This window comes from Panthera onca, chromosome A3 (assembly GCF_046562875.1).
Source record: "Panthera onca isolate mPanOnc1 chromosome A3, mPanOnc1 haplotype 2, whole genome shotgun sequence".
NCBI lineage: Eukaryota > Metazoa > Chordata > Mammalia > Carnivora > Felidae > Panthera > Panthera onca.
In genome coordinates this window covers 82501663-82639014 of record NC_138341.1, presented here as the reverse complement: position 1 = coordinate 82639014, position 137352 = coordinate 82501663, and the positions used below count along the sequence as shown (strand labels likewise).

Here is a 137352-nt window from a genome sequence, read left to right as displayed (position 1 = left end):
AAAAGAATAAAGGACAAAACTACATGACCTTTTCAGTAGACTAAGAAGAAACATTTAACACAATGTAATACCCCTTCATTTTAAGAACACGCAACAGAGTAGGAATGGACAGGAACTTCCGCAACATGCTGTAGCCCATCTATAAAAGACCTACCGCCACCATCATGCCCAATGGTGAAGGTTAAATGCATTCCCATAAGATCGGGAACAAGACGAGGATGTTCACTTTTGCCATTTTCATTCAACATTTTACTGGAGGTTCTAGTAAGGGCAATGGACAAGAAAAATAGAATAAAAGATACATAGATTGGAAGGGGAAAGTAGAACCGTCTGTATTTACGCATGACATGTTCTTTTATGCAGAAAATTCTAAATAATTGAATAAAATACTTTTAGATCTAATAATTTCAGCAAATTTGCAGGATATGACACCAACATATAATGACAAATTGTATTTTACTGTAACAACGAATCAACCAAAATGAAATTAATAGCATCAAAAGCTAAATTTCTCAGGAATAAATTGAACCAAGCGGTATAAAACTTGCATTCTGAAAAACGCAATGTTGAAAGTAGTTAAAGAAGACTTAAATAAATGGAAAGATATCTCTGTTCGTGGATCAAAAGACTTAATATTGTTAAGATGGAAATACTTCCCCAAAATTATCTACAGATTCAACACAATCTCTATCAAAATCCTGTGCCTTTTTTCTTTTCAGAAATTGACAAACTGGTCCTGAGATTTATATGGAATGTGCCCAGAAATGCCCCTGTCCAAAAATGAACAAACCAAACACATTAATTAATTAACTAATTAATTAATTAATTTGTTTTAGAGAGATACTGTGTGGGTGTGTGAGCAAGTTGGGGAGGGGCAAAGAGAGACAGAGAGAATCTTATGTGGCCTTGATTTCAAGCCTCTGAGATGATCTGAGCAGAAATCAAGAGTCAGACACTTAACTGATTGAGCCACCCAGGCACCCCACTCAAAAAAAAATCTTGAAACAAGAGAAACAAAGCTGGAAAACTTACACTTCCCAATTTCAAAACTTTCTAAAAAGCTATAGTAATCAAACTAATGTAATCCTGGCATCTGAATGGACATATAGATAAATAGAACAGAATTGAGAAATCAGAAATAAACCTTTTCATTTATCATCAATTGATTTCTGACAAGTATTCCAACTCAATTAATTCAATAGGTGAACAATAACCATTTCAACACATGGTGCTAGGAAATCTGAATATCCACATGCAGAAGAATGAAAATGTACTCCATCTTTATACCATACATAAAAGTTAATTCAAAATGGAGACACCTGGGTGGCTCAGTCGGTTGAGTGTCCAACATCAGCTCAGGTCATGATCTCACAGCTTATGAGTTCTAGCCCCGCGTTGGGCTTTATGCTGAAAGCTCAGAGCCTGGAGCCCACTTCAGATTCTATGTCTCTCTCTCTCTCTGCCCCTCCCCTGCTCACACTCTCTCTCTCCTTCAAAAATAAATAAGCATTTTAAAAAAAACTTAATTCAAAATAGAGTATGCATTAATGTAAGAGCTAAACACCAAAAGTTACCAAAAAAAACAGGAGTAAGTTTGGGTGACCTTGAGTTAGGCAAAAATGTTATTACATACACACCCCAAAACCACACCAACAAAAGAAAAAAAAACCCAACAGATTAAACTTCATCACAATAAAAACGTGGTGCTCCAAACTATTCTATCAAGGAAGTGTAAAAGACCATTCACAGAATGGAAAAAAATACTTGTAAATCACATATCTGATAAGGGACTTGTATCTTGAATATAAAAAGAGCTCTTACAACTCAATAATAAAAATATAAATAACCCAATTACAAAATGGGCAAAGGGATCTGAAAAGACATTTCTCCAAAAAAGATATGTAAATGGGCAATAAGCACATGAAAAGAGTCCCAATACCATTAGTCAAAAGGAAGATACAAATCAAAACCACAATGAGATATCATTTCATACTCATTAGAATGCTAGAATGTCTAAATAATAATAATAATAATAAATAATAATAATAATTTAACACATGATAACCAATGCTGCCAAAGCTAGCAAGGATGTGGTGGGAAGGTAAAATGCTAATGGAAATAAAAAATGGGGCTGTTTGGCTGTTTCTCAAAATGTTAAACACAGGGTTACCACACAACTCAGCAAATGAAAACATATATCCACTCAAAACCTTGTCCATGAATATTTTTAGCAGCATCACTCACAAAAGCCAATAAGTGGAAACACCCCAAATGTCTATCAATTGTTTGAATGGATAAATTAAATGTAGAATAGCTATACAAGGGCATGAAGTTCTGACATGTGCTACAAAATGAATGACATCAGAAAAACTATGCTAAGTGAGAGAAGCCAGTCACAAAAGACCACGTATCACAAGGCTCTGTTTATACGATGTGTCCAAGATAGACAAGTCTTTTGGATGCACAGCCAGCACTTAGCTGCATGTGGGGCTCAAGCCCACAAACTGTGGAATCATGACCTCAGTTAAAATCAAGAGTTGGACACTTAACTGACTGAGCCACCCAGGCACCTGAAATTGTACACCTTAAATGGGCGAATTGTACAAAATCTGAATTACATCTCAAAAAACCTGTTTAAAAATCTAGGAAGTGAGACAGGGAAGGGAGCTCATGTGTTATTATTCAGCAGCTATAGCATCATAAGAAAACATGATCGGTTGCTTAGTCACATGAGATATCTGCCAGGACGCTTGTGGAATCACCATGCTTTGGAAAAGTCTATGGGACTGGGGGAAATAAGAAAGGATTTATCTGGAGTGTTCTTTTTATCCCCTATCTCTTATCGGTCCACATTTGCCCCGTTGGGTATTAATTCCTTATACGTTAGGATGTATTTACAGAGCACCCGTGAGAAAGCCAGGCAATACACTGTGTACTGCAGGGCTTCATATTGGCTTGGGATAGGAAGGGGCAAGGTCTAGAGGGTGAGCTACAGGTCATCGTAGCTGCTCATCCCTGGTTGTGAAAGCTGACCTCAAAGTACATAGAAAAGTTCCGGGCATCCTAGCTTCCTGAGACTATGATCCATCTGCTGGGTGAGAAGCTACCGTTCCGACAACAACTGCTCATGCACGGGCTCAAGGGCATCCGCCCAACAAGACCAATCTGATGTGGGACCAGGGGAGCAAAGGAGGTTACTGCAGCCAGAGCAAGTGGTCGAGACTCATACAGATGGAGCCCAGGAAATCCTGGGGGGTGGGGGGGGGGGGTGGGGGAGGAAGGGGGTAGAGGTCGTGGGACATAAACTGGCTCTGGTAAAAAGAAACAAAAAAGGGGCGCCTGGGTGGCTCAGTGGGTTGAGCGGCCGACTTCGGCTCAGGTCATGATCTCACGGTCCGTGAGTTCGAGCCCCACGTCGGGCTCTGTGCTGACAGCTCGGAGCCTGAAGCCTGTTTCGGATTCTGTGTCTCCCTCTCTCTGACCCTCCCCCGTTCATGCTTTGTCTCTCTCTGTCTCAAAAATAAATAAACGTTAAAAGAAAAAAATTAAAAAAAAAAAAAAAAAAAAAAGCCTCTGCGGTCCATCTATTCCTTAGCATAATGTAAGTGGCTTGCAGGTTCTAACCCATGAGAACATCTCCAGCTCCACTTATCCGAATTTCTTGCAGTTCCTTGGAGACAAAGCCCTACACTTGCCCTTCACACCTGCATAATTGAAAATGCCCTTTGACTGGGATATCTCAGTTCTACATCCCATCACTGCCCTTAATCTGAATGATGCATTCTGGTCCTTCAGGATTCAAGCCAGGAGCATCTCACTTTCTTCTACTCTGGAAGAGGGTTTCTCTTGGGACTTCGTGAACCTGTCTCCTCCCACCAGATGATGAGCTCATCAGAGCAAGTACCTCCGTGTTTATCTTTGAGAGTTTGAGGTGCCCAGCGCCTTGTCTGGCACAAAGGGGCTGCGCTTGGTTGACAGACATTAAAAATCCATGTTGCAATGAAAAGTTTTCCCCACTAATCTCAGTTATTCCACACTCTGATTTTCTCGATAAGGAAAAACTAAACTCTTCCTTCAAAGTTTCAGAGCAAACTCATTTCCTTCTAAAAGTCACAACTAAGGAAGACAACACTAAGAGGCCTTGCTGGAAAAGCTGCACACTGAGAAAACTTCTTAGCGAAGCAGTACCGTGGGGTGGTTAAGAACACGGGTTCTAGAGTAGATGATTTGGTTTCAAATCCCAGCTCTCCTCTTTACTGGCTTGGAAAAGTGACCTGGGAAAGTTGCTTCACCATTTTTGTGCCTTGATTTCGTCATCTGTAATGTAAGGAGAATACTAAACATAACAGTGGTTTTTTTTTAAAGTTTATTTATTTATTTTGGGAGAGAGAGAGAGAACAGGGGAAGGGCAGAGAAAGGGAGAGAGAGAGAATCTGAAGCAGGCTCTGTACTGTCAGAACTCATGAACTGTGAGATCATGACCTGAGCCAAAACCAAGAATCTGATGCTTAACCAACTGGGTCACCCAGGTGCCCCTAAACATAAAAGTGTTTGAGTATTGGAGTGCCTGGGGGGCTCAGTCGGTTAAGCGTCAGACTCTTGGTTTTGGCTCAGGTCATGATCTCACAATTCATGCCGTGAGCACAAAGCCTGCTTGGAATTCTCTCTTTCTTTCTGCCCTTCAGCTGCTTGTGTGCTATCTCTCTCTCTCTCTCTCTCTCTCTCTCTCTCTCTCTATCTTTCTCTCTCAAAATAAATAAATAAACTTAAAAAAGCGTTTGAGTATTATGTGGGTTGATATTTATAAAGTGCTTAGCACAGTGCTTGGCACATAAGAAACAGTAAGTAAGCTTTGCTTAAGAAAAGGGGAAGAAGGGGAGAGGAGGAGGAGGGGGTTTCTTCATTCAACAAACATGATGAATTTGTTGTCATATGTCCTGAGGATAAGGGGAAGGAAAAGACGCTGTTTAGGGGAAAGAATATGTGATGTGTCAAGAAACACATTTTGCATCGTGCAGGTTTCTCCAACTAGAACCAAGAGGATGCGGTCATTTAGGAAGGGTCCAGGCAATTGATAAGAAGGAGACTTCAGTTAGATCTGCATTGTTTAGCTGAAACAAATTCTTCTTTAGGAGTCTACATTGTAATAAGATCTATGTGAAAATTACCAGTTAATTTAATTCCTTGAGAAAGATCAATTGAGAAGTCTCAGGGCACTGTAGGGTGCTGGGCACCTATCCATCCACAGTTGTATATGGAAAGAGAAATTTTAAAGGGAAAGAGAAAAGAACCAGCTTTAACCTGCCAGAGAATTGAAGGAATAATTCTGGAATTTTAGGTCAGCAGCAAGCTACTGAATTATCCGATGCCTTTGGTCTGATTATCCAGATAATTGGATTGGCGGTAGAAACCGGGCCTGCTCTGACCTTTGGTGCCAGGTCCCAAGAATCCCTGTGATCCTTGTCATCTGCTCTTGGAAACCCATCTACTCATATGGCCCAGTGGTAGGGAAGGAATGACCTGATGTCCTCTCCCCAGTGGATCCCTTATAATTTAAGTGACCATATCCGGTCCACCCTCATGGGACTAATTAAGGGTGGTGCACCCAGCAGAGGGATTGCCCTTCACCCAGGGCTCCAGCTGCACACAGCTGGAAGCAGAGTTTTGGGAGTTTGGTCTTCTTCCCTTTTCACCCTCACTTTCCCCAAGGCAACCTTTGTTTTAGGAGAAGATCCAAAAGAAACAAGGGTAAAACTGACACCATATTCTGTGCCTGCACACGATGAGTTAGAAAATCCCTTCTCTCCAACAGAAGTTTTAAACAAAATGATCAGCACATCTTTTCTTCCTTCCCAGTGTCTGGCAGTAATTGACTTTACCAGAAAGTATTTGTGCAGCACTTTTGGGACTGAAGGATATGTTGCTTGCCCCTGATCTCTTATTACCTTCTTATGGCTAAACTTTGTATTTTTTTTTTAAGAGAAGAAGAAGGAAGCAGTGATAGACAACTGGTCAGTGCTGTCCAGAAACATGATTTTCTTTCTAAGCCCCTAGCTAGCAATTAAGCTGGATGGCCTTGGCTGGAGTTCTGGTGTATCATACCCCTAAATTGAAAGCCTGCATCCCACACTGGAGTGAAGTCAAGAGCTTTGACCCTGCTTTCAGGACAAGAGAGCTGAGCTCTGTCCCTGCTCACTAAAGTCGACCTACTACTGCTCAGAGAAACAGAGGGGGCTGCTTAAAGGTTTAATCAACTCTGGGAGATTCCCAAACACAATTCCCTCTTGAAAGCTGTAAGACAGGACCGTGTTTCTGGGATAGTTATGAAACTCCTAGCTCAGATATAAGAGAAAGGCTCTTACAGCTTTTTGATAATTGAAGCAATTTGAATGGGGTTATGTCTTTTTTAAAAACTTATTTTGTTTTATTGAGATATAATGAATGTATAATTAATTAAACATTATATTATTTTAGGTATACAATGTAATGATCGAGATTTGTGTATATTGCAAATGATCACCACGATGTCTAGTTAGTATCCATCCATACATATAATTACAATTTTTTTCTTGCGATGATAATTTTTAAGATTTCCTTTTTTAGCAACTTTCACATATATAATACAGTATTATTAACTACAGTCACTGGGATGTACATCACATCCCTAGGACTTATTTTATAACTGGAAGTTTGTACCTTTTGACCATCTTCACTCATTTGTCCAGTCCCTGCCCTTTAACTCTGACAACCACAATCTATTCTCTGTATCTATGAGTTCATGGTTTTATTTTTGATTTTATATATAAGTGAGATTATATCGTATTTCTTTCTCTAAGTTATTTCACTTGGCACAATGTCCTCAACATGCATCTATATTGTTACAAATGGCAAGATTTACTTTTTTCTTATGACTGAATAATCATTACTGCATGTGTGTGTGTGTGTGTGCATGTATGTGTGTATGTGTGTGTGTGTGTGTGTGTGTGTGTGAACACACTACATCTATCCATCCATGTATTGATGGACACTTAGGTTGCTTCCTAAGCAACAGCTCAGAGCCTGGAGCCTGCTTCAGATTCTGTGTCTCCCTCTCTCTCTGTCCCTCCCACACACTCTGTCTCTCTCTCTCTGTCAAAAATAAATAAACATTAAAAAAATTTTAAACAATAATGTTGCAATAAATTAGGGGGCATATACCTTTTTGAGTTAGCATTTTCATTTCTTTCAGATAAATACCCAGAGTGGGATTGCTGGAGCATATGGTAGTTTTCTTTTTGAGTTTTTAAAGGAATCTCCATACTGTTTTCTGTAGTAGCTGTAACCAATTTATAGTCCCATCACCATTGTACAGAAGTTCCCTGTTCTCCACATTCTTGCCAACACTTGTTGGTTCTTGTCTTTCGGACAATACCCATTTTAATAGGTGTGAGGTAATATCTCACTGTAGTTTTGATTTGCATTTTCCTGGTGATTAGTGATATACAATGTATCTTCACGTTCCTGTTGGTCATATGTATGTCTTCTTTGGAAAAATGTCTGTTTGGATCTTCTGCCCATTTTTTCATTGAATTGCTTTTGGGGTTTTTTTTGTTTGTTTACTTTTTGTTTTTGTTTTTGTTTTTTTTTTTCTGTTTTTTGCTATTGAGTTGTATGAGTTCTCTCTCTATTTTGGATATTAACCCTTAGCAGATAGATGCCTTGAAAATATTTTCTCACATTCAGTGGGTTGTTTTTTTCATTTTGTTGATGGTTTCCTTTGCTGTACAGAAGATTTTTATTTTAGTATAGTCCCACCTATTTATTTTTGCTTCTGTTGCCTTTTCTTATGGTGTTAAATCCAAAATATCATCACCGAGACTGGTGTCAAGGAGCTTATCATCTATGTTTTCTTCTAGAAGTTTTATGGTGTCAATTTTTATGATCAAGTCTTTGGGATCATGTCTTATTGTGGGCAAATGAATTTGTACACAGGATTCTTAGTACAAAGTCATTACAGAACCACCCAGGTAGGAGAGATTTTCATCAGAGTCAGGATGTTCTCTGTGAGAGAAAAGGCATCTGGGACACAAAAAAACAGGGCAGTGGTAAATTCAAGGGCCCAGGCATTATCTCTACCTTCTCCCCACTCACGGATGTGGCCTAACCAATGTTGAATTTGGTGTGAGAGCTAAAGACGCATAAGGTTTCTAAATCCCTTAAACCGAAGTCACGGATCGTTAGGACAACTTCATGTAAGGTCTGAGGACCAAGACTAGCGGGGTCCCAAGAATGGTGCTATTTTGTCGAGTACTACTTTCTACTCTGCCAGGAATCTCATTGGATGGAGAAAGTGACTGGCTTCTCGTGATCACTAGAAAGCTAAAATTCTGGGGAAATCAGCCGCATTATAGGCCGCATCTGCTCCTTCTGGGGCAGCCAACTTCTTTCCACAGAGTTCAGTGTTCATGTGCAAGTATACACCGTGTGCGTGTGTGTGTGTGTGTGTGTGTGTGTGTGTGTGTGTGTGTGTGTTGCAAAAGAAAAAGCCTGGAGATGTGACCTTTTCCCACCAATTAAACCCACTTGCAATGGAGTACCCATATCCACACAATCATAGTGGATCCCATTTTACTGAGAAATATGCTAATTGATGTGATTCTGGTGTATTTGGATCCCTCTCAGGAATCTCTACGTTCTGCTTCCCCAACAAAAGAGAAGAGCCATTTAGTTAATTTTAAGAGGAGGAAAAAAGACAGGCATGGGAAAATTAAAAAGAGCTCCTGTCAGAATAAGTTGTAAATATCTCTGGGGCTAACAGCGATGGATTTCTTCATTAGCAGTGCATAAAGTAGAACCCCAGGACTCAGTTTGATTCAATAATTACTGACTGACCTACTCCATCACAAGCACATTGTCCAGAACAAGAAGGCAAAAGGAAGAGGTCATAGAGGAGAAATGAAGTGAAAGAACATGGAGGAACATGATGATCCTCCCCACCAAAATGGAACTGTTTCCATATTATTTTCTTTAACTCTGAAGATCACGACAGTTTCAAACGGCAAAGCCTAGGGTGAGTTCTCTGAGATATTAAGAAGGGAAACAGAAAAGTCTTTGCCTTATATTAGTCAGGGCAGTTTAGGCTTTGCTGTGGTAGTAAATAATCCTGGAATTTCAGGGGCTCAACATAGCAAGTCTATGTCCCACTTACACTGCAGTTCAAAGTGGGTTGGGAAGCCCTTCTTTTTTTTTAAGTTTATTTATTTATTTTGAGAGAGAGAGTGGGGGGAGAGGCAGAGAGAGAGAGAGAGAGAGAGAGAGAAAGAGAGAGAGAGAGAGAGAGAGAGAGAGAGAGAGAGAGAGAGAATCCCAAGCAGTCTCCACATTGACAATGCAGAATCTGATTCAGGGTTCAAACTCACAACCGTGAGATCATGGCCTGAGTCGAAATCAAGAGTCTGACGCTTAAGTGACTGAACCCCCCAGGCGCCCCAGGAAGCCCTTCTTTATCACAAGGAAATGCCATCTCAGGCTGTGGACTCCAAGGTCACAATGGCAGGGGGAGAGAGTATGGAAACATGATACCTGCACTTACCTGCCTCAGTCTAGAGACCGCATATCATATCCATTCACCTTCTAGAAAAAAATTGTCATGCGTCCTCATCCAACTGCAAAGGAGGCTGGACAAAGTGACCATCCCGTATGTTCAAAAAAACGAAATGATCTCGGTGAACACATAGCAACGTTCACTACACCCCTGCAGTAGCTCTAATTAGACTCAAGGTACAATTATGTAAGTGATCATCCACCCACAACCGAATGGTGGTTTGTAAATATTTTCCTTTGGAATCTGAGCAGGGGAAGTGAAAGGGACTCTAGGGAATACGATCAGGCACCGGTCAGAGAAGAATAAAGACATTTCCTGCAGATATCTTCGTAAATTCAACCTGTTCAACAATCCACTTATAGCCGGAGAGGTTGTGAAAAACTTCCAGACATGAAATGAGCCAGATTCGAAAGGTAAGAATAGCCAGTATGTGGTATTTAAATGTGCTGTGGTCAGAAACTTGCTTTTGTATAGTTTTATGTTTTTAAATAAATATATATATATATATATGTATATATATATATATATATATTTATTTATTTATTTATTTATTTATTTTGAGAGAGGGTCAGTGAGGGAGGGGCAGAGAGAGAGAATCCCAAGCAGGCTCCACTCTGTCAGCACAGAGCCCAACACAGAACTCATTTCCACGACCACAAGATCACGACCTCAGCCAGTATCAGGGGTTGGATGCTCAACCGACTGAGCCACCCAGGTGTCCCTGTAGTTGGTTTTAAAGAGGTCGCAGAAACTCGCCCAGGGGTGGGTACAAGGAAATGTTAGATGGGGCTTTTGCCCTGGACTTTGAATTTTGGCAGACATCACAAATTTAAGGACTGTGAGTGACAGGTGCCTTCCTGGTCCACACAGAGGTGTTAGACAAAGGTGTTAGCAAGTCCCCTGCAGGACTTTCTGAGGGCAGCTGAATTGCCAGATCATAACCCTCTGCCACCAACAGAAGGGAAGCCTCAGCCCTACTGATGGGGTTCTTGAGCAAGCAGCTAAGAAAAAAATCTTGAGAATTCTTTGGTGCAGAAGGTGATTTTATTAGAGGATGGGGACAGGACCCGTGGGCAGAAAGCTGCACTGGTTGTGAGGAGTGACTGATTATATACTTCTAAATTGGTGGGAGTTAGGGAGAGTGTAAGTCTCTAAGGAATTTGGAAGCAAGGCTTTCAGGACCTTGAGGGGCTAGCTACTGTTAAGATAAGGTTGCTTTTCATCTGTAATAAAACAAAAACGTTAAGGAAGTAAGGCGGCCATGAGTTCCTTGAGCAAGGTCACACTCTGCATGTTTCAGGTGTCTATCATCAGGTTGCAAACTGTAAGGAGATTTCATTTAAGCTACATTTCTCTTGCCTTTGTTTCCCTCATCACTATCACCAGGGAGAGAGCCTCTAAGAGAAAATCAGAGGTGGGGCTTATCCGCCAGCTGGAAGACTGACATCTGACAATTCACCCCTACCACTCCTAGCTGAAGGTATGCAGAGCTGAAGAATTATCATTCTCACAGCATCCTTGGGGTTTGGATGTAGAAGAGTTCAAAACAATTTTGGGAGAATGTGGCATTTTTCCTTTGGGATTCAAAGATCAGACGGGTGCCTGACCCCTCAGCAGAATATCACTGGCAGTAAGACATCAGCTGGAAGAACCACGGTGGTGGGGAAAGTGGGCATCTGATTCCTCCCAAGCCAGGTGAATCACACTGAAAGAATTGGCCATCAGGAGCCATCAGGGGCCATCAGGGGCCAGTGTATGGGGCAGGAGATGAAGGGGATCCCGAGAAGGCATCACCTGCTGCAGGTGCACCACAAGCAGTGGGGGTCCTGGTGGGGCTGCGGGGGAGGGGAGGTTGTCCAAACAATTCACCAGAATGCCTCACCCAGAAGGAGCCTGCAGTTTGGCATCGGGTAGAAGGAGCAGCATTCTACTGTTCAGAGAGCATTTCAAAGAACACCATCTGAGTTCAGATTTTTTCCTCCTCCTCTGCTTCCTCCCCCATCATAACCCAATGAGGAAAAAGACAGAAGAGGCAGGAGGACAGGGAAAAGTAGATTTCATTCCTCTGTCCCATTGCCGGTCTACAGACTCACAGGTTGGGTCTCAACCAGGGGAAAGGGAGAAGTTTGAGCTGGATTCAAAACTAAAGTTTTGATATTAGGTTGGACTAGACTTTTAAACTTTTTGTTTTAAAATGAAATAGAATACAATTAAAATAATAGAATACAATGGAAGAAAAATAAGCTATAATAAAGTACAGCCATCTGAGTGTTAACACACGTGTAGGTTGACATAATCCCCAAGACAAGCAGGTTCTCGCCTTTCGTGTGTCCCTTTGTCACACCCTTCTTCACCTCCAACCCCTGGAAACCACAGATCTCTCCTCTGCCACAGTCTTGCCTTTTTGAACATGTCAGATCAATGAAAAAAAAAAAATGTAATCATTTGGGATTAGCTTTTTTGCGACGCTTTAAGATTCATCCAAGTTATTGCATCTCGGTAGTGAACTCTTTTTTACTGCCGAGAAGTATTTAATCTTTCTCATGTACAGCTATTATTGACTTGGCCTGTGCCAGTTATCACTTTGTTAGCTGTCAGCCCCGGATTCACCATTCAGTATCTACTCTGCGTGATGGACTAGAGAGTTTTGGAGAATTTATCCTTTACAGTGAGTGCAATGTTGAGCTCCGTCAGTAGAGGGGGCTGGAGGGGCATTGCATGAGGGTCTTCCTGAGTCCAGGTGCTGAATGCCGCATTTTTCTTGCTTGAGCTGTATGGACCATCAGTCAGCAGCGTGGGCGTGTGAGACATCTGTGGGGCCCTACCCAAGCCGTGCATCCAGAGGAAGCAGTCTCTCTTGGCCTAAGTCAGGTGGCCACCTGCCCACGGCCTCCTGACGTGGACACCACCCTCCAATTCTTCATGCCCAAGGTGGCACTCCACATGCCCCTGTGCACCCCCACACCAGCTGCAGCTCTCCTTTGTTCCCTGAAGCTCCCGACACTGTGTGTTCCAGACCTCATTCCCCCAGCCATGTCCATGTCTCAGGTCTGTCCGCCAGCCACGGTTTGCCATGTCCCAGAGGTCTGCTTGCTGTCTTCCAGCAACCGTGGACCAGCTCTGACACAGGCAACCAAGAGAACTTTGCCATTCAGTGGGCAGTACCACACTTTCTCTAACAACATCTGAACGCCAGATGGGAGAAGGGCCCCCCCAAGTCTGTCTTCCTAGTCTCTTTTGGCCCTGATATAGTCTGGAGTTCTATTCACGTGTTTTACTCTCTTATAGCCAAATAATTCTTTATATTAAAACTTCCCTTTTAAGACTACTGTGTGGTTTCTGTCTTCTGATTGGACCCAAACGGATACACTAGTTGAAGGTCACTGAGTTTTTTCCAGATATTAATGATGATGAATAGAACTGCTATAAATATCCATGTACAGGTTTTGTGTGCGTATGAACATAAGTTTTTATTTCTCTGGGGTAGATTATCTAGGAATGGGATTTCTGGGATATATAATTAAGTGGATTTTCACTTTATAAGGAATTGTTAAGCTTTTCTCAGGGTGCCTTCACCATTTTTCGTTCTCACCAGGAGTGCATGAGAGTTCCAGTTGTTCCAAATCATCGCCTGAATTTGGGATTGTCAGATTTCTTTTCTTTTTCTTTTCTTTTCTTTTTTCTTTTCTTTTCTTTCTTTTCTCTTCTTTTCTTTTCCTTCCTTTCCTTTCCTCCTTTTTTTCCCCTTTTTTTTAATTTTTATTTTTTGGCCATTTTAGTTTGTCATTTTAATTTGTGTTTTTCTAATAGATGATGGGTTTTTTTCATGTGTTTTTTGCCATTTGTATATCAATGAATTGTCTAAGTTTTTTGCTTCTCTTTAATTAAGTGGTTTGCTTTTTATTATTGAATTTAGACAGATCTTTATATATTCTGGATCCAAGTCTTTTGTTGGATGTGTGATTTTTCAAATATTTTCTACCAGTTTAAAGCTTGTGCTCTCGTTTGTTTAACAGCATTTTTCTCAAAACAAAGGTTTTTAATTTTGTCAAAGTCCAATTTATCAGTCTTTTTCTTATAGTTCGTCTTTTGGTGACATATCTAAGAACTCTTTGCCTAATCTCAGGTCATGTTTTCTTCTAAATGTTTTATAGGTTTAGGTTTTACATTTGGATGCATGGTCTATTTTTGAGTTAATGTCTGCATAAGGTATGAAGTTCATCTTATCACATATCTATGCCCAATTATCCAACACCATTTGTTTAAAACTCTGTCTTTCATCACTGAATTACCTCAGAAACTTTATCAAAATTCAACAAGCCATATTTGTGTGGGCATATTTTTACAATTTTGACTCTGTTCCATTTTTTCACTTTGCCAGTATCACACTGTCTTAATTGCTGTAATTGTAAATTGATTTATAAAATTGAGTAATGTAACTCCTCCAACTTTCTTTTTCAAATTGGTTTGGTTATTCCAGATGATTTACCTTTTCATATAATTTTCAAATCAGTTTGCCTGTATCTATAAAAAAAATCTTGCTTGGATATTGATTGAAATTGTATTAAATTTCTAAATCAGTTTGGGGAGAATTGCTGATTTGAGAATATGTTGAGTTTTTATGTAAATGCACATGCTATGCCTCTCCATTTATTCAATTGTTCTTTGATTTCTTTCATAAGAATTTTGTATTTTTCAGTGTACAGAACATCCACACATTCTGTGGATTTATCTCTTAAGTAATTCTTTTTGGAGGTAACTGTAGTAAATGATAATGCTTTATAATTTTAGGTTTTGAATGGTTTATTTCTAAAGATAGAAATATATTTGATTTGGGGCACCTGAGTGACTCAGTTGGTTGAATGTACGACTCTGGCTTAGGTCATGATCTCACGGTTCATGGGTTCGAGCCCTGAGTCCAGCTTTGCGCTAACAGCTCAGAGCCTGGAGCCTGCTTCAGATTCTGTGTTTCTCTCTTCTCTCTGCCCCTCCCTCTCTCTCTCTCTCTCTCTCTCTCTTTCTCAAAAATAAACATTAAAAAATAAAAAAAAAATAATAATAAATAAATATATTTGGTTTCTTCATTTTCATCTTGTATCCTGAGATCTTGCTAAACTCACCCATTAGTCCTAGATTTTTTTTTTTTTTTGTAGCTTTCTTCCTACATAAAAATTCCTGAGGACAGTTTTATCTCTTCCTTTCCAAACTGCATGCATCTTATTTCTTTTTCTTGCATTATTGCACTGGTGAGGACTTTCAGTACAAGTTTGAATAGGTTGTGAGAGCAAACATCCTTGTTTTTTTCCCCAATGTTATGAAGAAAGCAAACAGTGTGTCACCATCAATAATGATCTTAGCTATAGATTTGTGTGTGTGTGTTTGTAGAGTCCTTTACCATAGTGAGAAAGTTTGTTGAGAGTTTTCATGATGAAAGGGTGGTAAATTTTGTCAGATGTTTTTTTTGGAATCGGTTGATATGATTATGTGAAGTTTCTTCTTCAGGCCGTTAATATGGAGGGTTATATTGACAGATTTTTCAATATTAGACCAGTTTTGTACACCTAGGATAAACTCTATTTGGCTATGGTATATTATTATAGCTATATATTGCTGGATTCACTTTGCTAATATTTTCTTGAATACTTTTGTGTCAGTGTTCATAAAGGACTTTGGTTGGTAGTTTTTTAATACTTTGTTTGATTTGGTATTAAGAAAATTCAGGCCACATAACATGATTTTGGAAGTGCTCCCACATTCTCTATTTTCTGGAAGAAAGTGTATAAAATTGGTGGGGTTTGTCCCCCTCCTTTTTAAGTGTTTGGCAGAATTAGGCAGTGAAAACACTTGGTTCTGGAGATTTTGCTTTTGGAAATTTTAAACTGAGAGTTTAATTTATTTAATAGTTATGTGAAATTCAGTTTATCTAGCTGTGTTTTGATAGCTTTTAGGGTTTTTTTTTGAGAATTTTTTCATTTCATTTAGGTTGCCAAACACATGTCCATTGCCAATATGGTTACCCATAGTGTTCCCTTCTTATCCCCTTAGGGTGTGCAGGGTCTGTCGTGTTACCATTCATTTCATTCCTGATATTGGTAATCTGTGTCTTCTCTCTTTTTTTCTTGATCAGTGTTGCTAGGGATTTATCAATTTTATTGATCTTTTCAAAGATCCAGCTTTTAGTGTTGTTAATTTTCTTATTGTTTTGTGGTATTCAATATAATGAATATAATCAATTTATATCCTTATCTTTATTATTTCCCTTCTCTCTTGCTAAAGTGGAAATTTAGCTTATTAATTTGACATACTTTCCTTTTCTAATGTAAGTACTTACCACTTTAAAATTTTTTTAAATGTTTATTTTTGAGAGAGAGAGAGAGAGAGAGAGCACGAGCAGGGGAGGAGCAAAGAGAGGGGGAGACTTAGAATCAGAAGCAGGCTCCAGGCTCTGAGCTGCCAGCACAGAGCCTGATGTGGGGTTCGAACTCGTGAACTGTGAGATCATGACCTGAGCCAAAGTCAGACACTTAACTGACCAAGCCACTCAGGTGCCCCCAAAATTTCATTATTCTAATTAAAATTTTTTTCTTTGTTTGCTTTAGTTTTTTCCCAAGGCATTAAAATATAACATACTTATGTTTTCATTTTCAATTTAGAGTCAATATTCTATCACTTCAAGAGATACGTAGATAACCTTACCACCATATAAGCTCCCCTACCCTCTCTCCTTTATGTTGTAGTTAACTTACATATTACCTTAACTTACATCGAAAACCCAATCAGAAGGTGTAATTTTTTGCTTTCAATGGATTATATCCTGAACATTTTAAATATTCTGTTATGCGACTTTGGATCTTGTTGAAATCCTATGTAGAATGCTATTTTTGTTTAGCAAGCAATTGACCCAGTTGGATTCAAGCCCTAAATTCTAACCAGCCTTGTGGTTTCAATGTCTGTTCTATTTCACTGTCTTTCAGTTCTATTTAGACTTATTCCATATATACACCTTTCAGTGGTCAGTCTGGAGCTCAGGAAGTAGTCTATCCTATAGTTTAATTTTCAGAGTTTATGGTATTCTATTTTTGGTCAGATTCTTGCATATGCAGCTTAGGGATGAGCCCGGGAATTTGCAAGGAACTTCATGGGTTTGCTTTCCTGACCACCTTTCTGTCTGCAATCTCTATGGCACTTTCTGGTTCTAGAGGCCTCTTAACCTTTTTATGCAGTTCTCTGGCCAGAGTGTTGGTGTGTGTATACCCTACTCTGCAGTGCACTTCCCTGACTGCTTCTGTCTCCACACCTAAATGGTAAGAGGACAGAGAGACCAAAAAATCAAAATCAAAAAAGATTTACCACACTCTCTTGGTATCAAAGTGGACAGTTCTCCTTCCACAGAGATGTAGGCTCTCAAGGGCCCCCTTTTTGTTGGTGCCACTAAGAATATAAAAAGGAAAAAGTACGAGAGTGTTAGGAAACTCCTTTCTCAGTCTTCAAGGTGGGACAAGAGGGCTCCTTCTGGAACCTTCTGTCATTACTAATGTCCATTTGTGGGATTCACAGTGCACTGAGTCCAAGCCAAGGGATATTGGAGGAAAATAAAGTCATGGAACTTTGAACTCTTGTCTTATCATTCTGCTTTGATTTAGCTTCGGAAATCCTCAAACTGATTTCGCAAGCATTTTATTCAGGTTTTATAGCTGCAATGAGTGGGAGAGAGGGGGTGGTGTCCTTCCTACTCCATCTTACCTGGAACTGTGATCTGGAAATAATATAAATAGAAAATGTAGATATTGAAACCCAGAAGAGACCAGGACAGCTGTGAGATCTGCCTGAGGAATCATCCAGGGTTACTAAGGAGTACTCTCCAGTGTGTGTTAGAGGTAGGGTGACCATCATTCAAACGAGGACACGTTTTCATTATAGTTAGGCACCAGGTGTAAACCGGAAACAAGTCACCTTATCTAGAAAATGTAGGGGCGCCTGGGTGGCTCAGTCGGTGAAGCGGCCGACTTCGGCTCAGGTCATGATCTCGCGGTCCGTGAGTTCGAGCCCCGCGTCGGGCTCTGTGCTGACAGCTCGGAGCCTGGAGCTTGTTTCAGATTCTGTGTCTCCCTCTCTCTGACCCTCCCCCTGTCTCTCTCTGTCTCAAAAATAAATAAACGTTAAAAAAAAAATTTAAAAAAAGAGAAAGAAAATGTAGAGAGAGAGTTATACTCTTTTCTCATTGTATTTCACTGAGTTCAGTTGTTTGATTACCATTAGTCTCCTATGTAGAGAAAATGTGCTTCTGTTGCCCACTTTGTTTTGATTGATTTGCATGTAAGAAATGTAAATAAACCTTTGTCCTAAATGCTAATTTGTCGTCTTCAGTGGATCTACTAACCTGGAAAGAGTGCGTTCTGTAAATGTTAGGCCTAGGGAAGTGCTTTTCTTTTTTTTTTTTCTTTTATTTTGAGTATATATACAAACCTGAGGCTCAGTTTGAGTTTCTGTTAAGCTTAGAACAAAAGTCTGGACTACTGGATAGATCGGTGATAGAAAAATTTATTTTAGAATAAAGTAAACCCGGGTAAACTGGCCCAAAGAGGTTTCTGAGTCTTAGATCTCAGAGAGCGGCTGGCAGGAAAACCAGGGATTCTGACCATCACCATAGCATGATGGCACAATGACAGTGTGGATTCTTCCCCAATAAGACCCTACAATGAGCCTTCCCACAAGAAACTTCCTCCAGGAATAATTTATACCTTTTAACTCATCTTTAACTTTATCACTGAAATTCCCAACAAGGATGTTTCTCGGTGCCAAGGCCGCAGTGGTTTTTATGATGTGGGAGCCTTTGCGGAAAAAGAGCTCAAGACCATTTCATACAGGCTCCAAGCGGTAGCCAGATGACAGTGACTTTTAGCCACTCTGAACTTGGATCGCGTCCGTAGCAGTGACTGTGACACATTACATCTGAATGAGTCCAGAAGTTGCTAGTCTTTAGGCTCAAATGAATCATTCCACTCAGGTGAGGAGGACAGAGCATGAAGCTTTTATATCCCTACGTGACTAGAACACTGTTTTAACTCTAGCTGGAACTGGAATCCCCGTAAGGAAAACAGACTATGAGAGTGAAATCCACCTTTTCTCTCCTGGTGCTCCAGCATCCTGCCTTGTTACTTAGGACTCCACTGAGATCATTCGGTCAGGAAGCACATACAACGAGTGCCAGCCTTGATGGGCAAAGAGCTCAGACTAAAGCTCTGTTCAAGCTCCATTCTTGCTTTTAACCAATTTCTACATTTACTTACCAAACTCTTACCTTGGCTGCTAGCTCTTGTCACTGTCTTTCTACTTTGTACGTATGTGCTGGCCCATTCCTTGCCTCCTCATTGGCCTGAGCATTTTGGCCTAGTTCGTTCCTACTTTCAGCGGCCCAGGGTAAGGTTGGGGACCTCCTGCCCTGCACCAAGGCCAAGGGGATGAGGAGATGCTGAGGTTAGCCCTACTCTGCTCTCCAAGCCTTGTGTCTAGCACAGGGCTGCACTGCCCACCAGAAGGGTCTCCTTCCTCTATTTCACCTGCTTACAGGGGGTGCTTCTGGCAGGGACAGAGTAGAGATTGACTGGGGCCCTGTCTGCCCCTTGCCCCCCCCCCCCCGCTCCCGCCCCGGTGTCTGCCTTTCCTACTTGCTTTCTGTGCTCCAGAGTTAATGGGTGGACATTGAATAAAAATTGTTTTGTGTTGCTTTGTTTTTACAGGGAAGCTTTAGGTAAAGTTCAAATCAATCGCTCCTAATAAAATAATATTTATTTGGTTGCAAATATATATAATTTATATGTACAATCCATAGTAGACGTGACATCCAATAGGTAGCCCAACGCAGAAGCGGCTGTATCTGCCACTTCTGCTCAGACCCCTTGGCAAATCTTAAGAGCGTTGTGTGCTGAACGTGTGCATGCGTCTGCAGAATTTACTCTTCCTCTGTCCAGAGGAAATCAGAAGCTCTAACCACAGTTTCGGGGTCATTGCTTTGCCTGTCAGGCTTGCTCGGGGTCGGCAAAACACTCTCCATCTTATGTCAGCCCGATTCATGCTCTGTGCTCTGTCCATCAACGTCTCTACTCGCCCAGGGACTGAGGGCAGGTGGTTCAGGGTCTGCTTTACCATTCTGTAGGCTGGGAGCTCCTCCCAGTGGCTTCTGTTTTACGGAGTCATTTCCAGTGGAAAAATATTCAGGCATAATTCTGAGATGGTTCCACCTGAATCCTTTGGAGTTTTTCACCGGCATGTGGTAGCGCATCTGAGTCCAGAACCTGGAATTGGGAGGGACCGATTTTAAGCCTCTCCAAGTGACGGTGGGCAAAACTCGGAGAGCTTTTTTCACCAGATGAGGTAGAGACTCTGGCTCTTGGAAGGAACAGAACTTAATTAAAATTAGTTTCAGTGTTTGGTCATCCAAGGCAAGATTCACTGCTGCTTGTAGTTCAAAGACACTGTGTCCGTTGACATAGTTGGGGCTCAAGATAAATATTCCTCTTCTACTTTTCTTAATAATGTTTACGATGTCTTCTGCATATGCTGGAAATAAGGAATTGAATCATTTGCTATTGTATTGCTGAACCCGGAGTCTCCATAACCCCAAATCTCCCAGACCTACCCAGAGGGTTCCCTGCAAAGGTTTTTAGGGAAGGAGGAAAGGAAGCTTGGTTTGCTATGTCGCTTTCCTGTATCAACCCTATGGACAGTTGAAGATACACTCAAGTATCTGGGGACTCTCTACTCTACATTCCTCTCTTTGTGTTCTGTCTCTTCAAACTGTCACTCCCTCTAGGAGAAGACCTTGTTGGCACCAGTCAGGCTGGGATAACAGAGGGGCATGGGATGTCCCAGGCTCCCTGGTGGGGTGTCCGAGGCAGAGGAAATGGGGGGAAGGAATGATGTCTGTACATCTGGTGAGTGGCAAGAACTGCGCCTCGCCTCACCCAATGCTGACATTTGTGGCCAGCAGCATCCTTTTTTTTTTTTTAATAGATTTATTTATTTATTTATTTATTTATTTTCAAATTATATATACTATTTTTTATTTTTTTAATTTTTTTTTATATATGAAGTTTATTGTCAAATTGGTTTCCATACAACACCCAGTGCTCATCCCAAAAGGTGCCCTCCTCGATACCCATCACCCACCCTCCCCTCCCTCCCACCCCCCATCAACCCTCAGTTTGTTCTCAGTTTTTAAGAGTCTCTTATGCTTTGGCTCTCTTCCACTCTAACCTCTTTTTTTTTTTTTCCTTCCCCTCCCCCATGGGTTTCTGTTAAGTTTCTCAGGATCCATATAAGAGTGAAACCATATGGTATCTGTCTTTCTCTGTATGGCTTATTTCACTTAGCATAACACTGTTCAGTTCCATCCACGTTGCTACAAAGGGCCATATTTCATTCTCTCTCATTGCCTCGTAGTACTCCATTGTGTATATAAACCACAATTTCTTTATCCATTCATCAGTCGATGGACATTTAAGCTCTTTCCATAATTTGGCTATTGTGGAGAGTGCTGCTATAAACATTGGGGTACAAGTGCCCCTATGCATCAGTACTCCTGTATCCCTTGGGTAAATTCCTAGCAGTGCTATTGCTGGGTCATAGGGTAGGTCTATTTTTAATTTTCTGAGGAACCTCCACACTGCTTTCCAGAGCGGCTGCACCAATTTGCATTCCCACCAACAGTGCAAGAGGGTTCCCGTTTCTCCACATCCTCTCCAGCATCTATAGTCTCCTGATTTGTTCATTTTTGTGGCCAGCAGAGTCCTACAAAGCAGGGAGACCACCTGTTCAGATTGACAGAGGTGACTTCCTACAGGGGACCCAGGAGCAATATCTTGTTCTGGAAGGCATCCCTAGGGCCCAATAATTTTTTTTTCTGAAGATGGCTTATTCTTGGATGATGCAGCACATGTCTGCAATGTATGTTTTTCTGTGTTGTTGCCCAACATGTTCTAAGCTCATGAAATATTCCAGAGGGTATATATCCCAACAGAAGGAATAGCAGGGAAGCCCATAGAGCACTTGCATTCAACTGTTCTTTTTGTTCTATATCTTCTCTTGGCTTATAGGACCTACCTCCTCCTGGGGCCACATCTCTTTCAAACAAACACAAGTTGTATCCATATTTGTTTTCCAAAACTTCAGGGAATAGATTCAGGGCCAAGTATTCCTCATGCAGAGATGAAGTGGCCTCACTCTCAAAAGAGCTCCATTTCGCATAGGATACGAAAGCATCAAATACCTTTTTATCTGAGGAAGAGAAATGTTAGGAAAAAAAAGTCAGCCATTTACGTTTTTCTCACTATCGTGGCATATCTACACGTGCTTGAGTCATATGGCAAATGGGCAAGAATTAAGTGCCGGGCTCCTTACTGAATTGATTTAACAATAAAAAGCAGCAGCTGCGTCCAATTCAGAATCACACTGCTGAGCCGTATCGATTGCCCAACCAAATTCGAATTCTGATTTATGACGCGGTCCTGCATTTTCACTGAGGTCAGATCAAACAGTTGCGGCTTCTGTGATTAAATCATATTAGTCAGGGGTTCCTCTGGGTTTTTTTTTTTTTTTTTTGCACTGCAGTGCTGCTGTCTCATGAGTTACACATCAAAGAAGAGTCTGTTCCATCAAAGCATGATAATATCCAGCAAGCAGAGCACAGCCAAGACCCAGCACCTTGCACGTGAACGAGAGAGCTGACGGCACATGTACCTCTATTAGAATCCCCGCCGTGTAAAATGAGATCATAGTAACTCCCTGGCAGACTGTCTTCAGGGTTGCATGATATAACGTATATAAAGCGCGTGGTGTCTGGCTCACAGCAGGGCACAAGATAAATATCCACTCCCCCCTGCCTTCCAGATGGGAAACTCTATTTATGAAACTTGTTTTAGGATATTTGTAAAGTCTCATGGGCCTCTGTTGAGTCGATTAGTACAAATGCACGTTGATTACTGGGATGTGCTACCGAACTAACCAAGAGAGGCAGAAAATCTCAAAAGTTCGCTCATGGGCTTCAGAGTCTGGACATACCCATTCGGTGTCATATTCCAGTGCTTTGCACAATGGCTGGCAAATAGCAGTGTTACAAAATAGCAAACAATAGCACCGGTGGCTGATGTGATGGGCAGAACGCTTGCTTAATGTGGACGGAAGAAGAGGCCTTCCTGGATGGAAATGCCAGCAAAAGAAGAAGAAGAGGGAGTGGAGGAGGTCCAGGAGACAAGAAAGAGACCCAGGAGGCTCATCTGGGAAGCGCCTCATTGCCCAGGTGGGAAGGAGGAGGCTCATGGGGCATGGCCGGCAGGAAGTGCTGTGCAGTTTAAATGTGTGAGACACCACAGTCACCTCGGATTCCTTCCACGTCCCTGTGAAACTCCAACAGGCTTGGATTTTTCTATCATCTGGAGACATTTACATTTCTTTAGTAAGAAAATTAACAAATGGGAGTATTAGAGCTCTCTTAGGTCCTCTGCAACTCTGACATTCTGCATCTCTCTAAAATTTTGGATATTCGGCATTAACTTCAAAGGACACAGCCGTTCTGCTGTAAAACATTAGATTAGCTACAGAGGGCACTGAATCACCGTGCTTGAAAACCGGCGTCTGCGTCCTCATCAGGGTAGTGTCTTGTGCAAAGTAAAAAGAGAAAGGGCAGATTTAAAAGTGTCACAGTTGATTGGCTCTTTTGTACAAGCTCTAGAATCTTAAGATAAATAACATTTTAGTAAAGGAAATATAAATCTTTTAGGGGGATGATTGAGGCATTGGCTAAATAATTTGTTCAATTCAAAAACGCTAAGAAGCTAATTAAAAAAATAAATCTCAAAAAACACTCTTGGCTGAAGGGTTTCTAGCGTGAATTTTCAATAATTAGTTGAAAGGAAGGTATGATTGATGCATCTCGACTTCTCCTTTTCCTGTAAATCTGACAGCTTTTCGCTGCATTCCCGGCGTGGGAGGAGCAGCGGTGTGGAAATTAATTATCCCAGGCAGGTAAGTAGTTATCCCCGGATTCCAGCAGAGTGGATGCTGTCCTTTGCAAGCAAGAGAACCATCCAGTAAAACAGTACACCTAATCTTAGAGACCTCCAGGGCTAGAAAAACACACCAGCAGCTCTTCTATTCTAAAGAAGCACTATCATCCTGTCTCCTGGGGAAATGGGCAGACAGCTCCATTAATTGTAATAGTGGTTGCCTTTTACAGAGTGTCACATGTTTGGGGACATTGCCACCATCTTCAAGCCCCTCATTTTACAGATGAGGCTGAGGTAATAGCTAATGGGGGCTCTGAGCCAAATCACCTGGGTCCAAATCCTGAGTTCTAACACCATCTTGCAGTTCGGTTTTGGGCACGCGATTTTACGTCTCTCTGTCTGATTGCAGGATTCAAGTGACAAAGTACCTAATACACCTGACTGGCATGGACTGTTTACCACCTGCTAGATGCTGTTCTAAATGATAAATATTTCTTAACCCAATGGGTCCTCATAGATTTCATCGTGATTGTGATCATAATCCCTTTTTCCAGAAGAGGAAACTAAGTCATGGAGATGTTAGCTCATCTGTCATATTGCGTCAGGTTGGTGAGCAGAGAGATTGTTTTCGAGCCCAACATGCTCTGCAATAGCATCGTTGATCAGCAAGATTCCTGGAAACTGGAATGAAAAGAAATTTTTTCTCCACCTGTTCCCAGTTCTCCCAGGTTGAGCCACCACACCTGGAAGGAGGTTTAAAAGGCTGAGGGGCATGACTTTATCCATCAGGGAACATCCATTTCTTGAGCTTCTCCCTCTAAGTCTGAGAAGAAATGTCAGAGGCAGGTCGGGGTCACCTTACCCCCAAGTGTCTCATCCTTGTTCTGGTAGGTTCGGTACAGCAGCACTATTTCAATCCAGTACATGTAGAGCAGAGCACCTGTGGTCAGCACGCCTGCCAGGCTCATGACGGTACCAAGTAGGATGTAGATGAACACCACTGGGGGAAACACGGTAGCCATGAACAAATGTCTCTGCGAGACCACATTTGGGTTGACGCTGTGGGCCCCCCAGCGCCTTCTCAGGCTCTATTATTTTCTCAAAATCACTGCTCTTGGGAGCATTCCTCTTGACTCTGGAAACACTTAAAATCGTATCTTGAGGGAACTGTCTTACAATGAACTGGAAAGAACCCACGGGAATGGCACGTTCCTGAACAGGAAACGGATGGGGAAACTAATCATGGTCACTTTTAGTTATTTTTCCCCCATAAACCTCCACAAAACCCATTCGCATCCTTCTCATTGCATATTATAAATTATCTTCATGCCCTATCTTCCCTACAAAAGTCTAAACTTCCTGAGGCCAGGAGGCACGCGTGGCTCGGTTTCACACTCTTCACAGTACCTAACGCGTGAGAACTTTCACATGCCTCTCCTGACGGGAGCCCCACTACAGAGCATCCACAACACCGAGCACAAGTTTTGTCTTATTTAAGCCTCACTAGCTGTCAAAACTTGCTTGTTCTGTAATCGGTTCTTAATTGAATGAATGAATGATATCAACTCCATCACGGAGTATCTTCTTAAGGAAATTTCAAAGCTATTTTTTATCAGGAATTTCCACTCCTCCTGTCAAAGACTGTGGTCTGTGATACACACATATCACTCTGAGCAGTGAGCAAGATGACTCTTCTCTCCTCCACTCTCCAGTACCCTACCATCATGGTCTCTGGATTCAGAAGCCAGGAAAAGAAAACCCTGAAAGGGAGCTAGGTCCTAGCACAATACCTGTTACACAAGACATGCCCTTTAGGTGTTTGTAGAATAACGGATGAGTGAATGAATGAATGAATGGATGGCAGGCTTTTCCAACACAGGCCCCGTACAAAGAGTATTAGTCAAGAGGACCAGTTCTGGATCACTGTGATGTGATTGTGATTTTGTGATTACTAGTGATGTGTCCTTGGTCAAAGTATTAAATGGTTTAATATGAGCAAAATGCATAATGTCTGGCTTCTCACAAATGTTAATTGCTATCATCATCAACATCATCAGCAGGATATTTCTTTAGGAAAATTCCTCTCCTTTCAGATAAAAGCAGTTGTGTGCCTTCTGCGGCCACCTTCCAGGCTTACCTCCTTTCTTTTCTCTCAGCTGGATGGACTGGGTCGTGTTCCCGATGGAGTTCTGGGCAAAGCAAACAAACTTCCGGTGAAGATCCCTCTGAGTGACTTCTTTCAAGTGGACAACACGCTCTATAACGTCATCCTTTTTGGTGTGTTTAACTCTAGGAAAGAAGGGGAAATACCCCATTCATTCAGCAGCATAAATTGACCACTTTTGCAGTATTTGGAATTCTTATTAGTGGCCAACAGTTTGGATTTCGGGAGAGCTATCGGATCAAAGCATAGAAGGAGATGCCAGAAGACCATAAGATGGTCAGAGGGGGTTCATTTTTGATTATTGAATCTTCTGGGCATCGTTTTATGCATCACCAGAATTTAATTTACTGTGGGCCTCATCTGACCTCCATTACGCGAAGCATTCTCCTTGAAAACAGACTATAATAATAATTTAAGAATAATGTTGAACATGATGCACTTCCACCAAGGGCTGACCATGTTTCTCTGCTCACTCATTTTTTTTTTAATATTTATTTATTTATTTGAGAGAGAGAGAGAGAGAACAAGTGGGGGACGGGTAGAAAGAGAGGGAAACACAGAATCTAAAGCAGGCTCCAGGCTCCAAGCTATCAGCACAGAGCCTGATGCAGGGCTTGAACCCATGAGCTGTGAGATCGTGACCTGAACTGAAGTGGGAAACTTAACCAACTGAGCCACCCAGGCTCCCCGTCTCACTCTTTTTTTAATGTTTATTTATTTTGAAAGAGAGGGAGAGAGTAGGGGAGGGGCAGAGAGAAAGGGAGAGAGAGAGAATCCCACTAGGCTCCACGCTCAGCATGGAGCCAGATGTGGGGCTTGATCCCACAAACTGTGAGATCATGACCTGAGCTGAAATCAAGAGTCAGACGCTTAACCAACTGAGCCACCCAGGTGCCCTTGTGCTCACCCTTTTTAACACTAAACGTAGACTATCAAGTCTCCTTCATTCCTCACAGGAACCCCCACAAGGTAAGAGTATGATCGTCCTAACTTGGCCAGCAACGCAGACCAGGCATAGAAGGTAGGTGACTGTGCATGGTCACTCTGCTTGGAAGTGGCAGCCCATGCCCTGGGTCTGGGCCATTCTGCCCCATCCAGCAAGTTATAAGTCTCAGTATTTATGCACAATTTGTGTTCTCTAAGGTTGCCAATCTACAGTCTCTCTTTACTAGCTAAGGCATCTTGCCTGGGTGGATGATATTTTAGGCTGTGTTGCTTGGAACCCTACAATACCAACACTTATTCACTGAATATTTCCTACCAATCAGGAACCGTGATGCCCTTCTCACCTCTACTGTATCTACTCCGTACAGGGACCTAGTAAAGTGGACGTAAGTGTCCACAGATTACAGATGGTACAGTGGAAGCTTACAGGGGTCAAGTCTCACATTGCCAGGGGGTGGAAAACAGAAATCCAAACCCAAATAAGTTGTGTGACTTCCCTTGTCTTAGAAGCTCCTGATAACTTTTATTGCTGTTCTCAAAATTCATCCTTTATTTTTTCGTAATGACATAAACTTTTCAAAATGATATTACATTTGTTCATTGAAATCTTTTTAAAATTCAGAAGGACGTGCTTAATACACAGTCTATTACTGTGGAACGGATCTTGGAAAGATGAGGGACTCTGTTTTTTAGTGACAGGCCTGACCAATCGGATTGAAACCCGTAATCCCGCCAGTGGCCGGAGTCCAGTTTTGTGAGGCACTGGATAGCTCTGAATAACAGAGTTTTCCTTTCTATTGAGCCCAACTGTCTTCCCCGTAAATTCTGTCCACTAATCTGGACAACAAACTAAGCCTCGTTTCCATAAAACACTGTGGTTTCCAAGTACTTCAAGATATCTCACCTCTGCATTTCCTTTTCCAGGTTGGATTTCTTCAACTATTCCTCGCTTCACATATTTTTGGTCAGAATCCTTATTATTGTGCATTTTCCTCTCCATACATTCCAGACTGTTAATGACTCTACATATTTGGATCCCTGAACTGACCACTACTCTAAATGAATGGCACTGGGAAAAATGGGGTGTGGGCAGAGGGCAGCATTCTTTCCCATTGGTTGGACGTGCTACTTCTCTTCTGCCATCCTGGCTCGGTATGTCTGTCTTCTTGTCAGCTTGATGTTTAAATGTCAAACTGTTGCTATAAACTCAGCTTTAGGGGCACCTTGGTGGCTCCGTTTGGTTGAGCGTCCAACTTTTGATTTCCACTCAGGTCATAACTCTCTGTTGGTGGGATGGTTCGTGGGATCCAACACGGCTTGGGTCCCGTGCTGACAGTGTGGAGCACACTTGGAATTCTCTCTCCCTCTCTCTCTGTCCCTACCTCCCTCCCCCCTCAAGATAAATAAACATTTTTTTAAAAAACCCTGAGCTTTCAAACAGCTTAAATATTTCATTTTATGGCCCTATTAAGAAACTGCTTCTGATCTCAGGGTTGAAGAGGATCCTGCACTTTGCATTTCTGTCCTTTTCTATTCACCACTAGTTGGCGCCAGTGGCCACACCATCAACTGCGCGCTTGTTCATCTTGGTGAGTCCATTTTAGAGGTTTCCAAAGGTGTTTTAAAAAGTGTTCAGTGTAGGTTGCAAAGAATATGATCTGCTAATTTCCTTCTTACCTTTTCTGCTCAGGTGTTGGAACTTCCCACTCCTGGTCGGAATCTTTAATGTACCATTTTATTACAGGTTTAAAATCTCGTTGGTAGCCAAATCGTGCCGTGCAGTTAAGAGTTAAAGGCTTTCCTGAAAATGAGAGAGACACACAAAATAGGAAGGAAGTCCGTGAGGACACTTTGTCCTGTGCAGGAGGAAGACGCCATCCGAACACTGTTCACTCACGTTTGCAGGATAAATAGGTGTGCCAGAAATAACCAAACATCTACCGGTCTTTCATTCACAAGCAAATAAGACCAGGTATGTTTCTCTCCATTGAGCAACACTTACATCTCAGACTTGTGACTCTTTGGTCACAGCGCTAAGAATTCTGATGTGGTTTGAGGGCAGACACCAGGAAAATGAGGAGTCCTCTCAGTGACCAGCCTGGTCTTCTAATGCTGCTATTGAGTACATAATGTGTCAACAAAGAACATTTTACTACTAACCAACATTTGCATATTAACTTAAAATCGTGAGGTTACTGTAATGTAGCTTAAAGAAGGAATTATTTAGATATTCAGCAGTTTCTTGAACAATGCACTATGGGTGGGCATGCATGTGATGACACTACCCTCTTCCTACCCTCTTTTTCTACAAGGGGTCTCCAGATACACTCTGCCTCAAATTCAATATTTTCACCATGAAATGGTTAAGGACTCCATTAAAAATCATCTTCGCACCTTAATAATGTCCCGCCCCCGCCCTTTAGGGTTTTCAAATTCATTGAAGCTGTAGGTAACTTGGCTATTTTTGAATTATTAATGTTTTTTCTTTCCTCCTTCCTTACATTCTTGTGATGCTGTGGGTATTGCTAATGCTATACCCTGATACCGCCACCTAGTGGTCTTTTACCATAGTATCTATTTTGACATTTATTTCTATAAGTATAGATGTGTTAGCATTTAAAAGAATCACTTATTTTCTTGGAACAACCAGCACTTGGTTTTAAATAGAGAAGTTCTTATTTGGCTGTGTGGGGAAAATGTAGATGTTACTGAAGTGGATAAAATAAAAGGGGACCAGAGAAAAGTCACTTTGCCCCTCTACACAAAAAAGACACCACTTGGGAGTACAAATTACTTGGGCAGGAGATGTAGTGTTCTTCCATAGGTATCTTAAAGCCCACACCGAACACCACGTTTTTAAAGGTTAATGCTCTTCAAGGTGGTAAATCGGTTACATTTACAGATTTAATCAATGGACCTAATATACGTAACCACCTGTTTCTGGGATGAGTAAGGAGAAATCTAAAATCTATTGAACATGACCAGTTCACTAGCCACCTAACATACATTATCCTACATTTCTCACTGAAACCAGATGAGGTCAGTTTTCCTTTGTCTATTTATAGATTTAAAACCTGAGGCTTAGAAAGATTAAATAACTCTCTAAGGTCAACAAACTAGCCAGTGGCTGAGTCAAGATTCACACGGAATTCTGTTTGACTTAAAATCCCAATACTTTTTTCCTTAATATGACACTTAGACCTGCTCCCAGAAGCACAATGTCATTCAATGGTGATAATACAACCCACCTTACCAAGTTCTACTTCCAGTGTGTCCTTGATGGGGTCCAGAATATCTGGCTTGAAAATAGTGTCTTTCACTAAAAGATGAAAATAGTGATTATTATTTGCATTGGGAAATCAGAAGGCCTCCTTGCTGAAGATGTGCGTGCAAAGTAGCACTTTGATCTAAATGCTTTGGTGCTCCCTCTTCGATTTTGGTGCATTGTCTACAAAGTTAGTAGGAACTCAGGTTTCCACATGAAAAGCAAGCCTCCAAAGATGAGCATGACATCAGGTTGCAGGTGCTAGTGAAACATTAGTCCCTGATAAATCCTTGTCCACTCGGGTGTGTTTTCTTCCACACCAACCCTGCTCAACTGCTACAGACCTGAGCCCCCATTCCTGTCTTCTACAACATTGCTTTTTGGTACCATCTGGCTGAGTAGTCTGGAAGAAGAATGCACTTGAGAAAATGCCCACATCAGCCAGACCGGAGGCCAATCCTCCATCCTTAAGTTCATGGTTTATTTCAAGATAAAAGTGAGTCCGACCCTCCATTACTCATTTATGCCTGAGTTTCCGGCCACAAACTGTCAAATGGGGCTCTGTGGTCAGACTTCCTCCTGAATATGGCCCATCTCCTGATCAAGGAAAATTCATCACCTCTGCTCTGGACATTGTCCTCTTACTTCTCGGGGACCTCCTTCCTTCAATGACTCCATTATCTTCCCTGTATATTTCTCTCTCACTCTCACATACACACGCACACACACACACACACTCTTTCTCTGGGTTTCTGCCCATTGGCATTTATCCATGCTCAGTCTCTTCATTTTAAAAGAGAGAACATTCCCTACACCTTATGTCCTTGTCACATTCATGCTCCTTCCTTCCAAGCCAAATTCTTGAAGGAGCGATATGTGCTCATCTCCTCCATTCTCTCGCTTCCCATGGAGTTCAATTCCTGCCCCCATCACTCCACGGAAACTGCTTCAGCTAAAGTTCCCAGTGACGTCCTTGCCCCTAAATCCACTGGACACAACTGAGTTTTTCTTCTGCTTTATTTCTCAGCAGCTTTGGACACTGTTGGGCATGGCCTCTTAGAATCCTCTCGTTTTTCGTTCCCTGCTTCCCTACTTTCCTGTTTACCTTCTGCCTCTCTGCTCACTTCCCTGTGTGTTTGGGGGCTCTTCTTCTGGGCTTCTCGTGAACATCAGTTCTCTCCCTTGTTCTCTGCTAGTGGTCTTTTGTTCTATCTACTCTCGCTGGGTGGTACCGTTCGTTCTCTAGAACTGTTCCCTACTAAAGATCTTGAACCTTTAAATGATCTCTCTCCTCCATCATCAGTTTCACTTCCTTTACAGCTCCTATCCCCACTCTCCCACTGGTACTCACTAACTTATGTAAATAATGACCTCCGTTGCCCTTCCCAAACCCAGCGATGAGTTCTCAGACCTCACCCCTGAGGCAGAGCGTTACTCCCTCTGCCCGGAGATACTTTAGCCACCATGCCCTGGGACAGTTTCCCTCTGTTCTCACACCCCTGCTCCACCCCCTTTGGGGATCCCTTCCCTTCTCCTAACCTCTCCAAGTGTTGCAATGCTACAGTCCTCGGTTCCAGGCCTTCTTCTCTCTATACTCACTCCCCAGATGAGCTCATTCAGTTTTTTTTGCTTTAGTTATTTATTTTTTTTAATGTTTTTATTTATTTTTGAGACAGAGAGAGACAGAGCATGAGCAGGGGAGGGGCAGAGAGAGAGGGAGACACAGAATCTGAAGCAGGCTCCAGGCTCTGAGCTGTCAGCACAGAGCCCCACGCGGGGCTCGAACTCACGGACTGTGAGATCATGACCTGAGCCTAAGTCGGACGCTTAACCGACCGAGCCACCCAGGCACCCCCAGTCTTTTTGCTTTAGATATCATGTTGACCACCCTCACATTTACACCTTTGGCCCTATCATCTCCGGACTGGTTTGTCCAAATTCCTCCTTGTCATTGTGATTTGGATCACCGAAAGTCCTTTCGGACATAATGTTTAATTTCTTCCTTAGACCCTCTTCTCTTGCAGCCTTTCCTGTTTCATGAAATGGTGTCACCATTTACCATCTTATCCAGGCCAGAAAACAAAAACATCCTTGGTTTCCCTCTTCACACATTAAATCCATCATCAAGTTCTGTGGATGCACAAACAAAGCCGCTCCTCACCTCCTTTGCTAAGGCTGTGCAGTGAGCAATCAGAGATATCTTCCAAGAATGTGCATCACACCTGCTGTGTAAGTTCTTATGTATGCCGTGCAAGGCCATCCTCCATCAGCGTCCAACAGAAAATCCACCTAGTTGCCCAACCTAAAACCCAACTCTCTCTCATCCTGGATCCCTCCTTTTTCCTCTTCCTCACTCCCAATTTCCAAGTCCTTTCAGCTGTACCCTCTCCGTAGTCTCTGAGTCTGTCCACATCTGTCCATCCCCACTGCAGCTCTCTGCCCGGAACGGCATTTTCCCACCTTCCTTGGGCTGGTTGGTCCTCACCCGTCTGTTCTTGCTCGAGCGTGGTATGTCCAGGTTTGGGCTTAGTGGGCCTCTCGTATGCCCCACTGCTTCCCTTTCTCCCCACTCATCATACTGTCTAGTGACAGCCTGTGTGCCCACAAAGTGGCAAGTTCCGGGTGATCACAGACAATGTGTCCAGGTATTCGTTCTTACAGCCTGAGCACCAAGCCCAACGCCTGATACATATTAGATGTCCCACAAATACTTGTGTGAAAATGAATATGTGAAAAAGTGAATGACTGAGGAAGACAGGAATGATGACAGAGAAGGCTTGGTCGAAAGAGACGCAATCGATGTTGCGGGGAATCCCTCGGGCAAGCGAGAAAAGCAGACTCAGCCCCTGAAAACTTGATGGGCTGAGTGGCATGTCCGAGGGAAGAGGAATCACACATCCCTTGGAGGGGGCTAGTGGCACAAGTGGGGTGCTTGTGCTCTAACTTCTCCTCCAAGGAAGAGTCTAATGTAAATGTTCATTGCTGAAGTCCAGGAAAGTAGGCAGAAGTGGTTACCTTGGCCTCAAGGTGTTTAAACGTAATTTGTATCCTACACTAAAAGAAGAAGAGGTAAAAATAATCGATATGTTTACTAAGAGCTAGGTCAACCATTCTGTAGCTCTTTAATACAAAGCATGGATGACTGACCCTGTTGTGTTTTGACAAGAACCATGTTTAAATTAATGACGTCATATAATTTATTCATGTGGATACTTATAAATCTGGGAAGAACGGCTCAGTGAAAAGACTGGGCCAAAATAGAGCACAAAAGAACAAACCCAACAGACCACCAAACATATAACAAGGTATTAAACTTCATTAGTACTCAGAGAGATGTAAATTGGGATTTAAAAAGGGGGAGAGAGAAAGAGGTCTCACTTGACACCAGTCAAAAAGTCTGTAAACATCAAACATTATTTGGTAATAACGAGAATCTGTTCTTCACTAAGGGGGTTATAAACTGGCAAAATGATAGAATAGTACCATGTGTTTTTAACACAAAACACATTTTGTAATATAAAACGATATTCTATTTTAATTTTTTAAGTTTATTTATTTATTTGAGAGAGACACAGACAGCATGAGTAGGGGAGGGACAAAGAGAGAAGGGGAGAGAGAGAGAGAGAGAGAGAGAGAGAGAGAATCCCAAACAGGCTCCATGCTGTCAGCACAGAGCCCGATGCAGGGCTTGAACCCATGAAACCAGGAGATCAAGACCTGAGCCAAAAGCAAGAGTTGGATGCTTAACCCACTGAGCCACCCGGGCGCCCCCAGTATTCTATTTTATTAATGGATATATACTTTTGTCGAAAAGCATAAAGACATAAATGGAAAGCATATAGGGTACATGATTGGACTACAGCTGGGAAGAGAAGGAGCAGGAAGGGGTAAGAGCATAGGCCTCAATCTGTCTCTGCAATGTCTCATTTCTTTAAAGAAAAAGCAAGATTCTAAGTGTGCAGAGAAACAGTAATATGTATTAAAGCTGATAGGTTCATGGTGCCACTGCTGTGTGTGAAATATTTAAAATCATTTTTTAAATTATTACAAAAACTTAGCAGGATTCATCAGTGCATGGAAAACCCAACTTGTGACAACATGAATATGATCCAGAATGAGGCCTTCCTTGGGGGACAGAATCTAGATTTATGGGGAAATTAATGTTTTCCCACATTTAAGGCTTCACGTGACTACCAGTATATGATTATCTTTTTTCTTTCCCAAAAAGGAAACCATTACTAAACCGAAGGAAGATAGCTTTAATGGGGTAATAGGGGTTCAAATCCCAAATCTTGAAATGAAAAATCTCACTTACCGATGGTTGTCACTTGGACAACAGCTCTGACTGTCCATGAACTTGTGTTATCTGAATCAGTGTAATCACATACATATATGCCCTGGTCGTGGTCATAAACTTCATCCACTAGGATTGAGTTGCTCCTTTCTTCAGAGAGTAGTTTTCCATTCTAATCCAAGGGACAAAAAAGTGAATAACTTTCTCTAACCAGAGAATTGTTAGTAATATTAGTCAAACTTATAGAAAAACTTCATAAATAAGGGCATCACCCAAGTATGAAGAGCTTCTGTTCAAAAACTGTATTGGTAAGAGTCTTATTTGTTAATGAGAGGCACTTTCACATGCAATTACATTATCTTTTAAGATCAAGGCACCAAATCTGACTAATCTTCCAAGAGTTATGTGGCCTAGTATTTCCCAAAACATGACGCAGAACCCTGAGAATATTCTAGAAAACTCATAGTACTCTACATAACTGACATCTCAATGAATTTTTTGAAAACATGTATATTTATGGTTATAGAAATTGACATAGTTTTGTGGTGGGGACGGGCTAATATAAAACTTCCTGTTTAAATAAATTTCACTCTTGGGGCACCTGGGTGGCTCAGTTGGTTAAGAATCTGACTTTGACTCAGGTCATGATCTCACGGTTCATGGGTTCGAGCCCCACATCTGGTGAGCACGAGCCCTGCTTTGGGTGAGCCCCACCTCTCTCTTTCTCTGCCCCTCTCTCACTTGTGCCCTCTCTCTCTCAAAAAAATAATAAGTAAATTTCACTCTAAAAAAAGGTGAAATTTATTTTTTTAAAGGTGAAGTGTAAATTTAAAATATTAAGTAAATAACTAAACAGGTGTACAGACATATGACAAGGAATGACTAGTGAGTGAGACACAATGAACTCATGGCGGACCCAAAGTCACGTGAGAACTAAAATGCAATTATGAACATTTCTCTCCCTTACTCAGCATATCCTTCAGGGATGCTCTTCTAAGGTCTGGAGTTCTCCCCCGGCTGCAGTTGCCATTCCTTCCTGGTCTCCTTTCCTGCTACTGCCCCTCCACTCACTTGCCATTCCCGAAATAACCATATTCCTTCATCAGCTACCCGTTTGTAAGTCTCTCCCAGCACTCTCTCCCCCTGGGTAGGCTGCAGCTCAGTCTTTAACTCCAACTCAAAAGGATGATTCTCACAGAGAGAAGAGGGTGATCACACACTCCCTGAGCAGAACCAGTCCCTTCGTGCTCCCAGACCTCCATGATCGCGCATAGCCCTCTGATCATAACGATGTGTATAGTTACCTCCTTCTCCGAAGTTGTGAAGACCAGCCTTTGTGCCAAGACACATAACTACTCCTACACACACTGGCAGGAATAAACACAGATCCCTCCTTGCAGAGAGCACTCAGTCTAAGAAGGCAGGTCCCAAGCAATAAGCCAGAGTGCGATGCACTTGGGCGACCTTGCCTCAACTCACAAGAAGCAGGGCTACTCCCTCCAGGCCAATCAGACCTTAAGGAGTATGTAGGAATCACTCCATTAAGCTAAGTGCCTTCTCAGAAATATTTGAAATGGAGAATATATACAGGAAATAGGGCCAAGGTGAAGAGGCTGATGCATGTAGACGGATTTGGTCTTTGTGTCTCTACTATATGGCAAGCAGGCCAGGAATCGTAAGCTCTTTGTAAATGATGCGTGAATAAAGTATATATAATTGAAACATTTTGAAGCGTGAGAATCATGTAAGTTATCAGTAGGGGCTAGGACCTAGTAGGGGCTCAAAAAATCTTTGTTGAACGGTTGAGTATCCCTTTGCCAATAATTCTGTAACCCCTAACCTCCATGTAGCCCATGGCCTTCCAATCTCCAGCAAGTAGCACCTGGAGTGTGTGTCTTACCACACAGTCCAAAGCAAAGACATACACAGCGAAATCACCTAGTATCTATACAGATTATAAAATTCTTTCTCGTGTATTACCTCATATGACTCATTCCAAGGACTCTCTGACTTGGGTTGCACAGGCTTTGGGAGGAAACTGAGGCTCTGGCGTTTGTGTGTTGTTCTGTATCACAGAGCTAGCGAGTGAGAGGGCTGAGGGTCAATCTGAATTTTTCTGACTCTGAGTTTCATGTTCTCATTGAGGAGTTTCCCTTCTGTTTCCCTGCTGACTGGTAGGAGCAGGGTTTCCCCACTCCAAGTCTCTGGTGTGGTTCCTGTGGCCCAAGAAGGAACCTCAGTAGATTGGCAGGGAGACCAAGGTGGGGGGTCAGAACTGATCAGAGAGGGGCAGCTGCAGGCTGCAGGAAGTAAAAGGAAGCGAAGAAATGGGGCAGATAAGGTTAAATATCAATCAGCTGATCTCAGGGGTCAAGAACCCCTTTTCAGAGCATGGGGTAAAATTCAGAGCTAAAACCCTAGACAACATACATACAAAGAGCAGAAATTGGAGTGGAGGTGTTTCATGAGTCCCATGAGAAAGTAATGGGGAGAAGATGCAGTCGTGACCAAGACCTCAGCTAAGCTGCAGGGAGGATGGGTCAAAACAAAGTCAACCTGATTTTTTTTTTCCATGAAAAGAAAAGTATGGCTTCATATGTATTATTAAGGCTTAACAAATGGGGCGCCTGGGTGGCTCAGTCAGTTAAGCTTCCGACTCTTGATTTCGGCTCAGGTCATGATCTCATGGTTTGTGAGTTCGAGCCCCGCACTGGGCTCCGTGATGTCCGTGCGGAGGCTGCTTGGGATTCTCTCTCTCTCTCTCTCTCTCTCTCTCTCTCTCTCTCTCTATCTCTCTCTATCTCTCTCTCTCTGTCCCTCCCTCACATGTACTCTTCTCTATCTCAAAATAAATAAATAAACTTAAAAAAGAACTTAATAAGATGGAACTAAAAGGAAACATCAAAGAAAACGGATAAGGGAGAGGCAATTTGTGTCGAGAATGATGGGAGACCCATTCTGGTAAGACGATCACAAATGATTCCAACAGAAAAGAGGGGTGCTAATAGGGCTGTTTTGCTCAGCCGTGAAACAGTCTTGGAACAAAATATGGAAGGAGGGGCATCTCCAGTGTGAACCTGTATGAATTGGGTAAGTCCGAGACAGAACTGAGGCATGCAGAAAAGAGGAACACATGAAAATAGAAACTTTTAAAGGTAGAAAATAGAACTTTTAAAGGTATGTGTGAAGCCAGAAAAACAAAGGAAATGTATTCTAGTAGGACTGTTCTTGTAATATTACCCTCTAATATCACCAAGCTCTAATACTACCGGGCAGTGCAGCCACTCCAGGGAGTATTATGCATATGGTGCTGCCTGGAGTTGGGTGACACAGTCGAGCTCCTACTGGGGCTTTCACTACCTAGTCTGGGAGGACTCTCGGCATGTACATCTTCAGCCCTATCCTCCCTGATGGACTTGACGTTTTCACGTCTGTTTTAAGGATTCGTTATGTCCAGATCTGTGTCTGTGACCTCTTCTCACCCCTCGTTGAATTTACTTCTATTTTGTCAACTTCCTAAATGCTGTGAGTATATTTGAGCCAGAAAGACCCAACATATGAGTCATCTCTTTCACGTTTCCCTAAATATTTAATCTTGTATTTAATTCTGAAGATATCACTGGCACCCACCACCTTCTTTCTGTTCCCACTGCTAGTTCCCTAGATCAGGATTCACCCTTACAAAGTTCAATCACACCAACAGGAACCCCCCAATAACCATACCACATAACCAACCTACAGCCTCTGTTTCCAGCTCTAACCCTAACTACACCTCTCGGGAACTCTCCGCTCCCACCATGCTGAGCCACTCACCATTCACAGAATGTGCCCCTCGTGTTTCTGTTTTCCATTGCCCATGTGCCTGTTCTTGCAGCTTCCCGGTCTCTTGCCCCAGTCATCAACTGGTAACATTCTACTCAGACATAAATTTTGTACTAGTGCTTACCTCTTAATTGGAAAAGGGTACATTATGAACAGTATAGACTGATGAGCTAGATGCTAATCTCTAGCCAAAATCTTGAATGGGTTATTTGAACAGATGCCTATGAACTCTTAAAAAGGAAACGTTGGTTAACATCAGCCAGCTCGCACTCACTGTCAACATTCAGACCGTGGCATGTTGTCTGATCATTTCCTTCCACGATAGAATGAATAGACCAGAGCCTCAGAGGAATACAGGACTACAGTAGATGTTCTGTCTCCGCTGTAGTGACTGACTCATTTGGAAAATACTTTGACGGTGTCTTTGTTAAATAAAATGTATACACATGGGCTGAATGAGTCAACATTTAGATGCCTTTTTTCAGTTAGTTGAGTAGTAATACCTCCCAAGTTGTGGATCAAGGGACCACGTATAACTAAAAGGATCGTGCTAGAATCAATAGCTGAGTCGACGGGCTGTTCAGTGCCAGTCTTTTCAGTATTTTTGCTAAGACCTGTCATGCCTGCCTCTCATCTACAAGTCACGCAAATCTGGGAGTGATGGCTAGTATGGTGGATTTCAAACTCAGAATTCCATCCTCTTGATATGCTGCCAAAACCAACAAATTTGAATTTAACAGGAATAAATGTGAAATCATGAAGACGAGTTACAAATTCTACCCAGCACAAAATTGCATTGGCCTGATCGCAGTGCTTGTGAGAAAACAACGACAGCAATAACAACAAAAAACACAAAAAACTGCTTACCTGCCAACTACGAATGAATCAACCACATAATGGAGCTGTCCCAAGGCTAATGTCATCCAGACCACATTGATACACTATTCAAAATAAGGAAGAAAGTAGCCTCTGTTTTCACTATGGGTTAGGCCACATGGGGGTTATAGCACTGAACAGATGTTAGGAAGTTGTGCAGGATTTTGAGCATTCTGAAATACCATAGCGAGAACAACAAAAGGGGCCACTGTAGGGACCTTGAAAATACTTTCCAAAAATCTAATCGAAATGATCTTTACTTCTTTCCTATTGGGAATCCCATCGATCTTGGGTTCAGCCAGTCTCAAATACTCACCAGTTCTCAGAATGCCAGGCAGCACTAGTGACTACAAGAAAACTAGGCCAAAAGGAAATGGGAAGGAGAAGTGGCCGGTCTGCGTGCGCACATTCCATTAAATGCCTGGCCAGAGACGACACAGCAGCCACGTCATCATTGTGGCGAGTGAATGTGGCATGTGAGGGAGATTGTCTTAAACCACCAATGGCAAGGGTACTCAGGGCACAGCTCTAACTGACAAGAGGCCCCCAGTGGTGTCACTGACACCTGTATCTCGGTGCCAGTGCAGAAGGACCTCTCCCAACGCCCTGTTATATAATTTCTCCCACGTCACAGATTTCCTTAGCTGGAGAGCAAAAAATGCCCTCTCGTTCAATGTCATTGTCATTTATTTCAGATAAAGTCTGTTGAGGCCATTTTTTATCGTATTTTTAGAAATTAGCAAAATGCAGAGGAAATGTTCTTTGAATAAATACCAGATAATTCACTTGAATCCTGACTTCTTGGTCACTTAATATTTCAGTGAAGAATCTCCAAGCCTAAATTTTTTGATGTGTCTATTAAAAATATTTTGAAAGCCCCTAGAGCCTCCACCCTGTTGGATATGCATCTGGCAGGTGCATCCCTGATCAGGAGTTTCGTCTGAATTCAATAAACGCCATGTTCTCCTCTGCTCAGCCAGTGTTTAGCACCTGTCATCTACTCTGAGATGGCTTAAGTGTGACCTGCCCACCACATGAGCACCTGGGGCTTAGCATGAAGAAAAGGAGCATTGCGTATTATTTGCTGCCTAATGTCACCAGTTCTGGCGATACACTCCTTCTGTGAGGTCTGTGACTTTTCAGGTTACTGCATGTGTGTGTGCGAGCCAGCGTAGGTACGTGTGTGCATATGTGCATATGTAACGTGCGCGCACGCGTGCAATTAGGAAACACGACTTGATTGATAACCTCCCCAAATTTGCATCAGAAAGTACAATTTTAAGGAGCGCCATTGCTGGCCCACTTTTTGGCGGATGCCTATTCACCACCGAACACACCCTGAAATTTGCTGTCAAGATCCGGGAGAAGGGAAATGAAGCTTCTTTCTGGGAATGCCATATGCCTTTCGGGTTTAGTTTACAAGTACAATATATGCAGAAAGCTAGCAACTACCGTGTGGCTTATGCTTACCTGAAAGTGAAAATAGCTTTCATTTCAGGATACTAATCATTGAAAATTCAAATGCGATTTCATCTGAAACAACTAGGGGTAAGCCTTCTTTACTGGCCTAGGAACAAACCCACCTTGCCATAGTCAGATTTGTCTTCCTGGATCACAAATACTTTTGAACCACGGGAAGTTTTATTCTGAAGAGAACTGAAAAGAATAAGCAGAACCGTGGTCTCTTCTGGCTAACCTCATTTTAGAGATGATGAAATTAAGGTGTTTCTTAAAATTATGATTTTACTGAGGCCGGCATATTTTCATTGTCCCTTCAAAATACAAATGTGAGACCCAGAGCACACCACTTTTCCTCCTTGTGTACTTATTTCCCCAGTGGACACGATAACACCTGTCTACCCATCGTCACCAAGTCGCCAGAGAATCCAGTGATGAAATGTCTTCCACACCATGGTACCTGTGCCGCCATGACCCTGATTGCTGAGCCTTGGAACGCATAGAGCCACCAGGTAAACATGAGCCACTTTCTTGACTGATCACTGGCGATTTAAAACGACATTTTTATACTAACAGATGTATTTTGAAGTCTAATTTAAAGCTTTGCAGGATGTTTGAAGGCAAAGTATTGGACTTCCAACAATTATTGCAAGCGTAGGAGGCAATTTAAATTCTATTCTTGGTTTCCACCACCAAGGGGTCAACTGTCAATAAGGCTATGTTGAAGGAGACACCTATGCAGCATTTATATATCGGCTAGCACTTGGAAAAACTGTAAGATGTAATGATAATGTGAAGTGTTTTTGTTATGAAGCTTACTCACATGTGGTTCATAACCCGAAATGATTAGGAAACTTGCCTCTTCCTTCCCCCTCCTCCCTCTTCATCCTCACATTGCACTCCCCACCCCCACCCCCATCTCACCTGCGCAAGACACTTGTTACCCCGGCCTCCTGTGTTTGCTGTAACTGCCCTCTCGGATATGCTCTCTTTGGAAAGTGTTCCAGTCTGCGATTTCATTCAGAAACCCTCCAGGATTCACTTGTTGGGGTCTCCCTTCCCCCAAGGAATGCCCACTGCTTTCCAAAGACAGTACAAATGAACCCACTTGGCCTTCTGTATTGGCAGATGGCCCTAAGGTTATGTCTCACCTCATGTGTAATACACTGGTATTCTAGAAATTTTTCTGGCACTGATCAAAAAGACGGTTCTTACGATGATAATATCAGACTCTGGCTACCTAGGAGAAAGACCACTTTAGGGATTCAGGCCTTCTCTGTAGGCACAAGGTCAGTATTCACAAAGCTCTAGACCTCAGGTTCTCAAACCCACGTTTCCATAAAGTACCTATGGAGATGTTACCGTGAAAACCATATTCTCACATTGGTTTTGGAGGAGTCGCTCTTACCTTGTACCAGGTCACCTCTGAACTTTGGGCATCACGTTGGCAGTTGAAGCTGGGGCAATTAATATAGGCAGTGCTGCCAATAAGAAGTTGTTGCTCGTGTGATACGAAGTTATTTGGTACACATGATACATTGGTCTTAGGCTTAATTTCTAAGATGGTCTTGACACAACAGGCCTCACCCTGAGGGCTCCTAGGAGAGTTAACAAGGTCTTGTGAACGTAGAGGTTATATCTAGGTAATATAAGATTTGGGAACGTTTTTTCATAAGAATGCATGCGGGACATACCGAATCCTGGGTCTACAGATATACGACCCAGCATTATGCATTCCTGTGGTCGAAAAGTGTAGGATGCTCTTGTCCTGGATGATGTGATGATAGTTGTTAGTTATTTCCCCTAATGGATTTCCATTCTGAGGTTGAAAGTACCACTGGACATCAGACAGATCCTTACTACCACTGCAGGGCAAGTTTTCAGGGGCTTGGGTTGGTGAGAGTTGACTTCTGTGGTGAAAATGGGATTTCTGTGACTCTGTGAAGTCACAAAATAAGACAAACTTCTCACTCCCTGAAGAATATTCCCAAAGAAGTTTTTTGGTGATGCAATCTGAAAACCACAAGGAACAAAACAACAAAGAGATACATTAGAAGATGAAACTCTCCCTTGGCAATGATCTTTTTGGATATGCCATCTAAAGCACAAGTAACAGAATAAAAAATAAACAAGTAGAACTACATCAAACTAAAAAGCTTCTGCACAGCAAAAGAAATGATCAAAAAAATGAAAAGACAACCTATGAAGTGGAAAAAATATTTGCAAACACTATGTTTAATAAGATATATCTGATTAACATCTAAAATGCATAAAGAATGCTTACAACTCAAAAGCAAAACCAACAAAAACAAACAAACAAACAATAAACACCCAAATAAGCCACTTAAAAATGGACAATGAATCTGAATAAGCGTTTTCCAAAGAACATATACAATTAGCCAACAGGTACATGAAAGGCTGTTCAACATCGCTAATCATCAGGGAAATGGTCTTGACATAACAATCGCTATCACAGTGAAATATCATCTCACACCTGGGAGGATGGCTTATCAACGAAAAGACAAGAGATAAATGCTGGTGAGGAGACAGAGAAAATGGGACCCTTGTGCACTGTTGGGATTATAAATTGGTACACCCACTGTGGAAAACAGTACGGAGGTTCCTCAAAAAGTAAAAAATAGAACAATGATATGACCCAGAAATTTCATTTATTGGAAATGTATCTGAAGGAAATAGAAATGCTCTGTTGAGATGTTCTGCACCCCTATGTTCATAGCAGCATAATTCATGATCATCAAGATATGGAAACAACCTAAATGTTCATCAAATGAATGGATACAGAAGTTGTGCACACACACGTACACAATAGAATATTATTCAGCCATAAAAAAAGAAGGAAACCCTGCCATTTGTAGCAACATGGATGGACCTTGAGGGCATTATGCTAAGTGAAAGAAGTCAGACAGAGAGACAAATACCATATGATGTCACTTATACGTGGAGACTAACAACAGAAACAAAACAAAAACCAAGCTCATAAAAAAAGAGATCAGATTTGTGGTTACCTGAGGCTGGGGTGAGGAGTGGGGGAATTAGATGAGGTGGTCAGAAGGTACAAACTTCCAGTTATAAGATACATGACTGGTGGGAATACAGTGACCACAGTTAACACTTCTGTATGATACATCTGAAAGTTGTTAAGAAAATGGATTCTGAGGGGCGCCTGGGTGGCTCAGTCAGTTAAGTGTCTGACTCTTGAATTCAGTTCAGGTCATGATCCCAGGATCGTGGGATCAAGCCCCATGTTGGGCTCTGTGCTGCGTGTGGAGCCTGCTTGGTATTCTCTGTGTGTATGTCTCTGTCTCTCTCTCCTCTCTCTCTCTGTCTCTTCCCCCTCTCCCTCACTCACATGCTCTCAAAGAAGAAGAAGAAGAAGGGGGAGAAAATGGATTTTGGGAGTCCTCATTACAACTGAAAAACAAGGAAATTTATTTTTTCTTTTTTTGGTAGCTATATGAGATCATGGGTATTAACTAAACTTGTTGTGGTAATCATTTCACAATATATGTAAGTCAAGTTATTTTGCTATATATCTTAAATTTACACAGTGCTATATATCGCTTATATCTCAACAAAACTGAAGGAAGAAAAGATCAAACTCTAACTTACATTTACAAACAGTGCTGGATTTAACAAGGGATTAAGCTCTTTTGTGTGTCTGTCCTCTTCACTGTTTCCATTTAGAAGTTCATGTTCTAACTCTCTCTTCATGGACTTGAGGGGCCACTAGCCATAGCAGTTTCCTGTTAGAGAAGGCTGAACCACCCCTCGTTCATCTTCAGCTGCTCCCACTGAACACCCAGCTATTGTAAATGGGTTCCTCACTGATGTGTGGTATAAGCTGAAAGCTGTTCACCCCAGTCATTTCTCTCCCTCTGCACCCATCTTAACAATAAGAAGGAAATGCTCTGTATTAACAGGTCAAGTTGCTGATATATCAGAATATCTGTCACTTTATACTTTGACCACAAGACACACAGTGTTAACATGAAAAGTGAAATCCCTACCTGAAATATTCAGTCCTTTAGTTCTCTCTCCTGTGACAAGCCAGAGAAATATCCAGCCCAAATAAAGCGTCATTCTCCCTGGGTCTTGTCATCACTTGAATGAATTTGTTCCCTTGCCAGGCTGTGGTACGTTGTGTTTCAGAGCTCTTCCCTGAGAACCCTCTTCATTTCTGTAAGTCAAGAGGTGAGAAAAGGAGAAATCAGAACCAGTTATCAAAATGCAAGTCACACAGGAAGCTTTGAAAGGGCAGGTCACACCCAAGCGAGCCTTCCCATGCCCACAATAGTGTGTGGCAGTCTCGTTGAACGTGTCATTTCTTGTACATCTAAAGGAGGAAGAGCAGCGTCTCAAACTCATGGCAACCACTTGGACCTCTGCACCATACCATGTGTTCTTTTGGTGCCATTTCTTCATGGAATTCTCCTTCTGTCCCTCCCCCACCCCCTTCCCTTTCCCTTTCCCCTCCCTCTTCTTCCTCTTCTTCCTCCTCCTCCTCTTCTCCTCCTCTTTCTTCTTCTTCTTCTTCTTCTTCTTCTTCTTCTTCTTCTTCTTCGTCTTCTTCTTCTTCTTCTCTTTCTTCTTCTTCTTCTTCTTCTTCTTCTTCTTCTTCTTCTTCTTCATGTTATCACCTAGCATGCATATTTCCATGAGTATTTTGGAAAAAGTTAAGTGAAACTTTTCCAGAAAAGGGGACCCAAATTGATTGAAAATGTCAAGTTCTCCACAGTTAGGAAGCCTGTACTATAGCTCATATGTATAAAATTTGAGAATGTCCACATGTCTGTTTTATTTGCTTTTATTAGTAGTTGTAATAGCTGTTAGAGAATAGACTCTCTTCTCCCCAGATAAGAAAGGAAAATGGTCACTGGATATCAATATTATTGTCTTACTCTGTGTATTACTCCTTGGGGTTGTTAGAATAAGGAAACTTTCTCCTGAGCTTTGCCTAAAAATTTTTCCTAAAACATTCCCATACTGTCTTAGGCTCTTTAAAGTGAAAGTGGGGGTTGGGGCATCTGGGTGGCTCAGGCAAGAGTCCAACTTCGGCTCAGGTCATGATCTCACAGCTTGTGAGTTCGAGCTCTGCATCAGGCTCTGTGATGACAGCTTGGAGCCTTGAGCCTGTTTCAGATTCTGTGTCTCTCTCTCTCTCTCTCTCTCTGCCCCTCCCCCACTCTTGCTCTGTCTCTCTCTTCTCAAACATAAATAAATGTTAAAAATAAATTTTAACAAGTGAAGGTGGGGGGTTGAAGGGGTGGGGGGAATGGGTGATGGACATTGAGGACAGCACTTGTTGGGATGAGCACTGGGTGTTGTATGTAAGTGATGAATCATGGGAGTCTACTCCTGAAGCCAAGAGCACACTTGTATACACTGTATGTTAGCTAACTTGACAATAAATTCTATTTAAACAATTAATTTAAAAGTAAAAAAAACAGTACTAAACATAAAAAAAAATTAAAGTAAAGGTGGGGTGGGGAACAAAATAATCCTCTGAAATAGAAAAAGTAAAGGAGCAGATCACGTCAAGAGAGAATGAGAGCCCTGCCCTGCGTTCATGGCACTTTTAACTCCCTTGTTGATAGGGTGGCCATTGCAACTTTCAAATGAATTATAAGAGATGCGAGATAAGGATATTGGGTGTGGGTCTTAGTCCAATGGGCTGCTATAATAGAATACCACATAGTGGGTGGCTTATAAACAATGGACATCTATTGCTCACAATTCTGGGGGCTGGGAAGTCCAAGATCAGGTCACCAGCATGGTCATATTATCCTGAAGGCCCTCTACTTAGTTCGTAGTGCCTTCTCACGGTGTCCTCGGGTGATAAAAGGTGCTAGTGATCTCTCTGGAGTCTCTTTTATAAAACACTAATCCTATTTATGAAGGCTCCACCCTTATGACCTAAGCACCTTCCAAAGGCCCTACCTCCTAATACTCATTATTAGTGATATCATCTTTAGAGGTTAAAATGTCAACATATGAATTTGGGGAAGAACACATTCAGACCAGAATAGTGTGTGTAATATTTGATTGTTGTTTAATGTTGTTTCGAGCAGAAAATAAAAGTAATTTTTTTATATGACTGTTTTCATCTGTCCTTTTAGAGTCCTGAACTATTGTCACTAATGTAAAAATTACTCTGTATTACTCTGTGGGTTACTCTTGGGGTGGTAGGTATAAGAAAACTTATCCCTGAGTTTTGTCTAAGAATTCCCCCTAAGACACTCCTATACTGTCTTAGGCTCTTTAAAGTTGGGAGAGGGGGTGGACAAAATAAACAGTAAAGTCCCTATCCTCAAGGATCTGTCACAATGTGAAAAACAATGTTGTTGTTTTTTCATTTTGAATTCTTTGTTTTATTTTTTAAATTTCATTGACACTTTTATTTCACGTCAAAAACATGTTTTTTGTGAGAACAATGTTAAATAAAAAAAATTTACTGACACTTGCTGTAAGTAACAGTAAGAAATACTTTTATTCAAAACTATTGCAATAGGGTAGAGAAATCAAGCTCAACTCAGAATACAGCAAGGACGAGCGAGAATTTATAGTCAAAGAGCAAGGTGAGGGGGTCAGGGGATGGAAAGTTACTAAAGAGACATCAAGGGTAGAGAGATTCTTACTAAATGGATCTAATGGAGTTCTTGCTCAAGGTGAATCAAGGGCTTAGATATCAAGGATGGGAGAAGAGGACTTTGATCAGATATCAAGTGTAGAAGGATGATTTAGCAGGACGCTTTGCTAAGGCTGGTCTGGGCAGACAAAACATATGACTGGGGCCAGGGTGGAGGCCTAGTGGAGAAGAGGTCTCAGAGGAGCTGGACTAAAGTTTGGTCAAGAAGAGACCCTTTGTCAGGATGCCCATGTGACTTAGTAAGTTAAGCATCCAACTTCAGGTCAGGTCATGATCTCACGGTTCATGAGTGAGTTTGAGTCCCAAGTCAGGATCTGTGCTGACAGTGAAGAGCCTGCTTCAGATTCTGTCTCCCTCTGTCTCTCTCTGCCCCTCCCCCTGCTCATGTTCTCTCTCTCTCTCTCTCTCTCTCTCTCTCTTTCTCTCTCTCTCTCTGTAAAATAAATATACAGTTAAAAAAGAAAGAGAAGAGTGTCTTTGTCAACATAAACATGCAAATAAGCAATACAGAAGAATGCATTACAGAAATAAACACAGTGATGACAGAAAAAAAGTAAAAAGGAAGGAAGAAAAGACAGACAGAAAAGACAAGAAAAGAAAGAAAGAAAGAAAGAAAGAAAGAAAGAAAGAAAGAAAGAAAAGAGGGAGAGAGAGGAAGGAAGGAAGAGAAAGGAAAGAAAGGTTACATAAAATGTCACTTGGCCCCTTTAAAAGTCTCCCCCCAATATCCATATTCTTTAGGAAGCTGACAAAATCAATCTCTTTCTCTTTCAACATCTAACCAGCCAACCAAGTTCCTCTCCTCACCCCTCCCTGCCTTGCTGCCCTTCCTGCAACCACTGCCTCCACCCCCCAACTTGCCCAGGACCTTTCTTTCCAGGTATTCCCATGTTTTCTCATAAATAAATGCTTGACTTTCCTCATCTTATAAAATTCTTCATTTCAACTAGTTTCCAACACACACACACACACACACACACACACGAACACACGCTATTATCTCCCACATCTTCAGATGCCGGAGAAGAAAGTGATTTTAATGTCTATAATTTTTTGTCAATAATTACTGTTTCCCTAACAGAAATAGTGAGCTTGAGCTGTCTTTGGGGATCCAGTTGGAGCATTGCGAAGACAGCTGGGTAGGACTCAGAAATTTTTCTGTGGGATGCCTGGGTGGCTAAGTTGGTTAAGCGTCCCACCTTGGCTCAGGTCAAGATCTCAGGGTTCATGAGTTCAAGCCCCGCATCAGGCTTTTCCCTGACTGTGTGGAAACTGCTTGGGATTCTCTCTTTCTTCCCCTTCCCCCCTCAAAATAAACAATTAAACTTAAAAAATGCTTCTGGGGGTCAGCAGCATGGGGAAGCATTCAAGCCAGGAGCATCTGTAAGCTGCCAGGAAAGGGCAGACAGATTTCCCTAAAGAACACCGGCCTGGCAAGGGTGGGTCAGGGCTAAGGATGAAACGAAATAAGCCGAAAAAGGAAGAGAAGAAACAGAACACAGAGACTATCTTCATCCTAAGCACAGAGAGAGTCTGCAAGGAAGATGGGATGTTAGTGTCAGAAGCTACCGAGTAGGCACAAAATGGACTGAGAAATGGCTTCTGGCCTTGGCTCCAATAGATCAGATCAGCTTGGGCAGGGGCCGGGGCTGAGTTGACAGAGAGCAGGGCAAGAAAAAGAAGTAGTGGGAGGAATGTGAGGGGTGGGGACAAGCCGTGAAGTCCACAGGCTGCACACACGGAGCAGAGAAGCCAGAGGTGGTGTTTGAGCGCTTGTGGACAAGGGCAGAGCGTATACACCATTTGGGGGAATGAGTTTGCAGGCTAGCAGGTCAGAGTGAGGAATTAGGAAGCGATAGAATCCCCAAAACCATGGAGAAACCAGGACTGGGTAGGAGGCACGTGGCCATGCATAGCAGTAAGGTCCATTCAGACCAGTTTGCCCAGGTGGGGACCAGAGCACAGGATGTTTCCACCTGGCCACTGACCTGCTGAGAAGAGAGTGTGCTCAGGGGGCAAGAGGCTTCATGAGACGGCGGAGCACCTTGAAGGGAGCCAGGCACAGGGACTAGAGTCACTGCTTTGTTTATCCCCATTGGTGGCTCTTTTTATAAAGACTGTGGTCGAGGAAAAAGGCAAGATCAGCAACTGCCTTTTAAGATGTGGCCTCCCCTTCGCCTTTCTTCCCTTTGCCTCATAGAATAATCTCTCCATCTCCAACTTCTAAAGACATCTTCCTAAAAAGCAAACCTGAGCGTGCCATTTTCATGCTATAGACTTCACCAGCTCCACTGTATGTGAGACACCGAATTCATCCTGGCCACCATTTATAAAACCCTGTGGGACTTGATTTGGCTCTCTCATGTCTTATCTTGCATTTCTTCTCCAGAGAGACCCTCTCTGGCCATTGGCATAATAAGCTCATCCCTCCCTCCTCACCACTGTACTGGCCAGCAACCATCTTTTATTACTCATTTTATATTTGTCTTAGTTCACGTTACCGTCTCAAAATATGTTGTTTTAAAAATTTCTTCTGGGGCGCCTGGGTGGCTCAGTCGGTTGAGCGTCCGACTTCGGCTCAGGTCACGATCTCGCGGTCCATAAGTTCGAGCCCCGCGTCAGGCTCTGGGCTGACAGCTCAGAGCCCGGAGCCTGCTTCTGATTCTGTGTCTCCCTCTCTCTCTGCCCCTCCCCCGTTCATGCTCTGTCTCTCTCTGTCTCAAAAATAAATAAACGTTAAAAAAATTTTTTTTAAAAATTTCTTCCCCGGGGCACCTGGGTGGCTCAGTCGGTTAAGTGTCCAACTCTTGATTTTGGCTTAGGTCATGATCTCACGGTTCAGTATTTGAGCCCCATGTTGGGCTCTGGGCTGACAGCACAGAGCCTTCTTGGGATCTCTCTCTTTCTCTCTCTCTCTCTCTCTCTCTCTCTGCCTCTTCCCCACTCATGCATGCTCTCTCCCTTTCTCTCTCTCAAAATAAATAAACTTAAAAAAAAAAGTTGTCCCTCAACTAGAATCAAAACTCCATGCCAGCGGGAACTGAGTCTGTCTTTTCCAGCCTTCATGCTCTCTCCAGGAATAGTGGCTGGCCAACAACAGGACCTTAGTAACTCCTTGTTGGTAAGTTATCCACACCACACTGTAATTGTTATTTCATATACTGTGTTCTCCCACTAGACTGGGAGCTCCTTAAGAACAAGGATCCTGTTTCAGAAATCTTACCTTCAAATCCTTGAACAAAGCTTTGTGTATAAATCACGATCAGTTCTGTCATCCAGATAAATACAGAATACTTCGAGAGGAGTCAGAACAAATGCACATCAATCTAGGTTTGACCATTAACTTGCTGTGTGACTCCAGTTAAGATACTTAACCTCTCTGTGTACTTCAGTTTTCTTATCTGCAAAATGAATTATTTGGACTGTGTCAGTAGTTCCTTCACCTTAGAGCTAGAGAATCAGAACTTCTGGGGTCTAAGATAGGAAATGTATATTGTTTTTAAGCTCCTTGGCTAGGGAACCATGAGAACAGGATTGCTAATATCATTTCAGCTTTAACATTTCTGTGATTCCATGTTTGAATATCCAAAGCCTATAGCAAATTAATTACCACACCTAGCAGTCTCCAGACCTCAGAAATTTCCATCCCAACCAGAGCCAACAGAATCTCTCTCCATGATGCACTCACCTGCTGGTCTAGGACTTCAGGTTGCCTGGAGCTCTTTCCATGCTACAGCTCTCTCTGGGACATCGTTTTTGAAATTTTCTTGATTTCAAGAGTCACCTGGAATACTGATTACAAATGCAGATTTCTGGACTCTCCAAATCATATTAAATCAGATTCGCCAGGAGAACATTGGAATCTACCTTATAAACGAGTGTCAGGACCATCACTATGGTCCAGGGAGCATCCTCGGGAAGCCCTGCTCAAGAAATAATAGAGCTTGGGGAGGTGGGTCCGGGCTGAGTTATAACAGCTGTTGTCAGCACTGGTGGCAACTGAACAACACAAAGACAAGCCTATTCTGGAAACCCCATTTATGTGGGTTAACATACTGTGTGGCTTGTTTGTCAATGTCTGCTTTTGAAGACTATTTAACATCTATGTGATGACTCTCATTCCACCATCACCAAAACACTTTCACGAATCATATGGAATCACACAAGAGGCATAGTATATGCTTTATTGGGCAAGGACAACTTAATCTAAAACAGTCTGTAGAGTCTGTTGATGGGAGTTAAAACCATGGACAGGTGTCACTGAATATAGTGCACTGCTCTCATTTATTTTCTGGTCACAGATGGGAAGATGATTGTCCTTCACGTTTTACTGATGGACCATCAAAGCTCACATTGTTTGAAATAGAAGTCCCCAATATTAATGATAATCACACATCTGGTAAGTATTAGAAGAATATTATTCCAGATTAATATTTCCAGATTCAGAGGTCTCAAAGCCTCTGATTATCCCATCACGACATGCTATCCTGTCACAGAAGAAGACAGGAGGCCAACAGGGCATCTTCAACTATCTGACGTGTCTCTTCAAAACATCTCATACCTGCTTTTTGAGAGGCACAATTCTTTTGTTAGAAGTTGAAGATTCCTCCGCCTCCATTGGTCAAAGCTACACCTTCAATTATCTTTGGTTGACAATGAACTAAAATTTTTGCTGGCCTAAGTTTTTGATGAGATAAGGCGAAAGAGAGGAAAATGCTAGAGAAGGTAAGTGTCAACAGAGCCTTAGGAAGGAAAATCTTACTGCCAAAGATAAACAAAGTACTTTATAATTGCTCACGGGATCAGCAGTGACTCTACACTGAGAACACAGGTGCACAGAGAGATATGGTCTAGGACAACAGTAACTGTTTAATTCAATTAATGTTATTATGATTTTCACATGGTCCATGTGAGCTTTATACCTGATTGGCTGGGAATTACAGAAAATCCAGCGTGTAGTGCCTGCTCTCACTCACTTGACCTTATGATCTTATGATCAAGCAAAGATAAGGATTGGAATTTGACAAACATCTTGAGTCCTTTTACTCTGAACCTGTCCCACAAAATGCTCAAATCATGGTACATAGATGTATTTCATAACCATCATGTTTTTATAAAGTGAAGACTCCATAGATAGGAAGATCTCAATTTTCTTAGATGGCAATCTGTTATTTAAAAACCTCACGAAAAGGAATTGTGTGAGAAATTCACTTTGAAAATTATTTAAGTTCTTTTCTCAACTTATGTTTTCTGGTTAGGAAATCTAGTGGGAAAAATGTACTAATTCTTACCTTATTTTCTGTGCTGAAGACAGAAAAAAAGAGGAAGGAACTTCAAGTCCTTATTTCAGTAACTGCCGGCTTTTGCATCCGAAGAACGTGTAAATAATATCCATTTTCAAAGGACTCTACTATTATTTCTTCCTAGCCAGAGAAATATCTGGAGGACATGCAACAGCCGTTTGGCTCACACATGCTTGGAAATAATGAGTTATACCTGGAGGACAAAAGAAAACTTTTATTAGTTTGCAAATGACCATCGTCTTTGCCAAATCCGTGATCACACAGAGAAAAATCAAATTAACTACCTGTATCAGTAGAAGGAAATGTGCTGAAGATGAAGCATCTGAAACTCTTCTCTGACCCACCTCCTCGACTAGATAAGGTTTGTGGTCAGGTTTAGTTCAAAGAATGAGTAAGCCTGTTTCCTTTACAGGGATTTCCTGTAAAGAATATAGCACTCAATTTCTCAACTTTGTTGTTTTTTTTTTTTTTTTTCATCTTGTAACACTAACCTCTGAAAGTGTAACCCTTAAGACATAAACTTAGGCCTTTCTTATGACTAACTTATTAACTCTGGAAAAGGAAAAAAATAGTATCTCTCTGATGCTATTTACATAAAGCAATAATTTATTGACAGAGAGGAAATAAATTTAAAGTTTAAAATCACCAAGGTTTTCGGTACCTGTTCATTAATATAGAAAGCTTCAAAATATAACATATAATTAAGAGCACCACTATTCCTTTGATAGAACAACTAAAATCACTTTGTAAGGATCCTGAGACCACACGGTCCGAAAGAGCTCTGCCTAGAAAGCATGTTGGTTAAGCCTTGATATTGGCTTCCCTTAAGAGTCTCATATTCTTTTTTTTTTTTCTTAAGTTTATGTATTTTGAGTGAGGGAGAGAATGAGCCAGCGAGGGGCAGAGAGAGAGAGAAGGAGAGAGAGAATCCCAAGCAGGCTCTGTGCTGGCAGTGCTGAGCCTGATGTGGGGCTTGATCTCAAGAATCGTGAGATCATGACCTGAGCTGAAATCAAGAGTTGGACGCCCGACTGACTGAGCCACCCAGGTGCCCTAAGAGTCTCATATTCTAAGAAAGATAAGGCTGATTCATCTGAGCGCAGCAGAGCCCCACGACCACCTCTACACATAACTGGAGGAGAACATAAAACACAAGTAAAGACTAAGTTCACTTTGGGATGAAGGCAAAATAAGTGTTTACCTGCGGTTAGGGTAGAAGAGGGGTTTAGCAATTATAGCCAGGAATGAGCCCTCAAATGTACCCGCCACTAATCATAAATCTGTGTGGGATTCCAAGAGAATGTGACTGTTTGTTTGTCTGTTTGTTTTTCAGACCTATTGCAGGAGAGGTCATAGGAAGCAGCTGAAAGGCATGTAGAACTCCAGGCTCCCAGTGTCCTATGGGGGCAACACACTGATGAGAAGAAAGGCAGGAGACCTGGAGGCTGGGGAAAGGATGGAATGCTGGGGGCCAGCATGGAAGGAGAAAGTTCAACATAAGGCGATATTTATGACAGGTATTCAATAACTTTTGAATTTTTTTAATGTTTATTTATTTTTGACAGAGAGAGAGAGAGAGAGAGAGAGACAGAACATGAGCAGGGGAGGGGCAGAGAGAGAGGGAGACACAGAATCTGAAGCAGGCTCCAGGCTCTGAGCTGTCAGCACAGAGACCGACGCGGGGCTCGAACGCACAGACCACGAGATCATGACCCGAGCTGAAGTCGGACGCTCAACCGACTAGGCCGCCCAGGCGCCCCTTCAATAACTTTTGAATTGAACTGGATTTGAGTCATGTGGAAGTAGAAGCAGTCCTTCTGAAGTTTCAGAATCCTAATGCAGACCTCGACACTGAATTTGATCACCTGAATAGAATTTGAATAGGCTTGCAGTTGATGAACTATCCTGTATGGGCCTTCCTCTGTCCCCCTCGTGTACATTCTGCTTTACATGCCCAGAAGTTGAGTCTATGAGCAACACCCAGTGTTCATCCCGATAAGTACCCAATAAGCTTTTCATTTTGATGAGGTCCCAATAGTTCATTTTTGCTTTTGTTTCCCTGGCCTCCCGAGACGTGTTGAGTAAGAAGCCGTTGCCGCCAAGGTCAAAAAGGTTTTTGCCTGCTTTCTCCTCGAGCACGTTGATGGCTTCCTGTCTCACATTGAGGTCTTTCACCAATTTTGAGTTTATCTTTGTGTCTGCTGTAAGAAAGTGGTGCGTGTTTCTTTCTTCCTAATGAACTTTATAATTAGCATGATTAACTCCGTATGATTTAATTCATATGTGGAACTTGAGAAACTTAACAGGAGACCATGGGGGAAGAGAAGGGGATGAAATAGTTTTAAACAGAGAGGGAGGGAGGCAAACCATAGGAGACTCTTAAATACAGAGAACAGTGCGCTGCGCTAGTTTGCATTCCCACCAACAGTGCAACAGCGTTTCCATTTCTCTACATCCTCACCATCATTTGTTGTTCCCTGAGTTGTTAATTTTGGCCACTTTGACCACTGTGAGATGGTATCTCAGTTTTTTAAGAAGGTGGGGTGGTAGAGAAGCCTTACCCCATACAAAGAGAGAAAGGACAGGGGCAGGGCAAAAGAAAAGAAAAAAAAATTGAGCAGGCAGAGAATCAGAGAAGCTATATGGCTTAATCCAGAGAGAGAGAGAGAGAGAGGAAAATAAAGAAGGAGATACAGAAGCAGTGTAAAAAGAATAGATTAAAAATGTCTGCTTAAACAAAACAACAACCAGAATAACTAGACTAGAAAAGGGAAGAAATAAGAGGAGGAAGAGGAAGGAAAAAATATATATATTATATTTTATATATATATATATATATATATATATATATATATATATATAATATAATATGATGTAATGTAATATAATATAATATAATATAATATAATATAATATAATGTATGTGTGTGTGTGTATAAAATAAGAATTGACCAAGAATCAAATCAGAAAATGCAAAACTGCTGGACTGATACCTTGGAACTGGTGGCCTGGAGGAGGGGCTGTCTGGTTTGGTCAATGTCAATCTAGCTCTGGTAGATAAGCAGCTACCAGAGGTAGGAGGTCCCGCCTCCACTGTGGGCCCCTTGTCCGGTGCCTGAAGCCTCACCTCATTGGTGATGGGGAGAAAAGCGGCAACACCCCAGCCTCCCCTCCCCAGACCAGGTGTCCCAGACCACTCTGTTCAGGCTGTCCTCACAGTGCCACGGGCACAAGCCGGCCGGTTCTGTTCTGCTCCACAGTCTCCTGTGCCTCCCAGGATGCTCAGCTGGGATTCAAACCCTGATGTCTTAAAGGATCCTGCTCCACGTGCCCTGGGCCCCAGGTAGTGCCACTCTGCCCCACCGACAAAGGGCCTCTGGCTGGGTGGCGTGTGCAGGGTCTTTTGTCCTTGGAGCGGCTATATGCCTTCTTCCCACAGCTCTCAAAGAAGGGGATTACTCTCTCTTACTGCGCCTGTGAGCTCATGAATGAGCCCAGGACTGGCTCCCCTCCTTCCCAGGCACTGCAACAGGGAAGCAGGCCCTAGTCCAGAGAAAGTCCCCCAACCCTGGATCATGTTAGAAATTGGTTCTTTCTCTGTTTTTTTTTTTTTTTCCATTCCCCAGTCTGTGGTTTTCTCTGGTCCAAATACAGTCCTACACTTCCATAGCCTCTCTTTCTCTTCCTTTTGTCTCTCCACAGAAGGGGATCCCTCCCCTCCGTTCCTATGCCAGCTATTCCCAGTCATGTACCTATGGCCCGCCAACTTGTCCCCGTGGTCCCCTGGAGATTTTTCTGTCACTCTGTAGCCCAGATTCCTGGAATTCCAAGTCTTCTGGCCTCAACACTGTCATGTTTGAGGGATGAGGGAACTTTGGGTTCCCCTACTTCTCCGTCATGTTGGCTCCTCCCAAAGATTTAAATTTTAAAAAGCGAATCTATACAAATATTGGAAGAATGGGTAAATTCTCTCTATAATCAAGAAATGGGTAAATGCCAATAGCAAAATAGAAAGACAAGTGATAAATTGGAAAAACAAAATATTTGCAACATACATTGCAGTGCCTTAAGGCCTTCTATGTAAAGAAGTTCCAACAACAGAGATGAAAAAGATCAATGCCTTTGCAGAAAAATTGGCAGAAGCTAAGGGATAATTACCCCTTACGTTGTTAATGGGAATACCAAATGACAATCCCTGTGAAAAGGAAGTTGGCCATATTAGGCCAAAGTAGGCATGCATTGCCCTCTGACCCAGAGATCCTACATTTAGGAATATATCCCCCAAATATTCTAGAGAAAATGTGAAAAGATGTATGCATAAGACTACTGTTCACAACGGTATCTAAAATTGCAAAAAAACTGGAAACATTTGATACTGGCCAAATAAACTGTAGTACAGCCACACAATGGTGTATCATGTAGCTATAAGAATGAGAAATAGCACCATAGGCAATTAGGCAGTGATTCTGGAATATATTCTGAAATGGGAAAATAGGATGGAAAAATTGCTTCTGATATCCTACCATTTGTCTGTATGAAGGGAGGGGATTTAAATATGTATGCATTTTTATTTACATTAAAAATGGAAGGCTACGTTGACATTTTTAGAAAGCTTTGCCTATAGGGGAAGAAGCAGACAAATAGGGAAGGGAATAGAAACTGGAATTTTCTGCATATACCTTATTTTGTAGATTGGCTCTAGAAGGCTGTAGCTATTTTTGCATTATTATAAAACAAAACAAAATTTTAACAAGCAAACCCTAAAAATCAAAATCAAAGGAATCGAACTGTTTATTGGGTTGGCAAAACTGTATCAAGAGGAATAATTCCAAATGGTTCTATAAGAGCCTGACTTTATTATATTCTGATGGGATATTCTGAAGGTATAAAATACCACCCCCCAAAGAATCTCGAACTGTTTTTACTAAACAAAATGTATATGGCTGTGTTAGTATTATGAATTGTTCTGAGGCTATTATGTTTATTGTAGGGTAAAGCAAATTAATAATGACGTCGGTTCTGGAGGACTCAGGTGCCCAGAAGCAAGTGGCTTTTCCAGCCCTTGGCAATTCCACAGTATGGGGCTTTCCCTCAACTTAGACTATAGACTAGGTCAGGAACTGGCAGCTGTAAGCAGGAGCTTCCAGATTTGGCAGATTTCTTCCTGTCTATGGCAGGATCAGCAGCTCCTTTGGTAGCCCGGTGCCTTGTGACTTTGAAAGATGTTCTTGGAAGATGAGCTTAAGGTCGGTTTCTTTTCCTCTCTAAGCAATTCTAGAATTGTCTCTGTTTAAGATTTTTTAAAAAATTTTTTGAATGTTTATTTATCTTTGAGAGAGTGGGAGAGACAGAGCTCAAGGAAGGGAGGGGCAGAGAGAGGGAGACACAGAATCCATAGCAGGCTCCAGGCTCTGAGCTGTCCACACATAGCCTGAGGCAGGGCTTGAACGCATGAACTGTGAGATCGTGACCTGAATCGAAGTGGGAGGCTTAACCGACAGAGCCACCCAGGCTCCCCCAGCCATCTCTGTTTAAACTAGCTAAAGAAGATTATGTCCATTACATCTAAAGCATGACCCATTCAGAGATACTTTATTTTGTTAAATAAAATCGTTATGTGCAACCTCAACATAAAAATGGGTAAAAACAATGTTGCACTGATTGAACTTTCTTGAAGGCATGGCAGTGGGAAGAGAGCTGGGGGAAGCTCACCTGTTTCCCCCTCACTCCACCCGGCTGCCCAGGATGGTCCCTAAGGCACCTTGAGGAGCCCTAGGACTCCCCCAACACAATCTGGAAGTCTATTCTTAACATGTTCGCCATTAATTATTAAGCACACACATCACATTATAGATCTTGATATATGAATGGGTATAACATAAATTACATTGCCTGGGGATGTATGAGCCACCACAACACAGGCTGTAAAGAGACAACAGCTTGACATCACAAACCTCACACAGAAATGGAGACGTTAGTTTTAGAGCCCCCAGCCTGGACTGTGATCATTATCAGTGTAGCACACGGGATGAACCCAGTGTCCCACCCATGGCACACATATACCGTTTCCTGTTAGATTTGTGGCTTGGTCACCCTTTGAAGAGCCCTCCAGTGCTCCTGAGCCCGTCTCTTAGAGTAGCTTCTGCTCAGGAAGTTGGCCTCCTCAGAGGTTGGGTGTCCTCCCTCAGATCTGCCTTGAGCACTGGGTTCGCCAGTGTCCTGCTTTAGGCAAATATGTTGACAGCTGGAGGGAAGTTCACCCCCTGTGTGCCTGGCCGACAGTCCTGGCCAACCATCAGCATCAGCATAGCATGAGCTCCTAGTACCCGCCAGAGGCCCCACTCCCTGTACCTTGGCAGATGCCACAGCAGACATGCTCCAATCAAGTGTACACTTTCATCCTGTGAGGGCTGGAGTGCCATTTGTCCCCTCCATCCTTACCCTAGTGTCCTAGAAGAAAGACTGAAGAGCCTTCATATTCTCTTGTCCTCCTTGGAGGTAGTCCTAAGCAGCCACGCTTCCTCTCTGCAGGCCGTGTCCTAGACTCCCCTAGAATAAGTTGCCTTCCCGGGAAAGTGCCAGCACTTCCAAAAACTCATCTCAAGACTTACTGCCCAACAGGCAATTCCAAAGAGAAGAGATGATACACCTGTCTGCCCCTGCCTGTCACACTAGCTAGTCGTGTGACCTGGGTCAATCCCCGGACTTACCCCGTTCCTGGCTTTGGACTATGTGGGTAATAAGCTCTCTGCTTTAAAAGAATATAACTCTATGTTAATAAATGTTGCAGCACATAGTAGACATACATGGAGTAGTTTATCCATCTTGGATGGCTGGCTATTCACTGATTCTCTGAAATGGACCCCACCGTTTAAGGACACCTGAATCCACAGAAGAGAATGCCATTATTCTACCAATAATAGCTATTTGTTGGTCCCAGCTGGAACTGTTTGCACTTAGACTTAAAAATATGCACGCGAATTAACTGGCGTGTGAAGAGCTAATTCTTGTGCTGCGTATTGAGTGGCTTTGTGGCTTTGTAGAAGAGAATTCTCTTTTTGCTCCTGGATGGAAGGTAGAACGAAGAAGGTACATACAAAGTGAGTTGACATAAAAAAAAAAAAAAGGCAGAAGAAGATAGATGTAGAAGTTCATTTTGAATGACCCATATCTTATTAAAACAGGTAGACATCTATATTGAGAATGAGGAAGGGGAATGTTCACATAAGTGAAAAAGGCATCCAGAGACATTTCAAAATTAAGGGCACTGGACCAAAGGTTTATTAATGTCTTTTAAAGCATATGTTTAATGTACTCATTTAACACACTTAATGCAAAACTTAATAATAACACAATATATTTTACAGCACACATAATAGAAGAGAAAAACAAAATCAGTCTACATAGTAGAGACTCTGATGATAGCAATAACATTTCTCTTGACTGTATGTTTTCACACATAATTAAATTCTTTTACTTTTTTAACCATCCAACTAGCACACAAAGTTTTAAGCTCTCCAAAAAGCAAATCACTTTCTACCACTGAAAATCTAATAAAATCTTATTTTTTTTTTTAAATTTCAGCAATATCTACCACAGCTGTTTTAAACAGTCTCTGGTTTAAATCTGTCTGGAACATTCAGGCTGCATCCATATAGCCTAACCAGGCTTCCAGATCTACCCAAATCTTTCCTTTCTGTGTAAGGCAGATATTTGTCACTCAGTGATTTCCATGGACAGCCATTATTGCTGAGGCCACCAAGAAGGCCCACAGGGCTATGCTTGCTTTAGGGAGACAGACACATGTCTCCCAATGTCAAGTTTCACGCCTCCAAGGAAGAAATCTCTTTTTCTCTATTGATGTGCTTCTCCCATATGCTTCTCTCCGTGTACAAATGTCCTCAAGTCAAAACCGCCTTCCTTCCAGATCTCTTTCCTTTTCCTGCTCTCTGGCTAGTATTTTAGTTCACTGCTAAATAAATGAGCTAACAATTAATGATGACAATTAATAGTGACAATTAATAATAGTAATAACAACACATGAACTATTAAGTCTGGGCCAAGAACTGTGGTAGGTACTTTATTTATTCATTTGGTTCCCCTATGAAGTAGATACAATTACTCTAAATTCCAGTTTTACAGATAAGGACACTGAGGCACAGACCGGTTAGAAAAGATTCCAGGGGCCACACAGAAGTAAGTAGCTAGCACAGGATTCGAACCCCAGCATCTTGACTGCACGGCTCATGCTCGACAACCATGCCCTGCTGCCTCCACATTAACGGCATTTAAAATATATAATTAAAAAAAAATCAAGCAAGTAACTTTTTTTTTTTTTTTTTTTTCCTGTGGCTAATGAATAACAGTGGCTAACAGTGAATATGGAAAATCTGGTCTGGCACCATCCTGTCTATAAACATTCCTGTTCATTAAATCAACAAATGTTTTAGACCAGTTTTGAAAGACCCTGAGAATGATTTCAATGAAAATGTGTGTCTCAGCATTTGGGGAAGTTCCCTCCAAACAGGCCCAATTAAGCAAGCCCTGTGCAGTGCTTTAAGGGGGTTCCAGTAACTGCGGGTCTGCAGCTGTGGTCAGCACACACCGAACACGTCCTGAGGCCAAGGACTTGGCACACCTCGGTCCCCTACTCTGCACACAGCCCCACCCGCTCTCTGCCCCATCCCAGGCACTCTCCACAGTGCTTAGAGGTAGGAGGCACTGTGGGGAAGTGAAGGCACCGTTGCAGTTACTACATCACCTACAGGATCATAGAAAATGCCACTTCATCAATGAGAAAGAATGAAATATGGCCCTCTGTAGCAATGTGGATGGAACTGGAGAGTGTGATGCTAAGTGAAATAAGCCATACAGAGAAAGACAGATACCATATGTGTTCACTCTTATGTGGATCCTGAGAAACTTAACAGAAACCCATGGGGGAGGGGAAGGGGGAAAAAACAGAGGTTAGAGTGGGAGAGAGCCAAAGCATAAGAGACTCTTAAAAACTGAGAACAACCTGAGGGTTGATGGGGGGTGGGAGGGCGGGGAGGGTGGGTGATGGGTATTGAGGAGGGCACCTTTTGGGATAAGCACTGGGTGTTTTATGGAAACCAGTTTGACAATAAACTTCATATATTGAAAAAAAGAAAAAAGAAAATGCCACTTCATGAACTTAAAATCCTTTAGTTCAATCATGAGCATTAAAAACGTGAGGATGTACCCTTTTTGTAGGGCATAAGTTCCTTTGCTTTGTGCCCAGCCTCACCGTTGCTGAATATGGATTGAGAATGAGCACCTGTAGACAGTTACGGAGGAGGAAGAAACAGAAGAGGTCTGTTGCTTTTGAACTCTGGGTTCCACTGGGAGCACATGACCACAGCTCAATGTTTAGTCCTATCTCTGGCAACCTAGTGATGACTTTCATCTTCAGACTGTAAGTAAGATTTTCAGAGAGCCAAATATTTTTAATAGTGCCCTTTGTTAAAAATAGGCTCCTCCGCTCCGAGCCCAGAGCGTCAAGAGCTCTTTCTTACATTTGGCTTTTCTAAAGATCAGGACTGTGAAAGAACAGGGAAGACTTCAGATTCAGTTCCACGAGACTTGACCACTTTTGCAGGCATCAGGTACAGAAGATTCTTCCAGAACCTTGAGTTATACGACAGAGGTTTATCAGCGTTCCACTTCAGAACTCTGTGAGATTTCAAAAGCTTTAGTGATTGGGGGAAGAATGTGAAGTCACTGACAGGTGTAAATTCAATTAAGATGATTTTAATTTTCCTTTCTACCAGAGCTTCATGGAGTCCACTTTCAAGTTCATACCTGACTTCATTAGACATGTAGCTTTTACTTAGGACAATGATCAGTCTTCGGCTTTTCTCTATCAATGAGTGGATTTCATCAACAATAGCTGAAAAGGCAAGATGTGGCAAAGTAATTAAAGAGAACTAAAAGAGCAGACAGGAGATGAAAATCATTTTGCACAGTCTAATTCTGTATTATTTAACTTACTTCACTAGTAAGTTTTTCAAGACAAACCATTTATTCTTAATTCTATACACCTATGGAAAACAATCATCTAGATAACAATAATGAAGTTGGCACTAATTCTATGCCACTCCCTCTTCTAAATGTTTTATGTATATCAACTTACTAAAGCATCATGATGATCCTATGAAGAAAGTATTGTCATCACCACCATTTTACAGATGAGGAAGCCAAAGTGCAGAGTGGTTAAGTAACTTGCCTGGAGTCACACAGCTTGTAAATGGCAGAATCAGAACCTAGGTGGTCTAGTTCTGGAGCACCTGTTCCTAACCATCATGCTATCTTGCTTGCCTCTCCACAGGCAGGGAGGAGCACACTAAAGTCCAAATTTAAAGATTATATATCTATATATCTATATCTATATGGAGATAGATCTATATGGAGATACAGATATATAGATATAGATATAGATATAGATATAGATATAGATATATAGATAGACATCCATCCCACAGTTAGTCCAGACCAGAAGTTGACAAACATTCTGTAAAGGGCCAGATAGCGAATATTCCAGGCTTTTCACACCATCTTTGTCACACTGCTCATCTCTGCCACGTAGCTCAAAGGCAGCCACAGACAACACATGAACAGATGTCACCTTGTTGTGTTTCAACAAAGGTGACAGACTGGATCTGACCCGTGGGTGATGGGTTGCCAATTTCTGGTTTAGACCTCTACCCTTTCTCAAATAGACGTTTTAATCCAAACTAATTACAATTAAATATACAACATTCTTTATTTTTATATAAGAACCGAGAAGAAATCTATTTGATTAATTAATTTATTAAAAATTAGTATGCTTTCTCCTTCTAATTGGTAGTATTTTCCCTTTCTCATTTGTAATCTGGGTGGGTGGGAGGGGACCACAACTATTCCTTATTTACTGCTATGTTTTCAATGCCAAGCTCAGATTTTGGCACAAGGCTGGAACTCAGTATATGTTGCACGAATGGATGATAGTGACAATGAAAATATTTATATTGTATCCTTGGTAATGCACCAGCCCCCAAAACATTCTGACGCAGATTTCAGATATTTGCTCTGGAAGACTTCAGAGAAAATATAAGGAAATGTTACTAAATTTCTTGGCTTCAAACTGGAATTTGCTTCAATGTATGTTTTAGGGTTGTTTATATTCATATACTAGTAAAAAACTGAATTTCATGACTAAAATCCGACATGAATCATCAATCTCCTTTTATTCACCCTTTTCTGACCGTAATTTTCACACCAATGCCAACCCAACAAAGAATAAGTATTTTCTGGTAAGAATGAACTGTGTTTATAGTGCAGAGAATACCGTTCTGCTGTATAAAACATTACCAAAAGAGATATTCCTACTGTGGGGCATCTCTAGATAAATGCCTCACGACAATGCCGATTCTGGGCCTGGTTCTGAAAGTGGAATGCCCTTTCCCCAAAGGTTCAGAGAAGTAGGAAGCACATTGAAGAGCCTGGGGCCCAAAGAGGTGACTCTCAGAAGTAGTGTACTTAGCTTTTTTGTCACTATTGATTCTACTGGTTTAGCTGGTCACTTTTGGTTTAGAGAATCGCGTTCATTTGTTTTTAAGGCAAAACGGGGTTGTTTTTTGTAAGGCTGAATTATTCATCTTTTACAAGGAAAATCTCTCCATCAGTTCCCTATCTTGTATTCCCTTTCTTACCTCCTCCAGGCACTACATCCCTTTCATATATGCATAACTTATACCCAAAGTGTTTCTCCAACACCCTGGGCAAAATCTCCACAGCAAAGGTGTGCTCCTCTCCATTTTCGGGTCCACATTCTTTTAGGTAAGACACAAAAGCATCGTATGTTTTCCCATCTAGGAAATAAGGTTTACTCTTTTAATTACAGTGCAAATAAAAGTTTAAGTACGAATTTGAGCAAAAGGCATGAAAAATGGGAGTGGAACCAATGAAAAGGAAAAATGAAATAGAGCATCTATCTGTACAGCATCTATAATCAAATTGTACACATTAAACATGTACTGTTCCTTGTATATCAATTGGAGCTCAATGAAGCCATTTAAAACAGAATAAAGAAAATATTTTTGCTAGAAAACAAATTAAAAATTAGAGCAAGAATGTTTAAACTAGGTAACCCGTAAGGTTCATCAAATATATTTTGGTTCTCGGAGTCTTTTTAGACATTATTCTTTATCTATGACTTTTTAAGACAAACAAAAAATAGCATCACCAAATCTCATATGCTAATCAAGCAACCAACCAGAAAATTGTTTTTTTGCATGTACATTAAGACTCCCCTTTTTGGAAACTATAGAATGATGGAGATAAATACTAGATCCAGGAGCTCAAGGAATTTAAAGGCAGTTAAAGCCCAGGAGACCAAATATACCCTCAGTCTAGAACTGGAAAGCAAATCTCATCTTGGATTTCTTGTATCACCTAATTCTACAGCATCCTCATATGTCTACTCTCAGAATGACTCACTGGAAAGCCAAGACAGAAACAAAGCTGAGAGTTTACATGGGCAAGTGAGAAGAGACAATAGAGGTGATTTCACAGAAGACCATGTGGGAAGAGAAGGGGTAAAAATAGTTACAAACAGAGAGGGAGGGAGACAAACCATAAGAGACTCTTAAATAGAGAATAAACTGAAGGTTGATGGGCGGGGGACGGGGAAGAGGGGAAAATGGGTAATGGGCATTGAGGAGGGCACCTGCTGGGATGAGCACTAGGTGTTATATGTAAGTGACGAATCCCGGGAATCTACTCCCCAAACCAAGAGCACATGGTACTAGATGCCAATATGAAAACTTCCAGTCTATTGAAAGGTTTTCACTGATAATAACATCTGCTCCTATTTAATTCCTGATAATGAAGCGCTTTCAGGAGGTTAAGGCGACAAAGCCAAGATGAAAGTGTTACCTAAGCAACAAAGACCATTGTACTAATTGGGTAACTACAAAATTACATACATCTCTGTCTCCTCTACCTTCATCCAATCTGTTTGAGAAGACAAAGCAGACAGACCCAACAACTTGAAAAGTTTACAAAGAACACATTAGCAGATGCCAGACGGTGTGACAAAACCAGCAAAACAAACAGAATCAAAACAGTCAGACACTACAGCGTGATCTCCAGGGGACACGCTTTCCGAGAAAAAGAAATTTTGAGCCAAGTCCTAAATGATACAATTGATGCTAACTGGGATTGGTAGAGGAAGAAGAGGCAGTGGGTGGGGCGTGGTCTATGCCTAAGCCGTGACAGTTGGTTAGATGGTACAGGAGTTAGATATATGCTTGCCTGTGTTATTGGAATCATGAACTTGCTACTGAGTTGAAAGCTAAATATCACTGGGTCCTTTATGAAAATCTAATAGGATGAAACCATTCCAGTTCCATGTTCTTTGTGGTGCCACATCATGCATGCTCAACAATTCAGCCCGGTACCTTCAATGGCTCACAAAACAACAATTTCTGTTTCTGGCAAAGCTTCTTCAATTCCACCTACAGCAGTTCAAGTCAGAGCCTAGTGTTGATTTAAAGCAATTGGTTGGCAGAATCGCATGCATACAAAAGAAAGGACAGGGGCGCCTGTGTGGCTCAGTGGGTTAGGCGTCTGACTTTGGCTCAGATCATGATCTCCCGGTTCACGAGTTTGAGCCTTGCATTGGGCTCTGTGCTGATAGCACTTTGGATTATCTCTCTCTCCCTCTTTCTGTGTCCCTCCCCCACTTTCCCTCTCTCTCTCAAAATAAATGTCACCTTTAAAAAAAATGAAAAGAAAGGACATTTTGGTAAAAACTGTAGAATTAATATGCATATCAGAGGTAGGAAAAGCTGGTATAAAAAAAGAGCCAGTTCCTAGTTTAATCAGTAAGTGGGTCCCCCAAGTAATTCTGTTAGATTGCTGTGAAATACAGCTATTTATTAGTGTAAGAGCTAGTGTTTCCATTAATAGTCATTATGTCAACGATTAGAATAGGCGCCAAGGAGTAAGAAATAAATAAGTACACTTTTTTAAAAGGTACTCTTTTTTTGTAATCATGATGTAACTAATTGCAATAAACTGGAAAGACAATTCAGCCAAATTTATACTGTAATATGCAAGTAATATAGCTTTACTCTTACCCATGGAAAATTAGTTTTTCAACTATTAATTAATTTTCAAATGCCTTATTTCAAGCAATTCTCTTCTTGGTTTAGCAAATCTTGTAATTTATATTCTAATTTACTTTAAACCCAGGTAATGAACGGCTTGCTGGCTTTGATAACAAAGTAAAGTGCTTAAGATAAGGTATCAGAAAGCTAATAATAATTATTTGGGGTTCTGTATAAATGAAGTCCTCATGTGAATGGGCATTTGGGACTTTAAGGAATCAGGCCAGAGCTTCTCAAACTGTGTTCAGCGAGTGACCATGTTTTCATTTAATTTGACTGGCTTGGGCTGATGGTTTCATTTCCAGTCCTTCATAAACCAGTACTGAAAACATTCTTGGATATTGCAGCAATATCAATTGGCCAGGAAAGTTTAAATTTTTGCACTTTATCTCCATTTCTTCCCTTTTCCACAACTGATCTCTGTCATGGACCACACTTTTCAATATAGCTGATGTAGAGCACATCTGTAAATGTTTCCATGCACCGCCACATTGGGAGGTAGGAAGCGTGAACTGAAAAAAAAATGTGGATTGGGTCAAACACAACAACGAGGGGTAAAAAATCTTAGCTGAAGATCAGAAAGAGAGATATTAGTGAATGCTCATTTTGAGATACTTTCTGGTCAATGTAAGTAGAGACCTGTTCAGAAAGGGCCAACAAGAGACTTTTCGGTTGTTTGCAGTGTTTCTCTCCATCTCCAAAATTGCACACACACAGGCTCAAAGCTAAATTAATTAGCTTTGCTAATTTTATATTATTTTTTAAATTTATTTTTATTTTTGAGAGAGAGAGAGAGAGAGAGCCTCAAGCTGGCTCCGTGCTGTCAGCGCAGACCCCAACACGGGGCTTGATCCCACAAACCGTGAGATCACAAACTGAGCTGAGATCAAGAGTCAGATGCTCAACCGACTGAGCCACTCAGGTATTCCTAATTTTATATTATTAATTAAAAGTTGCAAATGTGAAAAATCTGAGACTTCTTTCATAACTTGAGGAGAGGAGGGTCTTTCTACTTCTGATCACAGATCTAGATTTAAAAAATCCATAATAATAAAAATGTACACCTGAAACTAACATAGCAGTGTGTTCAATTATCCTTCAAGAATAACAAAAAAAAAAAATCTTCCACATGTGACACTACTATAAGCAAAGTCAAAAGACAGATTACAATCTGGGAATAACATTTTCATTTCATATTATAGACAACAGGCTAGCCTCCTTAAACTAGAAATAGCTCCTAGATATAAACAAGAAAAGGAAAGGCCAACAACCCAAAAGAAAAAATGGCAAAGGCTGTGAATGAGTACTTTGAGAAAAGAAGTACAAAAGAGTCTTACACAAATCAACAGTGACTCTTGCATAGGAAGCGAAATGGCAAACGAAAACTACACGGAGATACAACTATTTACCTATCAGATTGGCACATACTCAAAAGGTTTTGAGTAAGGTCATGGGACAAAAGTGACCCCATTCTTTGAAGGTGGCAGTGGTATAGTAATATGGGGGGCAAATTGGCAATATCCGCCAAAGTAACAATTGTGTCTACCCTTGGTGTTGCCAGCAATTCCACTTAGGAGAATTCTTCCTTCAGTTATACTGCCCACAGTTGAACCGATGACTGTACAAAACTATCTGTCACATCATTTCAGTAATAACAAGTTGTTTTAAATAACCCACAAGGTGACCAAATAGGCAGTGAGACAGCTGCAGAAATAAAACACTGGGCAAGCCTAACAACTGAGAGACTTTACAAACTACTATAGAAGTGCATCCAAGGCATATTAAATCAAAGTTAAAAATAGTGTACCTAATATGCGAACATTCGTTGGAGCGGAATTTGATTCTATATTGGTATTTGTTCGGCTATACTGTCAATGGTGGATGAAGTGGGAAAAACAGACATAGGATAGGATGACAGGGAGATATTCTGCTGTATCATTTCTCAGACTTTTTGTGTTTTGAACTATGTGTGTCCTACACACACACACACACACACACACACACACACACACAAGCAAGTGCAATGGGGTAGACTGATTTTTTTAAATTCAGTAGCCATCTTTCTTTTTTATTAAAGTACACATAATTCAGTAACTGTCTTGAAACTTGAGGACTTCTTTAAATTACCTTTAAAAGTAGAGAAACTTAGGCACAGAGTTGCCACACAGAAACAGCCATAGATAAAAACAGGCAGTTCTAGGAAACTGGAACCCGGGTCATTTGACTTCTAGTCCGGGGTTCCTGTAGATACATCATGCAGCCTTCTTTGTCAGGTTAAAATAATGAACCATAATACAATTCAATTCCATTGAAATGAAGTTTATTGAACGTGCATCTTGTTTAAGATGCCCAGATTGTGTGTGAATAACGACAGCTCATGGGCACAAGCATCTCACAGGCCATGAAGAAGGACGTGACATGCGTGCATAAAACAGTTAGAGAACAGGTTTTGGCAACATATGAGCAAGCACAAAAAAAGGTGATACAAGACAACACTTGTGAGGGATGCTACGTTCAAATCAATTTTTCCCATGGACAAACCTCTACCACACATGAAGTATAATCAAAATGAAATGAAGATTAATGTTTCTTTATTTGGTTTCTTTTTAAAATTTTTTTAATGTTTATTCATTTTTGAGACAGAGAAAGAGTGTGAGTGGGGAAGGGGCAGAGAGAGAGGGAGACACAGAATCCAAGCAGCCTCCAGGCTCTGAGCTGTCAGCACAGAGCCTGATGTGGGGCTTGAACCCACAAACCGTGAGATCATGACCTGAGCCGAAGTCAGACACTTAACTGACTGAGCCACCCAGGTGCCCCTCTTTATTTGGTTTCTTAATGAAGTAAGAAGATAAGAAAATCCAGCATTGTGATATTCATTACCTGTTAATGTTTCATCTTTTCTCATGAAATGTCTATAAAATAGAGCCAAGTCAACTCTATAAATGACACCCATTATCACTAGGCACACAACTACCACTGAGATCAAAACAGCCACAATCATTCCTCTGGTGAAGATGTAGCCTGGGATATCAGCCATATCTTCTAGAGAGGAAAAGAAAATGGAAATGATTAATGAAAGATGGTTTACCAGTGTCTCCCCCCATCTTACCTCATAGTTGTCAGTTTTTATATTTAGCACTAATCCCAGTTGTCTATCCAACGCATTCCGTTCACTTAGTCCACATTCCTGCCTTTAGTCTGGAGTACTGACCTTTCTACTCCAATTTTTAAAGAATAAAAATGTGTAAAAGGATATTCAGAGACCTGAATGGAAAGCATTGTGATATAGCCTGTCCCTACTTGGGGAAGGCAAGGATGATAAGATACCAGGGTGAAATGTCCAGGGACCCAAACATACATCTCAGCTGGTATGTTGAGAACATAAATGGAAGTACACAGTCTTGAGAGAGCAAGTGCTGACCTGAGCTCATCTGGGCCCCCAGCCTGGCTCCGTCACTTAGTTTGTGTCCTAGGGAAAGTCACTGATTCCCTTCATTCTTAGCGTCTTCATCCATAATATGAACCCATTTCTGAGCAGCTATTAGGCCAATGGCCCTGGGTTGTATTGTATTGGTGGAGGATGGAAGGGGGTGACTCTGGAATGTTCCATCAGGTAGGCAGTGAAAAATTTTAGGAGTCTGCAGATCTGAGCCATCAACTGTCCACCTGCCAGATCCAGGGACTGGTCCAAGGAAGGGAAGCCTCAGCTAATCTTGGTTGAATGCATGAGCACACGCAAGGGCCCCCTGTGCCCAGCGCCCAGCTAAGGTAGGCTGGAGGCCGCAGTACCTAGTATCATTAGCCTCACCCTACACTGAGCTGCAAGCGTGCCTCCCATCGTTACGGGTGTGTGAGGGCTGCCATGACTGCCTCCCCCATGACACTCAGCTACATCTCTGTCTCCGGGCTATATCTGCTCCACTCTCTTGGGCCCCTGGTGCTTATCTAGGACTGCAATCTGATCGAGAGCAAAGGATTAGAGTTTGCGTTTTCATTTTCTGCATGAAATCAACGCACAGGGAACTCTGGCAGGGGACTGAGCCCCAGTTTAGCCTGAATACCTGTGACACAAGGCAGACAATTTCACCTCTTGGGAGCTTGCTTCCTGGGGTGTAAAATGAAGGGAGTGGTGATCTTTGAGGTGTCCCTCAGCAGCAACTTTCTAAGCTTCCACAAACTTCCAAAGTAAAACTTGCTCATACCTTTTTTCAACAAGACAAAGTTTATGGTGTCTGTGCCTCCCTCGCTGGCCACAGTGCAATTATATGAAAATTTTAGATTTTTTGCATTAATATTCTCAATTTTCAACATTCTTGACACATACAATTTGCCGTCCAGAGCCCTGTAAAAGAAGAAACAATTCAGTGACAGGCTTTGTTCATTGCCAGCAACATTGCTCATGAGGGAGGAATTCATATGCACAAATACTCAAAGGCAGTGGCTCTGTTGGCCCCATGGAACCTTCTCTTTCTGGTGGGTCCTCAGAGTGTGGGCCACCACAAACCTCTGCTCCTCCGGGGAGCATCAGGGTGGACAGAAACAGCCCTCCTGAGACCACATGGGGACGACCCTGTGAACCCCCCAGAATGAAAATGTCTGGAAGGTAATGATGCTAAGTCCTCTCTCAATGATTTTCCCCTATTTCTCCTCGCCCAACGACTTAGCGTTCTTCCCATGGGGAAGTCTCCACCGATTGTGACAAAGCTGCAAATAGTTCAGCAGAGATACAGATTCCTATCAAGCTTGTCCATGCCATCCTGAAGATCGCTTTTATTTTGTTCAGCATCGAAAACAAACTGAAGAATGACACTATTGTCAGATGCACCTGCAGGCATATGAAAAATACCAATTAAGCTGTTCAGCACATGTCAGAAAATGACGTAGACAACCATTAGCAGCAAGCTGTCTTTCTCTTCTTAAAAGATCCAAGTTGTCCTGTCGTCGATGCAAGGCAACTGCTCATGACATCTGCTTCCCCGTCAATGATAGGCCGTGAAAGCACCATGTCAACCAGCACTCCCCAGGTGCGCTCACTCACCTGCCGTGCCCCTAGCAGCAGGTGCCTCTATTCTTGGGACATGACACCCTCTGTAGCCTCCAACTGTGTCAAATATAATTTGAACATGATTCTGTAAAGAAGTCACCAATCCAGAAATAGCAACTATCTCATATCAGTGAAAAATCCCGAAGTAAGGCACAAAAGGCCAGTAAGAAGCCAAGACAGATGACAGAAAAAGCACAGGCATAACTCTAAAGAAAGACTACCTTACTCTTAGCTTAGTTTGAGCTCCATTGCAGATAGTTTGGTGAGTTGGTCTTCTATCCCTCCAAACAGGAGCAACAGATCGCTAGAAGGGGGAAATGCAGAACTCCAGGGGAGGTTCGATGCTGAGGATAAAGACACAATGGCAAGACAGCCCTGCAATTCAGCTGAGTTACTAGTCACGTGCCTACTACAAGCAAGCGGACAGACCTTGCACCATAAGGAGCTTGCAGACAAGTGTTAGCAAGAATCAAGAGTTGTTGCTGTGACATTAAAGAATTTTTTTAAGTGTAAAAAGCAGAAAAAAATCCTCAAAAGTGCAGCTAAGGTAACAGATACCTTGGGATCCCTACTCTCTGCCACCTGAGTATATCAGTACAATACTGATTAATGACCCAAAGTCATTCAAAAACACTCAAATGACCACAGGCTTAGCACAATTTTCAAAATCCAAAAAACTATGGCCTAGGCAATCCCTCTTTTATCAGATGCTTAAGTAAATTGCCCATCCCTATCAGATCCTGACCAACCAAAAGTTACTTTTTGTAAGGCGATGTTAAAAAACCTCACTGACCTTCTTTTTCTAGTTTAGATCTTAGCAATAGATTTCTGCATAATCCATCAGCCTAGCGCATGGTAATTATCATTATAAAATATGTAAATTATAAATTAAAATTTAAACTTATCTCAAACACCCAATCAGCCATTCAGGACTCTGGTGTTTTTTATAGCATGGATCTATGATACAATGTGATTTGTATATATCATGATACATAATACATCACATATACGTACCTATTTTTTTTTACATTCTCTTCATGTACATTGGGCTCCTTTCCATTTTCATCCCACAAGTTCCAATAAATCTGATCCTTTTCATTCGCCAAAGCAGAGCAATTGAGGTTTACATCTTTTCCTACGTAAAAGTTGACAACCAATATTCTGATCTTACAGACTCAGAATTCCCAAAGGTATAAAATTAATATAATCAACATATATTAACTTAATACATAGAGCTAATGTAGTGCTACCTCTCAGAAAGAAAAAGATAGGCTTGGTTTTTAAATCTTAAAACATGTATAAAGCAGAGAAATTAGGTAGCAATTTTAAGTCATCCACAGCCTATGAGTTGGTTTCGCTTCAAATGTCTATGTTTAAATAAATTATTAAAACTTAGAGTGGCGGGTGGGCCTTCTTTTCAACATACAGTTTAGTAGGTAGTGTCGGGGCAACACTCCCACAGCAACTTCTAGAAAAACAAAATGGGTAAATCACACAAAATTAAGTTAGCCAGCAATTAAAGACATTAAAGTGCAGGGAAAACAAAGAGAAACAGCCGGGCTGAAAACGCAGCCAGGAAGAAGCCCTTCCAGGAGGAGCTGAGATAGCCGGCCATCTTATTCTTTGGAGAAATTACTTTGGGTTTGTACAGCACCAGGGGAATCTCCCAGAGAAAAGAGAGCCCAGGGGAAATTCTGACAGCCACACGGGCTTGCAGAATTATTGCCGAGGGCTTGGACAACACACAGGAGGCTGCAAAGGCTCAAGGGTCTCTCCTACAGTCTCACAGTACTTAGGGGAGAAAGTCCCACTTCCGGGAAGAGATGTACAACAAAGACAGGACTGAAGTCCTTGCATGCCCCACCCCGCCCCATAACCTCGCTGCAGGGAATGCCAAAGGAAAGGTTTCAGAGTCACAAAAAATTATCCCAGACGAAAGCAAGGCACTACATGAACAAATGAAGAGTACAAGAAAATACAAGTATTTCAGTAAATATAAAAGAATTTTGGTCACCTAAAGCAATAATAGTGCCAATCTATTGTGAGTTTTACAACTCACAGTAGGGAAATACGTAAACTAATAGCACAAAGTGAGGTAAGAAGACAAAAGGAAATACAAGTCTCTAGCACAACTTTTTTTAAAATATTTATTTATTTTTGACAGAGAGAGAGAGAGAGAGAGAGAGAGAGAGAGAGAGAGAGAGATGGAGCATGAGCGGGGGAGGGGCAGACAGAGAGGGAGACACAGAATCCGAAACAGGCTCCAGGCTCTGAGCTGTCAGCACAGAGCCCGACGCGGGGCTCGAACTCACAGACCGCGAGATCATGACCTGAGCCGAAGTCGGACGCTCAACCGACTGAGCCACCCAGGCGCCCCTCTAGCACAACTTAATGAAGGACACAAAAAGATATAACTAGAAAGAAAACAAATCATATTAAATGAAAGAAAGAAAAAAAACTTCATGAATCCAAAAGGAAGGGAGGAATAACAGGAACAAATAACACATAAGGCAACTAACAAACACATAGCAAGATAAGAGGCTTCACAGGATCACCATCATTAAATATAAATGGACTGAGGGGCGCCGGGATGGCTCAGTTAGTTAGGCACATGACTCAGGTCATGATCTCACTGTTCGTGGGCTGGGGCCCCGCAAAGGGCTCTGTGCTGACAGCTCAGAGCTTGGAGCCTGCTTCAGATTCTGTGTCTCCCTCTCTCTCTACGGCCCCGTCCCCCCGCCCTACTCACTCCCTACCCCTCTCTGTCTCTCAAAAATGAATGAACATAAAAAAAAATGTTTTAAATGTCAATGGACTAGACACTATACAGACTGGATTTCAAAAAAGATCCAAATAGATATAGTTGACGTGAAATATAGTGCAGGTGTAACTGATTTACAAAGAAATGTTAAAAGGATATAAAAAAAAGATAAAACATGCCAATCCCAAACAAAAGAAAACTGCTATGGCTGTCTATTACTAGAGAAAGTAGGCATTTAGGAAAGAAGTAACATGATAGATAAAGAGAGAAATTTTATAATGATAAAGTGTCAGTTCAACAGACATCAGTACATATGTGCCCACAAGATAACCTCAGCATGTATAAAGCAAAGATTGAACAAAAGGGTACGTAGACAAATTAACCATCGTAGATGCAGATGTTAACATCTCTTTCTTTAACAGATAAAGAAAACACTTCAAAGATTGGTTACAATATACATGATTTGAACAATGCCATTAGCTAACTTCACATAATTGGTATTTACAGAATGATAAAACCGAAACCTGCAGAATGCACATTTGTTTCAAACACACTGGGAACATTCATCAAGATGCCACATTCTGTTCCTTAAGCAAGTTACTGCAAATTTCATCAGACTGAAATGATACAGAATACAATCTTGGACCAGTATGAAACTAAACTGGATATCAATAACAACAACAACACAAAAACTAGAAAATCCTCCAACTATTTGGAAGTTAAAAAGAACAAATTATCCATAGATGAAAGAAGAAATCACAAGGGAAGTGTTTTTTGTTTTTTGTTTTTTTTAATGTTTGAACCAAATAGTAATGAAAACACAGCATACCTGTATTTGTTAGAAAGAGCTACAGTAGCGATTAGAGGGAATTGTAGAGCTTAAAATTCATGTGCTACCAGAGACGATAATTGAAATCAATTATCTATGTCTCCATGTCAACAAATGAAAATTGAGGTGCAAATTAAGCCCAAAATGAGAAGAAAGAAATAACAAAGCTAAGTTCAGGAATCAATAAAAATAAAAAGCAGGCAATCCACAAACACAAAAGGCAAAGTATCTAAGCTACGCTGGGCATCTGTGGTCCACAAATGATTGTGACAGGTGGTGGTGGTCCAAAGGTGTGGGCTTAGGAAACAGTTAACAGAAACTTGAACCCCAGCTTCACCACTTTTTATTGTTTTAACTTTAGACAGATTTGTGAACCCTTCTGGGCTTTGGTCATTTAATCCATTAGATGGGAATAATACCCCTTGGAGTTTTTTGGAGGATTGAATTCAAGAATGTTTTTCTGGACGCCTGGGTGGCTCAGTCGGTTAAGTGTCCGACTTCGACTCAGGTCATGATCTCAGGTCCGTGGGTTCAACCCCACATCAGCTCTGTGCTGACAGCCCAGAGCCTGGATCCTGCCTCGGATTCTGTATCTCCCTCTCTCTCTGCCCCTCCCCCACTCACATTCTGTCTCTGTCTCTCAAAAATGAATAAACATTTTAAAAAAGAATATATTTCAAACACCTAATACAAAACATGATTTAGTATACGTGAATTTCTTCTTTTCCTTCCCTCCTTTCCTTATGGAAAGGAATTACTCAACTGGACATGTTGATTTCATCAAGACCTGTCTGGATGGTCAATTAAGTCCATTGATTCAAAGTCCATTGATTAATCAGTCAAATATTCAGAACACAGGATAAGTCTGAATCATTTCTCCAGAGTGCTCTCTTCTAGGGTTTTCGTCTTTAAAAATAACCATAAAGACTATTAGAGAAAAGCCACAATGGGGTGACCAAAACCCTATGTAAAAACCACAGGCGCGTCACATTATAGAACTTACAATGTTTTCAACATACTGTTCATTTTCATCAGCCTAAAAATGGCAACATTCAAACAATGACATACTTTCCCTGCTTTTCTAACTTTCCTCACTAAATCTGGTATGTGTTATGCACGCACAATATTGGTGAATCATGAATCACATTTAGCCTTGGAAGACTCAATTATGCACCCCATTCCTAAATGTGGAATACATGTATGTCAACATATACCTAATTCCACCTTCACACGGTTAAGCTTTGGTCCAAGAAGAACAGGAATTATTTTACTGCGATCTAAAAGTGAAAAAAAGAAAAGAAAAATGTTTCAACGTTGCACTGAGCTTCTCTAAGACAAGTTTTTGTTGCAATATGCTTATACCATGTAACAAAAATTCTAAATAGTCATCACTATGTCATATTTTCGTTAAGTAATGGTTGCAGCTAATATTGTTTGTTTCACTTTCCATCAATGCAAAGCTAATGTAACTGGAGGGAACACACTAAATTTGGTTTCCTTCAAATCTGTGGCTTCTGCAGCTATATGGCAGAGGAAAATGTTCATCCAGGAGGGACAACCACATCTGTAGGATTTAGATGCAAAGTCACTGGGACGTGCCTTTCTGCTCTTTCTTCCTTCTGTCTGCCCTTCTCAACCCCTCGAAGATGGGTTTATTGGGCACAGGGTCTCTATCCGTGCTTTGGCAAGACACTCTCTCTCAGGTGCCAACCCTCCCCTCACAGGCACTAAAGGAAGCACACCTTCAGTTCTGTGCTCTCGATACCTCACTTGCCTCACCTTAGCCCTGGCCCTGCAAGGTGTCCACATGTGTGGGCTCAGCTCTACTTCTGTTCCCGAGTGGCTTCTGACCTTGACCAGAGGTACATAATACTCTCCACCCCAGCCTCCCTCTAGTAATGTTTCAAAAGTAAATGATTCCCCTAGCAGCCTCCCACTGAATGCTCTCCTACAACCTAGGACAGCTGATAGCTGCACAACACTGAGAGCGCCTGTGGTCATACATTGAAATTGCTGTTGTCAAGTTCTCGTTACTCTTCTGATCAGCATTGGCAACTTTCCTCATGACCTAGACTCTCCCTTCTAGCACATCTGGCACTCCTAGGGCATTTACAAGTAACCTCCAGAGCAGCCTTCCTGGGACATACCTGTCCTCAGCAAACACGATGCCTGAGGACAAGGAGTAAAAGGCAACCCAGGAGCTCTCCCGCAGTGCCCTCACCTACCTGAGCTCTCTCAGAAAGTGTGATGCTGAAGAGTGAAGGGTTGAGACGGGAGGGGTGAATGTGTGGGTGAGAACTGGAGGATGAAACTCGCAAAGTGAAAGCCCAGGTGAGTCGGATTTGGTTCCTCTGGGGTTCAGAGTCTCTGGGCAAGCCTGGAATTGCTATAAGTGGACAGCGGGACCCCAGAGAAAGAAGGAACTCTCGGCCTTGAGAGTATGGAGGAACATGAGTCGATTCAAGGACAAGGGGGCAAGAGGTGATTTTGCTGAAAATTGCCATTGCTTATCTTTCTCCGGATCCATTTTCTTCCCCCCTGGGAAGAGGTAGTGTCAAAGGGTATCCTTAGGACAGGACGTCTTTAAGACAGTATGCCATCTGCTAAACCTTGAAGTATATCGGGGCGCCTGGGTGGTTCAGCCGGTTAAGCGTCTGACTTCAGCCCAGGTCATGATCTCACAGTTCGTGAGTTCAAGCCCCGCGTCGGGCTCCGTGCTGACAGCTCGGGGCCTAGAGCCAGCTTCTGATTCTGCGTCTCCCCGCCTCTCTCTCTGCCCCTCCACCGCTCACGCTCTGTCTCTCTCTCTCTCTCAAAAATAAATAAACCTTAAAAACAATTTTAAAACTTGAAGTATATCATTGGAAACCCCAAGTACCCTGTCCCCAGCGTGCTTTCCTCCTCATCCGTCATGTCCCACCTCTAAACTCAGCTCAGAGTCTCCTGTCTCCGATCTATCTCTGGACTCCTTCTGCACCCTAACATCACACAGATGTGTCCGGTTTCATACACTAGGTACTTCTATGTGGCTTATCACCTCTCCTGACTATTCCTCGAGAATAGTATAGAACTCACTTCATTGCTTATTTCCCTGCTTCCTTTACCTCCTGATGCTCAGTACAGTTTATTGAATACAGGCACCCTCAATAAATACCTGTTGAGTGAAAGCATACACTGAACAACAAAAAAATCCACAAATTACTCGAATACAAAATAAGAGGGAGACATTCTACTACATACAAGTCATTTACTATCCCCCCTCCCCACCACCAATCTCTCCAGGGTGGTGAATGACGCCCAAATTATTTGACCCTATATTTGAGCTAGTGATGCGGTCATGACTCCAAATAAGTTGTCTCTGGATTCCTGTGCTGGGTTAGAAGAAAGAAAACTCTGTTTCATAAGATACATTTCTTTCTTTCCAATTCTAACATTCCTCTTACCTCCAACGATTGTTACGTTGATGGTTTTGGTGACATTAAATAGTTTTCCATTATGAGGGATGGAAAACACACAGGTGTAATATCCCTGATCTTTAAACTCTGCATTCTTCTGTAAAACTGGGTTTGTACCATTGTTTATCTTTTTACAGTTCTGTTTTGTGAAAAAAAAAATCAAGTTAAAATATTTTAAGTAAAAGCAGTATCATATTACATTGATTCAAATTTTAGAAATACTTTTATAGAAAAAGGGAAACAGGACGAAAGGTAGAAATTTCGGAGTCGATATCCCAGTGATTTGGCATTGCCTGTAGAGCAACAATGAAAGGCAGTCCCATTACCTGTTATTATTACGGTTATTAATACATGCTGGGAAGTAGAATATAGGGGGAACTATAGCTGCTTCCATCATTTTCTTTTGATCTCTCTTTTACACACAAAGAAGGGAAGGGGTAAAGAGAGAGGGAGGGGGAGAATGGAAGGAGGGTGGGGTGGAAGAATGGAGCACAAGGAGGAGATAGAGAAAACTAAACAACAACAAAATCCCTGCTTGGGTGAAACCTTTTTGCATTCGTAACACTTTCAATCTAACCCATGTACTCAGGAACATCCGTGGTGGGGCTAGTGGAGATAGGAGCAGAATTAGGCAGAGACCTGAGTACCTAACTGACTACCCACCCCCCCTTGATGTCTTCCACAGAAGACAGTGGACTGATCAGAAATGTATTAAGCATATTCAAATATGTAGGCACACACAAACATGTCTCTCCGTCACAAATTTCCATACGGGTCACAGGAATGAATAATAGGAAAAAAGCCACCTTCTTCAATCGAGCCATCGGTCACCCATAGAAAAGGTTCTGAAGCAATCTAAGGTCCAGATACGGAGAACAGGAACTACACTGCTAAACTTGACTATGTGATGCTGTTCCTGCAAACGCCAACAAGAAGAACGTACTGCGCACATACTTCTCTCGAACCTGTCAAAGCTGGCAGCAACTGGGGAGGCCCAGAGGTCACTAGGAATGGGTTTGTGAAGCACCCACATGTGTCCCTCAACTCAGTAAATTGTTTCTGTGTATGTCAAATTTTTATAAACCCAAACTGTGTTTTTGAAAGCACGTTAAAATATCAATGTCTCTTCGTTTTTATTTCTAATCAGTTGCTTACTGATTTAGCTTCCTTGCTCTCCTCCCCTCAGGTACACCACAATCTCTAAACAGGCTGAGAATATCGAAGTGGTTAATCATCTAGCTAAAAATAACCTCTCATAGATCTCTTTTCTACATTTAAACATCCGCATGGTGACATTTCTTAAAACCTAGTGCATGGAACCTTACAAATTTATATGTATTGTCAAGTATTTGCACACTTGACAGGAAATAGAATCAAGTGAACTCAGGACTAACTCAGACGTTTGGAAAACATGTGGGTAAGAGCTCTCCTTGAAAACTCACAAGTAAACAGTGGTCAAGCAAAATATGCAAACAGAAGTTTCTAGGAAATCATCTGTGGCTTCAACTTTCCAAAGGGCTTCTGTCTGGATCACTCTTCCATACAGCTCATTAAAACTTCCATGACAGGGGCGCCTGGGTGGCTCAGTCGGTTAAGCGTCCGACTTCGGCTCAGGTCATGATCTCACAGTTTGTGAGTTCGAGCCCCGCCTCAGGCTGTGTGCTGACAGCTCAGAGCCTGGAGCCTGTTCGGATTCTGTGTCTCCCTCTCTCTCTGCCCCTCCCCGACTTGTGCTCTGTCTCTCTCTGTCTCTCAAAAATAAATAAAAATGTAAAAAAAAAACACAAAAAACAACTTCCATGACAGAGTCACATTTGTTCTCCTATAGAAATAATATAATTTGTGTTATGCGTCTGCATGTATGTATATTATGCATGTGTATGTTATGCATGTGCATACTGTACATTTGTATGTAACACATGTGTGACTGCATATATAATATCCACAGTACTGTCTACAAGAGTTCTTACAATTCAAGTTATACCAGCTGAAGAACATAGGCAATCCACAAAAAAAATAATACTGAGATGCAATAAAGATATAAAAATGTTTAATTTATTATTAAGAAAAGAAATGGGGAAAAACCACTAAAAACTACAGAACTTCTGCATGTCATATTTCTAAATGTTCTAAAGGTACGACTTCTTGGTGTGGTAGTGGTGGTTGAAAAAAGCGTTTTGAACTAGCATAGCTCCCCAGAGAGGAGCCAGCTAATGCACAGCAAAAGCTGTAAATGTGCTCATGGCCATTGATCCAATTATGCTACTTTTAGGGATGCGATTAAACAATAAAATTGTGCATACACCCTAACAGTTACAGGAATGATATTTATTCTAGCCTTATAAACAATAGTGGAAAGTAGGAAACTAACAAATGTCTAATACCAGGGGATTAATTAGATGCAAGTATAAAGCACAATGGAATCCCAGATTTGGAAGAATATTTAAAGACACGGGAATAATCACAACATAATTTGTAGAGGATAAAGGAAAAATCCAGGCATAAAATACCACTTTTTATTTTTTAAAAGATTTTTTTTTAAATACCACTTTTTAAAAGTAGATGTTGGGGCTCCTGGGTGGCTCAGTCAGTTAAGCCTCCGACTCTTGATTTTGGCCTCAGCTCATGATCTCACAGTTCGTGAGTTCGAGCCCTGAGTCGGGCTCTGTGCTGACAGCATGGAGCCTGCTTGGTATTCTCTCTCTCTCTCTCTCTCTCTCTCTCTCTCTCTCTCTCCTTCTGCCCCTCCCCCACTTTCTCTTTCTCAAAATAAATGAACAAACATTTAAAAAATAAAAATAAAAGTAGATGTTTACACACACACACACACACACACACAGACACACAAACCCTAAAGTCTCTGGCTGGTGGGATCATGAGTGAGTTCTGCTAACTTCATTGTCCATTTTTCCATCTTCCAATTTCACAAAAGGAGCTCATATGTTTAGGAGGAAAAGTACATACAATGGAATTTAAAAATGTAAATATACGTGGCAAGAGAAAATGCAAATGCTTAAGCTAGCTAGCAATCCTAAAAATCAATCTACCAAAACAGAAGGGCAAGGAAGGAAGGGCAAGGAAGAAGGAAGTGTTATGTTCACTGAACAGTTCGGATGGGGCAGGGGCTCATTTGAGCCACCCCGCCTGGCACCTGGCTCAGAGGGGTCGGCTAAGCTGTGTGTGTGGTGGGGGGTCATGCGACCTGCATGTGATGAGACCAAAATGCTCCACAGCCATCAGATTCTTACTTTGGAATTTTGTCCTTTGTTTCCTCAAGTCTTTTATTTTTAAGTTTATTTCTTTATTTTGAGAGAGAGAGTGCGCAGCACACAGGAGGGGCAGAGAGAGAGGGAGAGAGAGAGAATCTGCACTGGTGGTACAGAGCCTGCTGTGTGGCTCGAACTCAAGAACCCGTGAAACCATGACCTGAGCCGAAAACGAGAGCCGGTGACTAACTGAGCCACCCAGGCGCCCCTTTCCTCAAGTCTTAAGTTAAAATATTTTAAAAGCATTACCTTATACAGTGAAGTTCTATTGGCCAATGGTTGAAAGTAGTCATGTTTACAGGCTACGTGCAAAGATTTCTGAACTTCTACAGTTTTACTAGTTAGTAGTTTTTCAACAAAACAGCTGCCTTTACTTCTTCCAATGACATTTAATTTCCATTTACGAGTATCATTTCTATGAAATAAAGGTTTAAAGATATTTTATTAGTACAGAGACTTTGCAAATACCACCTTTCAGTAGCCAATGAAATTCTTTCCTTATTATTATATAAAGAGACTTATTCATTGACGCCCAGACCCTGCCCCGTTTTGGCCCTGTGCAGCAAGAAATGTAACAATTGTCATGGGACAGAGGCGAGGGGCGGGGAAAGAGAAGAACCTTAGCGGCCCTACACCCACACCCACACCCCCCCACACACACACACACAAACACCCTATTGCATACCATATATTATAGATACCAGGACAGAAATGTTTAAAACTTCTGTGAGCTTTGGAGATGGACAAGTTCAAAGATTCTTAACCCAGGATGGGACAGTGGCATTGGTTTCATGAGGTCCACAAACAAACTCCTGAACTTGTTTTCTGGAAGTTTGTATATATGCATTGGGTTTTATATTTCTCTGGGCTGTTTCTTCCAATCCTTTTCTCTTACTGTTGAGTAAACCCAAGTCTGGAGCGCCTGCCCTCACCGTAGCTGTAGTAGCACTTTAGGTGCCTTACTGAGCAAAAGTTAGTTTGAATAGTTTTATCGTTGTTGTTCCTTCTGATTAGAAATTAGTAATCTGGAAGAGGAAACAACTTTAACCGTGTTTTTATAAAGGATCTCCTTTTTTTTTAAGTTTACTTATTTTGAGAGAGACAGAGAGAGCAGGGGAGGGGGAGAGAGACAGAGATACAGACAGAGAAAGAGAGAGAGAGAGGCAGAGAGAGAAAGAGAGATAGAGAGAAAGAATGAATCCCAAGCAGACTCCTTGCTATCAGTGCAGAGCCTGATAGGGCTCGAACCCATGAACCTGTGAGATCATGACTTGAGTTGAAATCAAGAGTTGGACACTTAACTGACTGAGCCACCCAGGTGCCCCTAGAAAGGAGCTTCTAAGAAAGGAAATGTCTGCAACCTGATGTTTGTTTAAACTGAACTACAGGGATCCACATACTAAATACAACAGACGTGTGTTAAATTGTCCTGTGTGTGTGACACGCTTGTACCGACCACAGGCTCTTACAGCCCCGACTCTTACATCTGTGGTAGCATGGGAGGAAGACTAGCACTCACTGAGCTCCAGGGATTGTACCGAATATGTACAATGGAGATGGCTATTCCCTTACTTGTGATAAGAAAGCTAAGCTTCATGTAGCAACAGGGCCAGGATGCAAACGCACATCAGCTCGGCCCTCAAGGACAGGACTGCACTGCCCAATACTATGCTTTCACAGTCGATGTGACTCTGGCCCCTCCTTTGGGTATGCATTCATACAAGATTGACCAGGACTGGGAGGGAAGTGATGGGTGGGCTGACAGGCTGTCCTGAAGGTTAAAAGCAGTAGGTCAATGGCCATGGAACATAATAGAGCTACCTGGCCCTTGAAATGGATTCGGAATCCCGTTGGTATCATCTTCTTCTCAAGTGTGTCTACTGTTTCCCCTACTTCAGCCCCACTGAGCTGAGCAGAGACCTATTTCCAGATATTTCTATCCCGTCACTTACGAGGAAGAGAGTGCATGCATATTTCCATCTTATCAGGCCATATTGTTCTCTACCTCTGCAATCCTCAATTCCTAACACTCAGTAAGTCCCGACTGGTGGAATGCTTCCGTGTCCCTGCCACCACACTGTGAGTGCCAGAACAGGCAGATGCCGGCCTTGCTAGAGGAACTCAAAGGATGGTGTGAAGCTGAGGCCAACTGACCCAAACCTGTGATCATCTGTGTTCTCATACAAGGCCATCCTGTCTTGGTTGTGGAGCTACTCCTGCCACACAGGAAGGGACTTGAAAAGCTCTGGGTCATTCTTCTAAAGCCCCTTACCAAGCCAAGTTTGCTGTTTGTCAATCCAGAACATGATTGAGACATGATTTGTATGTGCTTTTTTCCTCTGTCTTCATGCCCTCCCCTCTACCACTGAAAACCCCCTCTCTCCTGTGTCCCCTGCCTTCTTGGTGGATTTTCCCCCTTCAAATTTTATCTGACTTTAGGATTAAAGTATCAGTCTCCAGAAGCATTTGATTATTAGCAGAAGGCTCCCTAGAAATGAAAGGATTATGGTTCTAATTGGGGGGGGGTGTGGAGGAGGATTCCAGGGATGGAATCTGGTCTTTGAAGGATTCCACACAAAATTCCAAAGGCTCACTCATGCATGTGCACACACACACACACCCCTCTGAGGCAAACCAGTGCACCATATTTGAAAAAGCCCCCATCTTCAATGCCTCTAGGTGTCCAAACAACCTGTGTGGGTTCCCATTTATTTTCAAAACGATTGTCGAGGCTGTTCCTCATACCATCACTTTTGTCTCATGTTATTCGTCAGCCTCAAATACCCTTTAATGTTCGTCACCACAGCCCCTGAGTCACCTCATTGTTCCTGGCCTCTTGCACCCTCTTCCTGGTTCTCCACACGTCTCTGACAGCCTATCTGTTGGACTATTCCAATTTTCCTTCCTAACCCAGGCTGTGTTCCCCACCTTCCATATCAGAAAGACAGTTAATGCTTTCCCTCCCTGTCTCTAAGCGACATTTGTAGGTAACTGTCTCTTCCCCTCCATGTGCTCCTTCTGTCCAGTCTGGAATGCTTCCTTCAATCATACCTTTATTCAGTCAGGATTAAGGAGATTTTTTTTTACCCCATTTGTGAATATTCATTCTACGTTAGTGTGAGAAGACCCAGTTGTGATCCATTTCTGGAATCATCTCTCTTAAAGGGTCACATAAAATCCACTGCTGGTCAAAACAAACAACAGAAAGAGTTCTCAAATTTTCTCTCTGACTCCTGGGAGTTCCTATGCATAAAAACAAACCCAAATGACCTCATTTTGTGTAAAACCACAGGAGCGATAACAAGGTTTCACTGTGATATCTCACTGCACTCTCAACAGCACTGTTGACGATGATCGGGACCCACCCCAGAAATCGACTACATCTGCCAGCACACCACCACGACTCACCTGGCCCTGAGCTATCTTCCACAGGTCGGTCTCACATCTCCATAGAAACATGCGTATACACCTATGCAAGTACGCACAGTACATCACAAATGTGCCAGATGAACACTATGTCACCAACACTACTAATCCATCACATAGAGCCCTGCTTGTCCAAGTTACTCCTTCCCACCTCACCAAATAATGTATAAAGAGAACCCAGCTCAGTGATAATCACAGACGCAGCGGTTGCTCTCATTTCATAGAACTTATGACTCTTGATGAGGAGCGTCCTGGCGTAGACTGGCGCGGTCTGGCCTGCGAAGGCTGTGCAAAGCCCTTTCCGCGCTGCCTCTCCCCCTGCCCCTGGCTGTAGGCTTGTGATTGGCTGCAAAACCCACACACTCATCATGAACACTACGGCCTTGTCCCCAAAAGACCCCGAAACACTGAACTAGGATGTGTCTGTATCAATTCCAATCCCTCTCCTCAGCCTGCGGATATCACCCAGGAAGCTGAGGCTACCCCCTTCACTGCATGTTCATTACGGAGCTTCACCAATTAGTCCATTTGGCCAGCAACTCTAGATAACAGAAACAGTTGAGGTTTTGTTTTTTTGTTTTTTTTGTTTTTTTTTTAATTTTTTTTTCAACGTTTTTAATTTATTTTTGGGACAGAGAGAGACAGAGCATGAACGGGGGAGGGGCAGAGAGAGAGAGAGGGAGACACAGAATCGGAAACAGGCTCCAGGCTCCGAGCCATCAGCCCAGAGCCTGACGCGGGGCTCGAACTCAAGGACCGCGAGATCGTGACCTGGCTGAAGTCGGACGCTTAACCGACTGCGCCACCCAGGCGCCCCAACAGTTGAGTTTTAAAATGAATTTCATCTGATACCTACTTACCTTTGATAAGGATCCCCTGAAAGAAGTATTAAGGGAATCTTTCATTAAGATCACTAAGAAGATAGACACAAGGGCAATATTTAATTTGATTTTCCAATGATGAAGTATTGATTACATGCTGGAAGAAGAGTAGGGGGGAATAAATGCATGGATTATTCTTTCAGACTGCTGTATATGTGACTGGCTGAGCTAAGTCTAGGGGTGCTACGAAACATACTAACACAAAGAGAAGCTATACTCACCCCATTTGGAAAAAGTAAGATCCACTGTCCTCCAACTCAACTGGCCAAAACTCCAAAACATAATCATGCAAAGTAATTCTGGGGGAACTGCTTGAGTTTAGCTCAATGCGTCCATGTGATCCACTGCTCTTGTACCATTTTATGGTGTTTTTTTCACTATCGTGCTCAGATGCTGATGAGCAGTATCTCAGATAGAAAAATTCCCCTTCCACTGCAGTGATGCTTTGACGTGAAATACATGTTTCTTCATAAGATTAGCAAAGGAAAAGGAAAAAAAAAACACAGGTAAATTCTTTCTTTCCTAATGCATTAGGAGAATAAGCCAGGTTAGTAAGAAAATTGTAAGCAATCTCAGTGTCTCAGTCTGGTGGGTTCTCTCATCTTAGGGTCAATCTTTCCAACATCAGGGCACTTTCAGGACGTAAAGGAAGACAACATTTCCAACAGCTTTTCCCAAACAGGAAGGTACCAAAACTTAACCTGTCATAACTGAAAGACAGATAAATGTAGTGTAAGCTTTTCAAAGAAAATGCTACACATTACAATTTCCTTGTAAGGAAAGCCACAGAAGTCACAATGTTGCCACATCTACGCCCAAACACCCCTAGCTGGGGAGTCTCCGTAGAAATGAAAACCATAAACCAGGAGGCCTTAGAGTTCATCATCTGCCTCAGCAGAAGTGTCACCTCGCCTGTTCTCAACCAGCCTACCTAACCATTTCCTGGGCAGAGAGGGATGGTTAAGGGGCTCCTATGTAGCTTAGAGCGTGTGTGAGTTCATTATCTATCCAGGTTACCACGTGGATCATCAAGAATTGATTAATATAATATCACTCCAAATCCAGGTATATGTCACTTCCCTCCTTGAGTGCTTTTGCAAGCTGTCTCTTTCTCTCTCCCTGCCTCCCTCCCTTCCGCTTTCCCAACTAACCCAGATACTCTAGCTTCGGAAATTTATCTAATTCTGTCAGCTAACAGAGTCATCATTCCCGTCCTTTTGAATTTGTGATAGTTCAAAGTCAGCCCTCATGGACCCTTTCCATATCCTGTTTTCCAGTGGCTGCTGGGTGCCCTTTTACTTTATTGAAGTATAATTAACATATAATAATATCAGGTGCACAACATATTGATTCAACAATTCTATACGCTACTCAGTATTCACCATGGTAACTGTGGCCACCGTCACCATACAATGTTATTAAAAATATTATTGACCATACTTTCTATGCTGTACTTTCCATCCCCGTGACTTACTTATTTATTTTTATTTTATAAATCATAGTTTATTTCTGTGCTTAAAAGAAATATTTTATATATCATACATTGAAATAATTATGCTTAATAATACTTTCTATGTTTAAAATAAATATTTTATATATCATATATTGAAATACTTACATATTTTATATATTTTAGTATAATTTTATATTGTTTAATTTATAAATTATAGTTTATTTCATAGTTATTTTATAACTGGAAGTTGTAATCCCCTTTTTCTATTGCACTCAGCGCCCCACCTTCCCTCGGGCAACCACCAATTTGTTCTCTGCATTCAAGAGTCTGGATCTGTTTGTTTGCTCATTTGTTTTGTTTTTTAGATTCCACATATAAGCGAAATTATATGGTATTTGTCTTTCTCTGTCTGACTTATTTCGCTTAGGATAATATCCTTCAGGTCCATCCGTGTTGTCACAAATGGCAAGATCTCATTCTTTTTTGTGAATGAGTAATATTTCATCACATGTTCCCACACTAATTTATATGCCCACAAACAGGATTAACTGAATTTTGAGAACGAGAATCCTTAAATTAACTAGAGCACTTCGCGGAAGGCATGGAGAAAATGCCTCCTCCATACTTAGGGTCTATTTCTCAAAGCAGTTGTTTGGTTTTAATTCGATGTCGTTAACCACAATGTAAAGAGGAAGTGGCTGAAATGGTAGACGTATTCTTTGAAAACATGGATGTCAAATCTACCTCAAAGTACAAGTGTTACTGAACACCAACCTTGTGTTTGGTGGTTATAGAAGCTCCATTTTACATTTCGGTCCTTCAACGTAGAAGGTGTGATACAGGTGTAAGTGTTAGTGTTAGCTTCAGTTGACATCCGAAAGGGTGGTATGTCCAAAACAATGTAATTTATTTTCCTGTTTTAGAAGTACGACACACATAAAGCCGTACAATATGTGCTCTTCTGTGCCTGGATTCTTTCTTACATCATCATGTCTATGATAGGCATCCATGTTGCTGCATGTAGCAGTGATCTGTTTTGTCTCATAGTTAGGCAGTATCCATGCCATATCCAGTTGTGTTTGTATATGATAATTTAGCCATTCTACTGGTGTTAAACATATGGATTACTTCCAGATTTTGGCCAGTCTTTTAAAAAAACCAGAAACTTCCATAAACATCTGTGCCTGTGTTGTGATAGACATATCCACCATTTCTTTTTGGGAGTAGTTATCCTTTGAAGAACCCTAATCTGGATTACATTCTTTCCAGGGGTAGATGGTTGGAGTTGGAAGTTCACACTCTCCTGGCAACTAATGGCTTCAGCTACCTAATCCTATGCTTAACACTACAGGCCTTGTTGATTAGAAATGGTTTTTGGGGGCGCCTGGGTGGCTCAGTTGGTTGAACGACTGACTTCCGCTCAGGTCATGATCTCGCGGTTCGTGAGTTCGAACCCCGTGTCGGGCTCTGTGCTGACAGCTCAGAGCCTGGAGTGTGCTTCGGATTCTGTGTCTCCCATTCTCTCTCTCTGCCCCATCTCTGCTCTGTCTCTCTCTGTCTTTCAAAAATGAATAAACGTTAAAAAAAAAAAAAAGAAATGGTTTTTGGTTGGAAAAAATGACTGGAATTTAAGCTGTGCAGACTGCCCAGGCAGGTACTCACTCCCATTCTTACATGAACAGAGAGTAAGAATCCAAAAGCGTCAACAACCTAGACCCTTTGGAATGATATCTGTGTTTGGAATTGTCTTGAGTTTGGACAGTAAATAGGATGCTGTCACTCAACTTCTACTAGGTTAAATGAAACCTCATGTAGAATACTGTCATACTTGCCTAGATTAAAGCCTTTATGAAGGTTCTCTGAAAGGACAAAGAGCTGGGAATTAGTAAACTTACAGAATGGGCTGTCTGGCTGTTTCTGAGCCTGAAACATGTTTCATTGTAATTTGGGAGCAAGGTTAGTTATTAGTATATGTCTACAGAGCAAGGTGCCCATGATGCACACTTTTCTGCACCTCACTTTTTCACTCAGCAGTTTCTAACAGAGGATTCCATATCAAGAGGAGCAGATCTACCTCCTTCAACATCTGGATAGTATTGTACTGTATGGATCTCAATAAAAATGGATCCACTTTAAGTAAATATTAGACAGGAATTATTTGAAAGTATCAGTTTGTTCTCTCTCCAGCAGTAATTCTCAGAGTTGGGGATATGGGCTAATATGCTCCCCTCTCCTAGATGACAGGTCAAGGCAAATCAGTATTGGCATTCCCACTTTCTCTTCCAAGGCATAAGGAGAACCTTGCTTATCAGTCACGTGTCTCTTCTCCAAAGGATCCTAATGAGACCCCAGAATCATTCTCGATAAGTTTCCAAGTGATCACTGCTACTGCTAATCAGTTAAAATTGCTATCTGCCATCTGATATAAAGACTACATGTTTTCCCTAGTCTACACAGTCTTTCTTAGGTACTCCTTCTAACTCGAATATTTCCCTCAAGACCTGTAAAGTATTCCCCCTCACTGTCTTCATCACCTAAATAACAAGATGAACCTTGGCCTCCGCGTTGGCAGAAAAACGTGTATAAAACTTGTTAAATATCAACAATAAAGATGGTTGTGAACTCTTCAGTTTTCAATAACACAAAGCAGAGTTTCACCTCAGACAAATGTAATGTGTTTCCAGACATGATCCTGCTCTCTCTACATAAACTCAGAGGACTAAATATTTCCTTTTCAGCAATCCCATATGATTCTTTACTTGATTCCATTTCTACGAACGTTTTATTCTCTATGCCAGGGACACGAATTGGTAACTCTCAAAGTAAAATTTAAAACCACTAATGTTAATAAATTCAGCATTTTCAGTAGCCACCTCCACATTAAAAAAAAGTGAAACCTTGCTCTTCCCTCTCAACTACCAATGAAGTATGTCCGTGAATGATTATAATTACTTACCTGAGGTGCTTGTAAACATAAGTGCCAAAAGTGTTAAGAGCAGTTCTATATGACGCATATTTAGGATTCTGCTTCCAGTGGTTTCTCTGGAAAACAGAGCAAGATGGGTTCAGCCAAAACTTGCAAACAAAAGTATACCTGTCTCATGAAGGAGATTTTAAAACATCTTCTGGCATGCGAACTTTAAAAAAATCAGCACAGTAAGTTTCCATATCCCTTAATAGAGTCACCAAGTGTTCTCAGAACTTTCAGCCATATAGAATTCATCACATTTCAAGGCAGGAAAAATTCCTAATAATGCAATTTTCTAATACAAGAGAGTCTGCTGTACAGAAAATCTACTATTCTATGAAAGAACATTCTGTGAAGTGCCAAGATATGTATGGCAGGTCTACTCATGTAGGGGTGTGTGTGTGTGTGTGTGTGTGTTCTTTTTTTTCTCATCACACCAAAATGCTCATTGTGATCTTCATGTATGGCTTGAATTTTTAAATATCCATCTTTCTTCGTCAGAACTAAGTTCTTGATAAGTTAGGAATTAAGTCTGTTTTGTCCATTACTATATCACTAACATCCCAGCACACAGTTGTACAATGCTTAGTACATAGTAAGGACTAATGCTCATTCCAGAGGAACAGGTGTACGGATGTGTGCATGCATGTGTCTATACACACATGCCCACATGTGTTTATTTTAGGGAAACAGAGACAAAGCAAGAGTTTCCTACACTCCAAATGCCTAATCTACATTGGGTCAATGAACTCAAATCTGTGTTGAATTTCAGTCGTACTCTAACCCATCTTTTGTCCTGTGAATTACAATTTTAGAGAGTAGGACAGGGGAAGGGGGCAGCGGGGCTCTACACCTGGGTTGGCATCTCCAGCTGGAGTCTCGACCAACAAGTTACTTAACCTCGGGCAAGTTACTTAAAAGTCTCAGAGACTAGCTGCTCATTACCAAAGTGGAGATGATAAGAAGGCCTATGACCAAAATTACTGAGTGATAGAATGAGCTAATGTTTGCCAAGGCTTTCTGGATGCATAGTGGCCTCTCAGTCCCAAATAATTCTCTTACTAACTGCCATGCACCTCCCATACTTAAAAAAGAAGAAAAACAGTTAACATCCAAATCCTGGATGAAGTTTAAGCGCTATGCAGTCAGACCATTTACATCAATCTTTATGAATAACATCACAAAGCAAAGCATCTGATGTAATTTCCAAGAGATAATAATCAGTCATGTAAAGGGTTAAGTAGGTATGGAAAGTACCAAGTGTTCAAAATAACTAAATTAGAATATTTCTGTGGTTCTATGGTTTGAAATCAATCCCCCACCCACACTCACACACACGTATTTATTATTAACTATTCTCTTACCTTGGATAGAATGAAACGTGTTGTTTCCTCTGGTGAAGGTTGACACAGCCTTATAAAGGGCACTGCTATTTTTTCTTGGTTTTGGTTTTTGTTAATTTTCAAGGTCTACTGAGAGATAAAGTTACTAAGAAATAATCTAGCATTGTGATGAGTTAACTCTGAGTTTCAATATGAATCATGTTAAGATCCCAGTATACAAATTAGCTGATATTTGCACTGCTCTGTGTATGTAAACATAAAAATTTTATTGTGCTTTCATGGATTTAAAAGATTAAGATATTAAATAATAGAACTCATTTCCAAAAGAAAAGCTATTCTGGAAATGTCACATTTGGTACCATGTGTAATGTTGATTTTTTTTTTTTTTTGCCTTTCCATAATATTTGAATTTTTTTCTTCTTTCTTTCTTCCTTCCTTCCTGCTTTCCTTCCTTGCTTCTTTCCTTTCTTTAAATTTTTTTTTTTTCTGATTTCTACAGTATTATATGTCCAATAGGGGGCATTTATAAAATGAAGATTGAAAAGAAGAAAATAATCTCAATATGCAAAATAATTTAACATGTTTCCTTGTGCTTTTTCTACATATTTTTTCAACTAATTAGGATTATGTTTAAAAAGTTTCATATCCTGCATTTTCCACTCATTAAATGAGCACCTTCCTGTGTCACAAAAATGTCTTTGCTACCATCATCTTAATTGCTACATATATTCCTTGATATGAGTCTAATTATAATTTATAAGATATATTTGATTACAAAATAACCCCATGGCCGTCTTCTCATGTCAGACGATATGTATCAGTTTTTGGAGCACGGCCTCTGGGGCCAGACTGGCTGGATTTGAACCCTCATCCTACTCTTTATCAGATGAATAATTAATTAAAGAGTCCTGCCTTTCCTATGTGTTGACAGCATAGTTATAAGTATGGGTCCTCTGTGCAAGCACTCTGTGGAAATCTAACAGTATTACTGCTCAGGAAGTGCAAATATATGCAAGCACACACACACACACACACACACACACACACACATACACACACACACACACCACTCTCTCTCTCCTCTTCCGTTGTGTTTTATTTTTCCATTCATAGCACTTATCGCTAACGGATACACTTTATGTTTGTTTATTATCTGCTGAATTAACACACACATTAGATTCATTAACTATATACAGTTGGGCATCTTAGGTGATCGCCTGATCCACTGTTACACCCGCATAATCTTACTTTTGAAATGCTTCTTAAATCATGACATCTTGGAAAATATGTTTTAATAGTGAATGTGAAGTCTACCTTGAGCTTAAAAAAAAGTGATAATAATAATGCCTGGGTCCCCACCCAGACACCTGAGGTACAGCCTAGGCTTCCTGATTGCTAAACATCATCCAGGTGATTCTAATATGCAGCCAAGGTAGAAAGACACTAATCTAGGGGGCTTATTTGTATACTTAAAAGTAAATTTAATAGATCACAAATATACACATTTAATGATAATATTTATTATTTGAGACATTAAGTATCTGTGCATATATATGTATGTGTATATAAGTGAGTATCTATGTGCACACACACACATACACACACAAAGAATACTCACAAACTTCCCCTAAATCACCAAATGGAATGAAGTTTTCTCTAAACGAAGAAGGTTCTCTCCTAAAAATTGTGTGACTTAGAGTGAGGATACAGACACAAGCCAACTGTTTTCTCTGAACCCAGCGTGGTACTATCCAGGGCCCCTGCAGAGTGTCTGAATGTTCATTCCTGAGTCCCTGGGTCTGTCCAACTGCCCTGCTTATAGACCCCACCCTGAGCAAAGTGACCATTCTCTAGAAAAAAATAATAATAGTTCACAGAATTTCTGCTGAGGAAGCTGAGACTGGACCAGGTGAATAGGTCCAGATTGTAGAAAGTTACACTGACCCACATAAATAGATGTAGATTGCTTCCGTGAAAATCACCCTGATTAGCAAAACATAATTGAGTACCTCCTAAGATAAGCTGCCTTGATGAAAATCTTAACACCAGTGATTTTTAAAATAACTTTTTCTCTACAGTGTTCAATGCCTAAGTGTTTCACTCAGCCTTCGAGATGACAAAACCACCAAATGCAAAGAGGAAAAAGTGATCTTGGACATAAAACACACACATGTGCACATGTGCGTGCACATCCATGCTTCCACTCCAAGGAAAGCAGCATTTATGTTGAACGAGGGTTGCCCTGTGCAGGGCCAGGAGAATCATTCCCATTTCATAGTCTTTTCCACAGACACCTGCTGTGATCCTTCTGCTTCCCCCACCTCCACCTGTGCCTGTGCCAGTCCTGCTACTTGAACCCTTCCTGCTTCTAACTGTCGGCTCCCTGAATTCTAACAGCCTGGCTCAATGGTTGCCTTCTCAAGGAAGCTCTCCAATGGCTGGTGCCCCCAGACACCTGCACACTTGTACCACACTGCATTCCCGTTACTCCTGATTCATCCCTGCTCCCTGGGACTTCCCTGAGGTCAGAGACCCTGTCTTTCCGTGTTCCCACACCACTTGCTCAGAGCCTTTATATGTTTTTGTGCTGGTGGGAGGGGGGAGCAGTCATACCGTCCCAGAACCTGCATAAACCCAGTTTCTCCCAAATCTACACCCTCCCAAACCATCCAAGGACCTTGGGTTGAGATGTGTGCCCCAGATCCCAGCGTTGCACAGCACCAAATGAGTGTTGGTGGAGGTTCCCAAGAATAGACCAGGGGAAGGGGGTGAAATTCATACAATCACCTCAGGTGTCTATATCTGCCTGGGATTGCCCAGTCATTAATTTGTCTCATAACTGCAGTGCAATTTGCTCGGGGTTCTCACTCCTGGAGGCAGCTCGAATTAAAGGCAAACGTTTTGGAATCAGAGAAATTTTGTTGTGAATCTGTGATCTATTACTTAGTAGCTGGATGCCCTTGGATAAATAACTAAACATCCCTGTGCTTTGGTTCTCCTCCTTTAATTAAGCATAATGATAGTGCCTACTTCATTTGGCCTACAGGAAGAATAAATAAAAACAGTGCATCTAAAAGTTTTCTACGCCATGACAGACAAGAGCTTAATAAGTGAAAACTACCAAATATTTTAGCCATTTTCACTTTTTCAGGAAAAAAAAAATTGGGGAAGTTTTAACCTTTAAAATTATACTATCAGGGAAAGTTGATGATGCTGTCTCACCAACTATTCATGTGTGTGTGTGTGCATATATATGTGTGTGTATATGCAGACACATGCACATATATACTCAATATTTATATACATATCGGTGTATATATATATATATATATATATATATATATATATATACAGTCCTTACATATGGTGACTCCACTTATGATTTTTTTTTTTAGTTTATGATGGTGCAAAAGAGATACACATTCCGTGGAAACCATACCTGGAACCTTGAATCTGTATCTTCCCCCAGGCTAGTGTTACGCCCTAGGATCCTCTCTAGTCTCAACTCCTAGTGGGCCAGGGGTTCACGAGGGTGAACAATAGATGCACTTACAACCATTCTGTACCCAGGCAACCTTTCTGTTTCTCAGTTTCATCACACTATCCGATCAACTGAATGAGATACTCAACAATTTATTATGAATCAGGCATTGTGATAGAGGATTTTGCCCAGCTGTAGGCTACTGTACGTGTTCTGAGCACCTTCAAGGTAGGCTGGGCTAAGCTATGATGTTCAAAAAATAGATTCATGTTCCAGTGACTTAAGATATTTTCAGCTTAGGCTGGGTCTGTCAGGACTACCCTCATCCTAAGTGGAGGCAGACCTGTACACATAATGGCATACATACTAAGCTGATCTTGTTTTCAGAACCCTGGCCCCAGGAGGCTGGGTCGCCCTTTGCCAGGCGGGCCGGCAGCAGAGGGGAGGGGGCAGGGGGTGAGGATGGCATCCGGGCGCCGCTTCTTACCTTCAGAGGGGAGTCCCCGAGGCTGGCGCGGGGGCGGCCGTCCCTCCTCCACCCTGGTGGCCTCAGCGACAGAGGCAGGAGTTCAAACAGCAGGTGAGAAACTGCAATCGCCGCCTCCCCAGCGCTGTGAAACACGAAAGGAAAGAGGAGCCGCAAGTGTGATTAAAGATATAAGGCAACTAGAGAAGGTTGGAGGAAAAAAAAGGGGGGAGGGGGGGACAAAAAAAAGCAGAAGAAAGAAAAAGCGTCCGGCAGCCGCCGCGAAGGCTGTAGGTGGGACGCTGCCCCTGCCCAGTGTCTGCAGTGCTGGAAGTGGGGCGCTGCTGGGTCCCGCAGAGTGTTCCAGGTCTGGGTTGCTCCGATCGAAGATGCTCCTGGTCGAGGTTTGCTCCCAGTGGGGGGGGGGGGGGGGGGGGGGGGGGGTAAGGGCTGAGGGGAATCCTCCCAGTCTGCGGTGCTCTTCTGAGGGGGGTACGCCCTGGGGCAGGCGTTCCGGCCCCGGAGTGCTCCTTGACTGGGGCGCCCCTCCCAGCGTTCTTGGGGTTTGGGCTCCTCCACCTGGGCGCCCCGCCTCTGAGTTCCGGGAGCTGCTTGATCGCGGCGGCAACTGCACACAGCTGGAAAATCCCGCCTCGCCCTTGCACGGAGATCGGCTGCGGTCCCCGGCGGGGCACGGCGGGTCTCGGGAACTCTCGGCTGGTGGGCGGTGGCCGAGGGACCTGCAGTGCCCTGGGCGCTCGGAGCTGCTCTTGCACACCCTACAGGCCGCCGAAAGGTTTGCGCCAGAGTAAAGTCAACCGGCCCGTGGGGCAGAGGGGCACCGTCTGTGGTCAAGGAGAAGGAGCAGGGGGTGGGGGGCTGTAGACAGGAAAGAGGCCAAGTAACAGCCCTTGGTTATGACAGGACGGCTTCTAGAAGTTACCCAAGGTGAGGAGGAAGCCATTGTCTGAAGCACTGAAGCCTCAGACCTGTGCCGAGGCCTTCTGCCTGTACTGGGGGTTGGGGAGGGGGTGGGCGGTTCTCTCCTAGGAAGTAATGGAGATGTGTCAGAGGTGTTGAACTGAAATTTTAAACTGTTTAGAACAAAAGAAGGGCAAAGGAGAACTTGTACTCCTAATTTTTTGCTTTTTTGTTTTAGTGTGGTAGAACTCAGGATACATTTTTAGACTGGTCTGTGGTAGGGTCTTTCCAAGAAAAGTAAAGAACGAAACCATGGCTGACAGGAAGAACGTTTAATGAGACAGTGGTTTTCATCCTTTTTACTCGGTCAAAATAATTCATCATATAATAAAAGGGAATAATCATATAATTATCTCAAATGCAATAAGAACAAGCATCTGACAAAATTCAACAGACTTTCTTCAAATAACACTAGGAATACTGAGAATAGAAAGGAACAGTCTTGATCTGATAAAGAATGTCTATAAGAAACCTGTAGGTAGTTTCATCATTAATACCGAAACACTTTGCTTTTTTTTTTTCTAAGATGGGGAACAAGATAAGGATGTTATCTTTCATCTGGGACAATCCTGTTGTAATAAGCAAAGAAATAAAAATAGAAGACATACAGATTGGAAATGAAGAGATAAAACTACTGTTTTTGACAGACGGTCGATTTCATGATCACCCTTTGAAATTCACAAAAGAGTTACTGGAAATAATAGGTGAGTTCAGCAAAACCATGGAATAAAAAGCCAATATACAAACTCAAGTGTAATTCTATATACTAGTAATGGAAATTTGAAAAATGAACCTTGTTAATAATACCACGTATAATACCATAAAAATTAAATACCAGGGTATAAGTCCCTTGAAACATGTACAAATTGTCTACAATGGAACCTACAAAATACTGCCAAGAAAAATGAAAGACCTAAAAATTGGAAGATTGGAAAGACCTAAAAATTGTTAAGATATCTATTCTGCACAAACTGTGGAGTTTATATAGTCTATACATTTTTGACTCTATACGTTATAGAGTCTACATATTTCATGCAATCCAAATCCTAGGAGGAATTTTCAAAGAAATCGAGAAACTGTTTCTAAAATTTATGTGCAAATACAAATGATCTAGAATAGTTGGAACAATCTTGGGGAAAAAAGAACAAAGACTTACACTGACTTGAAGGTTTACAATAAGGCAATACTAATCTTAACTGTGATATTTGCATGAACATATAAACAGAAAATAATAGAGAGTAGAGTAATAGACCCACACATTTACAGCCTATTGATTTTTGACCAGGGCACCATGTCAATTCAATGGAGAAAGAAAATTTTTTTCACAAGTGTTGCTGAAAAAATTGGGCATCTCTGTGGGGGAAAAAATGAAGCTTAACCCTCCCCTCATCCTATATACAAATATTAATTCACAGTGGACAATGTGATCATAGTGAACGTAAAAGCTGGAACCATAAATACTTCGTGAAGATCCATAGGAGAATATCTCCATGATGTTGAGGTAAAACAAACAAACAAACAAAAACAAAAACAAACAAACAAAAACTTAGGACACATAAAACACTAACCACATAAGAAAAATTGATCAATTGGATGTTATCAAAATTAAAAATGTCTGCTAATCAATGATTTCATTTAAAAAAAGGAAGAGGTAAGGAGGTAAGCCTGGAACAATTCTCACCTTACACCTATATGAAGAGGAATTTATATACAGAATATATTTTAAAAATTTCCACACATCAACAATATGAAGAGAAACAACACAATCTAAAAATGTGCAGAAGACTTTACTTTCATTGAGCAATACATGAATCTTATTGGTGAATAAGGTCATGAAAAAGGCTCAACATCATTAATCATCAGGGAACTGCAAATTAAACCATAATGAGGTTCATTTGTCACCCACTGAAATAACTAAAATGAAAAGAAGCCTGACAATACCAATCATCGGTGAGGATTGACTCAATCGTAAGAGCAGTCTCATACATAACTATAGGAAACATAAAATGGTACAGTTTGCCAATTTGACAGTTTCCAAAAAGGGACCAGTCCTAGGTATTGAGCTAAGAAAAATACAAACACAAGTCCACAAGAGTGTTCACAGTCTCCAGATCCACAGTAGGTACAACATGAAACCACCCATGTGTCCACCAACAGGGATAGGTTAAACATATCGTGTACAGCCATACAATGGAATACCACTCAGTAATACTGAGGAACAAACTACTGACACATGCAAAACATTGATGAATCTTCAAAATGTTACATTGTGTGGAAGTAGGGAGTCACAATGCTGCGCGCCTAACTTTACTGATAGAAATTTCAAGATCTGACAAAACTAATCCATAGAGATAGAAATCAAAACACTGCCTCTGAGGAGAGGGATTGACTGGGAAATGGAAGGATGGAACGTCCGGGGGTGATGGAACTATTTCTATCTTGTTTAGGATGATAGCTACACAAGTATGCGTAGTTGTCAAGACTCATCAAACTTAAAATCTTGCCTTTTATTGTATGCAAATTTGACTCAAGCAAGAGCAATTCTTTGTGTCTTTATAATTTACCAGAATTTAAACCCGGGTCACAAGGTAGACACATCACTGGTTTGGGCTGTATTCATTGTATTTCACACTACCTTGTATGGTACATGAAGCACTTGTCACTCTGATGGTATAGATGAAGGAAGCGAGAGAGGTCGGTGGTACTGCTGGCAGGAGAATCCAGGCTTCTGGAAGTTCTGCGGTGTCTCTGTGAGCATATGCTTGGAATCCGGCTATGAGAGCTGAGAAAGACCTCAGAGTTCTTCTTCTCCATCCTTAGTTTGCAGAAACTGAAGCTCAGATGACTTGGGAGGTGGTGTGTAAGTTTGGGAAAAGAAGCACTGCAGAAAAGAGCTCAGAGTTGCTCCTAGGGCCAGCCCTGTCTGGTTCTGTGAAGTGTTCCCCTTGTCCCTCCCCGTTCTAACCCCATAAGATAAGTAAGGGGTATGCCCGATTCACCTGAATACCCCTCCAGACCTCTTCCTCTCCCTGCCCTTCTCAAAGAGATACTCAGCTCATGTTCAGGAAATGTAAACGTTGAATACTGGCAAAGCAGCATATAATACACACAGTTAAAATATATTTAAAAAGAAAGTGTATCAAAAACAGGGAAGAGATTATTATAAATTCCTTGTTGTGATAGCCTATGTACGTACTTGCTGTAGAAAGAGCCCAAATTGGTCTCCATGCTGTCAAGTAGCTAATGCAAAGAGGTAAATAAAATCAGTTCCAAAATTCCCTGTGTCCATCCACCAAACAAATGTCTGTAAGTCTAGGTGGGTGGGGAAGCAGGATTAAAGGCACATCTATTCCTGATGGCGAGGGTGGAGAAACATCCTTCAGAGGCGCTCATTGCGAGAGGACTTGGAGTATCATCCACGCTTCAAAAAGCACAATGAGATGTTGCCATTTATTGAATTCTTCTCTGGTCCAAAGAGTCTTCTTCTGCTTTTTGATTCGCACAAAAATACAAAGAGTTTGGTATGGTTTATTCTCACGTTACCTAAGGTAATTTTGGAGACATTTTGGAGAAGTTGAGTAACTTACTCATAGTCACACAGCTGGTTGAGAGCAGAGAATAGATTGTTGATTCCAAATTAGGTGATGCTGACCAATCATTTATAGGGCATCCTTCTCACAGGCTTTTTTTTTTTTTTACTAATTCAACGAAATCAGATGTCACCACAGAAAAGCACAATAGCCCACCAGCATAGGGAGAATCAGATTTAGCAAATAAAAATACAAGATTCGCAGCTAAATTTGAATTTCAGATCAATTTCATATGAAAATTCATTCTTGGAATTCAACTTTAACTGATGTCTTGTAATTTATCTGGTAACCTTAATCCAGGGAGTATAGATTCAGATTATAGGGTACATAGAAGGATGGGTAACTGCAGATCCTTTAGGCAACCTTCCAGAAATATGATCTCTTTTCAAGCAAGGCTCAGTAAGGCATTGAGTGACAATGCAAAATTATACTTGCTGTCGAGGGTCTGGAGTGCAGTTTTCTTTTGTAGCTAAATCTGAAATCATACACATTTTAAAGCAGCTCAGCTGAGGGTAAGATCTCCATCCACCTGTAAAATCTGAGCTCTGACAGGACTCCCAGCCTGAGAGGACACTGCTGAGTTCCGGATCCACTGATGGGCTCTGTGGCCCCTGAGGCTATGTGAACTCCTTCAAGGAGTGGTCTTGACTGCATACCTTGACGTCACTTTTATCAAAGGGTTCTGTCAAAATGCTTTACTAATTTCATAGAAATGTTATAACAAACCAATTTCTCAAATTAAAAAATAAAAATAGGGGGCGCCTGGGTGGCTCAGTCGGTTAAGCATCCAACTCTTGGTTTTGGCTCACAGTTTGTGAGATTGAGCCCCGCATTGGGCTCTGTGCTGACAGCCTGGAGCCTGTTTGGGATTCTTTGTCTCCCTCTCTCTCTCTCTCTATCGCTCCCCCCACTCTCTTTCTCTTTCTCTCTCTCTCTCAAAATAAATAAACAAACATTGTTTTAAGTTCAAAAATTGTAACTGGGAAATATAAAATATGCTGGTATGGTCATTGCAAAATTACTTATAATGATGGTTATTTAAACTCAACACAACTCAAATATACAACAATAACTAATTAGGCATGTCAGCTGTGGCACAACAGTGAAATAGAACTCTATGAATAGTTAAAATGTTAAAATTTAAGTGACATGTCAAGTGTTTTTATTATGATGTTAAGTAGAAAAAATGTATAAACCCTACACACTGTGCCAGCTCAGCTATATTAACAGAACATTTAAGTACAAGTTAAAAATTTTTTAAATACGAATTTACCCAAATGTTTAAAAGTCATTATCTTAGGATGATGGATTTGTGGATAATACTCACTCTTTTCTTCTTTGATATTTTCTGTTCTTCTGTAACTTTTAGAGTGAGAAAAAAATATTTCTAAAGAGAATAAAAATATATCAAAGCGACTTTAGAACTGCAAATACTGATTGTAATGGCAGTTGGGTAAGGGACCCCAATGGTATCCACAATATTGAGATGATAAAACTTAGCATCCATTAAAATAAAATATAATAATTTTTGGTAGGTTGGAAACAAGATTTGCTGCTAATATTCTGCTTGTGGGAATCGGAGTGTTCTTCACGGTTACATGAAAATTTCGCTCTAATGCTTTTCGTTTGTTCAAAATGTAGAATATTGACAAGGAAAACGGGGCAGGAGAACAAGAAAGAGAGAGAAAGAGGGAAAAAAGAATAGTGAAAAGATCCTAGGTCTTATGGAGAAAGACCAGCAAAAGGAGAAAGGGAAGGAAATGTGGGGTGAAGAGAGGGGGAGCGAGGATAAAAATTTCGGGGCATTTTGCATCCATCCAGAATCAGGAAAATGGAAGTAAAGTTGCTAGATGAAACCTGAGGCCTGAACACCCTTGACATGTCCCCATTTCTCATGCCTCTGCTCCAGGGTCTGGCCCAGGGGCGTAATCCTGCCAGAAGGAATACAGATCTAGGAAATCTGGTGCACCAGCACATCAAAGCAAGCGCTACTGCCCCTGGGTACTCAGGGAAGCCCAAGTGGATGTCTTCCTTGAGGGTTTGTTTGGCACAGGCATGTGGTACCTCACGTGCTTCCAGAACTTGGAATTCCGGGACCGTTTGTTGGCCACATCATCTTCCTTCCACTTGATGGTACCTTGCATTTCCACGACGTGCTTGAGGGAATCTTGGAGCTCCCCAAACTGCATCCCTCCTGGCTTGCTCAGAGCCTCTAATTCTATAAGAATCACCTTGGAGTCGTTCTGGATGAGGGCACTGTGCAAGGCGATCTCCTGCTCATAGGCAAACTCCCTGCAGTGAGTGATTTCAGGAGTCAGGATAAAAATGTGCCGCCTACTCTTTCGTATGTTGGTTTCCACTGAGGTGGCTGCATCTGGGGATAAAAGACATGGACCAGATTTCCTGTTGATGCATTTTTAAGTCTAATGCTTTGATCATAAATGTTCTGAACTTTAAAAAACTGTTATTGTTATAGCCTGCCATGAGATTCTGACACTGATCAATTCTTTATTCAGGAAAGTGGGAATGAGCTTGGATGGACAACTTGTGTTCATCTTCTCCTTCTCACTGTCAGAACATCAGTCCCAAAGCCTTCTTCCTTCCCAGGTAGAGGGGTCCTAACTAAAACAGAGTCCTTGGAGTTAAATGGGAATGTATGAGATATTTAGCAAGAGACTTAGAATTCAAGTTCATTAACTACATGTTGCCCTCTTCGAATATTAGTTTATGTGTTTAATAGGGCTTAGAACTTTAACTCTTAGGAACCCTTGCTTCTCTGAACTGATTCGTGGGGAGTCCTGGATTCATGTCTTTCCCCAGGATCTCTGTTTTAGAAGCTGATTTGATCCAGACTAGAAAAATCTTAAGGAAGACCAGATCCCCTTATCAAGTTGGAGTTAATACAGCATCAACTCCAAGATGATAGCAGGTAACTTCTGGACAGACTTAGAAAGAACATGTAAAATACTCAGCTCTCACCGCAAGGAGGTAACAGCACGATCAAAGAAGCTTAACCATGAATGAAACCACTCAAGATATTCCTAGAGGCTGGCAGCTGAAAGACTGCCAATTCATGTAGTGGGAACTAGGGAAATAAATGTTAAATACTGCCAGGTAGAGACCTTATGTTGGTCAGGATCCCAACATAAAACTTGGCATACTCAAAGGACTGACTTAAGAGAGTTTAATCAAAGGTCAATTTATAAAAGATGTGGGCAGACCCAAGGGAAATCAATGAGAGATACCTCAGAACCCCCAACATTGGAAATAACACAGGAGGCATTACCACCCTCCAGGTATGAAGGGGAGGAAGCAGTTATGGAACCTAATGAGTGTGAAAGCACCTATCAAGAGCCCTTGCTTTGGGAGAAAGGAGCCCAGCCACCCTGGCAACCTCACAAGATGCCTGCCTCTGACCTGCCCCCAGTGCTCCCTCTTGGCCAAACTCAGCGTGGAGCAGAAGGCAGGGGTGTGATGGATTCCATGATGACCAGCCACCCAGGGCCATTGGATGGAGTGGGATGCAGAGTGGATTTGAAGGAGCAAACGGAAGATACCTAGGAGGGGAAGAAATATACTGATGCAGGCAGTCATGATCTTTTTCTAAGGGAAGAGTGAAGTTTGGTGGTGTTTTGTTAGATCTGATTTTATTTTGGCTGAAGTAAGGTCAGAAGGCTTCCCCTTGAGGGAGGGGAAGTAGGAAGTCTTCTCACATGAAAACCAGCACAATGCAGGCTACACGAGCTTGAGCATCAGCGAGCTGTCTGGAGCGAGACGGAGCTACAAGTGAGGTCAATGGATCTCAGAAAGAAGAGATGAAGAGCTTGCAGCCAAGTGTAGCAGGTGCTGTGACATCACGAACAGATGGAATCCCTGCAGCTCTCTGTGCCGGTGTGTCACATGAAAAAGAACATTCGAGCACCATGACTTGCTCCTCTCGACTGGCCTGAGTAGCCAAAGGGAGAGTTGGAGGAGGGAGAAAGAATCCAGAGGAAACCTGGATTACATTTTCCTGGATTGTTCATTTTATAAGCCTCCCAAGCCATTATGGGGTGATTAACATTGCCCAAATAAATATTCCCGGACAAACCGGCTTCACCTTCCATGTATTCCTTTAAATCTATAGATGCTGAATCCCTCTTTTCAGTGGAAATGCCAGGTTAAGTTCACAGTCTACTAAGCATTTGCTTTATTGGAATTACCCTCATGATGCTCCTGCCTCATTCATATTCCACATGCTTCCTGGTCCCTGAGGAATTTGAGAAGGGCCTTAAGGAGGGTTCGTGGGTACTTGACATAAATGTAGAGAGACAAGGAGAACTGCTTCTGAAATGCCAGAATTACTCTCAAAGGTACATGGAATTGACTACACTTGATGAAACAGAAGACAGCTCTAGTTGTTGTGAGAATATACATCTGCAAATGTTTCCCCTATACAAGGAAAGTCATAAAGAAAGACTCTGAGGCCTTTCAACTATTGTAGCCAATGCCTCTGGATATTAGAACAAAATTCTTTGTTTTGTGAGTCCTCTTTCAATTCTTCTAGGGAGAACTAAGAAATGTCAGTTATGTTAGTGGTGGATGTGGGAAGTAAGTAGGGGCAGTGCTTTGCTAAATCCACACCGCAAAGACCGCTTACTGTGTGTTCACGTCACTGACACTCCTGCGGCAACGTCACGATCGGTTTGGCTATGGAGGCAGGAGGAGCAAAGAGTAAGTATCTCCTTCTTCCAGAGCAATACTTAAAAACCCTGGTTTTAAGGCATGGAATAATGATTGCAATTCCCTATCCAACACAGGGAGAAGACCACCTATCTCTTAGGGTTCTGACGAATGTGAATTTCTGTCCTTAATGTATTTTTTTAAGTTTATTTTATTTTGAGAGGGAGGAGGGGCAGTGAGAGAAGGAGAAAGAATCTCAGTCTCTGTCTGGCGCATAGCCCGAGGCGGGGTTGGATCCAGTGAAACATGAGCTCATGATGAGCCGAAATCAAGAGTTGGTCCTTTGACTGAGCTACACAGGCGCCCCTGTCCTTGATGTATTTTGACAGCTTTACCTTCTCCAGGTAGCACATCTCTCCCATAAATGCATAAGTTATAACCACATTTATTTTCCAGAACATCAGGCAGAATCTGGTAAACAAAATATCCCACAGCGCTGGCCTTCTCAGGACTATTTGTATAGTTCCGCGGATAGATAACGTAAGCATCGTAGATCTTTCCATCTGAAAATGAAAACAAGAAAAGCAACTTTATTACTTGGTTCTCCAAATTTGACTCTCGCTAGACATTCTTCACTCGATTTTATGGTTGCTGGTGATTGTATCCCACCCCCCAAAATATTCTGGAATCCAGAGATGGTGAGGACAATCTACTGCTACAGAAAGTCATCAGAAAATCAATCTTAATCCTAAAGTTCACCTCTTCACTGTCTCACACTGAATGAGAGAGAATAGGCAAGAGCCCGTCCAGTTTAGCTCATCACATCATATTGTCAAGTGTGAGTAATAATTTATTGAGAAATATTTATAGTCATGGATAACGAGTTCTTCTGCTGTTTGGGGCAGATCTCAATTTTATCTTTTGTTTTCTCCGTGCTTACCCAAGAAACGGAAATGCTCAAGTAGAATTTTTTAAAGGATCTGCATTTCCCACAAATCGAATAATTAGCCCGAATTGAGAGGACCATAGGGAAAATGTAAAATATATCTTCATCCAAAGGAAAGAATGGTGTTCTTGTTTAGCGGGGCACAATTGTATTCTTTCATGTGTCTACTTATGTGCATAGATAGGACTCTTTATGGAATGGGCTTTCTGGCAAAATACACCCGCATTCTGATGGCCCCTTCTAAACTGTTCACTTCTGGAAAACGGGAAAAATTTTTTTAATGTTTTAAATTCCATGAAGTTTCACCAATACACATTTTCCAAACTGTTTAAACCACTCTGGGCTTGGGGCAGATTCTGTTATTTAGTAGGAACAGCAATCCTGTTGGGAAGGAAATCTGAGGTGTTGAGATGAATCTCAGAACCATGAAAAGCAACAAAAAAGGATAGAAAATGGCTACTAAGTGAACTGAAAAAAAAAAAAAAAAAAGGTCTACTTTGAATACATTTATCAGCAAAATCTGGATTTAGTCGACAGCTGTTAAGAGATCAACAGACAAGTAACCATCAGCCATTATGGATCCTTTTGAAGGAAAATTTGAAACTTGCCACTTACCATTCCTACTTTTGTAAGGTCTAGCTATGTCTCTCCAGAGCAGAATAAACTCAATCCAGAACACTTTTAGCATTATCACCATGATATTGATTAGCATTAACAAGATGCTAAATCCTGTCAGTATGTAGTAGGTACTTTGATGGTCAACTATTCAAAAGATAAAGGGAAGACAAAAATGATCACTATTGTTTCTAGAACAAGGTAAAATAAACAAATATATATGGATGCTGGCCTCCATTGGGCATATGAGAGATTCATACAAAAGATGCTTCCCTGGAATTTTCATGGCTGCTTTAAGAATCAGTAAGTGAACATTTATGGAGCACCTACTCTGTGCAAGGCTAGGCATCGTAGGGGATTCTCAGAGCAAAAAAGGTGTCAAGGCCATGTAAACTTAACTAAGATAGTAGGTAAAAGTGCGATTTTAGCTGGCAGAGGTTCTTAAGAGTGCTGGCTCCGTGCTGGACTGGGCAAGGAAGCCTTCCTGCAGGAGGAGGTCCCTGAAGAATACGTATGTTTTAGAGAACTTTAAAAAGAAAAAAGAAAAATGTATTCCTGGCTACAGTGGATGCTATGAGCCCGAGGGCAGAGATGTGGTGTGTGTGTGTTCTGAGGAACTGGAGTGATCCATTTTGGGGAGTTAGAGGCAGACACAGTAAGAAGTATGTGTCAGGGCGAGGTTCTGACCAGACTTGAGATTCCTGTCAAGGTATTTTGTCTTTACTGTAAAGGTCACGGGAGCCCCTGATGAGTCTTGAGTGGAGTGTTAACAACAAAAGTGGTTTATAAGCAAGATTCATCCGAACGTAGGGGAAGGTTTGTTTCTGTGGGAGAGGCTGTAGGAACTTAGAGTAAAATTGATGGGAAGCTTCTGTAATACTTGGCAGTTAGAGGTAAGGAGGGCTCAGACTCCTGTAAGAATGAGAAAGGAATGGATGTACCTGGTATTGGGGCATGAAAGAGAATGAATCAACAGGTCTTGGGGTCTTACTGCATCTGGGGCTGGGGGCACAAGAAAGCAGGGAAGAAACAAGAATCTTGTAAGTCACTAAAGCATCACTGATGGAGAAGTCAAACTACTGGGGTTTTAGGTTCTACACACCCCTTACTTTTCTCATGGTGGACATCATTTAGCCACAATTGAACTGGGTCCTGTACTCACTTCTGCACAAGGTGCATATGCAAGATGGTTCCCATTTTCAAGGCCTAGTAACAGCTACATACACACTGAACGCAAGAATTATACTTATTAATAGTATAATAATTCTTGGACATTTTAGGTTTACTTCTCTCTTTGGAATTAACTATCTTCTTACAAATAGTGCCCCTGAAAGATGAACGTGAGAAGGACCTCACATAAGATTTGATTCTTACAGTGTTCTCCCTGCATTTTCACGTGATGTCTCAAAGCATGGGTTCCTAGGCTTGCCATGGAAAATTTGTGACTTATCCATAGTCACAAATTCCTCCCTTGGCTCATCGGCCTGCTGAGCATCCAGCACCATGAAATGAAGAACGGCCAAGGTGAAGTGATTCAAAACCAGGGAGCAGAGGGTGTTGCTGAAAATTGGCAGAGAATTTACTGACTGCACTGTCATTAGTGTAAATGATAGACACTCCCTAAGTAAAGCATTTCAACAGGATTGTCCACACCCTGCCCCAGTTCACTCTCTCTAAAGGTCCTACCTAGGCACACTCTGGGAGTGTGGAGGTTTTGGTGAAGTAAGTGTGCATGTGACCGGCTGCTTTCAACAGGAGGAAAGAAGTTAACCAAGTCAGTAAAGGAAGTTGAAGTCCCATACCTTCCTGTTAATGTAATGATTAAACACCAAATATTTTCTGAAGGTGTTTATAAACAGGAAAGCACTGTCTAAGTTGGAATCCTGGCTCTAACTAGAATATTTGGTAACTTATTCAACCTCCATTTGCTTCTGTTTCCTTCGCTGCAAAATTGGATGATAGTAACAGTCTCTTCTTCATGGAATATTGATCAAATAAATGAGAAATTTAATGGAAAATAAGTAGACAGGTTCAAAGGAAACAATAAATAAATGTGTACTACTATTCTTATGAGTATCGAATATTTATTTAATCACATTGAATAATATGGGAACATAAGCTTTTAGAGTTTTGGTTTTCTAAGCCTCAAGGCAGTGTTGTAATTTCTTTTATTCTGTGATTAGAAATAAAGGCATTCATTGTGACGAGCTACTGTAGCAACCGTTTTTGTTTAATTTACACAGTTGTCAAAACAGAGTGTATCCATGTTTTTTGTGGGTTTTTTTTAAGATTTTATTTTTAAGTAATTTCTATACCCAGCATGGAGTTCAAACTCATGACCCCAAGATCAAGCATCACATGCTCCACCGACTAAGCCAGCCAGCCCCCGCACCCCCAGAGTGTAACCATGTGAATTTGAAGAAAAACAAGGGAAACATAGAAAATACAAATAAACTAGAAGGAAAAAAGTCACCAAGTACATGCAACGTGAAAACAATTCCAATACACAGGTAACGAGAGAGCATTCATAAAGTGACAATATAAGCTTCACATGGGGATAATGATGCAATGGCAGTGTCAGGGTGGAGACTGCAGTTTCCCCTTTCCTTGGGGAACCAGTGTGCCCACTACCATCACAACATTACCCTAACATGACGTCTTGACATTGTCCATATGTCCTGGGGTGACTCAGTTATAACTGAGAAAGCTGGAGACCCACGGAACTCAATAGCACTCAAAATCATCCAGGGAAGTCATGATTCTGTTTGGTAACAAACTTACAAATTGGTGGTTGAAATCTACATTAAAACAAAAATCCGAAGTACCACCTCAGGCAGAGACTTAGCACGAACATATCAAATTGGTGGCCTCTGTTTTCATCGCTCCCAATTTTTTTCCGTCAGGTTGTGCTTCTGTGTTTATCCAAATTAATCGGGGCTATATCCCACTTAGGGGTATAAACTGAGGGTTCAACTCTCCCTTTTGCTGTTTGACAAACACATTAAATAACTTCCATGTCGCTGTACATGGAATTACAAGTGTAAAAATACCATATTTTTCTCCCCGCCCATTTACACCAGATTAAATGCATCATCTAACGAATAGGATGTCTTTGCCTGGAAATGTAAACAAGTGAGGAAACTGACAGGTTCTCAGGAAGGATATGTTTGTAAAACTATTTTTGCTGACATCATTGCCTGTGGGGACACACCGACAGAGTGGAAGGAAGGAACAGACTGCCCCTGAGAGGAAGAGCGTGTCATCACTGACATTGATTAACAATGTCTGGGTCAGGTGATGATAAGAAGCACAATGACTCTTAGACGGTCTGTTTTGGACTCTTTACACAAATGTGTCCTCCTGTTACCTATACCCAAGACAGATCATTTGATCATTCTCTACATCCTGCCCCCATATGCCACTGATTATTTGTGAAAGGGAATGTTACATTTTAAAAGATTATATGTAGTGTCTGAATGTAATCTCTTGAAGAGTAGTCAGTTTCACATTTTTGTTATGACCATATTTTATTGCAGCAAATTATAATGAAGTCATTAAAGGCACGCTAGATTCAGATGAAACTATAGGAAAGTTACAAACAATCTGGCCCTTTCAAGTTACGGGGAAGGTTATTCAACCTGAGAAACATAAATGTAAACTGCTGTTTTGCGGTATAATTGAGCCTTATCACTAGAGCAGTAGAAATGCACAAAAACAGTTTTCCTTGATAACTTTGGTGTGCATTCGCTTATTCGTTGGACCGATTTTTATTGGACACATGCTAGGTACCAGGCACTGCCCTACAGACTGAGCACACAAAGATGGGTGAGACGCCATTCCTGACCTCACAGAGGTTACAGTTATGTTCAGCATACTCTCAAACAAATTTTTATAAGTGTGATGAGTGTGGAGACAGAAATAGGGTCCTACAGAAATACCTGGAAGGAACATATACTCCAAACTGGCGGTCACGGAAGGCTCCCCGTAAAAGGCAGCACCTGAATTGCATGTTGAATAACAGATACAATAAAGAAATGAGCCGAGCTATCAGACTTCCATTGAGTCTCACCTATATTTAGACTGGTAGTTACTAGAGGTGGAGGGGGAAGAAGTACGAGAGATGTGTTTTGGTTTCTTTCTTCTTCTTCTTCTTCTTCTTCTTCTTCTTCTTCTTCTTCTTCTTTTTTTTTTTTTAGTTTAAATAAATTAAATTTTGGGGGTGCCCGGGTGGCTCAGTTGGTTAAGCATCTGAGTCTTGATTTCAGCTCAGGTCAGGTCATGACCTCGCAATTTGTGAGATTGAGCCCCACGTTGGGCTCCTTGCTGACAGTTTGGAGTCTGCTTGGGATTCTCTCCCCCTCTCCCCCTCTCTCTCTCTGCTTCTTCCCTGCTCATGCACCTGTGCCCACACACACTCTCTCTCTCAAAAATAAACTTCAAAAAATAAAAACATAAATAAATTGAATTTTTAAAAAGACAGAAGAAGAAAGACATGTAGCCAAGCAGTGTATGTGGTGAGATAAATGATAGTCTATCTGTATAATTGAATACTAAGAAGCCATTAAAAATTGTATTGTAGACGAACATTTAATATCATGGGAAGACTTCTACTATACATTAAGTAATTATAAAACAAGCAATAAAACCCTCTATGTAACTACAATAAAAACATGTTTACAATCAAAATATGTCTGAATAGAATTTATATGGCAGTACAAAGGCCTAAGAATAGCCAAGACAATCTTGATGAAAACAAAATTGGAAGACTCACTCTACCCAAAATCAGGGTTGATTATAAAGCTACGCTAAGTGATATAGTATAGTATTAGCACACAAATAATTTCTTTTAAAGGGACAGAACGCAGAGGTCCCACACTTTTTCTGGAAAGGACCAAAGAGTAAACACTTCAGGTTTTGCAAGTATAAATAAATAAATAAATAAATAAGCAAATTTAATATTTTATAAAATTTAACAATGATGGCACGTGATGTCTTATTAAAAAGTAACATCTAAGATCTTCTTACTGGAGTGGGCAGTAATTAAGTGCTTTACCTTTTTATCCACTTTGCCAGCTTCACTAACAATTTCTTTGAGACAAAAAAAATTATAGAAGAGAACATGTTTATAACATGTCATAAAAGTCATGCAACAAACAACATGTTCAGTTTACTCTTAGTGTGTTGTCTTTCGTATACAGTGAGACAGAGAGAGCTGATGAAATCGGGAGGATGGCCAAGGAAGCAGTTGGGTGTTAAAGAGGAACCAACAGGAGAAGGTAAGGGGTGGGGGAGGAGGAGGGGGAGGAGGGAAGGGGAGGGAGGGAGGGAGGAGGGAGAGAACAGAGAGGAGTAGGAAGGAGAGGAAAAGGAGGAGGGAGAAAAGGAAGAGGGGGAGGAAGGGAAGAGAGGGAGGGGGATAGAAGGAGAGGAAGGGGGCTGGAGGAAGGAAAGTAAGGATAGGAGGAGGAGGGAGAGGAGAAGAGGGAGGAGAAAGAGGAGGAGGAGGGAGGTTGGAGGGAGAGGAGGAGGGAGGTTAGAGGAGGGGGAAGAGGAGGGGGGCAGGAGGGAGAGGAGGAAGGGGGAAGTAAAACAAAAGAGAGGCAACTAGGGAAACCAGACTACAAATGGTCAGTGATCTTAAGAGGAAAAACACAATGTATGAGATGGGCCTCTTCGTCCTGAGAGACTCCCCATGGAACCACACATGCCAACACATTGTTCTCCAAGAAAGTGATTTCAGCTTACAGTTGATGCAGCTAACTTGGGTGGCCAAAATCTCAGAAACACTCCTTACTTGGACTTCTCCGCTTTAGTCTTATGGTGTGCCGTGTCCAACCATGCAGATTCAGAGCCACGCAGTCATACTCCATAGATAAATCTTCTTCTCTCACAGGCTCTATTTTTAAAACGGTGCTCAGACAAGTCAACTCATTGCTGGAACTAAGGAGGCAACCTGTTACCTTTAATGCTTGCTTTGCAGTTGCAAATTGTGTGGGAGGAGGAGGGGATGTTTTAACTTCTGTATAAAAATACCTTTGATTTTGCTCCCGGTCCTCGTGAATTCTTGGTTCTCCAAAGTTCTGAACTTTGCTTCCATTCACCTTCCACAGGATGCCGGCCATGATCTGAGAGCCTTTCCCAAAGCAAGCGGAGCAGGGTATGCTTGCTGGTTTTCCTAGATGAGAAGTGAAGAAACTCACCATTAACATTCAGTGCTGCCAGTAGTATTGCATTTAATGTGAAAAAAATCGTTGAATGCCTGGTGTGTGCCAGGAATTGATTCCAGACCCCTTCCTCATCCTTAGCCCTTCTGTGTCCTTGCCTCCACCCACTTTGCTCACAGTTTGGAGGAAGCTCCACTCACACTCCCCTCTCACCTTCCATGGAAACTAAAAAGGTGAATAATTCTGGTTTCACCAATCAGACATTATAAGGTGGGGCTTCTTTTTACTATAGATTGGAATTTCTTTTTAACTTCTTTCTTCCAAACCTTCCTCCTTTTACCAAATTCTCTTCATCTCTCTGTAAGTCACCTTGTTGGTAAAACTATATTTTGCTCGACCCAGCTACAATCCCAGCATTTAATCATTCAAGAGTGCTCTCCATTACTACCCCTTGTACTTGAGACTTCCTCTGCCCAGAACTGAAAGCGTGAGGGCTGCCCTCCTGCTTGGGACAGGCATTCAGGCATCCCTTACTGAGCTCTTGGTTCTGGACTCAAGAATTCTGCATCTGAAGAGGGATGAGGGACGCAGAGTGTCTCAGAAGATGATAAGGGTAGACACAGATGATTAAAACACAAGGTATTCTACTGTTCTATAGAAAGGTTGACAAATGACATGGAAATACAGAAGAAGAAGGCATTCCAGACTTCTCTGGACTGCTATGCCGCACACAGAAATGGTTTCTTTGGACCTCATTAGATGGAAGCTCTGGTGGTGCCCATGGTAGTAAGGAGGGCGGGATGGGGAATGCTATTTGAACTCAGTGTTGAGAGATGAGAAGGAGGAACAACATGGACAAAAGCAGGAAAGGATGTGGAAATGCTGCCAATCGGTGTAACAACTGTGAGGTGGTCGGTGTGGAGGGGACTCCAAGGCAGGTGGGGTTAATAGCTTCAGATGGGCCAGAATGTAGGTGAAGACTAGTTCATGAAGGGACTTGTTTTATGGACCGAGAACTTGAGTTATATCTAATTTCTAGTGGGAAACTAGTGAAGGCAGAGATGGGCAGAGTCAGAAAGCCTTGGTTCTCATCCTTCTATCACTGATTATCCATAACCTTGGGCACATCATTGATCCTACCTGAGCCTAAGTATCCACAAGCACAAATTGGAAACAATATCTACCTCCCGGAGAGAAGTAAGAAAGAAATAAGATAGTCTGAACTGCAATACAAATGTAAGTGCTGGGTATTCCTAATATTAACAAGTGCCCGGTGGATGTTTCTACATGTAACATTTCATTTAATCCCCAAGATCCATCGTGTTAACTGCATGACCCATACTTGGAGAATCCAGACCAAGCGTCATATGGAAGGATTCTCCAGGTAACATTCACAGCAGTCTTCAAGTTTTCTTACCAATTTCCACTTCTTTTATTTCATTTTGCGGAGGGGCTATAATTACTGGAAACAAAGAAAAGCCTTCCTCATCTTAAATCAAAGACAAAGAAAATATAAATATTAGGATAGCATTGGATGGTCATCAGTATAAAGCTTGTGTTTTCATATTACTATCTTATATCATAGCAATGTTTTTCAAATTTTTCTGACAATGACCCATGGCAACAAATACACACATACACAGACACACAGAGACACACAGACACACAGACACACACACACACACACACACACACACAAATGAAAAAGAAAACATTCAAGTAATACTTTCTCTTATGACTTATGATACTCTTTTATATTTCCTATTCTCTTTTATATCATTAAAACAAATATTAATTAATTAATCTAACACGTTAAATTAATTACCTGGGTTGCCAATTGCTAGAAAACTACAATTCTACAGAAGAAGAACATTACAGGAAAGAAGCTTTCAAAAGTTGCATGAAATGCTAGCATATATAAGGTACTGAGTAAATGCTTGTTGAATGAAAAAAAGGCCTATGAAAAAGATAAACATGTAAGCCCACACTTCTGCTCAGAGATTGCCACCATTGTGGTCCCTTCTGTAAGGAAATTCTAACTTCTGTGGCACTGATGCCTCAAGTCGGGGAAGGGGAGTCTTCTGAAATACTGCTACATTCTGACCTTCTTTGATTCTCATTTATTTCAGGATCGTGTGATTAAGGACCCCCATGATCTGGTGTTTAATAGTGAGAGACACTAATAACAATGTGGTCTGATGGTGCTTATTTTATATGATAGAGCATCAAAAACCTCCAAACCTTGTCTTCACGCTTGCTTTCCACTGAGAAAGCTTCCACACTGACCGGTGCTACTTCATCCTGTATCTGTAGATCAAGTGATGCTAAAGAGACCGTGACTCCTTATAGATTTGACATGCTTGACTGTGAGGGATTTCCTCTGAATAGACTTTTATAGACTTAAACATTTGAAAACCAGCTTTTAGGATCAAATTAGCTACTTGAGGTCATTGATAATGTTGGACAAATTGCAAACCAGGATTATGTGAAATGGAATGGCATCACTTATGTCAAGGGGTTTTGAAATGGAGCCAGGAGGCCATTAAGGAGACGGGCCCATGTCCTCACTGGTGGAATCATGAACGTGTAACCTGACTAAACCACATATATTCCAAGATGAAGCCCAAACATCTGCAAGTTGGTACAATAAAAGACTTTGCTTGTGTGATAGCCTTAGGAACCAATGATATTCAGTGAAGATCAGCCTTCTGCTGCCAACATGCATCAAAATTCTTTGTAAACAATGTATAACAGGCATTCCCTCTTTGCTTTAAAAACCCCTGACTTTATGGGGCTCCTGAGTGGCTCAGTGGGGTAAGCTCAAGGTCATGATCTCCCGGTTCGTGAGTTCGAGCCCCACATCAGGCTCTGTGCTGACAGCTCAGAACCTGGAGCCTGCTTCGGATTCTGCGTCTCCCTCTCTCTCTGCCCCTCCCCAGCTCGCATCCTGCCACTGTCTCTTTCAAAAATAAATAAACATTTTTTTTTTTTAAAAAACCCTGACTTTTGTTCCCTAGTGGGACACTATGTGGGTTCTACCCAAATCTGAGTACCTCAAATTTACAATTCTTTGATCCCGGATAAACACTCTTGCTTACTCACTGCCTCCTAACAATTTTAGGTTGAGAATTAAAAACCACCCAGCAGTATCTCTATAGTCCTTTGTAGCACTTCTAAACTTCTAATCTAGTTAGTTATATTAGAGATTAAACAGATTTTTTTTATATTTACAGAGCCTCTGACAACAAACTGGGAGAAGAAGAGTTAATCTTGCTCTCCAAATACGTGTATTATCATACCAAAAATGTTTATTAAGTTGGCATGCCGATCATGCTGTTTTCGAAAAGTGAAGTCATAGAGGAGAGAACCAGTCTGGCTTTAGATTAGTAACATAATCTCCCCCTAAAATTTCTTAAATCTTGATCGTGCATTTAGAAAAGCTCTTTGTGCTATTATAGAGAATGTGCAAGATAACATGAAGCTGGAGGGCATCTTAGGGACCATGAAGCATAGTAGCTCCCCCGTATCCCCGGGTTCACTTTTCAGGGTTTCAGTTACCCATGGTCCACCTCTGTCCAAAAGGTTTAAATTGAAAATTCCAGAAATAAACAACGCATAAATTTTAGCTTGCTCACTGTGCTGAGTATCACGAGAAAATCTCACAATGCCCCACTCTGTCCCACCCAGGAAGTGAATTGTCCCTTTTCCAGTAGATCCACATGATATCTGCCACATGCCCATTAGTCACTTAGTAGCTATCGTGGTTATGAGATTGGCTGTCATGGTATGACACTGCTCGTGTTCAAGTGTGCTTTATATTACTTAATAATACCCCCCGAAGCACAAGAGCGATGATGGTGGCAATTCAGAAAAGTCAAAGAGAAGCATTAAGCACTTCCTTTAAGTGAAAAGGTGAAAATTCTCAACTTCACAAGGAAAGACAAAAAAATCATATGCTGAGTTTGCCAAGATGTATGGTAACTTTTATTACAGTATATCGTTGTAATGGTTCTATTTTATGACCACTTATTGTTGCTAATCTCTTGCCACATCTGATTTACAAATTAAACCATATCGCAGGTATGTATGTATGTGTGAGAAAAAACATAGTATATACGAGGTTCTTCAGTATGATCCCTAGTTTCGGGCATCCACTGGGGGCTTTGGAATTACCCCTGCAGATAAGGGGGTCTTTAGTACAGGAAAATCAACAAGAAGGGCACAGTTTCTCCACATTATTTTTTTTAAATAATCAATTTTGTTAAATTCAGCAGCTTACCGTTCACTGTGAGTGATCTGGTCGCTGTCACGCTATAATTGACTCCATTTTCATTGTGGATAAATTTACATGTATAATCACCTGTGTCCTTGCTGGTTGCACCGTCAATCAGCAAAAATGTCTTGTGTGTGTGATACCTTGGTCCTTGAAGAGCTTTACAATCCTGAAATTAAAAAAACAAAACAAAATAAAACAAAAACCTCCCTTCCATTTCCAGTAACTCTTCACTTGCAGCTATCCTGTGTAATGTTATCTATTTCCCCCAAGTTTCCTTTTACCTTAAACCACTCAATAGGTGCCGTCCAATTGTACAAGTCAATCGTAGGACAATATATTTTGGAATTTGTTTCTGATCCAAATGTTGTTGAATACATCAGATGATCTGGAATATTGCAATTTGGCTGTTTTTTATATATGGTGACGTTCACATAGCCAGTCTTATTGAAGGGAGGGCTACCAAAATAAGTCAAACGATTTTAAAAAGTTACTCAGCATTATGAAATAACCTCATCCCATTCTAACTTTTGCTGAATGCTACTTTTGTTCTTCAAACAGTTGAGGTACAGTGGTTCTTTCCTTATTTAAAAGTATGTATTGAAATCTAGAATTTTAAATACTTTTTGCGTTGCATTTGAGAGCCAACATAGCCTCTGTGGTAGCCCTGAATATTTCCCTCACTATTTCTTTATACACTCTATCAGGTGCCATGCCAAGAACAGGATATTATAAAGATAGTTAGTGTTTATTGAGAGTTTACTATGTAGCATTCATGGTGGTAACACCATATCAATTTATTCTCATAAGATGCTTTGAAGTGTGCTATATTATCATGTGTATTTTATAGATCAGGAAACAGAGGGACAGAGAAGTAGTTGTTGGCATCACACAGCTAACTAGTGACAGAACACGAATTTGAAACGAAAACTGGTCTGACCTCAGAACCTAGGTGGCCAACCATACACACCCTGCATTCCGATGTAGTTCATCTGACATATTGTATGTACCAAACACAGGTCCAAGATCAAAACATTTAACAATATGTATGTAGGGTAAGTAATTTGCAGGCACACAATCTTGCACAACCCTTTTCAGCTTACCTTTCAGGCTTAAGGGACTAGTAACTGCCTTATGGCACCCACCATAGGCCTCTTTGACGCTCAACATCTAGATTACTGGGTCTTTTTTCTGGTTTGTTCCAACCAAAGTGAATGATTGCTCTCAGTTCTCTTGGTCACTAGGCAAGCTAGGTCTTTTCCTAATTGGGCTACAAATTCATTCTTGCAATTCTGCCTCTACATAGTTCATAATCACCCAAACCCCAACCCAATGGTGTTCCTAGAAGGACTCTTCTATTCAAATCGCTTTATAAATTCATCTGTTCCAGAAAGGTCTAGAAAGGGAAGGACAGTGAGGACAGCTCAGACCATCAACTATCAAAGAAAAGGGAGCAAGCCCAAAGATTATGGGTGGCTGCCTGGTACCTTCTGATAACGCAAGTATAAATTCCAGAATCGTTGACTTTGGCCGGGAGAAACTTAAGACGTTCCCCTGAGGCAAGTACATGATTTCTTTTCTGGGTAGTGATACATTTGTTGGTTTTTGAGTAATACCAATCCACAGGGTATCGAGATCGTCCTTGCCTAGGACATCTCACGATTAAAGCCTCATTTTCCAGGCCCCAGGATGATTTGCCTGCCCAAAACAAAACAGAAACCATCAATATGATCCTGAAGTGATCATCATCTAAAAACATTATAATTCCTATATTCTATCCTTCTAGGATAGAAATATCTAGGATGAAATTTAGAAGTGGGCCATTCTTTGTGACACTTTCACTGAGAAAGAACAAGTAAATGATTAAGATCTTTTATGAAAGGTTTTAATGGGTAGCACAGACGAATGAATTAACTTGGAGCTCAACCCCCTCACCCTGCCCCCAGGGGAGAAGCAGCCACATCTACGTCTACAAAGCCTACTTCGGGACAGCAAATGCTTGCAGCACCTGCCGTGTGCAGGCAGCATGTGGTAAAGTTCGATGTTTATAAATACGTAAAACTAAAATCATGCTGTATTCTGAAGAATTTGTCTCGTTAGATTTGCAATAAAGAATGATCGAGGAGCATAAACGAGTTTTCCAGGTTCCGATTCAACTGGAGCAACCAGGAACAAGCGGTGTGAAACAAGGCAAATGTTTTGGGGATTACTTAATTTAAAATTTTAACAATTTTCACTGAAAAGCAATACTTACTAAACTTAGCTGCTGTGGAATGTACCAGAATTGTTGAAAGTGCCAAGACCCAAAGTCGCATTGTCAGTTCTTCAATCCAGAGCAAGTGTTGGTAACTAACTGTTGAGATTATTCAAGGCGAATCCGTGACATGTGATGGTAAAGGTCTCTCCTAGGAGGTAGATGGTGGCCCCTGAAATTTATAGCTGGAAAGCAGTTTCACTGTCTCAACTGAAACATAGATCATACAAAATCACAAGCAAAGTATTTATTGCCAAGATTTTTGCTATTTCAATACCCCCCCCCCCGGAGAGTTAATCAATCAACAGCTATTTATTAGATATAAATATGTATCACAGCAGGGTTTCAGGCATGAAACACTGCACTTATTCCTACTGAACCTTAGGGTCACGTGGGCCTTACAGGGGTCACGCCGTTTCATAGTATCATGAGAATGTACTGGAAGAAGCTGAATTAGGAGGAAAGAAAACTAGTTTCCATTTTTGAAACAAATAAAAACTGTAAAATTCCACAGACCCTAGAAAATACAATATTACAAGTGGTAACACAAAACCACACATTTCCACCCAGGCTGGGGCCTGCCTGCACACAGGCATGACCCACTTGTAGGCACACATGCAAAGAGTCATCACAAAGCAGTTAAAATTATAGGAAAGTGACAGGGAAAACATTAATCAAGTAATTGCCCTAAGCCCTACACCAAACCCTCAAAAATGCACCCCTGCCTCAGCTTGTCCCCAAGCTTCACCAAAGTTATTTCAAGAATAGTCAAAGGTCTGTGCAAAATAATTACATACTTTTCTTTTTTCTTTCCAGCAAGGGAATCATTTAACTAGGTGGTTTTTTTCTTAAAAAGTCAGGGAAGGGAATTGAACTAATAGAAAAACTGACCAATAGATCAACTGACACAACAGACCTTAATATAATACTTCAAGGAAGCACATTTCCTGTAAATATCAGTCTTTTCATATTATGTGTATAGAAAAGTTGTTATTGTAAACTTTAGATAAGTAATTGATGCTTACCCAAACTGAAGGACAGAAGGGAAGGGACTCCAAGTCAATGACTGAGCTAAGAACAGCTTCCACCTCTTCTGGCTCCTTCCTTGAAGAGTCCTCAGGTGCATGAACTCTCTCTTTTATTTTGAAGGGGAGGCAGCCAAAGACATCCTACCATTCCTCACTCCACCCACGATGAAATGTGATTTTTTAGCCAAAATCCATGACTTGTTCAAAAATACTGGTGCATCATGTACCAAGAATTTTTGTCCTTGTTACATAAATATTTAAACATAATGACAACATTGAGTAATCCCTTTAGAGGAAGTAATCCTATCATCTCCCCTTGGTTTGGCATCAGTTTCTCAAGCTAAGTAATCCTTGTCTTTTACTGCCCTAATAATATTTTTAACCAATTTATTTATTTTGAGAGAGAGAGAGACCACGTGCGCTTGAGCAGGGAAGGGGCAGAGAGAGAGACAGAGACAGAGACAGAGAGAGAATCCCAAGCAGACTCCATGATGTCAGCGCAAAGCCCGATCTGGGGCTCCAGATCATGAACCTTGGGATTAGGACGTGAGCAGAAATCAAGAGTCAGAGGCTTAACGGACTGAGTCACCCACGTGCTCCTGTTGCCCTGAGACTACTCAGTTGATTCTAAATGATCTTGAAATCTTGGGGCCTTGAGTCTGCCTTTCCCAATATCCCTTGACACTTCATTTGGCAGACATTAGTTAAGCATGCTCATCCAGTTTGGAGAGATTTGGTGCAGAGAGTTCCAAAAGCAAATGAGGGGAAGCAATGAGAAGTAAGCCAGACTTTATGGAGGTTTGTAAATGCTCTGCTTATGGTCCAGACTCATCCAAAAACAGATTCCAGCTTCTGGGCTCCTCACATGTAAGTCCCTGTAAAGATCTCAGTTTGGATGGAAAAGGGAAGTTTTTCTAAGGAGTTCAGGGACATAGAGATAAATTATGAGTAAGAAGTCTCCTCAAGGGGCCTGATAAAGACCATAACCTTCAACCCTTGGGCTCCATGTAAAACAAATGTTAATTGCAAAATTAGATTTCAGCTACACGCAGCTGAAATGCTCTATTATGAGTAAATTCAACTCACTTTTAAAACCGACCACATCCCAGAAGCATTCAGGGATTAACTGCAGACCGGTGTCATACCGTAACCATAGTTGAACTCTCTCCAGAACTCGCTCTATGCCAAGATACAGTTCTAAGCGACTTAACATTTGTTAACTCCTTCACTGTCCCAACACCCAAGAAGGCAGGTGCTATTATTATTACTATTCCTGATTTACAGATAAGGACACCGAGGCACAGAAAAGTTAAGCAACTTGGCCAAGTCACATGCTGCTAAGACACAGAACCCAAGCAGGTGGGCCTTAAAGACACCTAACCACTAGGTCACACTGCCACGTGTGAGCAAGGTGAGGAGGTGTTGCTAACGAAGAGTTCTAGTAGGTTTTCTTTACCCCACACTGTGGCCGGCAAAGCTCTTGCACAGGCTTGCCTACCTGCTTGGGGATACAGTCATAGTTTGGACATTGGCCACGTGCTCCGAGAGGAAGAAATGCAAAGTCCTGTCACGGCTAGGAGATTTACCCTGAGATGTTTCGCGTAAATTCGGGGAATCGGGTCTGCTTATCTCTACCCTCCTTTTAGTTGTCCAGACTCTTATTATCAAGATCGTATGAGTTTCATACTGACACCACAGAATCAGGAGCAAGTGGGCTTGGAACAGTGCCCAGGGTGTGGTTAAACTCCAGATAGCATTTTGTTACATAAAATAGCATGAACTTGAAAGTTCTTATACATGAATATGAGCTTTTATTTTGCATACTAATATATGATTCAAAAAATTTTATTAACTGTAGGCGTTTTTCATGAGACTAGACCACATTTACATTGGTTTCCTAGTTTCAAATAAGATTTCTTAGTTCAGGGGCACCTGGGTGGCTCAGTCAGTTGAGCGTCCAACTTCAGCTCAGGTCATGATCTCACAGTTGGTGAGTTCGAGCCCCACCTCGGGCTTTGCGCTGACAGCTCAGAGCCTGGAACCTGCTTTAGATTCTGCGTCTCCCTCTCTCTCTCTCTGTCCCTCCCCTGCTTGTATTCTCTCACTCTTGTTCTCTCTGTCTCTCAAAAATAAATAAACATTAAAAAAAATTTTTTAAAGATTTCTTAGTTCAAAATAAGGTTTAGGGGTTCCTGGTGGTTCAGTCAGTTAAGCATCCAACTCTTGGTTTCAGCTCAGGTCATGATCTTGCAGTTTGTGAGTTTGAGCCCCACCTTGGGGCTGCATTGGCAGCATGGAGCCTGCCTGGGATTCTCTCTCTCCCTCTCTCTCTGCCCCTCCCACTGTCTCTTTCTCAAAATAAATAAATAAACCTAAAAAAAAAAAAAAAAGGTTTCAATTAGAATTTTAATACAGTTGTGAAAACTTACAGAAGCATTTAGTAAAATCTAACGACTATTGTAAGATAATCAACTAATCCATTCAACAGTAAAGTCCTGGGGCACCAGGGTGGCTCAGTAGGTTAAGTGTCCACCTTCGGTTCAGGTCATGATCTCACAGCTCATGAGTTCAAGCCCCGCATCGGGCTCGGTGCTGACAGCTCAGAGCCTGGAGCCTGCTTCAGATTCTGTGTCTCCTTCTGTCTCTCTCTGTCCCTCCTCTGCTCACACTCTGTCTCACTGTCTCTCAAAAATAAATAAACATTAAAAATTTTTTTAGAAATTAAAAAAAATAAAGTCCTTTCATCTACAGTACAGTACAGCATGCTGCTTATCAACAACGCCCTTCCAATTTTACAGATTAAAATAAAACCCATGGATGAGACTGGTTAAATCATTAGACCAAGCTCATCCACTTGTGGCTAGGGTTAAAACCAAATTTGTTGAACCTCAAAGCCAAGGGGTTTTTTTTTTTCTTTTTTTATTCAGTGTCAACTAAAAAAGAGAAAGAAGACAGCAGTAAAGCTTTCTTTCTTATAATTATGACTGGGTTATTAAACAAAAATAACCTAGTCTGATTTCCTGAAAGTTTCTTCTTTATAAATCACTAAGCCACTTTGGCTTCTGACCACCAAGACCCCATCCAACATAAAAGTATAGTATTTCATAGCAACTTAGTAAGACAAAATGTGAAAGGCAAAGACTTCTAAAAACCAGAATTTGGGGCACCCATAAGTTTCTGTCAAGTTAAGAAGAAACTTTTCTTTTTATTATTATTTTTTAGTGATTATTTGTTTTTGAGAGAGAGAGAGAGAGAGAGAGCATGACAGGGGAGGGGCAGAGAGAAAGGGAGACACAGAACTCGAAGCGGGCCCCAGGCTCCACGCTGTCAGCACAGGGCCCGATGCCGGGCTCAAACTTATAAACTGTGAGATCATGACGTGAGCCGAAGTCGGATGCTCAACCGACTGAGCCACCCAGGTGCCCCAAGTTAAGGAGAAATCTTTCAATGTCTGCTTGTTTCTGTAGCGGATACCCTCTTCCTCTTAAGATTTCTCAGAACTACTCTCCATTTTTAAAAATTACTCTAACCCAATTTGGCCATAACTGCTTTCTGATTTTTTAGTTTAGCCATAATTTTCATCTGATTTGGGGTTATAGTTTTGAAATCTCACATGTCCCTATTTCTAATCTAATTCTCTGACATTTCTGCTAAAAAATGAGCAAAACCCAAAAAACCTTTATTTCCAGAGTAACAGCTAGCAACTTGCATTTGGACCGTGGCACTCAAATACTGCCTAGCTTAGGAGATACCCTGCAAGACTTCTCCATTTGTCTTGGCCGGTGTCATAATTAGATCAAGACGTATGTCTCACACTCCAGAAATGGCCATGGTCTTACTGTAAACCATGTCAAAAGCCAGGACATTTCTGTCATGTTACACGCACGTGAATCCAAGTGGGTCAGGTTCTCAGTAATTCTCACAGGAATAAGCAAAGAGGAAATCTTCCCCCCATTTTATTCGAGAGATTTAGGATGCCACGTTCCTCCCATTCTCCCAATGGGGTGTTCGTAGGGCCTACAACCAACAGAGGCAGACCCTGTGTGGCAGTGGGTGGCCTGGCCTGGGTCTTGGGAGAAGGTTCTGGGGGGCACTCCGTCCACCGTGGCACCTTGGGCAGATTCTTCTTCGCCACACTTCAAACTCTAGGAGCTCTCAGTGCTCCTTCCCTGCCTCGCCCCTAAGAAAAGCACTTTCTCCCTCAGTCTTCTTCACCTCAGTGATGGCAACTCCGTCTCTCCAGTTGCTCAAGCCAGAACTCACCCTGTGTAATTAACTCTTCTTTTCCTCACACATTTGGCCTGCAATCCACCAGGACACCCTCTGGGTCTCACTTTCAAACACATCCTACCTGCCAGCACCTCCCCCCATCTCCCTAGCCACCTCCCTTTCCCTAGCCACCACTACCTCGTGCCTGGGCTTTAACGATGGCTTCTGTCAGTTCCCCCTACTCCCACTGGTGCCCCTCTTCAGACTGTTCCTAATATAGGGGTCCAGAGATTCTGTTAAAACCCAAGGCAGATCATCTAGTCCTTCCTCACCCAAAGGAAGAGCCGATGCCCTCGCAGCAGCTCTGAGGGCCCACACAACCTGGGGCCACCTATCACCTCCCCAGTTCCTCCTTTCCAACCCTGTGTCCTCCAGTTACCCACCAGGCTAACTTGCTCATCTCCTCCAAGTCAGTGCTCCTGTGGTAACTTCTCGAAAAGCCTTACCCTGACGACTCAATGTTCTCTTTTTCTTTGCTTCTGAATAGCTTTTTTTTTTTAATTGAGCTTAAATTCACATTACATAAAATTAATCAGTCTAAAATGACAATTCAGTAGCATTTAGTGTATTCGTGATGCTGTGAACCACCACCTCTGTCTAGTTCCCAAATATTTTCATCACTCCAGACAAACTCTCACTCCCATTAGTAATTACTTCTTCTCCGGCTCCTAGCAACCACCAGTTTGTTTTCTGCCTCTCTGGATTTCCCCCTTCTGAATATTCCATATAAATGGAATCATCAAGTAAATACCTTTGATGTCTGGCTTCTCTCATGTAGCATAGTGTATTCAAGGTTCATCTACGTTGAAGCACGTGTCGGTACTACGTTCCTTTTAGTGGTTGAGTGATGTTCCATTGTGTGAATATCCCACAATTTGTTTATCCAGCTATGCATTCATGGACATTTGGGTTGTTTCTGCCTTTGACTATCGTGAATGGTGCAGTTCTGGACATTGGTGTCAAAGCATTCATTTGAGTATCTGATCAATCAATTTTAAATTGCGATATTCACACCCCCCGCCCCCCCCCCCCCCACGTATTCCCTATTTTCTCACCCAGCTCTGGCCTTTTTACTAGGGCACCCATCAACGTTTAATTTTCTACCTATGAATTGTGTTCCCTGTTTGTATTCTGTTTCCCACCACTAGGATGCGAGCTCCAGAAACGGAGAGATTTTTTGTGAGTTTTTCCCACTGACACAGCTCACGTGCCTGGCATAGCACCCAGCGCCAAGTAGATACTTGAAAATGTTTGTCTGGAAAGGAGAGGTTTGTATACAAATTTGAATAGGAGCAATGTCCTTTCTGCCATATTTTTACATCTCTTCCTTGAAACTCTGGCTTTTCTATTTTATCTCACAGTAAGGTGAGGCCTCAGTCACTCTTGGACTATCCCATGAGAACTCCTGGGGCAAGAAGAGAGTGAGCATCTTATAAGCCAGAAGGGACTCTGTGGGCTGAGGACACACAGGAGAGAGAAACAGAGGTGCTGGCCATATGAAAACTAGCCAGCAGGCATAAGTTGGAGAACTTATATAACTTGACTTTAAGACTTCATATAAAGCTGTAATAATGGAAACAGTGTTGTAATGGCATAAAGATGGACATATAGATCAAAGGATCAGAAAAAAAGAGTCCAGAAATAGACTTAAACGTATAGAAATTGATTTTTGATAAAAGCACCAACATAAATCTACAGGAAAGCATGGTTTTCAACAGACGATGATGGAAAAACTGGCTATCTGTATGGATGGAAGATCTTTACCTCACAATATACATAAAAATAAAATCAAAATCAATCATATTTGTGGAAATTGCATAGCCGAAAATCTTCATAATTTTCCTCTTGGAGTAGGACAAATATTTCTTAGACTAGATAAAAAAATCACTAATCATGAAAGAAGAATAAATAACAGAATGTACCAAAATAAGAGCCCCTGTTCTTCGAAGGACATCATTATAATTTGAATAGACCAAGCCACATGCAGACAAGATACAACTTACATGGCTGATGGAAGGCTTGTATCTATAATTTATAAAGGTGACAAAATAGCCGAATTAAAAAAAGAGTGAGAAAGAGACTCAAATTGAGATTTGACAAAATACACTGATGGCCAAAACACACATCAAAAAAAGAGAAAATTAAATAATTGAAGCTACAATGATAATCCATCTCATGACATTACAAAGACTGAGGATTTCAAGTTTTGGCAAGGATATGGTGCAACCAGAACTCCCATATATCACTGGTGGGAGTGTCAAATGATAAATGGCCTCGGAAAATCGTTTGGAAGCTTCTGGTAACTGCTTACCATATGACCCAGAAATTCATCTCCTAAGGATTTACCCAAAGGAAATAAAAACCTATGGCCACAAAAAGACTTATACACAGATGTTCATAGAATCGCGATGACCAGTAACACGTGAATGGAGACACTATTTTACACTCATGATAGAAAGCTACTCAGCAATACAAAAAAAAAAAAAAAGAAAAAAGAAAGAACACTATGAGTGGATTTAAGAAACATTAGGCTGAGTGAAAAAGCCGGGAGTAAACGAGTACACACTCTATGATTCCATTTCTATAATGCTCTAAAGTGGCAAAGGTTAATTAGTGATTACCTGGGATGGGAAATGCGGGGGCCAATTAACTGTAAAGCAGAATAACAGAAATTTATGGGATGATATCTGAACTGAGATGATGATCTCATAAGGTATACATCTGTCCAAGCTAACTGAACTTTACACTTAAAATGTATTCTTTTTATCGCACGTACATTTATATCTCAATGAGTTGACAAACAAAACATAAAGTTAAGGAACATCTACTCTGTGACTTAGCAATTCCACTCTTAGTATTGTCCCAAGAGAATTAAAAGCACGTGTCCACAAAACACTTACAAAAGAGTGTTTATGGACGCCATATTCATGTACCAAAAACAAAATGATTCAAATGTCTACCAACCAGAAGAATGGATAAAGAAAAGGTAATGAGAAAGAAGAGAATTACTGGTACAATACCATGAAGAATCTCAAAAAGATCACGTTCAGGAAGTTTAAAGCCCTGCCCCCCCGCCCCCAAATTACACCAAGCAGAAGAAACTAAACATGGAAGAGTACATATTGCATATTATGTGTCTATGAAGCCCAATGGCAGGCTAATTAACTTAGACTAGGAATCATGAAGCATGTGTTTGAGATTGTGAGAAATTGGTGGGTAAAAAGTGTGGAGGAAACTTCTGAGAAGAAGAAATGCTTCCGGTGGTGTTTGGAATGGTGATTACATCAGTGAATATTACCATCAAATCTTAATCAATGTTTGAGATCTATGGTTTTAATTGAGTGTTAGTTATTTCCCAGTATTTTAAGACAAAATAAGGTCATAGTCTCCCAAGTATGTAATAGGAGAAGCACTGTACTGAACTCAAGAGACCCAGATTCATTTCCAGTATACCATGAGAAATCGCCTCGGGAGGTCTTACCCATATTTAGTCATCAAACCTCCCATAATAAATGATCTCTAGAGAAAATTGGTTATGTTTTCTTTTTGTTTTTGTTTTGTTTTGGTTTGGTTTTTTCTTTGAGAATGATTCCAAGAATGAATCATCCAGAGCAAGTTCTGTGGTCTTTTTCCAAAAAACCTCAGGTAAGTTTCCTTTCTGAATTCATTTCAGAATTTTTCTGGCTAAGATTACAAGCAACCAGCTAGGTAGGCTTCTGTGTAGTTTCTTGGGTGTGAGTGAAGGTGATGCTGGAAATATTTGATGAAAGTAGCATCATGTAGGCACTGACCAGTTACAAGGACACCGGCCACTGCAGAGGAGCTGGGCTTAATCCTGTGGTTTCTGGATTATGAGGAGGTCACAGGGGAGCACAGTGGAGGGTTTGGGGTGGGGAGCTGAGGTTTCAGCAATAAGGAAATATTTCAGTGTTTTAGTAATTACCATGGTTGTGCACACCTATTCTGCGTCAACAGAGCTTTTAAGAGCAAAATCCTGAACCCAGACCTCTAGTGGGCCTCTTAGGTGTCGATCACTGCTTCAGATACTGGGGGTGCAGCAATGCACCAAACAGAATAAAGACAGACAAAAAGACCTGCCCACGTGGAATTCACATCCTAGCTGAGAAGAAAGACCGTAAACAACACAAATAGGTAAAGAATATTTATAAGACATTTTAGGTGGTGTTACAATAAGGCAGAAAAAAAAAAGCAGAGGAGGGAGGGAAAGAGAGTTGGAGAAATGCAGTTGCAGGTGGTGGGGTGAGGGTGGTCCCGGGAAGGCCAACCAGGAAGGGGACATTTGATAAGCAGCCGAAGCAGAGCCCAGGCAGAAGGGCAGGCAGTGTGGAGGCCCTGAGGCTGAGCAGGCCTGGTGTGTCTGAGGAGCAGCAGGGAGCCACGTGGCTTGAGCCAAGCTAGAAATGGCAGAAAAATAGGAGCTGAGGTCAGAGAGGTCTGGTGACAAAATGCTGCAAGGCTCCGTGAGTCACCGTAAGCACTTTGATTTTTACTTGGTAGGGTAATGGAAACCATTAGAGGATTTCAAGCCAAGGAATGACCTGGGTGTTGAGGAAATGCCCTTAGGGAGGACCAGGGATGGAGGAGAAGAACAAGTCAGGAGGCTATGTGGTCGTCCAGGAGAGAGGGAGATGGGAGGGTAGGCCGTGAGACAAGGTTGGAGTCTGGATACATGTTGACATATTGCTGACAGGATTTCTTGATGGATAGGCTCTGGGATGTGAGAGAAAGAGAGCAGCCAAAGTGATGCCAAGGTTTGGCCTGAGCAGATGGACAAAGGGGTTGCTATTCGCTGAGATGGGGAGACCACAAGTGGAACAGGTTTTGGAGTAAGATCAGCTCCGTGTGGGACATAATCAGCTTGACATATTTATTAGACATACAACTGGGGATGTCTAGTCAATGGTGGGGTACTTGCTTCTGAAGTTCAGGAAACACATTCAGGCTAAGAATACAAATTCAGGAGATGTCAGAGTGTAGATGAAATGAAGTCCGTGAGACTAATAAATGAGATCCTCAAGAGGGAAAGTAGACAGGCCATGAGGGCACAAAAGAACAACTTCTTAGTTTCACCATAAAATTTCCCTAAAAGACAAATTTTACTCTCTCTGCAAAGTACTGGAGAAGGGTTGAGACTTCAGCATAAGTTAAAATAAGTTTTTAACTTCAAACCCTTGGTCTCTTCTTTTCTTTTTCTTGTTTGGTTTGTTCACTTGATTGTTTTGTAAATGACTTGATAGAATCTGAATCCACTCTGGGAACACGGCCTTACTTGTTTCTTTAAATTTCAACTGGTTAATAAATAGGTAAGATTGTGATGGCATTCTGCTATTGTCATTGTCTCTGATTACCCCCATGTCCTTGCTAAAGCCGGTGTCAATCCTCAGTCTTGACCTTCCCTTGAAGGAGTCTCTGTCACAGGCAAGCAACTTCTCCTTCATTTTCCTGCAGGCCCCCCACTGGCTGCTCCTTCATATCCCACCCCACCTCCCCCCGCCGCCACACCTCATGGTTTAGTCCTTGGGTGTCTCTTCTTCTCTACCAGCATTCATTCCCCACGTGATGCCATCCAGATTCTGTTGGTTCCCAGGTACTTCCCAGGTATAATCTGAAACCAGGCCCCGTACATGGAGGACAGGGGGAGGCTGAAGAAAGAGGCAGGCCACTCCAGAAAGGTAGGTGGCAGTTGGCAGTTTTAATGAGCAAGGGAACTTCGTTATGGAGTTTATAACGTTGGGTATACCAACGTTGGGTAGCAATACCCTTGTTGGGTAGCAACAGGACAAATAGATCTCTGTACCTGCCTGCCAAATCTGAAGAGTTTGTCTAAAGGATTTGACTGGCTTCAGCCATGTACACCGTCCAGTTGGTCTCAACACCACATGGCTCTCTCAAGTGCATGTCCTTGGAGCAGCCTCTGGTCATGGATAAGACAAGCAGGACCCATATTCCAAGGAAAGTGGAGGGGGTGAGGAGCCTCAGTTCCCAGGCTGAGTGTCAACCAGCAGTCATATCCTCTCAATGAGCTCCCCCAACAGTTTCCCTGTTCTGACCATTGCCTATACACTGATCATACACTGGCAAACCTGTTGTTCAGACTTTCCCCCTGAACTTCAGACTCAGGTATTCACTGCAGATTTGACAACTGCACTCTGGGTCCTCGACGTCTCAAAATTAACCTGTCAACTTTGAATTCCTGCTCTTCCCACCAAAACCTGCTCTTCCGATAACCCCTATCATCTTAGTTGATGGTAACTCCATCTTTACAGCTGCACAGATAAGAATCCCTGGAGGTCTCCTTATGCTTCGTTTTCTCCAGCACATTCTCTCCAATCCATCAGCGAATCCTGCTGAGTCTATTTTCCAGATATATTCAGGGCCCAACCACATGACCCCTTGTCTTGGCCCTCACTGGTGGTCTGGGTCACCTCTGTCTCTTGCCTGGACTACTGCAATCGCCTCCAGAGTCCTCTCTTTGGTCCTTCCCTTGTCTCTTATAATCTACTTCCATAGCAGAAATCATCATGAACCTTTTAATCACTCCTCTTCTTAAACCTCCCCTTTCACTCAGTGAAAGCCAAATTCTTTGTAACGGACAAAAAGGCCCTCCACAGTCTGCCACCCTTCACACTTCTTTGACTCAGGTTATTCTGTGTTCTTGCCCTCATTCCACTCCATGAACACCTTTCCCCTCCCTCTTCCCTGAAAGCTCTGCACTTGCCTCCCCCTCTGAGCCTTTGCATCAGCTTGAGCCTCTATCCTAGATTCCCTTCCACCAGACATCTCTCCGGCTCATTCCCGCACTTTCTCCTTAATGAGATCTGCCCTTTGCACTCCCAACCTCCCTATTCTGCTCTATTTTTTCCCGTGGCTTTTATTACCTTCTAACACACTAGATACCGGACTTAGGCATCACATATGTGTATTTTCTGCTTTGTTCCCGTACATATCCCAGAGTAGGTCCTCAATACGTAGCTTTTGAATGAACAAATGAACAAACCTTGTTAGGTAAGCTGAGGATTCATTTCTTCTCCAACTAGATTGTTACTGAATTGAATCCTTTTGCTTTTAAAGATGTCATACTTAAGGATACTTTCAATTATAAAGGTGGAAGTAGAAATAGGAGGTGGGTGAATGAGCCCTGCGTTTGGCTCAGAGGCCAGGGGCACAGACGACGCTGACAGATTGAAAGAAGGGAAGGGGCGCCTGGGTGGCTCAGTTGGTTTAGCGTCTGGCTCTTGATTTTGGCTCAGGTCACGATCTTAACAGTTCATGAGTTCTAGCCCCACATCAGGCTCTGCACTGATAGTGTGGCGTCTGCTTGAGATTCTCTCTCTCTTTCTCACTTTTCCTCTTCCCCACACACTCTCTCTCTTTCTTAAAAAGTAATAAACATTAAAAAAAAAGAAAGGAGAGTTTAAGCAGAAACACACATATACCAAAAGAGAGAGAAAAAAAAAAAAAAAAGAAAAGCCAAAGGAGTCATGTTTGACTTCAACCTCCAATTTGCTCAAAATACTCCCTCACAACAACAGGAGGCAAACCCATTCTAAGATCATTTATTTGTTCATGATGATTTATTTCAAAATAAATTTTATTTTATGAAGCTTAATATAGATCACATTTCGAAAACATTAATCTTCTGTTTTATCTTTTGAAAGGTAGTTTCTCTGATGTCTTTTAAAAGTTGGCATTTAGGTAGGCAGTGATCTAACAGACACTTGTTGGTGGGAGGGGGGCATGCTTAAATTTCCAGGAAACAATGCTCAAACAAATCAAAATGAAGAGAAGGTACATTTGAACATTCCAGCCCAGAATCTACCAGAACTCTGCACAAGGAGACAAAACAATATGAGAGAATTCACAACTGAATGCTTTGTCTTTATCTCTTTGCTTATCATTCCTACAGAGTAGTGAATGAGTTATCCCAGAAAACTTGGATAACAAGTTTTAGTTTAAAATGTGTTTTATTTGAGAGAGATAGAGAGAGAGAGATAGAGAGAGCATCTATTCAAGAGAATGATTTTTTTTTTCTTTTAGAATTTAAGGTTACTGCTCAGATGGTGAGCTGAAGACATCAGCTACCAGTGTATAATTAGTCAAGCTTCCAGCAGGAAGTGGCTGAAAACTTTCTGGCCAACTAAGGATGCAGGGTGAAGAGGGCTTCAGAAAGTGCTGGTTGGCCCTGGGAGTGGGCAGAGAATATGAGGAGCAGGGAGAGGGACCAGCAACCTCAGATGAATTCCCATCATCTCATTTTCTTTCCTCAGGGATAAGTCCCCATCCTGGGATTCTCAGTTGCGCGCAGTGGGCCAACAGTGTGGAGGTTCCAGTGCACAGTGACTCAACCCCTCAGTCCCTTCATCTCCTTAACTACAAGGCTTCTGAAAGGAATGTGTAGGGAAATCTCCGTTGCCATCTTACGGTGGGCTCAAACAGGCATCTAATATTCATACTTTAATCATGTTAAGTCAAAAGACATAAACGGTCTTAGGGTCAGCGGTTGTTGAAATTCAAAGTTATCCATCTACCAAGGGAATGAGGTATAAGGACTGGTTTAAATCTCAGTTACAATGTTATGGACACTGTCTTTATTATGTTTTTCCATCAGGGCACTGTCCCCTTTCACCTGGCTCAGTCACATATGGCTCCAGATCCAGTCCCAGAGATTCAACCCAACCCTTTTCGTGCTCATAGTCTTGCTGCAGTGAGCCTGCGCTCTCAGCAGCATTGGTGTGGCATAGGAGTTGAATGCACAGGGTTTGAATCAGCTAGAGCTGGGTTTCACCCCTACTTCACAAATTATCCTAAGGTCAACAGGATATGGTATATGGAGAGCACTTGGCTCAGGGTTCTGCACAGAGCAGACTCTCAGTATATAGTTATTGCTGCTACTGCTCTGTTATTACAAGTGTGCTAAAAAAAACCCAATTGTGTCTCAGACAGGAAAGAGTCTCCCCACCCCTTACCCAGGTCCCCTTCGTCACCCCACATCTCTAATCTCCCCTGAGTCTGCACCCAGTCTTCAGTAAAACTCATAAAAGAAAATATAGGGAAAAGCTTCATGACATTAGTCTTGGCAACGATTTCATGGATATGACACCAAAAGCACAGAGAAATTGACAGAAAGCAAGAGAAAAATAGTGGAACTACATCAAACTAGAAACTTCTGCAAAACACAGGAAACAATCAACAAAGTGAAATGGCAATCTATGAAATGGAAGAAAACATTTGCATACCACACATCTGGTAAAGAATTGATTTCCAAAATATATAAGGGACTTTTACAATTCAATAGAAGAAGAAGAAGAAGAAGAAGAAGAAGAAGAAGCAGAAGGAGAAGGAAAAGGAAAAGGAGAAGAAGAAGAACCACCCAATTAAAACATGGGCTAATGACTTGAATAGACATTTATCCAAAGAAAACATACAAATGGCTAACAGGTACATGAAAGATGTTCAATTTCACTCATCATCAGGGAAATGTAAACCAAAACCACAATGAGATAACACCTCCCACCTGTCAGGGTGGCTATTATCAAAGAAACAAAAGATAAGTGCTGGAAAGCATGTAACACTGGGAAATAGAAATAGTGATCCAACAATCCCACTTCTGGGAATTTATTGGGATCTCAAAGAAATATTAGCTGTCCCATGTTCATTGCAGCACTATTCATAATAGCCAGGATGTGGAAAAAACATAAGGCTATGGAGAGATGAATGGGTAAAGAAAGTGTAGTATAGACATACAATGGAATAATATTCAGGCCGGACCCTGAAGATATTATGCTAAGTGAAATAAACCAGTCACAGAAGAACACATATTACACGGTCCCACTCATGTGTAGTCAAATACATTGAATAAAAGAATGGAATGGTGGTTTCCTGGGCCTCAGGGGAGGGGGAAAGGGGAGGTTGGTAATCAACAGGCATAAAGTTTCAGTTAAGTAAGGTGACTAATTTCTAGAGATCTGTTGTATAATATTGTGCATATAGTTAACTATTCCGGATTGTACACTTAAAAGTTTGTTAAACCATTAAGTCTCATGTTAAGGATTTTTAGCACAATAAAATAAAAAAAAAAATTTAAGACCCCTGTTTAGAATCCAGACAACCTGCCTGGCCCTTTCCCTTCTTCTTTCTGGAAACTGGACTTGGTTACTGTTAGAGTTTTGTTCCAGACCAGAGGGCTCTTTCCCTTCCTCCTGAACTATGACCCTGCCACGTGCACGCACTTCTACACACATGTGCTACACTCACACGATTTCAGCCTCACAACTGTTGGGACACTCCTGCATTGCACCTACCCACTACAGTGCATTTGCCCTTGCATAGTAATGTTGCTTAAAACTTTCGAGACTCACTCCTTTGAAGTTTTCTGTTTCTGCAATTACAGAAAACTGGGAAGTGTGGAGGGGTGAGCAGAAAAAGACAGACCCTCACAATCATATGGTGAGTATTTCGAAGGACATAGATGAAGAGCTCACCTCCTGGAGAAGCAGGTATCTGCTACCCACATCCCCTTAAGCTACTGGTCCTTGTCTCCAAATGTAGACACGTCTGGTAGGAAACTACTTTGGGACCAATCACCTCATCTAAACAACCTGTTCAAGAATAGAGAGAACCCGATGTCTTGCTGGGGATTCTGTAAAGTTCAAATCAGCATCCCTGGCACCCCGTCTGCAGGACACAGAGATAATAGTTCCCGGAGCGGGAAAGGAAAAAAATAATGACAATGATGAGGGCTGACATTACTCAGCTTTTACTATCGGCTGGTACTGAACTAAGTACTCTGCATCCATTTAATCTTTAGAAACCACCCTTGGAATCTGGCATTAGCATTACCATGTGGGTTTTATAGGTAAAGAATACAAGAATTAAAGAGGTTAGATAAATTGCTTGGAGTCGTGGATCACATAAGTTTAAGAGCAGGGATTAAATGCAATTCTGCACGGGGGCACCTGGGTGGCTCAGTCGGTTAAGCCTGACTCTTGATCTCTGCTCAGGTCATGATCACAGGGTCATGGGATCAAGCCCCACATTGGGCTCCATGCTGGGCATGGAGTCTGCTTGAGATTCTCTCTCTCCCTCTCCCCTTGCCCCTCCCTGCTCGTTCTCTCTCTCTCTCTCCCAAATAAATAAAATTAAATAAATACCATAAAAGCAACTCTGCACAATTCCAAAGTTTTCTGTCTCAAATACTTGACACAGAATAACAGACATTGGATAACAATATTCATATTGATATTTGGGGGACAATGACAGACGGTCAGTTTGGCCTTGAGTGCTGATAAACGAACCATTGCAGCTACTGGCAAGCACCCCTCCCTTGTCTCTGCTCCTGGAAGAAATTATTGGGAAATCTGACACTCATTAGGTAGGGCGGGCTTTGGGGGCCAGCTCTGCCATATTTGGATCTGCACACTTTGTTGGGCAGCCTCCAGAGAGAAAGAGAACAGAGCCATCAAGCAGAGGTTCAAAGCAGGCACCAATGACACATGTGAACTTGAACCAGTTATTCACCTCAGCCCTTCTCCTCACACGCACCACTTGCTTTCCATCCTGTGTTTCCTTCTCCCTGATGGCTGACTTCCCATACGGCATGCCTCTTCCTTTCCCCTACTGTCCTGAGGCTCCTAACTTCCTGAGTTCTTTCTCCTGTCACCATCTGAGATTCCACATCTGTATTTTCACGGACTCCAGGAAGAATAGTTGGAATACGTGCACTCTGCATGTACAATGCAAGACCCCTTGCTTTCCCAACCTCCACCAGATATTTTCCAACACAGGAGGCTAGAGTACCGTACTGTACAAACCAGACTACAAAAGACCCATCAATCTGTAACGAGATTTTCCCATTGGTAATATTACTCTTTTTTCATAAACAAAAAATGGATGGCAATTATTATTTTTAACCTGGATTTTGCTTTAAAATTCCATTCCCTTTGAGATAAAAGTATTAAAAAGAAAAACAAACAAGGGAACTTACCATCAGGAAGTCGTACTTGAGCTCTTTCTTCCCCAACTTTCTACCAACAGAGTTTATTAACCCTGAACGACAATTTCTCTAATAGATCTCTGCTAAATACAATAGCCACTTTTCTTTAAAAACTTCCCATTTTCTTTATCAGTGAAGACACAGGAACCACATTACTGATAAGCTGAAACTGATGAACTGTGCTGTTCACAAATGGGGACTGCAGTTTTCACATTGTCTATTTCAAAGATCTCTGATGATTCTACCCTCCCAATGTTACGTTATCTCCATAGATGGTTACATTTCACCTTAAGTAGACTTTGCTTCCCCTGTGGGTGACTTTCTCAGCAAAACCTCCCTGACTCCATGTAGGTGGCCTGTCATTCATTGCCTGGAGAGTGGGTTGGCAGCTGTAACTTCCTGAAAGCTGCAGCTCCAAGTTCAAGGATGCATATTACTGCAGCAAGTTTTAGTGCTGGTGCCTCAGTGTCAATGGTTTGAAAACTCCAATACATATCGGGTGCTTAAGTGTGCACCAGGCTCTGTGTGCAAGGATTTTGCACATGCAAGCCCTACACTCTTCAGAGCCTTATCAGAGACTCAGGGAGGCTGACAGTTACCTTACCCAAGGCAACAGGCAGTACAAGGAAAAGC

The 137352-nt window shown here is 41.7% G+C and overlaps 3 protein-coding genes and 2 long non-coding RNA genes across 22 annotated transcripts; 2 read left to right on the top strand and 3 right to left on the bottom strand.

The window, feature by feature from the left end:
- Positions 1 to 18108: 18108 nt before the first annotated feature.
- Positions 18109 to 52768, bottom strand: IL18RAP (interleukin 18 receptor accessory protein). 8 transcript variants are annotated; one of them, XM_078444346.2, is made up of 13 exons: positions 52665 to 52768; positions 50766 to 52573; positions 49066 to 49194; positions 44439 to 44608; positions 42105 to 42423; positions 41819 to 42008; positions 34276 to 34426; positions 29949 to 30014; positions 28373 to 28496; positions 25724 to 25875; positions 24449 to 24586; positions 21686 to 21859; positions 18109 to 20143 (listed from the first exon to the last, which is right to left on the bottom strand). In XM_078444346.2, exons 4-13 carry the CDS (start codon positions 44509 to 44511, stop codon positions 19644 to 19646), a joined length of 1887 nt encoding a protein of 628 aa, XP_078300472.1. In that variant the 5' UTR covers positions 44512 to 44608; positions 49066 to 49194; positions 50766 to 52573; positions 52665 to 52768; the 3' UTR covers positions 18109 to 19643. The 8 variants fall into 8 exon arrangements, with proteins under 8 accessions (XP_078300472.1, XP_078300474.1, XP_078300471.1 ...); XM_078444348.2 differs by having other exon boundaries at positions 49066 to 51000; positions 52369 to 52573; XM_078444345.2 differs by having other exon boundaries at positions 49066 to 50869; positions 52369 to 52573.
- A 7173-nt stretch (positions 52769 to 59941) lies between these two features.
- Positions 59942 to 96341, bottom strand: IL18R1 (interleukin 18 receptor 1). 6 transcript variants are annotated; one of them, XM_060609592.3, is made up of 13 exons: positions 95946 to 96341; positions 94765 to 94857; positions 91999 to 92103; positions 90623 to 90708; positions 86435 to 86678; positions 82156 to 82321; positions 78629 to 78779; positions 76400 to 76462; positions 72610 to 72730; positions 70754 to 70893; positions 69432 to 69593; positions 64092 to 64250; positions 59942 to 62290 (listed from the first exon to the last, which is right to left on the bottom strand). In XM_060609592.3, the coding sequence occupies exons 4-13, from the start codon at positions 90678 to 90680 to the stop codon at positions 61935 to 61937; spliced, it is 1620 nt and encodes a 539-aa protein (XP_060465575.1). In that variant the 5' UTR covers positions 90681 to 90708; positions 91999 to 92103; positions 94765 to 94857; positions 95946 to 96341; the 3' UTR covers positions 59942 to 61934. The 6 variants fall into 6 exon arrangements, with proteins under 6 accessions (XP_060465575.1, XP_060465580.1, XP_060465560.1 ...); XM_060609597.3 differs by having other exon boundaries at positions 94765 to 94847; XM_060609577.3 differs by lacking the exon at positions 94765 to 94857 and having other exon boundaries at positions 91999 to 92106.
- On the top strand, positions 85779 to 86217 carry LOC144615908 (uncharacterized). Its single transcript, XR_013554607.2, has 2 exons — positions 85779 to 85895; positions 86160 to 86217. It is a non-coding gene; the product is annotated as an uncharacterized LOC144615908 (long non-coding RNA).
- Positions 96245 to 117161, top strand: LOC144615907 (uncharacterized). 4 transcript variants are annotated; one of them, XR_013554604.2, is made up of 5 exons: positions 96245 to 96328; positions 97432 to 97609; positions 111917 to 111994; positions 112829 to 112875; positions 115012 to 117161. It is a non-coding gene; the product is annotated as an uncharacterized LOC144615907 (long non-coding RNA). The 4 variants fall into 4 exon arrangements; XR_013554606.2 differs by having other exon boundaries at positions 112829 to 113115; XR_013554605.2 differs by having other exon boundaries at positions 112829 to 114266.
- On the bottom strand, positions 102469 to 136905 carry IL1RL1 (interleukin 1 receptor like 1). 3 transcript variants are annotated; one of them, XM_081795306.1, is made up of 11 exons: positions 136711 to 136905; positions 119410 to 119619; positions 118643 to 118853; positions 117440 to 117614; positions 117162 to 117324; positions 114300 to 114371; positions 112752 to 112893; positions 112513 to 112658; positions 106719 to 106865; positions 105553 to 105720; positions 102469 to 102869 (listed from the first exon to the last, which is right to left on the bottom strand). In XM_081795306.1, exons 2-11 carry the CDS (start codon positions 119468 to 119470, stop codon positions 102484 to 102486), a joined length of 1671 nt encoding a protein of 556 aa, XP_081651432.1. In that variant the 5' UTR covers positions 119471 to 119619; positions 136711 to 136905; the 3' UTR covers positions 102469 to 102483. The 3 variants fall into 3 exon arrangements, with proteins under 3 accessions (XP_081651432.1, XP_060465548.1, XP_081651433.1); XM_060609565.3 differs by lacking the exon at positions 136711 to 136905 and adding an exon at positions 120435 to 121013; XM_081795307.1 differs by lacking the exons at positions 102469 to 102869; positions 105553 to 105720; positions 106719 to 106865; positions 136711 to 136905 and adding an exon at positions 120435 to 121011 and having other exon boundaries at positions 112496 to 112658.
- Between the last annotated feature and the right edge of the window lie 447 nt (positions 136906 to 137352).

Bases quoted from the DNA above. Each gene is read 5' to 3' on its own strand.
- IL18RAP (XM_078444344.2), bottom strand. From the start codon at position 44,511: ATGACGCTTTATTTGGGCTGGATATTTCTCTGGCTTGTCACAGGAGAG. The intron at 30,015-34,275 runs GTAAGTGAGATT...TTCATCTTTTAG, and splicing joins TGTCCAAGTGACAACCATCG to TGAAAGACACTATTTTCAAG. The intron at 21,860-24,448 runs GTAAGGTGACCC...TCTCTTCCTCAG, and splicing joins CAAGGATGAGACACTTGGGG to ATAAAAAGGTATTTGATGCT.
- IL18R1 (XM_060609592.3), bottom strand. From the start codon at position 90,680: ATGCGTCATATAGAACTGCTCTTAACACTTTTGGCACTTATGTTTACA. The intron at 78,780-82,155 runs GTAATGCTTTTA...TTCACAAAACAG, and splicing joins ATAGAACTTCACTGTATAAG to AACTGTAAAAAGATAAACAA. The intron at 62,291-64,091 runs GTAAGAAAGGGA...TTGCCTTTTCAG, and splicing joins GGATGTAGTGCCTGGAGGAG to CTATTGTTGATGAAATCCAC.
- IL1RL1 (XM_081795306.1), bottom strand. From the start codon at position 119,470: ATGCGACTTTGGGTCTTGGCACTTTCAACAATTCTGGTACATTCCACA. The intron at 112,894-114,299 runs GTAAGAAAACTT...CTTCTCATCTAG, and splicing joins AATAAAAGAAGTGGAAATTG to GAAAACCAGCAAGCATACCC. The intron at 105,721-106,718 runs GTAAGTGGCAAG...TTTCATTTTCAG, and splicing joins ACCTTACAAAAGTAGGAATG to ATGGAAAGATCTACGATGCT.